At 37.3% G+C, this 144,179-nt stretch overlaps 1 protein-coding gene and 1 non-coding gene across 4 annotated transcripts; one reads left to right on the forward strand and one right to left on the reverse strand.

The window, feature by feature from the left end:
- The first annotated feature begins 3,586 nt into the window (after nucleotides 1–3,586).
- SS18 (SS18 subunit of BAF chromatin remodeling complex) lies at nucleotides 3,587–94,117 on the forward strand. 3 transcript variants are annotated; one of them, XM_044243244.1, is made up of 11 exons: nucleotides 3,587–3,748; nucleotides 6,664–6,740; nucleotides 20,419–20,503; nucleotides 46,739–46,892; nucleotides 50,475–50,696; nucleotides 68,586–68,753; nucleotides 69,441–69,545; nucleotides 72,409–72,501; nucleotides 73,211–73,333; nucleotides 75,618–75,751; nucleotides 92,332–94,117. In XM_044243244.1, the coding sequence occupies exons 2-11, from the start codon at nucleotides 6,664–6,666 to the stop codon at nucleotides 92,356–92,358; spliced, it is 1,188 nt and encodes a 395-aa protein (XP_044099179.1). In that variant the 5' UTR covers nucleotides 3,587–3,748; the 3' UTR covers nucleotides 92,359–94,117. The 3 variants fall into 3 exon arrangements, with proteins under 3 accessions (XP_044099179.1, XP_044099180.1, XP_044099181.1); XM_044243245.1 differs by lacking the exon at nucleotides 3,587–3,748 and adding an exon at nucleotides 4,113–4,256; XM_044243246.1 differs by lacking the exons at nucleotides 3,587–3,748; nucleotides 72,409–72,501 and adding an exon at nucleotides 4,116–4,256.
- Nucleotides 50,030–50,136, reverse strand: LOC122903781. The gene has a single exon (XR_006384007.1). It is a non-coding gene; the product is annotated as a U6 spliceosomal RNA (small nuclear RNA).
- Nucleotides 94,118–144,179: the final 50,062 nt, after the last annotated feature.

A 144,179-nucleotide genomic window follows, 5' to 3' on the forward strand; every position in this document is an offset into this window, starting at 1 on the left:
CTGTATTGCTTCCTGTACTGCAACATGAAAAACATTTAGAAAAGTATTATATTCAACATCCATTTTAAGGAAAGTATCACCAAGATGGACAGGGAAAATAACCTTAGTGCACTGTATATAATTATTATTGAATTTAAAATATAAAATGTCACTGAGTATTACCAGTAGCAGGTAAGTTCAATTTATTTATTATAAATAAACCCATTTAATTATTCCCTTTTAAATATACAAGTTTAAATAAGATAGTACCTACCATTTTGTTCTAACTTTTCATGATTCTCTTTCACCAATACAAATTGACCTGTTATGGTGCCATAATATTTCTCAATTTCATTCAGTTGCTTCTGATGATCTTCTTTAGCCAGAAGATGTAACTGGACTTTTTGTTCCTATTTTGAAGTTATTTAAAATGTTATAAATATATGACACATATAAAACATATACACACATATATATTTAGACATACATAAAAATTGTTTTTAATAACTTTTGTTACAAAATAGGGCTGAGTACACCATAGGGAGGAAATTGTTAAGGAGATATTTCTAAACCTATGTAAAACTAAAGCCTTTTTTGTATTACAACAAAGTAGTAATTTAAATTTATAATGCTCTTGTTTATAATTTCTTTTTCAAAAACCAACTACTTTCAGGGATGCTGGGTGGCATCAGTTAAATCAGTTAAGCATCTGCCTTTGGCTCAGGTCAGGATGAGTCTGCGTGGTGGGGGGAGCCCACTTCTCCCTCCGCCCGCCTCTCCCCCTGCCTGTACACTCTCTCTCTCTCTGGCAAGTAAACAAATAAAATCTTTTTTAAAAATCAACTAGTTTCATTTATAGAAGAGTTAATTAGTCCATGCCAGCACTAAGCAAAATTATGGGAATATTAAAGCAATACTCTTAATAATTCAGGAAAGAAATTCTTTTCTCTAAATTTGGGGGCACAATTATGAGTGCATTATTGAAACTCTAGTAATTTTTTTTCTTTTGTTTTTTAAGATTTTATTTATTTATTTGACAGAGACCACAAGTAGGCAGAAAGGCAGGCAGAGAGAGGAGGAAGCAGCCTCCCCGCTGAGAAGAGAGCCCAATGCGGGGCAGGACCCTGAGATCATGACCTCAGCAGAAGGCAGAGGCTTTAACCCACTGAGCCACCCAGGTGCCCGCAAACAATTGCATCTTTTTTGGAACACTTCACTTTATTAGTTTGGTGAAATACATTTAAGAAACACAAATTCATGTAATACAAATAAAAAAACTAAAACATTTGAAAAATAAAAAATGGCTGATTTTACGTTTGTTAAATGTGTCTGCATTCATTCATTAGTTTGAATAATCAAGAATGAATTGTTCATGCAGATTATTTTACTTATTGTAAACCACTGTATAGAGGGGCCTAGGTGGCTTAGCCCATTAACCAGCTGCCTTCAGCTTAGGTCAAAATCCTGGGGTCCTGGGATTGAGCCCTGCATCTGACTCCTTGCTTAGCGGGAAGCCTGCTTCTCCTTCTCCCTCTCCCGCTGCTTATGTTTCCTCTCTTGCTGTCTCTATCAAATAAATAAGTAAAATCTTAAAAAAAATAAAAATAAACCACTGTATATGTTCTATTAGGATTATTCTCAAAAACCTTTTGCCTTATTATATGACCTCAATTCCTTCTTTACATGTCTCCATCTTCATTCCGTTTTCTCCATAACTAAATACTGGGTACTCTTCATTCTTTTTCTCCCAAATCTGCTACCACTCAGTCTATACTGAGTGGGATTCCTCTCTCCCCAAAACTAATGGTCAAACAAGACAGAAAGGAAACTTGAGAGTAACATAGGGTTCCTTTAAAGTTTCTTTTCTTACAGAGATCATTTGATTTCTGGCTGGATCTTTAGTGCCCTCCTATTGATGTCATGTGATGGACACAGAAAATAACGGTATTTTTATGGCACATATGCCATCACAGAAAAGGTTGAGGTTATTCATGCCTAGTGCCCTAGGCCCCAATCTTCTACTCTGAAGGAAAAAACACCTTGGGCTGACCTGTTACTTCAGTTAATTTCTTTTCCTATTGTTGGGAAGCTATAATTTAAACAAAGAAGGTACTTATCTTTGGGTACCTCCTTGGAATAGAAGTCTGCTTTGCACTTTTTTTTTTTTTAAACTGGAATATAGAAACTCAGACAACTATTCCCACTGGTTCATGTTGTTAAGATTTCAGTGCTATCTTCCAAGCAGACACAATTTGGTAGGATCATGCTTCATTTTTCCAACTGAAATATTCCTCTTAACAATTAAGGTACCATTTTAAAAAAAAGATTTTTGTTTTAAGTTACCTCTGCTCCCAATGTGGGCTGGAACTCACAACCCTGAGATTGAGTCACATGATCTACCCATTGAGACAGCCAGGTGCCCCAAGGTGCTTTTGTGTAAACATCAAAACATGATGGTGACAGTCAGGTGTTGGACATAGTGTGTTAATGGTGGACAAGACTTGGTGGGGGTAGCCTCCCCCCACCCCCCCAAGGCTTAGGGTAGTGAAACACAAGAATTCTAAGAAAAACTCTTATTAGTAGGAGTATGAATTCTCTTCCTTTATTCTTAGGATGGCTTAAGTCTTTCCATCCTTTAGATGTCAGTTAACAGAGAAGGCTTCCCACTCTTACTCATGTGATTGCCCATCATTTTCTCATTCCTTATTGGCATCTAATCATTTTAGATGTTTACATATTTACATATTTGTTTGTTCCTAATCTGTCAGCCCTATCAGAATATAAACTCCATGAGAGCTGGTTCCATGCTCACCTTATTCACAGTTGTATCCTAGGTGTCTTGCATAAAGACTAGCAGACTAGCACACAAAATGCAGCCACATTTGCTTAATAAATGAAACTTATGACCTCTTGCAAAGAGCATATATTTGAAACAAAAATTTTTCAATGTGCATTTTTATCTTATTTTTTCCAGTTTTATATATAAGCGAAGTGATTGATTTTTGAGTCTCATTACTGTTGGGTCATATTTTACATAAACGTTTCCTCTGTGTTACATGGATGTCCAAATATAGAGAATAATAATTATTACAACCCCGACAACCTCTCCCACCCCCACCCCCCCACATTACCCAAATTTGCCGGTGTTCCTGGCATAATTCGAGAGCTTTGGATTTTTGTTTTTGTTTTCCTTCCTCACACTGATTTGAAGCCTGGCAGCTCTGACCTAATTTACAAGGCATTAAATGTATAATTGTTTAAGTGTGAAAGTGCACGACCTCAGAACTTAACCCCAAAGATCCACGTCAGACGAAATCGACGCGCATTTCTGCCAAGGGTTTGTCCCAAGAGTAGAACGACTCTCCAAAGTCTCTTAGCCAAGTTGGCGGACTGCCCTGAGTACTGGACACAGCCTTCCTTTCTCGATTTGGGGGTCAGGCTTACTTTCCAACTGTTAAAGCACGCCTGTGTGTGCGTGCGAGACTTGTGAACCATGAGGTGCGCCTTTGGGGCGTAGCCGAGCAGTTTAAACCAGCGAATCCGCGTTCATCTACACTTCCACCTCTGCTCATCTCGGCAGATGCTCCACGGGTTTGCAAGAACTCGCGGGTCCTGACCCTCCTTCCCTCTCCGCGGTGCCGGGACAACCCAGGGCGGCCACTTCTTCCCGGGGGCGGGGGGTGAGGATGAAGTTGGAAAAACTGAACCAGAGCTACAGCCGAGCGCCACAACGAACTTGGAGGGAGTCTTCAGCGCGCAGGAGAAGGAGGCAAGTTGCACCCGCGCGCAAGGGGCGGGCCGGCTCGGGCCGCTCGCATTTCCTGTGACAGGGTCTGCCCCAGCCTCTCCTTCTCCCTCGGCGGCGGGACCATTTCCTGAATCGCTGAAGCGGAGGGAGGACTGGGGCGCGGCTCTACCACTAGCTCAAACGGGAGGGGGGCCGAGGCAGGAAAGGAGGAAGGACGAGAGGTGTGCCAAGAACAGGGCAATGCTGCCAGGGCTGTGGTTCCCGGTCACGCGCCGAAAGAAGATTTCTGTGGGCCAGAGGAACTCCTGGAGGCCAGGCCGGCCGGCTCGTCGTCGGGCGCCGGAGCATCCCCCCTCCCCGCATTCCCGAGGTGGTTCGGCCCGAGAGGCCGGCGTCTCTCCCCCAGTTTGCCGTTCACCCGGAGCGCTCGGGACTTGCCCGTAGTGGTGACGGCGGCAACATGTCTGTGGCGTTCGCAGCCCCGAGGCAGCGAGGCAAGGGGGAGATCACTCCCGCTGCGATTCAGAAGGTGAAGCCTCGCGGGGTCGGGGATGCCAGGCGCATCCTGCCCTTGGGAGCGCACGGGGGGCCAGCCCGGGAGTCGGCTGGGCCGGGGGCGGAGGCGGGCCTGCAGGGAGGCGGTCGTGTGTGGGAACCCGAGCCGCTGGCTGAGCCTGAGTGGGTGGTGGAAGGCGGCGAACCGGTTCTCCCACGGAGTCCTGCGCGCGTTTGGGCTCTTTCCTACAGGCACAAAAGCCCAAGTAACCGCCGCCGGATTTCTCTAGGGATGGGGCGGCGCTCGGGCGGCGGGGCGCGTGCGCCCGGCCGTAGCGGCCGCGCGGGGAAGGGCTGTTTGTCGGAGCCGGCGCCCCCCGCGGCCCCGCGCGTCTCTCCGGAGTTACTTTGGCGTCGCCCCGCCCAGCGCGCCGCGGCTGCTTCGTGCACACCCGACCTCGGGTCGCGGGAGGCCGAGGGGAAGTCGAAGCGCGGGTCGCCACCCTCCGCCGCGCTGCGCACTTCGGCCGACTTGGGGAGCTCCCGGGAGAACTTGGGGGGACGTTGCAAGAGCCCGAGGGGCGGGCGGAGGAGGGCCGTGTGGACTTAGGGGCTACCATCGGAGTTCCCTTCTCCCTTCCGGATTCACCCCCTCTCCGTGTACATCTGCAGCGAATACTCATCGAGCGCCTGCTCTGGGTGCTGAGGCTCAGTGGTGAGCCATGGTCCCTGCCTTATGGAACTTGGAGTCTCGGGGCGGAGACAATCTGATAATCGTGACCTATTACAGAAGTCGTGATAAATACACGGGGAGGTGCGTCCCTTTTAGAGGGTAGTGCTGCCTCTGTCGCTGCTGTGTTACTGCCAGTTGGGGACACAGAGCTTCTTTATTGTCCGCTATCCCTTGTTGCCTGTGAGCAAGGCAGTCGTCTGAATTTTAGTCAGCCAGACTTTGAAAAGTTACTTGCTAAATTGAGCAGTTTACCTTAAATATTTCGGTCATGTTGTATACACTGGGATGAGGATGAAAACTGAAGAAAAGCCAACTTTTCCGTACTACTCAGGACGCTATTGTATGTCCAGCGGATTATGTTAATGGGTTTCTGTTTACTGTCAGGTTCTTTCTAGTGTGGCATTTGACATTTGCCCAACTGTTGCTTTATTTTTTGCATAAACCCGCTTGTCAGTGCCTTGAAATGCACTGCGTTCACGTAGTACATTGGGCTGAGTCTGCAGCCTGGCAAACAGCTCCCAAGTACATACACGGAAGACGCGTTTCTGGAGGGATTCACTTTTTATTTTTATTTTTGGACTGTAGAAGAGATCTGTGGTTGGTTGGTTGGTTTCCAAAAAGTTTTTCCTACGGAGATACGTTGTGAAATCATTAGATTGGACTAATGGATTTTTAAAGACTTTTTTTTTTTTTTTTTTTGCATCCTATGATTCTATTTAGGAAATAACTGTACTTTTTGGAAAAGGATGTCAGTATATATATTTTTTCCTAGCAAGTGAAGACTGTGATTCATAGGTAGGAAGAAAGTCACAATTTAGGTTAAATGGATTTTTGTTTTTAAAAGAGCAACATTAACTAAATTACTGAGATAGGCTGATTATTGTATTATACTTTATTAACTCTTGGAAGGGTGAGGCACATTCAGGAGGAACATCTACTTCTGTCCTTTAACCTTAAGATAAATCTGAGCCCCTGAAATCCCAAGTAATTTGCACAGGATTGGGAAGCTGGCACTCAAACTAACTAACCTTTTCATTGCTACATCAGTACTCTTTACTCAATACCGTCTTGCTTAAATGAGTTATTTCACCCTTAAAGCCAGTATTGCTCTGAACTGCTTTAAGATGATAGAGTGATAAACTGATAAGCTTTTTGTTTTTAAACTTTTGGAACAAGTTAATTATAAGGTAAGTTCATAAAGTCTGCAACAAATAATACATGATTAGAAATTATTATGTTTGATTATACTGTATTTGAAGAATCACAGAACCATACTGTGTAACACTTGGAAACTAGCCATCCATCTTCTCAAGCTTCATGGGCCTACATTTTCATGTGTTCATTGTGGGTAGAGACAAAATTTTTCTTTACTACCGCAAAGCATAAGAATGATGCAGTCAGCTCGGACCCTTACCTCTTAATTTTAACAGACTAAAGCTTCTATTACAGGTAGTAGAGGTAATAAAATGTTTGAATACAAAAGAAACCCCTCCTGGGCTGCAGGAATAATAATATTCAGAGGGAGAATAACTGGAATAGAGTTACTTGAAAATTGTTGATACCATTCCAGAGGTGTAGATCTAAGACTTAAAAGACCAAAATAGATTCAATTTCTATATGAATAAACATTTCTAAAAATCTGAAGGATTTTTAAAAATTTTATGTGATGCACTAGATTTATAATAAACTTTTTCTAATTTTATTTCAGATGTTGGATGAAAATAACCATCTTATTCAGTGTATAATGGACTATCAGAATAAAGGAAAGACCTCAGAGTGTTCTCAGTAAGAATGATATGAAAAAATTTTTTGTATTCATTTTTCCGTGTTAATTTTTCTTTTCTTTTCAATAACAGCTTTAATGAGATATAATTCACATGCTGTGCAATTCACCCTTTTTAAAGTGTACAATTCAAAGCTTTTGGTATATTCATAGAGTTGTGTTATCATCACTTCAGTCCATTTTAGAACATTTTCATCATCTCTAAAAGAATCCTGTACCCATTAGCAATAACTTTCCATTCCCACCTCCTAATTCCTCACTCCCTAACAACCTCTAATTTGCTTTCTGTCTGTGTAGATTGGCCTGTTGCGGACAATTCATGTAAATGACTTGATACAATCTGTGGTCTTTTTTGACTGAGTTCTTTTCCTTAGCATAATATTTTCTGAGGTTCATCAATATGAAGCATATATCAGTACTTCCTCTCTATTGCCAAATAATTTTTCAGTGTTTTATTTATACCATGTTTTATTTATCCATCAGTAATGGACATTTGGGTTTTCATTTCTTGACTATTATGAATACTTCTGTGAAGAGTAGTGTATAATTTTTTGTGTGACTTTTCCTGATTTTTGTAAAAAAAAATGTGTTCTATGGGCTGCAGTGGATGTCTTTTTTTTTTTCTTTTTTTGATACTTACCCTGCATTGTAAAATAATGACTTCAAATTTCTGTGTAGTCTGATTTGTGGAAGAGTTAGATCGTCACATATGTAGGATATTTAATTACATCCATATATGTGATTGAGAAAGCAAAGCTTGTGTCTAACAGAGTGTTGGTTATCATTCATAAGAACCAAATTTGTGATTTTAAAGTGATATGTCAGAAGTAAATGCTATCCTTAGTAGAATTAAGTGTAGTAGAACAAGTTCAATATTTTATAAGAAGTCTCTAGGATAGGACACCTGATGGCTCAGTTGGTTAAGGGACTGCCTTTGGCTTGGGTCATGATCCCAGGGTCCTGGGATCGGGCCTCGCATTGGGCTCCCTGCTCAGCAGGGAGTCTGCTTCTCCCTTTCCCCCTCCCCTTGCTTGTGCTCTCTGTCTTTCTCCCTCTCTTTCTCTCTGGGTGTCAAATTAAAAAAAAAAAAAAAAAAAGTCTGTAGCACTGTCCAGTAGAAATATATTGCAAGCCACATACATAATTTTACATTTGTTGATAAACACATTAAACAGGGACAGGAGAAATTAATATTAATAATATATTTTATTTAAGCCATTATTTCCAAAATAATATCACTGTAATACATAACTAGTATATATATATCGAGATGGTTTATATTCTTTTGTTTCATACTTAGTCTTTGAAATCCCTTGTGAGTCTTACACAATAACACATCATTTGAGTTAGCCATATTTCATTCTACTTAGTGGCTACTTTTTTGGATAGTGCAACTCTAAAATATTTTATTGTGACCATTGTTTTGAGACACATCTGTCTCTTCTAAAGATCTCACTAGTCAGTCCTCAAGTAGATTTTTTAAGCAACCCTGGGTCTTGCCTCTGCATGCGCTTTCCTGTTATACTGGACTTTTGCTATCACTTGATTCACCCTTTATCTAATTTTGAGACTCTCTTGGTTGCTTTGTCTTTTCCCTCTTCGTTTAATAGCATTTTTGAAATGAAAAAGTCGTGTAGGGTCATTGTAAAAAGAAAAAGTATAAAATTTGGTAGATATAAAAGTAAGTCACATTTCACTTTCCACTCTTAACGCTTTTCTCCTTTCCTCAGGGGTAACTACTTTTAATAGTTTAGTACCTGTCCTTCTAAACATTTCTCTGTGTGTTTACACACATGGCATTTGTATCTACATAAGCACATTTAGATAAATATTTTGTTTTTTAATAGGTTAGAATTTTATAAATGGAATGGCTGGGTCAAATTGCCAAATTTGGCTAAATTGCCAAATTACCCTGCAAGAAGATTGTATCTCTCAGCCAGATTTTAGAGCCTTGGCTTCCAACAGCCTCTGCCAACATTGAATATTAGTCTTTTAAATTTTTTCCACATCTGGTTGGTGAAAAGTGGTATCTTTTTCTAGAACTTTTTATTTTGAAATAATTTCATTCTTTAAAAAATGCTTTAAAGACAGTATAAGAAATTCCTGAAATTCCTATATGTACTTTAGTTTCATTTTTCTCCATATCATTCATTTCTTTTCCATATTGTTTCTCTGAAGCATTTGAGAATAAGTTGCAGACATGATTCTCTCTTACCTTTAATTACCTCAGGGTGTACTTTATAAAAATAGGCACAAATTCTTAAGTAATCAGAGTATAATTGTTAAAATTAAGAATGCAATACTATAATCTTCAGACCTGTTTAAAATTTTGCTAGTTGTCCCATTAATGTATTTCTTCTGGTTTAGGATCCAGTGCAGGATCACATGTTACATTTAATTGTCACATGCCTTGAGTACACCTTTGATCTGAAATCATTCTTCAGTGCGTTATCTTTCATTGATGTTGAAGAATACATAGCAGTTATTTTGTGGGACGTCCCTCATTTTGGGTTTGACTGGTGTTTCCCCTTGATTAGATTCATGTTACGTCCTTTCCGTAGGAGCATCACAAATGTCATGGTGTGTCCTTCTCAATGCATTCTCAAGTAGCTGTATGATAGTGATTTGTCCCAGTATTTGTGAGAATCTTAATCACTTAGTTAAGATGAGGGCTGCCAGTTTCTCCGCTGTGAAGTTACTATTTTTCTCCTTTTAATTCATATGTATCTTATCCTTGAGACACACATAAGTTGTTCCTTCTTGTATTTTTTTTTTTTTTAGCATTTATTTTAGTATCCATCATCCAGTGTTTCTTGATTGAAACAATTATTACTGTGGTGGTTGACAGATGGTAACTAAATCAATCATTCCTCTTATATTTATTTGAAATCCTACTATAAGGAAACCATTTCTCATTCCCTGCCCCTATTCACTCATTCATTTATTTATATGTGAATGGATTTATGTTACTTACTATGTTCTTACTATGTCCATTAGGTTATAATGTTACTTTCTTACTATGTTTATTAGGTTATAATGCTACTTTACTTCCCTCCCTCCTTTTTTCCCTCCTCCTTCCTTCCTTCCTTTTTTTCTTTCTTTCTTTAAGGTTTTATTTATTTTTTTGACAGAGAGACAACGAGAGAGGAAACATAAGCAGGGGGAGTGGGAGAGGGAGAAGCAGGCTTTCTACTGAGCAGGGAGCCCCTTGCAGGGCTTTTTCCATGGATCCATCCCAGGACTTATGACCTGAGTCAAAGGCAGACCGTTAACAGCTGAGATACCTAGGCATTCATCTGTTTTCTTTCTGAAGTTGTCCTCAGTGTTGACCACTGGAGCCCCTCAAGCTGGCTTTTTGATATGTATCCATGATTTTTTGAGCATTTTCTTATTTTCTTGCACCACAGAATGTATTAGGCTCATCTTGTTCTTTTTCCTGCCCCAGTTTGGAATTACCCATTTCTTCAAGCCCGGGTTCTTTTTTTAGAGAATGGTATTTAGAAACTTAGGTCTGAGTACCAGGATATTTTCTTTTCTAGTCATTTGTACATTTTGTATTTTATATGATCATTTCCATTACTTTTATGTATATTGTTTCTTCAAGGAGTCATGTCTGTTTATATTTCAAAATATTCTTTAAAAAATTAATTAGCTGATCTATTCCCTTAGTTTAACTATAGATAATGATCAGTGGTAGGGAGATCACTGCCTCCGATCAGCCATGGGATAATAAAAGTTGACAGTCTCTGATTAGAATACTTATTTTCACCTATGGCTTTTTAAACTGCCAAATAGAGCCAAGGATTTTGACATAGTACGGGTTCAGTTTCTTATAGGACCCAGCAGTACATAGCATGGATAGGACATACTTAGATACAGAATCAGCCTTTCCAACTTGAGTCAACAAAAGAATATACTATTTTATTCTTTATATTCTTAGTTTGTGTGTGTGTATATATAATCATTTCCCCCTTCTCTGCATATTGGAATAGACCTCATTTTCTCACATATTTGGTGCAGATGGGGTTTAAATTGATTTGGATGGAGTTTTACATTTTGCTCTTTCTGATGGATTCTTAAATTTCTTTCATTCTTAAAGCTCTTTATTCTTTCTTTTTTAAGTTTTTAGTGTTGGTTTATGAGTAAAGAAAAAATTCTTCCTCTCAACTTTAAATGTTCTTGTTTCCTGCATTAGGAGAAGGAACAGGAAAATGAAGAAGAGCATCAATAAATGATAGCCATCTGGGCTATTCGATTTTAATTAAACAATTCATTAAGATGTGATAACTTTGCCTAAAACAGTGTATTTTTAATATAAAATAACTTTTTATGAAAGTAGTATATGAATTGTAGAAAATTTAAAAACACAGATAACGTAAAAATGAGATAACAACCACTATATTCTCATCACATAAAGATTTTTCACTGGTATCATCTCTGTGTATATTGCTGTACCTATCTTTATCTACATCTATGTATACACATTCCTGTTATGCTCAATAAAAATTAACAAATCACTTGTAGAGCTCATGTGCACAGATTCTCTTCCCTGTAGATTGTGATAACATGTGAGAATGTATTGTTCTGTTGTAGTGTTTGATTTGAGTATTTTGTTAATCAACTTAAATATTTACTTAAATCAGCCCTTATTTTCTGTATTTCATCATGAATGTAACTACTTCAGAGTGTACTGTAAGTGGTTTTCATGCAAAAAAATTTTTACTAATCATTACATAAAAGAATGTAGTTTTAAATCTCTGATTATGAATATAACTTTTATTCTGTAAATCGTATTTCTGTTGTCTTATACATATAATCTTCATGGTTTCTTGGTAAAGGTTTATTGTTAAAAATGAGACTGACTTTTTTGGTTCATTTTTAAAAAATTTTATTTATTATTTTTATTAACATACAATGTATTATTTGCCCCAGGGGTACAGATCTCTGAATTGTCAGGCTTACACACTTCATAGCACTCACAATATTACATACCCTTTCCAATGTCCATAACCCAACCACCCTCTCCACACCCCCCTCCCCCCAGCTACCCTCAGTTTGTTCTCTGAGATTAAGAGTCTCTTATAGTTTGTCTTCCTCCCGATCCCATGTTGTTTCATTTTTTTCTTCCCTACCCTGCAGTGCCCCCCACTTTGCCTCACAAATTCCTCATATCAGGGAGATCATATGGTAATTGTCTTTCTCTGATTGACTTATTTCTCTCAGCATAATATCCACTAGTTCCATCCACATTGTTGCAAATGGCAAGATTTCATTTCTTTTGATGGCTGCATAGTATTCCATTGTATATATATATATATACACCACATCTTCTTTATCCATTTATCTGTTGATGGACATCTAGGTTCTTTCCAGAGTTTTGCTATTGTGGACATTGCTGCTATAAACATTCAGGTGCACATGCCCTTTTGGATCACTGCAATTGTATCTTCAGGTTAAATACCCAGTAGTATGATAGCATGCTGTGTTGTAGGGTAGTTCTATTTTCAACTTTTGAGGAACCTCCATTCTGTTTTCCAGAGTGGCTGCACCAGCTTGCATTCCCACCAACAGTGTAGGAGGGTTCCCCTTTTTCCACATCCTCACCAGCATCTGTCATTTCCCAACTTGTTAATTTTAGCCATTCTGACTGGTAACAGGTGGTATCTCATTGTGGTTTTGATTAGTATTTCCCTGATGCCGAGTGATGTGGAGCATTTTTTCATGTGTCTGTTGACCATCTAGATGTCGTCTTTGCAGAAATGTCTTTTCATGTCTTCTGCCCATTTCTTGATTGGATTATTTGTTCTTTGGATGATGAGTTTGATAAGCTCTATAGATTTTGGATACTAGCCCTTTTTCTGATATGTCATTTGCAAATATCTTCTCCTGTTCTGTCAGTTGTCTTTTGGTTTTGTTGACTGTTTCCTTTGCTGTGCAGAAGCTTTTGATCTTGATGAAGTCCCAATAGTTCATTTTTGCCTTGCTTCCCTTTCCTTTGGTGATGTTTCTAGGAAGAAGTTGCTGTGGCTGAGGTCGAAGAGATTGCTGCCTGTATTCTCCTCAAGGATTTTGATGGATTCCTCTCTCACATTGAGGTCTTTCATCCATTGTGAGTCTATTTTTGTGTGTGGTGTAAGGAAATGGTCCAGTTTCATTCTTCTGCATGTGGCTGTCCAATTTTCCCTACAACATTTATTGAAGAGGCTGTCTTTTTTCCATTGGATATTCTCTCCTGCTTTGTCGAAGATTAGTTGACCATAGAGTTGAGCGTCTATTTCTGGGCTCTATTCTGTTCCATTGATCTGTGTGTCTGTTTTTGTGTCAGTACCATACTGTCTTGATGATGGCAGCTTTGTAATAGAGCTTGAAGTCTGGAATTGTGATTTCACCAACTTTGGCTTTCTTTTTCAACATTCCTCTGGCTGTTCGGTGTCTTTTCTCATTCCATATACATTTTAGGATTATTTGTTCCATTTCCTTGAAAAAAAATGATGATAGTTTGATAGGGATTGCATCAAATGTGTAGATTGCTTTAGGTAGTATAGACATTTTTACAATATTTGTTCTTCCAATCCATGAGCATGGAACATTTTTCCATTTCTTTGTGTCTTCCTCAATTTCTTTCATGAGTACTTTATAGTTTCCTGAGTACAGATTCTTTGCCTCTTTGGTTAGGTTAATTCCTGGTTATCTTATGGTTTTGAGTGCAGTTGTAAATGGGATTGACTCTTTAATTTCTCTTTGTTCTGTCTTGTTGGTGTATAGAAATGCAGCTGATTTCTGTGCGTTGATTTAATATTCTGACATTTCACTGAATTCCTGTATGAGTTCTAGCAGTTTTGGATTGGAGTCTTTTGGGTTTTCCACATAAAGTGAGAGTTTGACTACTTCTTTGCCGATTCAGAATGCCTTTAATTTCTTTTTGTTAGTCTGATTGCTGAGGCTAGGACTTCTAGTACTATGTTGAATAGTAGTGTTGATAGTGGGCATCCCTGCTGTGTTCCTGATCATAGCGGAAAAGCTCTCAGTTTTTCCCCATTGAGAATGATACTCGCTGTGGGTTTTTCATAGATGGCTTTGATGATATTGAGGAATATACTCTCTATCCCTACACTTTGATGAGTTTTGATCAAGAAAGATGCTATACTTTGTCAAATGCTTTTTCAGCATCTATTGAGAGTATCATATGGTTCTTGTTCTTTCTTTATCAATGTATTGTATCACATTGATTTGCGATGTTGAACCAACATTGCAGCCCAGGAGTAAATCCCACTTGGTCATGGTGAATAATCCTTTTAATGTACTTTTGGATCCTATTGACTAGTATTTTGGTGAGAATTTTTGCATCGGTGTTCATCAAGGATATTGGTCTGTAATTCTCTTTTTTGATAGGGTCTTTGTCTGGTTTTGGGATCAAGGTAATGCTGGCCTCGTAAAATGAGTTTTGAAATTTTCCTTCTGTTTCTATTTTTTGGAACAGTTTCAGAAAAATAGGTATTAATTATTCTTTAAATGTTTGTTAGAATTCCCCTGGGAAGCTGTCTGGCCCTGGTCTCTTGTTTGTTGGGAGATTTTTGATGACTGCTTCAGTCTCCTTGCTGGTTATGGGTCTGTTCAGGTTTTCTATTTATTCCTGGTTCTGTTTTGGTAGTTTATATGGCCCTAGGAATGCATCCGTTTCTTCCAGATTGTCAAATTTGCTGGCATATAGTTGCTCATAATATGTTCTTATAATTGTTTGTATTTCTTTGGGGTTGGTTGTGATCTCTTCTCTGTCATTCATGATGTTATTTATTTGGGTCCTTTTCAGCCTTTGCTGTGGCCCAAAGATTGTGAATAGTTGTGTTTTCATTTTCATTTGTTTCCAAGAATTTTTTCAATTCTTTAATTTCCTGGTTGACCCATTCATTGTTTAGTAGGATGCTCTTTAGCCTCCATGTATTTGGGTTCTTTCCAACTTTCCTCTTGTGATTGAGTTCTAGTTTCAGAGCATTGTGTTCTGAAAATATTCAGGGAATGATCCCAATCTTTTGGTGCCAGTTGAGACCCGATTTGTGACCTAGGGTGTGATCTATTCTGGAGAATGTTCCATATGCACTAGAGAAGAATGTGTATTCTATTGCTTTGGGATGGAATGTTCTGAATATATCTGTGATGTCCATCTGGTCCAGTGTGTCATTTAAGCCCTTTATTTCTTTGTTGATCTTTTGCTTGGATGGATCTGTCTATTTCAGTATGTGGGGTGTTAAAGTCCCTAACTATTATTGTATTATTGTCAGTGTGTTTCTTTGATTTTGTTGTTATTTGGTTTATATAGTTGGCTGCTCCCATGTTAGTGGCATCGATATTTAAAATTGTTAGATCTTCTTGTTGGACAGACCCTTTGAATATGATATAGTGTCCTTCTCTTATTATAGTCTTTGGCTTAAAATCTAATTTATCTGGTATAAGGATTGCCACCAGCTTTCTTTTGATGTTCATTAGCATGGTAAATTGTTTTCCACCCCCTCACTTTAAATCTGGAGGTGTCTTTGGGTCTAAAATGAATTTCTTGCAGACAACATATTGATCAGTTTTGTTTTTTTAATCCATTGTGATATCCTGTGTCTTTTGATTGGGAAATTTAGCCCATTTACATTCAGGATAACTATTGAAAGATACGAATTTAGTGCCATTGTATTGCCTGTAAGGTGGCTCTTACTGTATATTGTCTCTCTTCCTTTCTGATCTACTACTTTGAGGTTCTCTCTTTGCTTAGAGGACACCTTTCATAATTTCTATTAGGGCTGTTTTGGTGCTTGCAGTTTCTTTTAATTTTTGGTTGTCCTTGGAAGCTTTTTCTCTTTTCTTCTATTTCCAATGATAGCTTATCTGGATATAGTATTCTTGGCTGCATATTTTTCTCATTTAGTGCTCTGAATATGTCATGCCAGTTCTTTCTGGCCTGCCAAGTCTCTGTTGATAAGTCTGCTGCCAATCTAATATTTCTGCCATTGTATGTGACAGACTTCTTGTTCCAAGCTACTTTCAGGAATTTCTCTTTGTCACTAAGTCTAGTAGATTTACCATTAGATGTTGGGGTGTGGACCTATTTTAATTGATTTTGAGGGGATTCTCTGTGCCTCTTGGATTTTGATTCTTGTTCCCTTTGCCATATTAGGGAAATTCTCTATTATAATTTGCTCCAGTATACCTTCTGCCCCCCCCTTTCTTCTTTTGGAATCCCAGTTATTCTAATACTGTTTCATCTTATGGTATCGCTCACTTATCTCTTGAATTCTCCCCTTATCGTCCGGTAGTTGTTTGTCTCTTTTTCTCAGTTCAGTTTTTTTATTCCCTGTCATTTGGTCTTTTGTATCACTAATTCTTTCTTTTGCCTGATTTATTCTAGCAGTGAGAGCCTCCATTCTTGATTGCACCTCATTAATTCCTTTTTTGATTTCAGCTTGGTTAGATTTTAGTTCTTTTATTTTCTCCAGAAAGGGATTTCATTTCTCCAGAGAGGGTTTCTCTAATATCTTCCATGCCTTTTTTGAGCCCAGCTAGCACCTTGAGAATTGTCATTCTGAACTCTAGATCTGACATATTTCCAATGTCTGCATTGATAAGGTCCCTAGCCGTTGGTACTGCCTCTTGTTCTTTTTTTTTGTGGTGAGTTTTTATGTCTTGTCATTTTTGGATCACTTCTTTTTTTATTCTATCTCTTAAACTAATAATTTCTAGATGTATCTACTGAAAAACAACAACTTATATGCCTGTTTGTCCTCCAGAATCTGGCCTCTTCCTCATTTATACTCCAGCATGAATCTTGAAGGTCCTTACAGAGTCATTTCATGGGTCACTCTATGGAGCACACTCAGCTCTCAGTCCCTCTGCTCATCATTTTCCCATGGAAAGGAATCCACTCTGGAGCTCATGACACTGGACCTTCCTTCCCTGGGAGAAATGGCACAGTATCACGATACAGGAATTGGCTGGGTTTGGAGACTCCAAACAGGGCTGTGTGCCAGAGATAGAAACCGGTCCATTTTTTAATTATATCAATAAATTTAAGAGTGGTTATTTGACCCTACTCCAGATAATTGATGTAGTGGTTCTTAGTGGAATCTTTGGGAAGTAGAAGTGGAACTGCCTCTCATTTAATAGGTTAATAATTATGGGTATTTTGGAATATCTGCAGTATTTATTAGGAAGTTACATCATCAAAAGTATAATGTTTGTATCTGTCCTTATCATATATACTCAGTTTTTTTTTTGTTAATATAGACCATTTTAGAAATAATAAACATGTACATTAAAAAGTAAAAGTATATACAGAATAAAGTTTTTCAGGAAAATATTTCTGTAAGATTTGTAGAAGAATCTACTTTTTTTTTTAATCATTTCAGAAGAGTCAGCTGAAACCAGATTCTTCTGGAATGTTTGCTTATTGCTTTTTAGGTGATGAATACACAGATTTGAATATGAATATATACTACCTTTTCATTAATATTTATCTTTAAGTCTTGAATGGATCTTAGGAAAACTTATTTGATGAATGCTGTAAAAATAATGCAGATTACAAAAAAGAAACCCTAGTGAAGTTAGAGAAGATAATTTAAGTAGAAGATTTGGGGCTGTTGGGAAAATTGGAGTAATTGAATGGGTTTGTGGATGATTACATGGTATTACTGTAGTAATATCCTGCTGTGTTTGTATATGGGAATTTCCTTGTTTTTAGGAAATGAAGTGTTGGGAGTAGTGGGATATTATGTCTGTAACTGAGTCAAAAGATTTTGAAGAAAGTGTGTGTGTGCCTGTATGTATGTACATACTGGTGTGTGTGTTTAGAGATGGAGTAAGACAAATGTGAAATGCCAAAGATTGGGGAGTGTGGGAGAATGATATTTGGGAATTCTTCATACTATTCTGAAAACTCTAAGTTTAAAATTATTTCAAAAATTAAAAGTTAAATGATTTAGGTTAGGAAATGTCTTAAAAGTACTCCATAAAAGGAGGCTGTATTTATAGATACTTAGAACTCTAAGGGACTTTGGAGATACTTTAACTCCATTTATTTTTACAAATGAGGCCTTAAGAGTGTGGCAGATTAGATTTAACAGTATTCTAGTGTGGACTTGGTAAGTACTAATCAGTAGGACTAAAATCTTTTCTTGAAGGGTCATGAGGAAGCCTAGTCTCTTAGTAAGTTTTGTTATTTTATTTTTGCAGGGTGGTCAGCAAACCTCATACTGAATATTAAAGCCATATTAATACTCAGAGAAGAAAGGAAAAACTTAGAGGTGTAAACTTTGAAATGGGTTATATATTTTTTTTAAGTTTTCATTTATTTATTTATTTGTCAGGGAGAAAGAGAGCATAAGCTGGAGGAGCTACAGGCTGAAGGAGAAAAACAGGCACCCCGCTGAGCAGGGATCAGACATGATGGGTTTGGGGGGCCTGAGGCCTCTATCCCAGGGATCCTCACCTGAGCCAAAAGCAGACGCTTATTCCACTGAACCATCCAGGTGTCCCCTGGCTTATATGTTCTAATTAAAAATGCCTGGTTGGTTTTAAAAAATGGCAAGATTTTGGAATCCTGTATTTTAAATTCCATTCAAGGTCTTTACAGAGTAGTGAAATAGTTCCAGCTAGTGTTTCCTTTAGTGCTGTTTTAAACGTTTTGACAATGTAATTAAGCATTATGAAAAATGCAGTACAATGTAATAATTCTTGGTCCTCTTGTCTAAGGATCACTGTAAAACAAACATTGTATCATGTCTGATTGAGCCACATAGTGTAATATGTGAGGAGGAGCATTAAGAGCCTAAACTTCTTAAACAACAACAAAAAAAACACAAAAGGAAACCAAGAAACTTAGGGAAGTGTTGGTTATGTCTGTTACCTTGATTGTGGTGATTGTGTCACAGGTGTTTGCATATGTCCAAACTTATCAAATTATACAAATTAAATGTGTGTGGATCTCTGTATATTGGTTGTGCCTCTAAGAAATCTGTAAAAAACAAGGGAACATGAACTTGTTAGGAAAATTGAAGGCCAGTGAGAAGTAAGTTTTTTTTCTCTAATAAGAAAAAAGTAGTAAGGCCAATTCTAATAGAAATAAAATAATGCAGCAAAAGATTTTCTAGGATTCCTCCTATGGTGTATAGAGAACAGCTTCATTTGGGATCTGTGTTAGAAGACTGTTTAGCTGAATAAAGTTCTTTTATCTTACTTTCATTATTTTGATTTGTATTTAATGTTTCTAGGTAAACAAAAATCTGAAACAGCCTAACAATTTGGTGTAGGATTTATAAGTTTATATTTGGAAGGTTTACAAACACTAGTTAACTGGATCACTACCAATTTGCAGAGACTTAGTAAAACTAATTCATAAGATCACCATGAACATATTTAACCACTTCATTGCACTAGTGAGACTTTGCTTTGTTTTTTAAAGTTAATTCTTTTTTTTTTTTTTTTAAAGATTTTATTTATTTATTTGACAGAGAGAGAGAGAGATCACAAGTAGGCAGAGAGGCAGGCAGAGAGAGAGAGGAGGAAGCAGGCTCCCTGTTGAACAGAGAGCCCGATGTGAGGCTCGATCCCAGGACCCTGGGGTCATGACCTGAGCTGAAGGCAGAGGCTTTAACCCACTGAGCCACCCAGGCGCCCCTCTTTTTTAAAGCTAATTCTTAATGATATAGTCCCCTATCATATTCTGTCTCATGTAGATGTATGTATGTGTATATAGTATATTATAGTATAATATAAACTCGTGTGTGTGTGTGTGTGTGTGTGTATGTATAGAAGTGAAGACACCTATTCATTGTTTTCTTTACATGCTGAGCCCTAGCACATGTTCGGTACATCTGCAGCAGGTATCAGTTGTTGCTTACTGCTGCTGGAGAAAGAAAAGTTGTGTGATTCCTTCCTCCTTCCTGACATTTTCAGCAGAGCCTGTTGCCTTAACTTGGGTTTGGGGTTTATGGCAATATGAAAATGGCAGGGTGGAGGGATTAAGCATATCAGTTTTGTTGATTTCCTTCCTTCTAGCTCTGTTTTTAGAAAACACATGTGTGGGGCACCTGGGTGGCTCAGTGGCTTAAGCCTCTGCCTCCGGCTCAGGTCATGATCCCAGGGTTCTGGGTTCGAGCCCTGCATCGGGCTCTCTGCTCAGCAGGGAGCCTGCGTCCCCCTCTTTCTCTGCCTGCTGCTCTGCCTACTTGTGATCTCTCTCTCTGTCAAATAAATAAATAAAATCTTTAAAAAAAAAAAAGAAAGAAAACATATGTGCTATGTATAGAGCTAGTACATATCTCAGTAATTCCATTATCTGAGCTGTGCAAATATTGTGCATGTTACTAACCTTTCTGAATCTGTTGCCTTATCTGGTAAAGTGGAGAAAATAACTACTTTTACCTCATAGCTTGGGTTTGAGGATTGACTGAAATATAGGAGTATATAAAACAACTATAGCAATATCTAGCACATGGTAAGATCTGTGTGTTTGTTATTATCTTGGAGTGTATTTATTATTTGGAATTATTTTGCAGAGGAACTAGGAAAAAATTGATTGGCTATTGATGTTCAGGTAACAAAAATCTTTTATTAAACTTGAGAAATAATTAGAATGCTATTTGTATTTAAGCAGTAGGCTGAAAATTATTTTTAATATTGGTATTTGTTTTGTTTTAATAGGTATCAGCAGATGTTGCATACGAACTTGGTCTACCTTGCTACAATAGCAGATTCTAATCAAAATATGCAATCTCTTTTACCAGCAGTAAGTACCTTTAAAATAGTGTGAAGTAGACAAAATCTTACATAGAGTTATGTCCAGGATAACACATTTTTGTTTAGTGATTTTGAAGTTTTGTTTAGTAAATTCTGCCTTCTGAGAACATCAGGGTATTCTTCTATATGATCTAAAAGCTTCATTGTTTTGTTTTCATATTTAATTTGAGTCGATTCACCTAGAATTGTTTCCCTTCCGGAAGAAGTTACATCCATTCATCCATTCACCCACATATTCACCCACCTGCCTACTTACTTACTTATTTTAATTTGTAATTGCACATATAATTTATGAATAAGCATGTAGTATTTCAAAGCAAATCCCAGGCATCATATACTTTCCCTGGTAAATACTTCAGTATGCTTCTCTAGCAGAGAAGCAGCAGTATTCCACCCAACAAGAGTAACCAGAGTTTCTTAATTTTTTATTATACCCAGGCTATCTTCAGTTTTCACTGATTGTCTTAAATCAAATGTCTTAAACCCAAATGTTTAAATGATTTTTTGGTGCAGAATCCAGACAAGGTCCACATGTTGCATTGGTTGATATGTGTTTTAAGTTTTTTTGAATCTGTATCAGTTAATCTTTTTTATTGTCCATTTATTTGTTGAAGAACTTGGGTATCTTATATCTGGATTTGGCTAAATGTATCCTCATGGTCATTTAATATATTCTTCCATTTTATTTCTTATTTCCTATAAACTGATAATTAGGTAGAGAAGCTTGATTAGAGTTAGATTCAGTTTTGTGTTAAGAATATTTAATTCAGGGGCACCTGGGTGGGTTAAAGCTCTGCCTTCAGCTCGGGTCGTGGTCCCAGGGTCCTGGGATTGAGCCCCACATCGGGCTCTCCGCTCAGCGGGGAGCCTGCTTCCTCCTCTCTGCCTGCCTCTCTGCCTACTTGTGATCTCTGTCAGTCAAATAAATAAATAAATATTAAAAAAAAAAGAATATTTAATTGAGGGGCGCCTGGGTGGCACAGTTGGTTGAGCGTCTGACTCTTGATCTCAGCTCAGATCATGATCTCAGGGTTGTGAGTTTAACGGCTGTGTTGAGCTCCACTTAAAAAAGAAAAGAATATTTCATTGGTGGTGCTGTGTTGCCTATTGTATGTATCACATCGGGGGGGGGAACATTTTGGTTGTTCCATTTTTAGTAATGTTAAGATTGATGAATGGTGGGGTGTTGGGTGGCTCAGTGGGTTAAGCCTCTGCTTTTACATGATCTCAGGGTCTTGGGATCGAGCCCCATCGGGCTTTCTGCTCAGCAGGGAGCCTGCTTCTCCCTTTCTCTCTGCCTGCCTACTTGTGATCTTCCTCTCTGTCAAATAAATAAATAAAATCTTTTATTTTTTTTTAAAGATTTTATTTATTTGACAGACAGAAATCACAAGTAGGCAGAGAGGCAGGCAGAGAGGAGGCGGGGAAGCAGGCTCCCTGCCAAGGAGAGAGCCTGATGCGTGGCTCCATCCCAGGACACCGGGATCATGACCTGAGCCGAAGGCAGACGCTTAACTCACTGAGCCACCCAGGCGCCCCATAAATAAATAAAATCTTAAAAAAAAAAAGGCAGTTCTCTCTGGAAATTTAGATTTCTAAAAAAGATTGATTAATGGGACAGGGTGTCTGGTTGGCTCATTCAGTAGAGCATGCAGCTCTTGATTATGAGTTCAAGCCCTAAGTTGGGCGTGAAATCTACCTAAAGAAAAAAGAAGATTGATTGATGGGCCCAGTTGATACCATCCTGATGACTCTTATAAATTTCCCCATCAACCTTTCATTTAATGATCTTAGCAGTCACTGATGCTTGTTGGCCAGATATGTTATTTCATATTTGGATCACAGAATGATGAATCTCTAATTTTACAGTTCCTCCTGTATTTATTAGCTGTACTTCTTTTAAAAAAGAAAAAATCCTTTCATCAAGTATTTGGTTATCCTGAGATAGAGAGTCCCTATATGAGAATGATGATTAAAGGCTAGTTTCTAGCCTCTTAACAGTTTTCAGAATAACAAGTTGCCCCTAGCAATCTGTGAAAGTAACCAGTGATTTTTTTTTAATTATTATGTCATCTAAACATACATGTTTTATATTTTTAATGTGTCCATTGGAATCTTTTTTTTTTTTTTTTTTGATACTTCAGGTTATCTCTACTTTGGTCAGTGAGAGCCTGTTCATTTGGCTGCTGTGTCCATCTGACATGATTCAAGTATTCTTGTATAGCTTCTTTTCTTTGAGAGACCTGTCAGGCTGACTATATTTTCTGCCTCAGAACTGTTCTGCCTCAGCTCTTCTTTTCAGACAGCACTTTTTCAATGGGAATTGATATTTAGAGACCACATTTTGGATGTTTGGGACATTCATTATTACTGGCTTTTCATTGTTTCTAGGTATTTTTGGTGAACAGAACTAGTAAACACATTTTTTAGAAAAAGAAATCAAGTGTTGAATTAGTGCTATTTCTCTCCAGGAAAGGTTTTTTTCCTTAGCTTTCATTTCATGTATAATCTCTTCTGTCTTATTCTAAAACTCTTGGTACCTTAATGACATTATTATGGTTGTTTATTTGCTTCATACTACTACCTATATAAAGTAATTTCAGTATAACAATCAAGCTTGCCAAACAATAAGATGTTTGTCCTTAAGATGTATCCCATAGGAATATATAATCAGTACATTTCTTTTTGACTGTGAAATACTTCATGTGGTTATTGCTTTGAACTTGATTACCAGCTAGGTGGAATTTATTTTTGTGAATGGTGTGAGGAATGGGTTCAGTTTCACTGTTTCCATATGGATAGTTTTCTGTTCCAGCATTATCTATTGGAAAAACAGACGAGATCGGGCACGTTCAGGGTGGTGTGGAAAAACAATAACTTCTCTTGTCACCTCTATCTATATATATCAAATGTGCATATATATGTGGTTGTTTCATCTCTGTTCTGTCTCATTGGTATGTTGTTATAAATTCCACTGTCTTTTCACACTTGTCGTTGTCTTCTAAATCTTGATGTAAGAGAAGTTCTTCTTATGTTTTTCAAAAATATCTTGGCTATTGGTCCTTTGCATTGCCATATGTCTTAAAAATCAGCATGTCCAACATAATTTGTTTTGATTTTTGTTGAGATTGTCTTGACTCTAAATTAATTTGGGGAGAATTTATATCTTCACAATATTGAGTCTGTCAAATCATGATCTTTGCATGTATTTTCACTTATTTAATCCTGTAAATACCTTTCAGTGGAGTTTTATGATTTTTCCTGCAGAGGATGTGTACATCTCTCATTGGACTTATTGCTAGGCACTTCATATTTTTTGAGGCTATTTCAAGAGTCTGTTTTTTAAATAAAGTTTTATTTTCTAACTGCATTTGCTATTTACATGGAAATTCAGTTGATACTGAATTTCACAATCTTCTTCAACTTTTACTTCTAACAGTTTTCCTGTAGATACCTTCTGTTTTCTATATTCACGAACATATTTGTGAATAATGAGTTTTGTTTCTTTCTTGCCTATCCTTACACCCTTTATTTCTTTCTCTTGCCTTACTTCTCCACTACATTCCTTAAAAGAAGTGGTGATAGAGGACATCTTTATCTTGATAAGTTCCTGATCACAAAGGGAAGGCTTTCACTGTTTGACCGTTAATAAGTATGATGTTTGCTGTAGTTTTTTGTAGATGCCTTTTATCAGATTGAGGAAGTTCCCTTCTGTTTCTGTTCTGCTAAATAAGAGTTTATATCTTGAATGGATGTTAAATTTTATTAAATGCTTTTATTGCATCTAATGAGATGATCACAAATTTTTTCTTTTTTAATCGTTAATGTGAATTACATTGGTTTACTTTTTAATGTGCAATCTATCTTGCATTCTTGTAATTAACCTACTTTTTCATGACCCACTTGATCAGGATCTTTGGTTTGGTTTGGTCGTGGTCTCTTAAAAAATTGCTGTATTCAGTTAAAATTTTGATCAAGATTTTTATGTCCTTGTTCTTGGGTATAATTGACCTTTAATTTTTCCCTTCTTAGAATGCTTTAGTCTGAGTTTTATTTTGAGGTTATGTTGGTTTTATAAAATGAGCTGGAGAATTCTAGTTTTTCTTATCTGGAGTAGTTTGTACCACAGAGTTACTATTTCTTAAATGATTGGTGTACTTCTTTAGAAAAGCTCTCTGGGTCTGGAGTTTTCTTTGTGAGAAGGCTTGTTACTAATTCAGTTTCTTAATTGGTTGTAGCACAATTTATAACATTTTGTGAGTTTCCTATTTTGGTAAATTGTGCTTTTTAGCATTTACTAAATTTTCAGATTTATTGGCATAAAGTTCATAAAATATCTTTCTTATGTCTCAGAATCTGTGGTGATATTTTCTTTTTTATTTTTCACATAGTTTATTTTTATGCCTTCTCTCTCTTTTTTTTCCTTTTGTGTATGTGTGTGTGTGTATGTGTGTCTTTTCAAAGAATCAGTTTTTGGCTTTGATTTTCACAGTGACAACATTTCCAAAGCTTTTTGTTCTCAGAACCACATTAAACTTAAAAATTATTGAGGAAAAATAAAAATTATTGAGGACTCAGGGGTACCTGGGTGGTTCAGTTGGTTAGGTGTCTGCCTTTAGCTCAGGTCATGATCTCAGGGTCCTGGGATTGAGTCCTGCATCAGGCTCCCCACTGCTTCTCCCTCTGCCTGCTGCTCCCCATGCTTGTGCTGGCTCTCTCTCTGTCAAGTAAATAAAATCTTAAAAAAAAAAATTATTGAGGACTCTGAAGAACTTTATATGGGTTATATATATTGATAAATTTGTAAGTTTTCCCAAGTTTTTAAATTAAGACTGAGAAAATTTTTAAAGTATTTATCAGTTCATTTAGAATGAACAATAATAAACCCATTGCATGTTAATGTAAATAACATTCTTTAAAGAAAAAAATAACTATTTCTTTTAGAAAAGATTTAGTGAGGAAGGAATAGTACTGTTTAGTAGTTTTGCAAATTTCTTTTAAATGTCTGATTTAATAGAAAACAGCTGTATTCTCATATCTACTTCTGAATTCAATCTAGTGTAGTATGTTTTGGGAGAAATAGAACAAAATCCAGTTTTGCTCAGATATGGAATTGGGATAGTGAAGACTATATTTTAATAGCCTTTTCAGATTGTTGTACAGTAATCTTTGATAGTATTGGGGATCTCAACAAGTGTTTTTTCTAAAGGTTATTTGCAGTATGGAATCTGATACAATATTAATAGATTTTTCTTATTCTGGTACATTAGGAGTTCATTGGTCTGTCCTGCATTTTGGATGGGTCTTCTAATCATGCATAATTTTGTAACATGCTTTGGTCATTTGGAAAGTATTAAGTGCATTGAGTTATGTACATCCCTAAATATTGACATATTTCATTGTATGATAACCAAAAACCACATTTGTTGAAATTGCCACTAGTCTCATTAGAAGTTAAGTATTAGGATGCTGTCAAACTCAAGACAGTAGATATAAGTTTGCCAAATTCCCAGTTCTTGCTTGAAAAGTCAAGTTTAATCATAGGCAGCAAATGCTGTTAGTTGTTTTCGAGGCTTACTGTGTTCATTTTTGAGCCAGTGTCTGCCAGATACCCAAGTCTGGATGAGTATAGTTTGTCTACCAATTGTTCTTTCAGTTAAAAATGGTGTTCCATGAAAACTCAGTCACAGAGTACTTTTATCATACTTTGATATGCAACAGATATATTTATTATTTTCTCATTTTGTCCCAGAATATTTAACTGAGTAGTTTTTACTGTTTGATCAAGGACATTCTTAAGTGAAAAAAAATTTTTTTTAAACTACTAGTCTGGCAATCAATAATACAATGATTTACTGTAGAGTTTGGTGCCTCGATTCATGCCAAGGCTTTTGCAGTTACACCCACTTTCTTTCTTTTGCACCATTGTTTTAAATTCCAACATGGCATAAAAGTATTGTTATGGAAGTAGTTTGACCTTTTGGACTCTAAAAGAGTCTGGAGGACCACATTTTGTGAACTAATGCTCTTTTGCATGTTTTTGAGTGTGATTAGCTTCTGATCTTGTTTTTATTATTTCCTTTTACTTTCTTTTGTTATGTTTTGCTGTTCTTTTTCTGAGTTTTTTTTTTTTTGAAGATTTTATTTATTTATTTATTTGACAGACGAGATCACAAGCAGGTAGAGAGGCAGGCAGAGAGAGAGAGAGAGAGAGGAGGAAGCAGGCTCCCTGCTGAGCGGAGAGCCCGATGCAGGGCTCCATCCCAGAACCCTGGGACCATGACCTGAGCCGAAGGTAGAGGCTTTAACCCACTGAGCCACCCAGGCGTCCCTCTTTTTCTGAGTTTTGAGATGAATGCCTACTTTATCAAAGTTTTCATTTTTTAATGCTAATATATGCATTTAAGGGAATAAATTTCTCCCTAGTCACAATTCTGATATGTAGTATATTCATATTTATTCAGTTCCAAATATTTTCTAATTTCCAGTGTTAAATTTTCTTTATACATGGGTTGATAAGCACACTTTTTAGTTTCCAAACATATGGAAATTTTGTTATTTTTTAATTAATATTTTCTGCCTTTATTGCATGTGGTTACATAATATTTTATATGATTTAGTTCTCTGGAATTCTTGGAGATTTGTTTTATGTTACAACATATGGTCACTGTTTACTGATGTTCTATGTATACTTATAAAGAATATGTATTTTTTAGCACCTGAATGCCTGTATATGTTTACTGGATCAAGTGTGATGATCTTGCTTGAATCCTCTATAGCTTTACTGGTGTTTATTAACCATTCTGATGCTTTGTTTGTTCTATCAGTTACTGAGAGATGTATATTTAAAATACAGGGATTGTCTCTTTTTCCTTGTAACTTTTCCAAGTTTTTGCTTAATATCACATTTTGAGGCATTGTTAGTAAGTACATACATATTTTAGAATATTACAGCTCTGGTTTTTTGTAACATTGTCATTTATGAAGTATTCTCTTCTCTGTGTGTAATAATGCATTTATTTGGTCGTAATGTTTAATTACCTGATACTAGAGTAACTCAGTTGGTCTTTAGTGTTTGCATGCTATAGTCACCTTTCCATTCCCTTATGTTAGAGATATGAATGGCATGTAGATTTTTAAAAATATCTAGTGTAGCAGTCTTTTAATTGGAATATTGAATGTAATCACTTGTGTCTGAGTTTAAAGTTACCATCATACAGTGTACTTTCTGTTTGTCTCATCTGTTGTACATTCCTTTCTTCTGTTCTTTTTTGCCTTCTCAATTTTTTAATTCCTTTTTTACTCTTCTAGTTTGGAAATTATGTACTTATAAAATTAATATTCTTTCAGTGGTACTATACCGTTTGTAATATGCATCTCAGACAATTCATGGACCTGTGGATACTTTCATTTCTATTCATTTCTCAATGATTTATTTATTGTCATGCATTTTAAATCTTTACATGTTTACTCACTAATGATTTTTAAGATTTTATTTATTTGACACAGAGAGAGATGCAGCAAGAGAGGGAACACAAGCAGGGCAAGTGGGAGAGGGAGATGTGGGGCTCCATCCCAGGATCTTGAGCTGAGCTGAAGGCAGGTGCTTAACTGACTGAGCTACCCAGGCACCCACAAATGATTTTTTCTTAATATTTGTTAGACTTATCATTGTTGTTATCATTTCTGATGCTTTTAATTTCTCTCTTCATTTACAGTCTTTTTTCTCAGATCATTTTCTTTTCATTCCCTTAAGAACATATTTTAGTATTTTCTTTAGGACAAGTTTGTTCATTGTTTGGTGATCTGAAAATGCCTTAATTTCACTATTGTCGTTACAGAATATTTTTGCCAGGACAGATTTCTAGCTTGTATCTATTAGAATATATAGTTGTTGGTATTACTATTTTGATGGTAATCTGTTTTTTGCTTTCTGAAGTCTTTTTCTTGAAATCTTGCTGTATTCGCCATATGTGTGGAGTTCTTTGATTTATCCTCCTTGGTGTGTGTTGAGATTGCTGAAATCTGTGAATTGATGTCTTTTATCAGTTTTGAGAAATTATCCGCTGGCTTTATAGACTGGCTAACATGTCCATAGCAAATATTACCTGCCTCCCCACCCCCCAAGTTTGGGCCCACCTCTCTGGATTTTCTTTTTTCTTTCTTTCTTTTTTTTTTTTTTTTTAAGATTTTATTTATTTATTTGACAGAGAGAGAGAGGGAGATCACAAGTAGGCAGAGAGGCAGGCAGAAAGAGAGAGGAGGAAGCAGGCTCCCCGCTGAACAGAGAACCCGATGTGGGGCTTGATCCCAGGACCCTGGGATCATGACCTGAGCCAAAAGCAGAGGCTTTAACCCACTGAGCCACCCAGGTGCCCCTCTTTAAACATATTTTTAAAATATTCGTTGCACTTTTTTGGTTGTCCTCAGTGAAAAGTTGTTTGAATGTCCTAGTTTGCCATTACCTTAGATTATTCTTTCAAATGTTAGAATTGTATTCTGTTTTGCTGTTCGTGGAATAACTAAGAGAATATTAGTTACTTTGGATTCTCACATAAAACTCTTTCTTTGGTGAGAGAACAGACACTTGCAGAATGACTACTATGCATTGACTCCCTTCAGTATTTCTTTCATCCTCAGAAGCCTTTAAGATACTAGCTCATTCTATAGTTGAGGAAATAGAGTCTCAGATAGGTTAACATGCTCAGGGACTCATAGTTGGTAAATGGTAAGCATGGGATTTGAACACTTGCCTTACTGAAAGTAGTTTGTGCATTATGCTATCATGTCTTGTTACTACTAGGATGGAAAGAAAATAAAATCCTGATCAATTTGCTCTTAAATTGGTGTGTCCAGGTAGAAGTTAGCTAGGTCTTCATAGAGTTTGAATCTGAATTTTAAAACCTGCAGTGTCTTGATTGTTCTCTCATGTTGTTATGGAAATGAATGCCTTAATCATTTTTGGTTGTTTTCTTGGTCTAGCATTATTCTTGTACTTAGGTGTTAATTTTTAAAAAACGTTATATGACTGGGTCTGCTTATAGTTTGGGGACTAAAGTATAGGTTAGAGTGGTAGGTTAAGAATTTAGCTTATCAGGGCACCTGGGTGGCTCAGTGGGTAAAAGCCTCTGCCTTCTGCTCAGGTCATGATCTCAGGGTCCTGAGATCGAGCCCTGCATCATGCTCTCTGCTTAGCGGGGGGCCTGCCTCCCCCTTTCTCTCTGCCGGTCTCTACACCTGCTTGTGATCTCTCTCTCTCTGTCAAATAGATAAATAAAATCTTAAAAAAAAAAAAAAGAAGTTAGCTTATCGTTACCACGGTGACCTATAATTGAGTCTTATCCTAGTTTCCCTGTTCTAGCACATCTGAAGATATGACAGATTCCCACCATGTTCTCATCAGTAACAACTAATTATGGCAGGGATTCAAGTCTCAGGGCATTGAGGGTGGAAAGGGGAACATTTCCCTTTAGGTCATCTTATTTAGAATCATGTGGGTAGTTGGGAAGTGGTACTTTGCAAAATGTCCTCTGCTGATGATGTATCCCTTCTAGCTAACCAATTGAAATTCTTTGTGTAACTTATGATACAGTGCAAACTGGATTTTTTTCAGTTTGTCTTGATTTGAAATATTGTCTCCATAAAATGTAGACATGTCTTAAAGCCTCAAACATTATAGCCTCTCAAATATGTCTCATATTCTCTCTAGCTTTTATGTAGAGTACAAAAAATGTTTGGTCAGATCATGTATCTTGAGATTTAGTTGCTCATTTCTCTTGCCCATCTTCAGGAAGGTAGTAATTCTTGAGATGCCAATGTGAAAAAATTGAGCTTATCATAGAAATTCATTTTGGTACAACAAAACCTCCTAGAATTTACTATTCTGTTCTCACCCTGTTCTCATTCTGAAGTTTATGTTACAAACTTCTGAGTTTTTTTTGCATTTGTTTTCTATAGAATTTAGATTTTTCCCTGTAGATTAAGTAGGATAGTAAAAATTGTTACCACTTATTCAGGGAAGGTATTACTTCCATCGTGGTTAAGAACCATCATAAAGGAAAGAGATAAATTTCATTACTACCCATTTACCATTATTTCACTGTTTTAATATGAAGCCACCATTTTATATCACATTTTACTAATGAATATAAAAGCTGCCACTTGTATATTTTGAAATAAAATTTTTGCCTCCTAATGTTGGTCAAGGTTTAATTTGGAATACACGGCCAGATTTTCATTTAAAAATATGAGCCTTTTGGAAGTCAAGTTGCTTGAGACATTGAATTAAAAGAGAAGGAGTTTTTGAAAAAATAGGAATAAATATATCCTCACAGTAGGAGGAATAAGAGAGAATTGAACCAGTAAAGAAAAGTGGGGATTTAGAGGGGGAAAAGAATCAGCTAGAAGGAAAGCAGTTGGATTGGAGGTAAAACAGGGAGGAAGGTAGATTTGGGAAAACTAGAATATTAGTACATAATAAATACAGCCCGTCTGCCAGAAGGGACAGCATGCTAGTTAGTAAGTATAGTTTGAGGAATTTTGATCCTGAGAATCAGGATTAAAAAAAGTTTTCCAGAATGGAGTTTTTCACTTCATTTAACTAGTTGTGAGAATGGGAAATAGGATTATATGTGGGTTTAACTTTCAGTTTGTTTCATGTCCCCCCCCAAAGTGGAATTAGGTATTTAAAGTACTATTTCATGTATCTGGAACTAGGCTACATCTAGCAAGCTTCTCCTGTTTGAAACAAAGTCAAGAATTCAAAAACCAGGAATAGATGGAAAACGATCTATAAGGAAAAAAAAATAACATACAAAGCCAGTGCACTAACACTTAGGCATTTTATTATTTTTTTTGTTTGGGCCCTATGTATTCTTAGTTCAAAAGCATTATAAGTTCATTATATTTTTAACCTTATACATATTTTAGCAAGTTTGTTTCTTTAATTTTAAGCCTGTAGCTAGGACACAGTAAATCAGAAATGGGGAAGTATGGTCTATAGGCAGGCATATATACAAGAAGTATAACCAGCAAAGGTGGTGTGGAAAGAGACCAAATAGTTATAAAAAGCTGATGTAATTGGAAATGTGCACTAGGGGCTCGTGGGTGTCTCAAACATTAAGCATCTGCCTTCGGCTCAGGTCCTGGGGTCCTTGGGTCCCACATTGGGCTCCCTGGGGTCAGTGGGTCCCACCTTGGACTCCCTGCTCAGTGGGAAGCCTGCTTCTCCCTCTCCCACTGCCTCTGCTTGTGTTCCCTCTCTCAATGTCTCTCTCTGTCACATAAATTAAAAAAAGAAAAGAAAAGAAAATGTACACTACTTTAGCTCCCTTGGTATATGCACATGGGGCCCTGTTTATCTTGGTAAACCTTTGAAGATCATTTGAATAGTAGTTTTCAGCATTGCTTTTACTTTCTGAAACAGCATAACCATTGACACAATTATTTTCATATATAAACTAGGAACATTTTGCCATTAGAAAATATGACTATGTTATATGTAAGTCTTTCCTTCTCAAACATACATCGAAGAAATTGCATTTTTAAGTTTTAGCCAAATAATATTTATTTGTTTATTTATTTATTTTTGTCATCTGGTAGTATTAGTGTGTATACAAAGTGTTAGATCCCATTGGTTTAGGAAAGAATTATGAGAGAACAGTTCAAATTTTAAAAGTTATTTATTTATTTATTTTAAAAAGATTTATTTATTAATTTTAGAGGGAAAGAGCAAGTGAGCACACGTGCATGAGTGGGAGGGGCAGAGGGAGAGGGAGAGAGAGAGTCTCTAGCAGACTCCATGCTGAACACAGGACTTGATCTCACGACATTGAGACCTTGACCTGAGCCAAAACCAAGAGTTGGATACTCAACCAATTGCACCAACCAGGTGCCCCAAGAAAAGGTTTTTTTTTTAAGATTATTTATTTATTTGATAGAGAGACAGAGTGCGCTAGCAGGGGGAAGGGGCAGAGGGAAAGCATACTCCCCAATGAAGAGGGAGCCAGACTGGGGATTTGATACTAAGATACTGGGGACTTGATACCAGGACACTGAGATCATGACACTTAACCAACTGAGCCACTGAGGTGCCCCCCCAAGAAAAGTTTTTACTAATTTAATTTTTATTTGGGAAAAACTTGGGGGAGTAAAGAGTCTTTCTATTGTAGTTCATTTGAAGACATACAATCTGGAAATAGTAAACAGAATTCAAAATTTTAGAGCTGGAAAAAACCTAAAAAAATCAGTCTAGTGTTTCTCTACCTTGGCTGGATATTTTAAAAACTTCTCAGGTGATTCTAATGTGCGTCTAGGAATTGAGGACCTTATATTTCCATGCTTTTTAAATGAAGTATTCAGTGACATTCTGAGGATATGTAAATTAAAGAAATATTGCTGTTTTGATACTAGCAATGTCATTTGATGTTGTGTACCATGAATCATTTTTATAATATGGGAAAGATAATACTTATTCTATAATGTCATTATGAGGATTAAACAAAACAATTCATGGTGTCCAGCATGGAGGATGTACATAGGAAACACTGATGGTAATGAAGATGAAGGCAGTACATAATTAGTAAGTATAAAGAAAACGAGAAGTCCTATTCAGGAATATTTGAAGTAAGACTAGCAGGACTCAATTACTAAATACACATGAAGGGTAAGGGAGAGAGTTTGGAGACTTGACTGACAGTGACATTTCCTGAGATTGTCTCTTAATTTCAAAGGAAGGTTGAAGGCTAATAGGAATTGCTTATCCTGCTTTTCACTTAATTCATTGAGTATTAATTTTTTTTTGAATTCCTAAGAAAAAAAGTTGAAAAATTCCCCAGTTTAATTAGATAATACTTCTTGAATTTTGAGCTTATTGAAGATAATTTTTGCTTATTAGGTGTTCTTTATAAAGAATAAAAGTCTGGGATATTAATAAAAATTGATTTAGAGAAAGTACGGTAGTCTTATGTTTTATATTTCGTAAGTTGCATTTTTTTGGTGATACACACTCTGTGTTCTCAGCAGTCCTTTGCAGCACTTGATTAGCCTTCCATTACATAAAATTTCGTAACAGTAATAACATGTGGTCTTTATTTTTTTTACATATATATATTTTAATGTATATGCGTAGTCTTTAGATGCAGTGCTGATAAAGCATCTGTTAAGGTAAATCATTGACTAAAATTTGATATTACAGAATTCACTTCTTACAGATTTGATCCCCCTGAAGTGAAAGAAAACATGCTTAGAGCTGTGGAACATCTTACAGATTAGCAGAGTAGATTTCATTTATAAACTTTACCTTCACATTCCGCATAGGTAGTACTTTGATATGGTTAGAACATCAAAAACTACAAAAGGTCATCGGGAACCCCACTTCCATCTCTGTTTTAGATTATGCAAATAAGACCCACTATAAATACATACTTTCCCCTTTTCTGTGCAGGTGGAACCTTGCCATCCATTGTTGTGTTTTTTAAATTACATTTTTTATAAAAATGAAAGTGTTTACATTCTTAGAAGTATGGAAAGAACTTTCCTAAATATTGCCATCATTTTAAGAATTCCTAAGTTCTGAGTGTTTGATAAACATGATAATATGTATTTTTTTTAAGATTTTATTTGACAGAGATCACAAGTATGCAGAGAGGCAGGCAGAGAGAGAGAAGAGGAAGTAGGCTCCCTGCTGAGCAGAGAGCCCGATGCAGGCCTCGATCCCAGGACCCCGAGATCATGACCTGAGCTGAAGGCAGAGGCTTAACCCACCGCGCCACCCAGGCACCTGATAATATATATTTTTAATCAGTATGGTGTTAATTTTTTTCCTCCTTTAAAACTTTGTTGTTTGACTTCTCTGGTAGTTTTCTTTTTACCTTTCTAGCTGTTCCGCTTCTTATCTTTAACGTGCCCATCAGTTGCTCATGTTCTGTTCTTGAACATCCTTTTACCATATACATTCTTTCTGGGAAATTTCATCCATACTCCTGGTTTCTTATATTCCTGACTTCAGATTCCACCTCTACTCAGTGACTCCCAAATGTGCATCTTCTTGGCTGAGTGTGAAACATGAATCCAGCTTCCAGTAGACATAATCCGTTTGGATGTTCCACAGGTCTCTCAGCACAATGTGGGCAGGACACCATTCCCTCAGCTCTCCCTCTGTTGTTTCTTTGCTGTTAGAAGGAAAAAAGCCCACAAGGCTGAATTTTATATTTCCTATCTCCATTGAGTTGTATAAACTCTGAGTTTTCTAAGTCAGAAATGTAGTAGTCATCTGTGATTTATTCAGTTACTTTTCAAGTCTTCCTCTTGTACATAGTATGGTGCTGCACAATGAGAGGTGTCTAATTAAAACATTTCTGGTATTAAAAACAAAAGCAAGACCACAAGTGATGAAATGTCTTAATGTCTGTGTTTGTATGAGATTTAAGATAGATTAAAGCATCAATTATTTATCCGATTTTGAGGTATGGAAGACTTCCTTGAGAATGAAAACAGAGGAGAAAACTATAAGGAATATACTGATTTTATTCTGTTAGAAATATAAAATAAAACTTTCTATATGCCTAAAGTTCTTTAAATTAAAGACAACATATGGTAAGAGTACACTGTAATACATTTTTTTTTAATAAAACAGTCTTTATTAACTGAATACATGCTCTTTTTAAAAACATGCACACACAAACCTGTATTAGAACTAATAAATGAGTTTGGCAAGTAATACATGTTATTTTAAAAGTACTGGACGCTTAAAGTACATTTTACATAGTAGAAAAAGTGATTAGTTCTGCTGTTGAGTATTAGGAAAAGTTTCACAGTGGAGGTAACTCTGTATTTTGTAGAGATTCGATTTTTGGGGGTACATTTCTCTGGATTAGTTATTACAGGGAACATTTACCAATATTACTGCCTATCATGTCTTTTCAGAATCCTAGAAAAAAATCACGTTAACTCTTTGCTGGACAGTGTATATGAAATTCAAGCACTAATTCAGTCCAGATATGTAAAGAGATTAGTTATATCTTACTGCAAGGAATATAAATATTTCTGTACATGTATGTATATACTTTTTTAGGCGGAACTGTATTATTAAATCTGTGACAGCAGCTTCTACATGTACTAAGTAAGGAACCTAAAGATTGTCTCTTTGTCATCATTGAAAATAATATATCTAGCTCACTTCTCTAAAAAGAGGCATTTCTTTGGCTTAAGAAAGAAAAGAACCTAAATATTGAAGGGGGAGTGCCATGACCCCTCAGGTGCGGGGCCCACACATGCCAGGAGAGGCCTGGAGGGGAGGGGTGGTGGCCAGAGCCAGGAGGCTTCCAGCCTGCTCTGCCCGGGGCCTGGGGCCTGGGGACCACTGCTGGAAGGCTTCCCAGGCGCTCTTCTCAACCGATCCTGCCCATTCCGCCCTGGGGCTACCCTGGCTTATGCAGCCGCTGCGAGAGCCGCTAGAGGCCCATGTGCTAGGCTGTCCCCACCTGCAGCTCTGAGGTGGGTTCTGGGGTGGGGGGCAACTAGTGGTCTTCTTGGCTGTTTGATGGAAAGAAACCAGGAGACCCAGCTTTGTGCCTGCTTGGACAGCTCTCTGGCCTCCAGAGCAAGATTTTATTTCTTTGAGAGAGGGAGAGCAAGCAAGAGGAGTGGGGGCAGAGAGAGAAGTGGACTCCCCATTGAGCAAGGAGTGGGTCCCCATCCTCTGGGATTGTGGCCTGAGCTGAAGGCAGACGCTTAGCTGACTGAGCCACCAGAGGTTTTATGACATCTGCAGCAAGTATTTTGAAGAATTCCTCAGTGCATTGTCATCAGACAGTGACCCTGATAAATAGGGGATAAGTCCCAATTTCTCTGAGTGACAATATGCTTGCATAGTCTTAGATCTTTTTGGCCCCTGGCAACCACCATTCTACTCATTGCTTCTATGTGTTTGACTATTTTGGATTCCACATGAAGCTACTGAACTTCTTCCTAGGATGACTGTACCATTTTGTATTCTTACCAGCAAGTTATGAGAGTTCTAGTTGCTGTGCACCCTACCTGGGTGGGGGTGGGAGCAGAGGGAGAGGGACAAGCAGACTCTATGCTGAGCACAGAGTCCCAGGTGGCTCTTTATCCTACAACCCTGAGATCCTGACCTGAGCCAAAACTGAGTTAGAGGCTTAACAGACTGAGCCACCCAGGTGCCCCACTTATGATGCTGCAGTAAACATGGGGGTGCAGGCATCTTTTCAAGTGAGTATCTTTATTTCCTTCAGATAAATACCCATAAGTGGAATTACTGGGTTGTACAGTAGTTCTCTTTTAAAATTGTTCAGGAAATTCCGTGCTGTTTTCCAAATTCCGTGCTGTTTTCCATAGTGGTTGCACATTCCCGCTAACCATGTGTAAGGGTTCCCTTTTCTTTGTATTTTCACCAACACTTACTTCTTTTTGGTAATAGCCATTCTCACAAGTGTGAGATACTTCATTGTAGGTACCTCATTATAGATATTTCATTGTAGTTTTGATTTGCATTTCCCTGACATTTGATGTCAGGTGTCAGATGTTGAGTACCTTTTCAGTTAAAAAAAGGGGGGGGCAAGAAAAGAACCTAAATGTTGGAAATTTATGTAATTCACTCTTAATTTGCACAGAATGAGTACAGAAAAGGATTTGTATGGGACTGTTAATTTAAGCATTGTTTATATTAGCAAAACAAAAACAAACTAGGAAACTAGTCTCAGTATTGAGGGTGGGTTAAAAGTTTTTATAGTTTAGGGGCCTTTGGGTGGCTCAGTTCTTTTTTTTTTTTTTAAATTAGATTTATTTATTTTTAGCATAACAGTATTCATTATTTTTTCACCACACCCAGTGCTCCATGCAATCCGTGCCCTCTATAATACCCACCACCTTGTACCCCAACCTCCCACCCCCCAGCCCATTCAGACCCCTCAGATTGTTTTTCAGAGTCCATAGTCTCTCATGGTTCACCTCCCCTTCCAATTTCCCCCAACTCCCTTCTCTTCTCTAACTCCCCATTTCCTCCATGCTATTTGTTATGCTCCACAAATAAGTGAAACCATATGATAATTGACTCTCTCTGCTTGACTTATGCTGGGTGGCTTAAGCGTCTGCCTTCACTTCAGGTCATGATCCTTTGGTCCTGGGATGGAGCCTCGCATTGGGCTCCCTGCTTGGCAGGAAGCCTGCTTCTCCCTCTCTCACTCGCCCTGCTCGTGTTCCTGCTTTCACTATTTGTCTTCTGTCAACTAATTAAAATCTTTTTTTTTTTTAAATGATTTTATTTATTTTGACAGAGACACAACGAGAGAGGGAACACAAGCAGGGGAGTGGGAGAAGCAGGCTTCCCACTGAGCAGGGAGCCTGATGTGGGGCTCGAACCCAGGACCCCTGTGATCATGACCTGAGGCGAAGGCAGACACTTTAAAACTGAGCTACCCAGGAGCCCCAAATAAATAAAATCTTCAAAAAAAATTTTTTATAGCTTATATAGTTGAATTTTACACTCTTAAATGAGATTGAATTATATGCCCATAAAGAATAATTCATACAGTAGAATAAAAGAAATCACACAGTAGTAGTGACCCTCCTTTTGAAAACTCTGTGTGTGTGTGTGTGTGTGTGTGTGTGTGTACATTTTTAAAAAGTTTCTGGAGGTATGTATATAAAGTTTTTAGCAATGATTCCTAGTTGCATTGTTTCTGTTTTTGTAATAATAACACATTACTCTGTAATTTAGCCAGATTGGTATAGATGTAAAAATAATAAATTCAAGATTAAACAGTTAAATACATTCCTGTTTCTTAATTAATGGTATTATTACAAATATAAGAAAGGCTTGGAGTCCTGTCTCTCCATGTTTTAGGAGTGGATTAGTTGTGTTTTTGGAAGTATATTCCAGAGAATTCTCCTGGTCTGGGAAGAAGGCAGTTATTTCATTATCTAAGATTATATGGATCTGGAGCAACTACTTAGTAATTCACATCATTAGGGTTACGTAGACTTAGTTTTTCATAGTGGAGATAATCTGATGTTGGATTTGTTATGGTGGGAGTGTTTGCTATTTCAAAAATAAAGGTTGAATTTCCGGTGAACCAATTACTAACTGGGGGGACTATTGTTGGTAAGTGAATTACTTGGGAGCCTAACTCCTTAGGAAATTTAGAGAATGATCATGCTGTGAAAATAGGTATAAATGCTACTAGTTATGGAAGTTCAACTGGTCAGGTTTTATATAGTAGGACTAAATTATATATTAGCTTAGGGACAAGATGACACAGCTGATGAGATTATTATTTTTTAAGATTATTAAATTGACAAAATCATTTGGTAAGTTCATCAGTTCAAGGCTACCCATGATGGCATCCTAACATTTCTGGTGGAATTAGTGAGGAATCAAGGAGATCTTTCTGAACTGTTTCAGATATGTATGGAACTCATTTTTGGCAAGACTGACAGTAGGTCTAAGAAGTAAGGCAAATGTAATGATGATGCTTTTGGATCCATTCTTGGTTGACTATTCTTGGTTGACTCTTTCATTTGTGTATGTATTGGTCATCTGTCAGCTTTTGGGAGTGCCATATATGTATATATATATATATGTATATTTTCTGTTTTACATAAAAATTTTTACATCTCCTATGTGTCATTTTAGTGCCTCCTTGTGGGGAACTATATTAATGACAGTTACACAAATGATATTACACAGAGGAAGGGTTATTATTAAACTAAAAATTATATTTTACAGTGATATTTTTATATTTTAAAGAAACATTGAAGATAATTTTATAGTCAGAATTATTTTTAATTTTATGCTAAATCATTTAAGTTTGAGAGTTCATTTATTTATTAAATATTAAGTGCCAGCTCTGTGTCAGGCAATAGGTACTTTTTGGAACATCAGTTACCAAAGCAGATGAATATTCCTGCTCTCTTGGGTTTTACATTCTAGCAAACAAGGCAGGTATAATAAATGATTAAATCGTATAGCTTATTAGAATATGATAAGAACTGTGGAAAAGGAAAACAGCAGGGAGAGATGTATTAGGAGTGCTGCATGTTGGGGACGGAGTTTGCAGTATGAAGTAGAGTGGTCCGGAGGACTTCATTAAGGTGACAATTGAGCAAAGACTTGAGGAAGAATGTTTTAGGTAGAGGTAACAAGCAGTGGAAAGGTCCTAAAGTGAACCTGTTCCTAACTTGTTCAAGGAACAACATGAAGTTTGTGGCTAGAACTGAATAAGGCAAGGAAGTTGTGTGGACAAATCCTATCTTGCAAGCTATTTTAGGGACTTGAGATTGGAAGCTCTTGGAGGATTCTGAGCAGAAGAGTGAACTGACAGTGCTTGTTCTGATAACCATGTGGAAAATATATTATAGAGGAGCATGGATAGACGCAGGGAATCCAGTTAGGAGGCTATTGCAGGTAATCAACATGAGAGGCATGATGGTGGTTTGTATCAGCATGGAAGGAGGAGGAGGTGGAAAAAATGGTCAAATTGTAGGTATATTTTAAAGGTAGAGTCTAAAGGATATGCTGAAAATTGAATGTGGGAGGCAGAGGATAAGAATAAGAAACATGGAAGGGATGACGCTGTGATTTTCAGAGAGCAACTAGAATGATGGAATTGCCATCAACTGAGACTGCCGGGTAAAGGGATTTGTGTAGGGGGTGGTGGTGGAGATGTCAGGGATTCAGTGTTTTAGATTTCAAGTTTGAGATGTCCTATAGACTTCTAAATGGGGATGTGGAGTATAGGGTATAAGCAGTTTTGACAATAAAGAACACAAAAGCTGTCACAAAAATATCGGTCCCTAATTGAATTTGAAGTGCTGCTTATATTTCAGAATAATTTTTTCATTTAGTGACTGTTGGTTGAGTACCTCTATTTTTTTTAAAGATTTTATTTATTTATTTGAGGGAGCGAGAGAGAGAGAGAGAGAGAAAGAGATGGAGAGAACTAGTCAGGGGAGGGGCAGAGGAAGAAGCAGACTCCCTGCTGAGCAGGGAGCGTGATGGGGGGCTCCATCCCAGGACCCTGGAATCATGACCTGAGCCAAGGGCAGATGGAAGGCAGATGCTTAACAGACCAAAACACCCTGGCACCCCCTTGACACAAACATTTTAAATGACAGTTGTGGCAGATGCTATGAAGAAAGGGCACCTAGGACATAGGAGATAATGGTGCGGATGGTTCTGATAGTCTGGGAAGGCTTTCTTGAAGGAGTGTCATTTGAGGTATAATTCACATAAAATAAGATTCACTTATTTTAATTGTATAGACAGATGAATTTTGACAAATCTATTAAGTACCACTATAGTCAAGATATAGATACAGATCAAAAGATTTCTGGCGCCCTGTTCTTGTCCATTTTTACATTGGGTTGTCTTTTTTATTATTGATTTGTAGGAGTTCTTTATACATTCTAGATATAAGTCTGTTGTTGCTTATGTAATATTTTCTACCATTTTTAAGCTTTTATTTTAATCCCAGTTAACATCCAGTATTACATTAGTTTCAGGTGTACAGTGTGATTCCACAGTTCCGTATAATACCCAGTCCTCATTACAAGTTCTCTCCTTAATCCCCATCACCTATTTAACCCATCCCCCTACCTACCTCGCCTCTGGTAGCCATCAGTGTGTTCCCTATATTTAAGAGTCTGTTTCTTGGTTCGTCTTTCTCTCTCACTCTCTTTTTCTCCCTTGCTTATTTGTTTTGTTTCTTAAATTCCACATATGAGTGAAATCATATGGTATTTTTCTCTCTAACTTAATCTTCCTTAGCATTAATGCTCTCTAGTATATTCTATTACATGTCTGTAATATTCCATTATTATACATCCATCTCTGCAATATTCCATCACACACACACACACACACACACACACATGCACGAATCTTTAGCCATTCATCAGTGGACACTTGGGCTGCTTCCAGATCTTGACTGTTGCAAATAGTGCTGCTATAAACATCAGGGTGTATGTGTATAGCAGCATTTGATTTCATGTTTTTGTATTCTTTGGGTAAATACCCAGTATTGTGATTGCTGGATCGTAGGGTAGTTGTATTACAACTTTCTGAGCAACTTCCGTACTGTTTTCCACAATGGTGGTATTAGTTTGCATTCCCACCAGTAGTACAAGAGGGTATCTTTTTTCCTTTCCAACTCCTATTATTTCTTGTGTTGTTGATTTTAGCCATTCTGACAGGTGTGAGATTATGGTTTTGATTTGTATTTCCCTGATGATGAGTGATATTGAACATCTTTTCATGTGTCTGTTTGCCATCCGTTTACCTCCTTTGGAGAAATGTTTGTTCATGTCTTCTGCCCATTTTTTAATTAGATTATTTGTTTTTGGGTGTTCAGTTTTATTTATAAGTTCTTTACGTATTTTGGACACTAATTCTTTACCAGATATGTTATTTCCAAATATCTTCTCCCATTCCGTAAGTTGCTTTCTAGTTTTGTTAATTGTTTTCTTCACTGTGCTGTTTTCTCTCATTTTGAAAATTGTTTTTATTCTCTTTATATCTTTATCTGAACATCTTTATATGAAGTTTCTAATTGAAATGAAGTCCAATTTATTGAGCATGTTTTTCTTTCTGTATGTTGTTTGAAAAATAGTTTGTTATATCAAGTTCATGAAAATATGCTTGTATTTTCTTCTAAAAGTTTTTATCCATTATCCATTGCAAATTAAATTTGTGAATGATCTGAGTCTAGCAGTCAAGGTTCATTTTTGTTCATGTAATATTCAATTGGTACAGTACCATTTGTTGGAAATACTATTTTTACCTATTGAATACAGGTTGTTTTAAGTAAGGTGACTTTATGTGTGGATCTGTTTCTTACTTCTGTTCTGTTGGTCTCTTTATCTTTGCACCAGCAACATGTCAATTATGGAGCAATGGGGGTTTTTTTTTGTTGTTTTTTGTTTTTTTCTTCAAGAATGTCCTGGCTATTCTAATTCTTCTGCATTTCTGTATGAATTTTAGAATCACCTTGTGAATTTTCTTCAAAAAGCCTGCTGGGATTTTGACTGTGATTTCATGGAATTTCTAGGTCAGTTAGGGAAACTGATATCTTCAGTATATTGAGTCTTCCAGTCAATAAAAATGGTATATCCCTCCATTTAGTAAATTCTAATTTCTTTCAACGGCGTTGCAATGTAGAAGTATTGCACATCTTACTAGATTTATTTCTAGTTATTCATTTTTTATGCGATTATATATACTCTTACTTTTAAAAGTTCATTTTTTAGTTTTTTTTGAAAATATATAGAAATACAGTTGATTTTGATATATTAATCTTCTATCCAGTTACCTTATTCAAATAATTTTTTATAGATTCTCTTGGTTTTCTGTGCATTCAATCATGTCATATGTGAATAATGACAATTATGTATCTTTTCCAATCTTCATTTTTTTTTTTTACTTTTATGTTTTGTTTTTTTTTTTAAAGATTTTATTTATTTATTTGAGAGAGAGAGAGTGTGAGAGAGAGCATGAGCGAGGAGAAGGTCAGAGAGCGAAGCAGACTCCCCATGGAGCTGGGAGCCTGATGTGGGACTCGATCCCGGGACTCCAGGATCACGCCCTGAGCCGAAGGCAGTCGTCCAACCAACTGTGCCACCCAGGCGTCCCTACTTTTATGTTTTATTTCCATTCTTAATACTATTGATTTGTCTATGGGTTTATTTATTATGATAAATAGATATGGTGTTAATGGATATTCTTGTCTTATTTCTGAAATCAAGGAAAAAGAGTCCAGTGTTTTATCAGTAAGATGTTATTAGCTGTAAGTTTTTTATAAATTAGATTTATTAGATTAAGGATTTATCTCTAAATTTTTAAATGCTTGTATTATGAGTAGGTGTTAAATTTTGTCAAATACTTTCCCTTTGTATATTGAGATATTATGTGGATTTTATTTTGGTAGTTTGGTGAATTACAGTGATTGCTTTCCAAAAGTCATACCAGTTCTCATTCTTAGAATTAACATCTTTGGTTGTATGGTTATAGAATGCATCATCTTTTTAATATAGTCTGGATTCAGTTTGCTAAAATTTTGTTTAGTGTTTTTGTGTCTATGTTCTTGAGAAAGTTTGGCTTGTAGATTTTTTTCTAATAATGTGCTTGTTAGGTTTTGGTAGCAGAATTTGGTGACCTCATAATAGAATTGGGAACTGTTGGGGCACCTGGGTGGCTCAGTTGGTTAAGTATCTACCTTTTCTTGGGTCATGATCTCAGGGTCCTGGGATTGAGCCCCATGTTGGGCTCCCTGCTCAGTGGGGAGCCTGCTTCTCCCTCTCCCTCTGCCCCATCCCCTTGCTTGTGCGTGTTTACTCTCTCTCTCTTTCTCACAAATAAATAAAATTTTTAAAAAGAAAAGATTAATCTGTGTTGGATTATGTATCAGTACTTCATTTCATTTGATGACTGAATAATATTCCGTTATAGGATATTTTTGTTTATTCATCAGTTGATGGACATTCTGAATTTTTTCTGTTTTTTGGCTATGATGGTTAATACTGCTGTGAACATTTTTGTGTAAGTTTTGTGTGAATGCTTATCTTCAGTTCTCTTGGGTCTATACTAGAAGTGGAATTGCTCTGTCATATGGTAATTCTATGTTTAACTTTTTGAGGAACTGCCAAATTGTTTTCCAGAGTGGCTGCACGCCTTACAGTCCTGCCAGCATGTATAAGAGTTCCATTTTCCCCATATTCTTGTCAGCCCTTGTTACTTTTTTGTAGTTTTTTTTCTTTCTTAAATTATTATAGCCATCCTAATGAGTGTTGGCTGTTCATTCTTATTTTTTAGACTGCTTTGTAATTTTTCATCAAGTGCCGGACTTATGAATGAACAATTGTAGAGGCTCTACTTGGTGTTATTTTCCTCCAAAGAGAGTTAAGTTTTCCTTTGGAAGGTGAAGCACTAGATTATCTTGAGTGTTGAATGTTGACTCTAAGATTTGTTAGGGCTGATATTTCCATTTTGACCTTAATCTAAGGAGAGTCCTTCTGAAGTCTCAACAGAGGGCTAGAGTTATTTTTGAAGGCCTTTCTGGCTTGGTAGAGACTACACTCCAGTCTTTGTTTCTCCAGCATTGGGCAGAAGCTGAAATACTCCACTCAGCTCTTTAGTCTCTTAACTGCTGTTTTATGCTAGTTTTCTTGAATTTTTGTCTTTTTTGTGGTTCTTCCACTCTGGGACTTTGTTCTTTTGTTTCTATCTTTCTGATAGCCCAGAACTCTGTCTTCTTCTCAGTCCAGTAGTGCTGCCACTTCTGCTTGGGCTCTCTTTTCCTCTAATACAGCAAAGTCAAGGACGGAGCAAAGGAGATTGTAGAGCTGATCTTTGGTGCTTCCCTTCTCTTAAAGAGTTGTAGCCTCTCCTGCTTTTCTTGCCTATATTGCTCTTTAGTGTCTTCAAATAGTTTTTACATTTGTCCAGATGTTATAATTTTTATCAGGGTTAGTTTGATATAAGCTACTCTATTATCATGGGAGTCGTGAATACTGATGTTTCATTAAGTACATCACAAGAAAATGAAGAAACTGATATCTTTTGAGAGTGAGAACATAAATTTTCAGCAGAAAATTTGGACAAGAATATAGAAGGATTTTTATTTTCAAATGAGAGGGTCACAGTCCACTGTGTTTCAAGGATAGTAAAGTATCATTTCATAGTAAGATATGTGACAGGAAGTTGATGTTTGGTAATTTATTTTTAAAAACTGAATAGTCATTAATTGTTTAGAGAATCCAAAGTGGATAAAAAATTTAAAATGAGAATTAAAGAGGAAATATTTAATAAAAGAGCAGTTATTTGCTGGATTTAGTAGTGAAGAAACCAAGACTATGAATTTTATTTATTTATTTATTTATTTTTAAGATTTTATTGTTTATGTATTAAAGAGAGTAACATGAGTTGTGGGGAGAAGCAGAGAGAGAGGGAGAAGCAGACTCACTGCTGAGCAGGGAACGCAGCATGGGGCTCAATCTTGGGACCCTGGGTTCATGACCTGAGCCAAAGGCAGACATTTAACCAACTAAGCCACTCAGGTGCTCTAAGAGTATGAATTTTAAGTGGTTGCTATTAGAATAGAACTTGGTTATTTGTGTAAATGTTAGTGATTATTAAATGGTTGGGATTTGAGTATTCACATGTGATGGTTAAAAGATAGTGTTTATCTGTTAAGGGTGCCAGAGAGGATTGTGTTCACAAAATCTGGATGGTATAGAAATGCTTAGCTAACTAGGCATGTAAAAATGTGGGAGGAAGAGAATGACTAAAGTTATAGGAGTACATGTTATGTTTTCAGAACATGGAGAAATAAAGAAAGAAGGCAGAAATAGATGTGTAAAGAATATAGCTCCTTCTCCTCTAAGACTTAAAAATGGGGATTTGGAAAGCAACTAACCATTTGCTTTCTTCACCAAAATACCCCTAAGAAGGGAGCCAGGTGTTGCAGACCACCCTGTATCTGTGTTTTTCCTTTCGCCCTTTTGTGAACTCTCAAGGTTAGTCAGTGATTTTCTTCACACTTTCATTAGGAAATTTGCCAAAGGCATCCTTTTGAGGCAGCTGTCTCTGTACCCTTGGAGGCCATCAGTAATGTTTCTGATCTATAGGAGTCGTCGGCACAAAAATGTTGGACTGAACTGAGTCTTCGTGGTTTAAAACATTCCCTTGCCAAAATTACTTTATTTCCCCCTCGAACAGTATTACAGAGTATATTACGTTTTGGGGCTTCTGGTCCTTTTATAGTTTTTTGTTATTGCATCTTTCCAGGTAAAATCCAATATTAATAGTAAATATATCTAAATATATTAATTATGAAAGGAGACTTAAGTTTCAAAACGTAATTTAATTACAGTGGACACATTAAAAATCCTTATATATAGATAAATGTGAATTTTTCTATAGGATGTTCAAGAATTTATTTTTACTATTGAGAATTTTAAAAGTAAAATATAGTTTAATTGGTGGTGTTCTTTTGGTTTGAGGCAGTCAGATGATATCTTCATACTAAGATAAGTTTTAGGGTATATTAAATTTGACGTAAATAATTAGTCCATGATTAAGATGCATTAGAATAAGTTGAAATGCATTTGTGTTTTTGTTTCTATTCAGTTTAATAATATATGCAACTGTTATATGCATCTTTAATATATTAGTCTGTTTCTCTTGTTTTACTAAACTGTCTTCTTTCAGCCACCCACACAGAATATGCCTATGGGTCCTGGAGGGATGAATCAGAGTGGCCCTCCCCCACCTCCACGCTCTCACAACATGCCTTCAGATGGAATGGTAGGTGGGGGTCCTCCTGCACCACACATGCAGAACCAGATGAACGGCCAGATGCCTGGTAAGTTTTTCTCCTCTAAGACATTAACACCAGAGTTGCTTAGCAACTGAAACGACATGGGGGCTCAAGGGATACTAGATTGTTGATGACAAAACTGCTTTGAATGCCCCGGAGTACAAGCTCTCTTAGAGTTTGTTAGCTACAGAGCTACGTGACCTGTATTCAGTGTTTATCAGGCTGCCCTTGGGCTTTGATGTAGCTGACACACAGCATTCCTCTGATGAACAGAACTGGCTAAATTTAGTCTGTCTGAAACTATGCAATACAGCTGGCTTTAGAAGCTTTTTGGAAAAAAAGACATTGTGCCATGACTTAAGAATTAAAATTTCTTTATGGATTATAAAGATACTATAACATTTCCTTGGGTTTTGTATTTACTTAAAAATTTACTGGTCCCAGAAACAGTATTGCTGAAAAAAACACATGGGGAAAAGAAAAAAAATCTGTAAAATGCTAATATATTTAGTATTTCCTCATTGATACTATTGAAGCTGCATATAGATTTTTATGAATACATATGCTTATAGCATAATATATATATGCAAATTGATATTAAAGCAGATTTAAAAGAAGAAAAATAATGTCAGATGTTTTATATAATGAGATATTCTCTTTACTACTTATTCATTTTAAGTTTGGAGTCACTTAGAATCTCTTCTAGGTCATTGGATGCTTAATTAGTTACCTTTTGCTGGTTTGAATTTTTAATCTGAAAGGTATCTTTAAACTATTTTGTTTTTGTAACAATAGCTACAGCCCATACCCATAAATTTTGGTGGGTTGTTTTCTGCCTTTACTATGAGAATATTTGTACTTTCTAAAAACAAAGGCTATTTTCATTAACTAAAAGGAAGTATTATACAAATAGGAATAATGAAAATAAATTAGAATAACAACACAGTTCATTTTTAAAAATTAGTAATTAGCATCTGTAGCATAGTGTTGTCTTAGCTGATTGTGTTGATTGGTAACATTGGTGTCCAGAGACAATGGGTATAGGAAATGAGGTAAAGGAGAGCACGGGGCAAAAGAAGCCAGGTAGTCTCGTTCATAGAAGATTGATGTGTGATTCATGTAGGAGGTTGGCGCTGTTTTGGTGGCTATCTTGTTTCCTTCTGAGGCTTGCCATAATCCATGGCCACCCTCCCCGCAACCCACACCCTGTGTGGGGCTGGAAATAAAGCTGTAACTACTTGTTAGGTTGTAGTCAGGAGGATGCTTCTTGCTGAATTCACATTGAACTCATCAGGACCTGTTGTTTTTTTGAACCAGAAGGGTAGTGCTAGGGCATGTTAGCAAGTTAAGAGTTTTGTGACTTTTTATGGTGGTACTGTTAATTAGAATTTTGACTTAACTTCTCTGTGTAAAATTGAAGCTTAAGGCCAAAGAAGCACTTGAATGGCAATGTAGTTATTGTTAACATGACATTTGGGTTTTTGTATACAGCCATCTGGAGTAGTTACATTCTTTATAAACCAGAGATTTTCAACTAGTGATGACCTGCATTGTCTAGAACGCTGTAGAGCTTCCAAAACAATTCTCTAATAAAGAGTTCTAGTTAGGTGTAGGAGAAATTGAAGTCCAGTTACTTTGTTTCCTTTATTTAATATACTCCTTCAAAGAGTTTTGCCAGCTTTTGTATGCACATGAATTTGTATCTAGGCTTTTAATAACCTATTTAAGTTTGGTTTTAATATTTTCTAATCTAAGTTATAGAGGTACTTATGTGCTCCTTGATCTTGGTCAAATAACCACAATCTCATGTTCCTTTTTTAAAACATTTAACAGATTAAAAAAAAATTAGACAATAATAAACCTGTGGTACCAGAGTCAAAAGGTACCAAAGGGTATAAAGCCCCTGCCTCCAGATACTTCATTCCAGAGAGTCATCAGTTCTAGTTATCCTTCAAGAGATATTCTCTGTATCCAGAACATATGCATAACACTCTTTTTTCTTTTGTCTTATTCTTTAAAAAAAAAAAAAAACAAAAAATCACAAGTGGTAACATACATCATGTAGTATTATATATGATATGTTTTCCTTCTTAAAGATAGATCTTAGAGACCATTTTGGAGAGACCACTCAATACATGAAGAGCTGCCTCATGCTTTTGGTGACTGTATTTCATTCTTTCTCATGGATGCTCCTAATCTATTTGAACAGTTCCTTATGATGGAAATACAGGTTATTTCTAGTCTTCTGATATTAAAAATTATGCTTTGTGAATATGCTTGTAAAATAAAAGTATATTAGTAAGTAAATAAACACACATACACAGTTTTGCATTCATGCATGTGTACACATAAAGGCCTTATATTTATAGAACTGCAGTTGTTGGGTTAAAGGTACATGCATTTTAAAATGTGGTAGTTATTGCCAAATTGCTCTACATAAAAATAGTACTTATTTGTATACTTATATACCTCAACAGTGTCTGAAATTACTTTTCTTCATAGATCAAAACTTTGGGTTTTTGGAATCTGAAAGATAAAAGAAGGGTCTCATGGTTTTAATTGGCCTTTTTATTATAAGTGAAGCAAGCAGTCCTCTCATGTTTATGTCCCTTTGGTAGTTTTGTATGAACTGATTATTCATGTCCCTTGCCATTTCTTTTATTGCTGGTGGTCTTTTACTTATTTTATATGTTAAATAATTAGTTCAGTCTGTAATAGGTCTTGTTAATAATTTTTTCCCACTTTTTATTATTACTATATTGTTTTCATTTGGTCTGGTTTGGTCATATTTAATTTTTTATTTTTATGTAGTCTGGTTTAGCAGTCTTTCAGGGCTCTGGGTTTTCTGGCATGTAAGAAGACCCTTCTGCTTCAAGATCATTTTAAAAAGTTCTCCTTTTTGAAATTCCCCTTTAAGATTTTTTTTCCTTTTTCTTTTTTCTTTTGTAGTGTTTAATTTTTTATTCATCTGGAACTATTTTAGGTAGAAGGAATGTGGTAGACTGTTTTCCAGATGGCTACTCAGTGGTCACACTACATATTGAATTGTCTTTCTTTTGCCTACTGATACTTAATTTCACCACTCTTACAAAATTAGAAATTTGGGTGTGTTTTTAGACTCTACTCTGGGCCCATTAATCTGTTAATTCATTTATGTGCTAATACTGTATACTTTTTTTTTTTTTAATATGGAATGCTTCACGAATTTGCGTGTCATCCTTGCGCAGGGGCCATGCTAATCATCTCTGTATCGTTCCAATTTTAGTATATGTGCTGCCAAAGCGAGCACAATACTGTATACTTTTAATTACTTCTCTTTTATACATTTTGCTCTCTTATAAAGCTATTCCTTTATCATTCCTTTTTTTTCCCTCCAGAATGTTGCTGGCTTCTAAAAGCATCAGTTCCTTAAATCTATAAAATGGGAATAGCGTCTACTTCACAATATTTGCTATCATTCATAGAAAGCATTTACTTCGTTTGCTATTGATTAAATACTCAAGTTATTGTTTAGTATTATTATTATGGTATGAAAAAGATTAAAAGCTTTTAAAGTACTTTCTTAATAGAACAAAGTTTAATAGACCATTAACTTTCGTATTTGATTTTGACCACTTTTCTTCAAAGGGCCTAACCATATGCCTATTCAGGGACCTGGACCCAATCAACTCAATATGACAAACAGTTCCATGAACATGCCTTCAAGTAGCCATGGATCCATGGGAGGTTACAACCATTCTGTGCCATCATCACAGAGCATGCCAGTACAGAATCAGATGACGATGAGTCAAGGGCAACCAATAGGAAGCTATGGCCCCAGACCAAATATGAATATGCAGCCAAACCAAGGTAAATAAGCTTGATGTCATTCTTTTTTTTAAAGGTTTTTTTTCTTTTTTTCATTAAAGATTTTATTTATTTGAGAGATTGAGAGTGAGCATGAGCAGAGGGAGGGGCAGAGGGACAAGCAGACTCCCCGTTGGGCAGAGAGCCCCACACACGGGGTTCCAAGTGGGGCTTCAGGCAGGGTTTGATCCCAGGACCCTGAGATCATGACCACAGCTGAAGTCAGACACTTAAATGACTGAGCCACTTAGGTGCCCCTGATGTCATTCATTTTTTTTTAAAGAATATTTTATTTATTTGGGAGAGCACGATAAGGAGGGAGGAGCAGGCAGACTTCCAGCTCAGCAGGAGCCAGACTCTGCCTCATCTCAGGACCCTGAGATCCTGACCTGAGCCAAAGGCAGACATTGAACCAACTGAGCCACCCAGGTGCTCCAACCCCTGATGTCATTTTTGACTGGAATGCTGTGTTAGCCTTTGAAAAGAAAAATTTTTTTTTTCAAGTTGGTAGCTGATTCATGAAAATAGAAGTTTGAAGCGAGCCATAATCATATCCATAAAAAAGGAACATTGAGTTTGAAACTAGCTTAAAATAATTTTTTATTTTTACATTTAGAAGTTTGCTTAATTAAGCTCTTAAAGCTTATTTATCTTTATGTCTTTTGGACAGTTTAAGATTCTTGGGTTTTTTTTTTTTTCCCTTGGGTGTTTTTTAAGAAAAATTGTTCTTAAGCTAATAAATGAATAACCAAATATTTGGTTTAGAGCAAGGAAGTTGAGAAAATAATAATTTCATCTTTGCAAGTTCAACTCCTTAAAAAACCTTTACTCTATGGTTTATTTTACTTATAAAGTATATATTAATTTTTATGAATTTCCCTTGATTTTTATGAATTTTCTGATGTTGTATTTCAGCATTAAGAGCTTATTTTAACATAATTTGTTTTTTAGAGTGTTCAGTGGAGATGCTGCTGTATTCTTCTATTCTTAGAATGGGGTGAAGTCTATTAAAGTTTATTACCAATCTCAGAGAATGAAATTATTGTCATGTTTCTTCTTTAAGTATTCTTGTGAATAATAACTAAAAACCAGTAAGTGGCGCTCTGTTCTGCTAATTGTCCTTTAAAACAGTTGGCATATTGCCAGCCTAAAGCTATTTCATTACAAAATGTGAGGTTAATGGAACAAAATTTTCTAGATTTTGATTTTGAAAAACAACTAAAGCGTACCCAGATAAAGGTAGTTAAGGTTAATCTGTTGATAATTATTTATGATAAAATCATATTTTCTAATGCTTAAAGAGTAATACAGAGTTTTTTGTAATTTTGATGAAATGCACTGAAAACAAAGAGACAGTAGAAAATTGTCAATGTAGATTCACAAAACTGGTGCTTGCTCCATTTTTTTCCCTCAGAGTTGTTTAGTACCCATGATAGATTTTTTTTCTTTTTTTAAAATTAGGGCAATTAAAGTTTCAAAATAACAGCAAGATCCAGTCAGTGCCAGGTCAGAAGGGAGTCCAGATATTTCTTTATAGAGTTTGGTTAAAAGGAGAGATAGCAAGAAAATTGGTAATAATTCTCACAGCAACTACAGTAATGAGGGTACACTAGTGTGAAACTATCATGGATAGTAGGGTGTGCACAGGAATGCATGTTGCTGTAGAATGGGTCCATATGACATCATAAGATTTGAAGAACCAAAAATTATGCCTGTGGCAATGTGTATGTAGAAAATAGTAATTTTTTGGAGAAAGGAACTGAGGTTGTTTATAGGAATATTTTATTCTAAACTTACTGTCTTTAAAAATACCACATTTTTTATTTGTATTACTAATGTACAATTTTTCCTTTTACTATAATATAGTACTTTCTGCTTTGTTTACATAATCTGAATTTTTTAATAGTCATTTTCCATATAAACTATTTTCTGTGTAGGGATCTGATTTAAAGAAACAAGTTATTTTTAAGGAAGAATAGAATGGAAATCAGTGGGGAACTTTTCAGTATTTAAAAAATCTCTTTAGGACAAATAAACTTTGCAGTTAAATTTCGGTATTTCATATATAAAGAACACCAAAGAAAATTAGTTGCCAAAAAAGAAAGTTTTATGAGGTTGTAGCAGTACTTACTGTTTAATCCTATGAGTTCCTTGTAAAGATAGGTTAATTATGTGATATCTATTTTTTTTTTTTAAAGATTTTATTTATTTATTTGACAGACAGAGATCACAAGTAGGCAGAGAGGCAGGCAGAGAGGAGGAAGCAGGCTCCCCGCAGAGCAGAGAGCCCGATGCGGGGCTTGATCCCAGGGCCCTAAGATCATGACCTGAGCCGAAGGCAGCAGCTTAACCCACTGAGCCACCCAGGCGCCCCATATGTGATATCTATTGAATGAAAAAAAATTTTTTTAATATGAGTTTTATTTAAAGTTTTAATAGTCACTTCATGTAAAACATTCTCTTGCGGGCACCTGACTAGCCCAGTTTGTTGAGCTTTTTAAAAAGCCTCTGACTCTTGGTTTCAGCTCAGGTCTGATATCAGGGTTGTAAGATCGAGGCATTCCCCCCTCTTCCCCTACTGGACTCTGCCCTCAGCACAGAGTCTGCTCGCATTTCTCTCTGCTTCAAACCTTTATGTGTGCTTTCTCGCTCTCAGATAAATAAAATAAATCTTAGAAAAATATTTTCTTAGATAGCTTTAAAAATAAGGTCATGTTTTACATTAAAAGTTTTCTGTTCTTAGGCTCTGTGCTCAGCAGGAATCTCCTTAAGATCCACCCCCCCACCTCTCTCTCTCTCTCTGCCCCTCTCCCCCAAAATAAAATAAACAGAATCTTCTGTTTTGATAGATAGGTGGAAGTAAACCAGAGGAGACCACGCTTTAAATAGTCCTCCTTGAGAAATGCTTAGGAAACACTCAAATTCTATGAACAGAAACATTTTGACTTTCGAAAGTTTTTCTTAATGTTTGTTGAGATATTACTAGCTATTCTTTGAGTTAAAATCAAAGTATTGAAATATTTGGCTATTGAAATATTTTGGCTATATTTCTAAGTACATATCTCTATATCAAGAGATACTAGAAAAATTGTTAAAGCTACTTATGATTTTTTAATAAAGGGGTTAATTAGTCAAGGAAAAGAAACATTTGTGGGATTTCTTACACTAAACTTCTGTCAAGTGACAGGAAAAATAGAAAAAGAGTAATCCAGAGAATTTTAATTTTGTTTTAAAAAGGAATGATTAAAAGGCAATTATTTAATTATTATATTAATAGTTACTAACTATTTAACATATTTGGGAACTTTAACTGATGATGTGGTAGTAGTTTTTTAAACAAAACACTGCATTTATTCTACAATATGAAAGAAAGTTTTAAAGTGGCTTTCTTTTTACCCTCTCCCTGTTCCCTTTTTTCTCTCTCAGCTTTGCAAATGAAATTAAGGGGGAAAGAGTAATTTGTCATTGTAATTTGAAATGGAAAATTGTAATTTTGTAAATTTAATTTTATAAAATTGTAATTGAAAAATCTTGTCATTGTGATTTAGGAGTCTGATTGAAATTAATCCAAAGGATAGATATACATTTATAATTTATCATTTTGGTTGTTTCAGAGAGCAAAAAGAAATAGTCTGTTAATTTATACTTGTAGCTCTAATATAATAAGGCACATTGTATACTAGTATTAAAATACAAGTATGAGGGCGCCTGGGTGGCTCAGTGGGTTAAAGCCAATGCCTTCGGCTCAGGTCATGATCCCTGGGTCCTGGGACTGACACCCCTCCACCCCCCCCCCCCCCCCCCCCCCCGCATCAGGCTCTCTGCTCAGCAGGGAGCCTGCTTCCCTTCCTCTCTCTCTGCCTGCTTGTGATCTCTGTCTGTCAAATAAATAAATTTTTTAAAAATCTTCCAAAAAAAATACAAGTATCATTTCTAGGAATGAAATTGTAGACTCTCTTGAGCTTTGTTAGTTCTTTAAAAGTTGTTTTTAGCTTTTGAGTTTTACTGAAAAATTAAACCAAATCGGTGCAAAGACTTTTATTATAACAAAAACTTGCAGACCTACCACACAAAATACATCTTTTCAAAAAGCTGCACAAAAAGTTGACCCCTTAAATTTGTTAATTATATATTACTGTGTTCATGATCATTTAAAAAAATTTCAGCAGTTACTTTTTTTTGAGCTTAAAAAAATGCATATATGACAATGGTATTATAATTGGTGCCTACTTCTAGTTGATTTGTTGGTTTATATGTATCTATGACTTGAGAAGATAGAAATATTTTTTAATTTAGCAACTAGATTTATTATTGTAGAATAGTATTTTTCTCTGTATTCTTTTAGAGGGTGTACTGCTTCCAGATAAAATGAAAGGTTTAGGAAGTTTTTTTGTTTTGTTTTGTTTTGTTTTTAAAGATTTTATTTGTTTATTTGACAGAGATCATAAGTAGGCAGAGAGGCAGGCGGGAGGCGGGGTGGGGGTGGGGGAAGCAGGCTCCTCACTGAGCAGAGAGTCAGACATGGTTCTTGATCCCAGGACCCTGGGATCATGACCTGAGCCGAAGGCAGAGACTTGAACCCACTGAGCCACCCAGGCACCCCAGTTTAGGAAGTTTTTAACTTATTTCTTATACTGCTGGCAAAATCTTGTAAATGGTCAATCCAACATACGCTTTCCTGTTATTTAGGTAAAAGTTCAGGGCTATTAAAAATGAATCACCAGGGCACCTGGGTGGCTCAGTGGGTTAAGCTGCTGCCTTCAGCTTGCGTCATGATCTCAGGGTCCTGGGATCGAGTCCCGCATCGGGCTCTCTGCTCAGTGGGAAGCCTGCTTCCTCCTCTCTCTCTCTGCCTGCCTCTCTGCCTACTTGTGATCTCTCTCTGTCACATAAATAAATAAAATCTTTTTTAAAAAAAAAAGAATCACCATTGTCTTACATAATTGGATCTGCTTATCCTATGTACAGTATAAACTTCGCTAGAATTCAAATACTTGAATTCATTAGAATTACGCCCCCAAAAAGGAGGAAGTTTGCTGTTCACACTTTTGTTCTAGTGCCTAAAACAATGTCTGATGGTAAGCATACAAAAATATGTTTCTTCAGTGAATAGGAATTAAACTCAAATATCATGTAGTAATCTGGAAAGACAGAGTTCGTAACTTAAATATATTTCTTTAATAAGCAACAGAATATTCATTAGAGTATTAAAAGTCAAATTAAAATAGCAAGGCTTTCTGAAAATGACCAATAGTCACATTTGATAGAATAGGCATATTTTTTATTCCTAGGCATTAAAGATTATAGCTTTTCTCATTTAACATCATTTTACTAATTACATATTCAAACATAAGGAGTTTTCACAAATTACTGTATTTGTGTTAAAACATGTATTTCACAAGTTCAATGTGTATAATTCTTCAGACTTGGTTCCAGATCTTGGCCCTGTAGATTATTGTATGTGAGACCTTTGAGTAAATTACTTAATAATAAGTAAGGTTAAGTGAAACAATTCAGCGTAAAACCCTAATTCAGTAATTGTTTGCATAATTCATATGAAATTATTTGGTCAGAATAAAAAGCGCTTTTTTAAATAACAAAGTTTGAGGTAGTTTGTCATTTGTTCTCTTTTAAGCACATCAACTTTGTTTCTGGTTTTCGTTTTGTTTGAGTAGTATTAAGAAAGTCCTGATTCATTTAGGTAATAAGTTGCAAACGATAATGGTCTGATCTGGAGGCTTGATACGGGAACTTTTTCTTTCAGTACATTTATTATGTAAATATGGAGGGCAAAAAAATACGAAGGGCAACAAGTATATATCATCATAGCCAGGAGTGTAACATTTATCATCTTATTATACAGTGAATTTTTTTTTAAAGATTTCATTTATTTATTTGACAGAGAGAGTGAGAGAGATCACAAGTAGGCAGAGAGGCAGGCGGGCATGGGGGGGGGGCGGCGGGGAAGCAGGCTCCCTGCCGAGCAGAGAGCCCAATGCGGGGCTGGATCCCAGGACCCTGAGATCATGACCTGAGCCAAGGGCAGAGTGGATTATTGTCTGGTAATAGCTGTACCAAGTAGATGTGCTTGAGAAAAGCCTACCACTTACTTGTGTATGTATGTTGTAGTAGTGTATTTCCTTGTGCCTCTTTGTTTTCAATATTAATGGATCTACCTCATTTTAAAAATAGCCTTCATTATATGGATCTAGCATAATTTATATAACAAAACAATATATATATCCCCTTTTGATAATGCTTCTAGTCTTTTATTAATACAACTACTTCTGGGACAGACTTTTTTTTTAATGTTGTGTTTTTCCCCATACAGTGATCTTTAGTTTTTGATGTAGTGCTTCATGATTCATTGTTTGTGTATAACACCCAGTGTTCCATAACCACCCCCTTCATTTTTCCCTTCCTTCTCCTAATGTCTTCGAAGCTATTCCTTATGTTCCACAAATAAGTGAACCCATATGATAATTAACTTTTTCTGCTTGACTTATTTCACTCAGCATATCTCCTCCAGTCCCATCCTTGTTGATGGGAAAATTGGGTATTCATCCTTTCAGATGGCTGACTAGTATTCCATTGTGTATATGGACCACATCTTCTTTACTCATTCGTCTGTTGAAGGGCACCTTGGCTTTTTGTATAGTTTGGCTATTGTGGACATTGCTGCTATGAACATTGGAGTGCATGTGGCCCTTTCTTTTCACTACATCTGTAGTGAAAATACATATTTTTTCCACTACATCTGTGGAAAATACCCAGTAGGAGCTGGGTCATATGGTAGCTCTGTTTTTAATTTTTTGGAGGAACCTCCACACTGTTTTCCAAAGTGGCTGCACCAACTTCCATTCCCAAAGGTGTAGGAGGGTTCCCCTTTCTCCACAACCTCTTCAACCCTTCTTATTTCTTCCCTTGTCAATTTTTGACGTTCTAACTGGTGTAAGGTGGTATCTCAGTTAGTTTTGATTTGCATTTCCCTGATGGCTAATGATAGTGAACATTTTTCTATGTGTCTGTTAGCCATTTGTGTGTCTCTTTTGAAAAGTGTTCACAAGTTCTGCCCATTTTTTGACTTGATTATTTGTTTTTGGGGTATTCAGTTTGAGAAGTTCTTTTTCGATCTTGAATACCAGCCCTTTATCTGTGGTGTCATTTGCAAATATCTTCTCCCATTCTGAGGGTTGCCTCTTGGTTTTGTTGACTGTTTCCTTTGCTGTGCAGAAGACTTTTATCTTTGTGAAGTCCCAAAAGTTCGTTTTTGCTTTTGTTTCCCTTGCCTTGGAGACATGTCTTGAAAGAAGTTGCTATGGCTGATGTCGAAGAGGTTATTGCCTGTGTTCTCCTCTAGGATTCTGATGGATTCCTGTCTCACATTGAGGTCTTTAATCCATTTTGAGTTGTCTTTGTGTGTGTTATAAGGGAGTGGTCAAGTTTAATTCTTTTGTATATAGCTGTGGGACAAACATTTTTGTATATATATTGGAGTACTTACACAAGAATCTTGTAGAATAAATTTTGGAAATTAAACTGCTAGGTAAAATATATAAATACTTAAAATGTCTGAGAGACACAGATATTCAGACCATAGCATTAGTCATTTGCATTTTTTCTGTGAATTGCTTGTTTGTGTTCTGTTTTCTGTGGTTTGTTTATTATAAATTTGAAGGAGTTCTTTTTGGATTAAAGCTGTCCTTTATTTCATATATGCGAAAACATTTTTAAGTTTTAGGAGAATAGGAATTTAACTTTTTAGAATAGCTCATTCTACTAGTAGGATTCTGAAATGGTAACGTTACTTCCGTGGAAGAGTATAGTTAGTTATGATGTCAGGCCTTTCATTCAACATTTGTTAAATTATGGTCCAGATAGACTTAACATAACAATTATTGATAAAATACTTCGGAGGACTCAGCATGCTTACTGGTGTATTAAAATATCTAAAAAGTCTTACAGTAAAGGAACTGATTTGATTTTGGTTAACACAATCGTATTACAAGTATAACACAAGTAGCAATACTTGTTGTTGAGGGTGCATATCAGAAATATGAACTAATATTTAGTGAGTGCCAGGTACTGTGATAAAGTATGTGTTGTCTTTAATCCTCACAACATCTTTGAGTAGGAGTACTCTTACTATCTTCATTCCATGGGTGAGAAGACACATCTCATGGAAATATAGGTAGGCCTCATTTGTATAGTCTTGGTATGCGTGAATTTCAGTTACCACAGTTTATCTAAATGACACCGTTTCCCTAAGGACATGGTACAAATTTTAGTTATGGTATATGAACTGTGAGTCCTTACGTGAAGTACAAACTTAGCTTCTCTCTCTTCAGTTTACGAGTCACTGCATGAATAACAGATGACTGTCGTCATCAGTGACTATTCATGTCACTTTTAGATATTGTCAGTGATTGGCCACTGTGTATCTATCATTTATGCACACAGGGCAGAGTACGTAATTGTGTTGCTTCCTTGGCTCCCAGTTATAAACCTATGTGATACTTTACAAAAGATAAAAGTGTAGGAGGGAAATGAGAAGTAATACTGCTGGAAATAAAATCCAAATCCTTTGTAAATAGAGTTAGAGAAGAAATTGCTGACTGGGGTATGTTGACACTGCTGCCGTTTGAGAGACCCTAGATGTGCTCTGCAGGTGCTTAGTGAAGGTGAACTCACTGACATAACATGAGAAAACTGGTTGTGATGAAAAGAATGAAGATGTCCCAGAGAAAGACCAGCAAAATACTTCATATGGAAATTCTTGGAGACGTTTCATAACATTGAAAGTACAAAGGATAAAATGCTGGAATCTGATCCATATTTAGAAAGGAAAATGACAGTTGGCCAAGCTGTCGAAAAAAATACTAGCTCCGAGAATTCAGCCAACTGCAAAGTTACAGGGAATGGTTCCTAAGATTGGCCTCACTTCTGACACCAATTGCAAGTTCTAAGGTTCCCAAAAGCGCCCTCAGGGTCAGTAATTTATTGGAAAGGCTCACAGAACTCAGGGAAAACTGTTATACTCACAGTTACGATTTATTACAGTGAAAGGATACATCAGCCAGGGGAAGAAGTGCACAGAGAAAAGTCCAGAAGAGGTACCAGAAGTGGTTTGTCTCTTCATGGGAGTCAGGATGCTTTCCTGGTCCCAGCGTGTGATGATCAGCCAGGGAAGTTCACTTGAGCCTCAGTATTCAGCCTTCACATTGGCACTCCATTATGGAGATCTGATTGATTGTCCAAGTTACTAATCTTAGTCTCTAATGTGTAGTCCTTCTGGGCATGATCCAAAGCCCCCACTCAGGTTCAGGAGTTCTAATTTAATCAATACAGTAAAACTTCAATATGAAAAAAGCACTACAATACTATTTTTCGCCTTTCAAATATAGCCTAGAAAATTTACAAATGAAGAAATTATTTCAAATATTATATTCCATGGAAATATCATGCTTGGTTTCTAGTGGATTTGAATGTCTGAGAATTGTGTGTATACTCCTTTCTCTTCACTGTTAAAGTTGCCAAGTCTATGTAATATTGCTAATATTGCAGGTTTCTGTTAGTTACAGTTTTAGGTTTACACAGTCATTATGTTATAGTTCAGGTTAGATATTTTGATTATAATTTGATCATTGCCATATTAGATGAATTTTTCAAGGTTTACCTTCCCCAATGATGACAGTTTTCTGGTTATAAAAATAACTAATATTTAATATGAAGTACCTGGAAAATACTGAAAAGAATAAAGCCTAAAATAAAAATCACTTCCAGTCTTACTCTGTAAGTTTTAAGTTAACTCTGCAAACAAACTGCAGTCCTTAAGTATAGTAAGTAAGCAGTACTTAGGGTCTTTGTAGCAGAGGTTTGAGTACTTGTAATTACATAATTATTTATAATACCCATTTAATTATTTTTCCCTAGACTCTAAGTTCTATGAAGTCAGGAACTGTGTCTTGTTCCCTATTGTATCTGTCCTATTTGTTGACTGATACATTAGCTAGATTTCCTCATGCCATAACAAATTAGAAAACTAGCATTCTTCTCTATGCTTTGTCATCTGTCAACTGTCATTCCAGGAATGAACCAAAGAAAACTGTCAGTTACTGTCAGATAAAACAGATGATCATCAGTTTTACAAAAACCTTTTGGGCTTAGGGGACAAAATTCAGATGAATTTCTTCAATAGATTATAAACTCAATTTCATGATGATGATTTTTTTTAAAGATTTATTGTTTAGAGGGGCCAAACAGATTACTAAAGTTTCTGTACCATTTTACGTTCTCACCAGCAATGTATGAGAGATCTGCTTTCTTCAGATCCTTGTCAACATTTGGTATTGTCAATATACTTTGTTTAATCTTAGCTGTTCTAAATGTATAGTGATAAATCACTGTGGTCTTAATCTGCATTTCCCTAATGGCTACTGATGCTGAACATCTTTTTGTGTGCTTATTTGCCATCTGTATATCCTCTTCAGTGAAATGTCTCTTCTTGTCTTTCCATTTTCTAGTTGGATTGTTTGGTTTTTTTACTGTTGAGTTTTGAGAATTCTTTATACTTCTAGGATTAATTTTTAAATTTTCTCCCAATACTTTATTATGTAAAATTCAAACATGCAGGAAACTTGAAGGATTGTACCTGTATGGTTGCCACCTTTGTTCTACAGTTAGTGTTTTACTGGATTTGTCTATTTTCTGTCTGGGGGACACCTGAGTGGTTCAGTTTGTTAAAAGATTGCCCTCAGCTCAGGTTATGATAACAGGGTCCTGTGATTGAGCCCCCCATTGGGCTTCTTGCTCAGGGGATCTTTCTTCCCTCCCTCTGCCTGCCACTTTCACCGCTTGTGTGTGCTTGCTCTATCAAATAAGTAAATAAAATCTTTAAAAAAAATTTTTAAAAAATCTTTCATTTACTAATCCATCAATGCATCTTATTTTTCAAAATGCATCTCAGAGTAATTTGTAGATATTAGTATACTTTACCCATTAGCACCTTAGTCTGCCTGTCATTAGGGCTTAACATTTTAAAATTTTATTTTTTAAAATATTTTTGGGGGGGCACCTGGGTGGCTCAGTAGGTTAAAGCCTCTGCCTTCAGCTTGGGTTGTGATCCTGGGGTTCTGGGATCGAGCCCTGCATCGGGCTTCTGCTCAGCAGGGAGCCTGCTTTCCCCCTCTCTCTCTGCCTGCCTCTCTGCCTACTTGTGATCTCCATCAAATAAATAAATAAAATCTTTAAAAAAATAAAATATTTTTTTCTTTAGGTAACATTTACATACAATGAAGTGAGTGGATCTTAAATATATCATTTGATGAGTTTCGATACATTTATAACACAAACCCTTAGGATTTATTTTATAGCTAACATCTTAAGTACCCTGCGGGATGTAGACCTATTCCAACGTAAACATTTTATATGAACCATAATGTAGCTTCTTTTTTTCTTTTTTTCTTTTTTAAAGATTTTTTATTTATTTATTTGACAGAGAGAGATCACAAGTAGGCAGAGAGGCAGGCAGAGAGAGAGAGGAGGAAGCAGGCTCCCTGCTGAGCAGAGAGCCCGATGCGGGACTCGATCCCAGGACCCTGAGATCATGACCTGAGCCAAAGGCAGCGGCTTAACCCACTGAGCCACCCAGGCGCCCATAATGTAGCTTCTTTTGTGATAAAAGTGGATGATTGGTTTTTCTTTCTCTTAGAACTCTATTTCAGTGTGTAGTCCTGATACTGTATGGATCAGAATCATCTGGGGGTAGTTGTTAAAAAAGGTTTGTGTACCCCATCCCATACCTGCTAAACCAGAATCTCTACGGGCAAATTTTAGAAATTAAATTTTAACAGATATTCTAAGTCATGCTTATATAATATCCATTCCCTCAGGATTATTATGGGCAGGACAATCTCTTCCAGCTTTCTTGCTTAGTGACACTAAGCCATGTGTTCTAATGTAGCCCATCTCCATGGCTTTCTTCTTGGGCTTTTGGAGTTCCTTTTGGTCAGCTACAATAGATATTTAGCAGTGACTTTGTTTTTAAGTTAATTTTACTACACAGTATAGTTGAAACTATGTAAGAAGACTCACTCTAAGGAAGTGCTCAATCTTTTATTTTTCAGAATTTATTAAGCAACAGTACATCCCTTTTCTAATTTTCAGTCACCAGAAAACTAAGTATATAATCTCATTCTCAGACTAGTTTGTAGAAATGCCTATGATTTAAAATTATGCTCTTGAGACTCCAGGATTTCTTGACTCAACACTGTTGACATTTTGAACTGCATAATTTGTTGTGGGGGCTTGTCCTGAGCCTTGTGCGGTATTTAACAGTGTATCTGCCTGGAACCCACTAGGTGGCAGTAGCATCACCGCTCATACCAGTTGTGACCACCAAAAATGTCTCTAGACTTGGCTAAAATGTCTCCTGGGGACAGAATCACGCAAGGCTGAAAATCACAGCTTTCAGAAATGGTTAGTGTAAGACACTATATATAAAGATAGTTTGTGTTACTAAAGAAACAACAACAAAAGCTATTGGTATTAGTATGTTCTATTATTTCTTAATACTTAAATGAATTTTTTAATAAAGATTTTATTTATTTATTTGACAGAGAGGGAGACAGCAAGAGAGGGAATACAAGCAGGGGAAGTGGGGAAAGGAGAAGCAGACTTCCCACCAACCAGGGAGCCTGATCCAGGGCTCGATCCCAGGACCCTGGGATCATGAGCTGAGCCAAAGGCGGGTGCTTAACTGGCTGAGCCACTCAGGCATCCCTTTAAATGAAATTTTGTCTAGGAATTTCATGTTATGAGGAAGTTTGTATCTCTTAATGAACTGTACTTTTTACTACCATGCTTCTGGTTTTTTTCATTGGCTACTAGGAAACTCAGCTAAGTTTACATTATTTACAGTGACTTTACTAAGTTTCTGGATTTTCTTAGTTACTTGGCTGTTCTTTTATCCTTGATATTTTATCTAAATGCCTTTATTATGAACTACTGAAAACTCTTGATGAGGACAGATGTACATTTTAGGTAAGTAAAAAATCCTATTCATTTTATTTTATTTAACTTTTTTAATTAAAATTTTTAAATTTTTATTTATTTTTAAGTATTTTATTTATTTGTCAGAGAGAGTGTGTGTGTTTGCTCCCTGCTGAGCAAGGAGCCTGATGTGGGCTCCATCCCAGGACCCTGAGATCATCTGAAAGCAGATACTTAACTGACTGAGCCACCCAGGCCTCCCTTATTTTATTTTTTTTAAAGATGCTATTTATTTATTTGAGAGAGAGAGAGCATGAGTGGGGAGGAGTAGAGGGAGAAGGAGAAGCAGGCTCCCTGTTGAGCGCAAAGCCTAACTAGGGACTCAATCCGGTAACTCTGGGATCAAGACCTGAGCTGAAGGCAGATGTTTAACCGACTGAGCCTGTCAGGTGCCCCAGTCCTATTCATTTTAAAAGGCTATTCAGTAGATAGTGGGTTAACAAATTGTGTTTTCTAGAATAGAGGTTTTTTTTTTCTTGCAAATAAACTGTTGGTAATACCTTCAAATAAGAGCTGAAAATGCTTTAGTTTGAGATTAAAATTTAAAGGAACAGTAGTAAAATGAGACTAGGTGGTGAAATATGAATTGGAAATTAGGCTTGGAGGGTATTAGGCAGTTTCATAGTCTAATTCTTATACATAAAGATGGGATGATGAAATTTCTTGCATTTTAGGATTTTTATATTAAGTTAGTATATATTATATACTATATTTTTGTATAGTAGCATTGTTACTGCTATATATTATAGTGTGTGTATATATACACACACATATATATGTATATATTATTGATAGTATATTGTAGGTAATGTTACATAGAACTGTTATCCTGGGAGATATTACATGGGAGAGGTAGGATTTGACTTCAGAGAGGAGATACACATAGTGGTTAAGATTATGACTATAAAGCTTATTATGACTATAAAGATTCTTGATGTTATAAACCTTAAATTAAATTTTCTTACCTGTAAAGTTTTAGTATTACCTGTTTCATAGGATTTGGGAGAATAAATTGTAGATAGAAAGCTCTTAGCTAGTACCTGGCCTATACTAAGTTCTCATTAACTGTTAGCTGTCATTTTTAACCTTTATTTAAAATAATTTGTAGATTAATGGTACGATTTATAGAGCTTTAGTGTATTGGTTTGCATTTGAAGATGTGAATATGTATGTGTGTATGTATGTATACAGAATTTTTAAAAAAGACTATAACCCTAAATTTTTCACAGATTAATTTAAACTTAATGTTATCTTTTTAGTTGAGTCTCAAAATATTCTTTTTGTGACCAGTAACTTAAGATACAATTAAGTATTAACCATCTCACTGGAGCAAATAATTCCAATAATAAAAAAACATGGTGATTTGGGGAATGTTTTACATATGTTTAAGATACAAGATATTATTTCCATAGAATATCTGTTAGGTATAAAACTCAAAATGGAAAGAAATAATGTGATGAACATTTGTTACATGTCCTCTTAAAACACTTCCATAAAATGTAGACAATTAAGGCATTAGGATCTTAGTGTATATATCATCACACTTTGTGGTGCATCTTAGCATCAAAATGATTTATGTAAAAGATGAAGAATAACTTTTAAGCTGTACAGTAATGTCTTATGTTCTTGCTTATGAAAATGGTTATAATGGACACATTTTGTAGTCTTCCGTCCGTAGTACAGACTTTTAGAACTTAGTTTGGGATTTAGCTTATTTGGGATTTAGAACTTATTTTGAGATTCGGCTCTCATTCCTGTTAGTGTCTCAAGGGATAGTAGACATTTGCCAGTATAGCGTATTTCATTGTCAGAAGGAAAATAATAATATTCTTAAACAATCAGATTTGAGTCGTATTTTTTTTTTTTTTAAGAGGTAAGACTTCAAGGAAAAAGATGAAAAGCATCATGTGTTAGCAATGCTATCCTTCTCCATTCTCTGTGGTTTTAGGTTTGATCCTGACTGATGTTGAGGATCCTCAGAGGGAGGGAAGTGACAGAGAATAAAAGTAGGGTGGTAATTGAGCTCTTTGGGATTGAAACTGCTGACAGTCCCAGAAGATAAAGCACAAGTGGCATGGTCTTTTCTATCTAGGGCTTAAGCTAGAATTGCTTTTCTTCTTTAGAGCAAAGCTTAGAATTTTTTTGTTATTGTATCCTTTCGGATTTTCCCCCACTATTACGTTTTTGCTTTCTTCCTCCTTTATTTTAAATTTTGGTTCCAATGCATATTATATGCATTAGTTTTATAGTTAACCTTGTGTAAGACAGGAGGTCTTTAATCAGTGTTGGAGAAGAGAATCAAGGCAAAACCTAAATTATGCATGCTAGTATTCAGTACTTTATTATATACAAAATATACCTTAAAACTTGTAAGTTCAATTAAACTGGTTTTTAAAATTAATTTATTTGGAGAGAGTGCACTTGTGCATGTATGTGTATGATTTGGGATGGGAGGGCCGGGGAGAGAGAGAGTGATTTTTAACATTTTTTTTTTAAAGATTTTTTATTTATCTAATTGATAGACAAGAGATCACAAGTAGGCAGAGAGGCAGGCAGAGAGAGAGAGGGGGGAAGCAGGCTCCCGCTGAGCGGAGAGCCTGAAACGGGGCTCGATCCCAGGATCCTGAGATCATGACCTGAGCCGAAGGCAGAGGCTTAAACCACTGAGTCACCCAGGCGCCCCGCGAGAGAGAGTCTTAACCAGCCTCCACACTCAGTGCTAGTGCAACCAGGGGCTCCATCTTCCACCCCGAGATCAAGATCTGAGCTAAGATCAGGAGTCCAACACTTAGGGTTGCCTGGGTGGCTCAGTCAGTTAAGTGTCTGCCTTTGGCTCGGTTCATGATCCCAGCTTCCTGGGATCAAGTCCCAATGGAGCTCCATGCCCAGGGGAGAGCCTACTTCTCTCCCTGCCTCCTGCTCCTCCTGCTTATGCTCCCTTGCTCTCTTTCTCTGAAAAAGAAGAAGAAGAAAAAAAAAAAGTCCAGTGCATGACTGGGCCACTCAGACACCCCTTCTACTGGTTTTAAAACTTCAATTAAACTAGTTTCAAATCTATGTTTTGTCTGGTTCCCAGTTGATTATCTTGATCTTTGCATTCATTAGCTAAAAACTTGAAAATTAGGATCCATATCTCTGGTAGTTGAGGTTTACATGAAATAAATGTGAAAGTGTATCTGGCAGTGTTAGGTTCTCTTCCCTTCCATTCTCCACTGAGCCATCTTACTCCTACTATTAAGAGTTTTTTTCCTTGTTGAAAGAAAAGTCCTAGAGTAGCCTTTAAAAGGTTTGTATTTAGGGTAAAATTAGAAGGAAAAATGAATTTGAAATGAAGTAGAAGAGTAAAAGAAGACAAATAGACAAAAAGCTCTGATAAAATACTTTAGATAACCCAGTTCTTCAAATGAGAAGAATTAAATTCTTCCTGCTATGTTGCTGCTTTTGTAGGCTGCTAATATGTTTAAAGAGATGAGCAAAGGGACGGTCGCCTGGGCGGCTCAGTCAGTTAAGCCTCTGCTTTCAGCTCAGGTCATGATCTCAGGGTCCTGGGATCCAGCCCCTTGTCTGGCTTCCTGCTCAGCAGGTAGTTTGCTTCTCCCTCTCCTTCTCCCTCCACCCCTTTCCCTCACCCCCCTTCAACTCCTGCTCATGCGCATACATTGTCTCATCTAAATAGATAAATCTTTTTAAAAAAAGCATGTTTTGTTTTAACTTTTATTTAAATAAACAATGAGCTTTTGGCTCATCCCTGTAATTCTGCCTGTAAAAGTTTCCTTGGTCCTCTAATCATTCCTTTTGTGCTTAAATTGTCCATAAGTCTATAAAGGAATATGTAGCTGTTTAAGCAGTAAACTAGGGGATGACTTATACATACTTCTGAGACAGTAATGGTTTTAATGGTAGAATGATGAGTTTGCCATACCATAACTTGACCCAGTGAACCTCCGAGGAGCTCTTTACATTGTTAGATGGCAACACAGAAATTTATGGCCATTGTCGATTATTTCATGCGGTATATTTTACCATTGCCATCATGATACTATAGCTGTGGTAGTTTGGCAACTTCAGCATTGCTTGCTTTGGAAACTGTGGTTCTGATATCCGAGTCTGCCTTATTACATTTTTTCTGCCTGGTTATTTTTGATGGTGTGTGTGTTAGAACTTACTAAGAAGCACTACAGCCCTTTGATTTCAGGAAGGTTTTTTTTTTTCACCTATAAATCTTACAGTTGGAAAAGGGAAAGAAGACCCTTTAAAGTTTTGTCCTAAAATTAATGTTTGTGAAATTCTACCTGTGTAATTAATTGTATTTATAAGTGTGTAATTTCCCTGTCAACCATCATATAATGAAATGAGTGGGCATTGAAAAAGGTAGGAAAAATGGGTATCCAGAAATTAGATTTCTTTCCCTTGGTTTGACCACTGATTTGCTGTGTGATTTTTGTGAAGTTTACTTTGTTTTAGTTTATTTTCCTATAGAGCTTAAGAATTCTATGCCTCCCAGAAGGATTGTGTAGCTAGATATTATGTAGTATATAATAAAAATATACATACATTCAAGATGTTCATATATTGTATTCACTTCACTTTTTGGAAAATTACTGGAATACTCCTCCAGGAGATTTTTAAATCCACTACAGTGGGTTAGTTGTTTTCCCTTGTTTGCAGATTGTTTTTGGCATGTGAACTTCAATTGAAAGATTTGTTTTTATTACTTGAAGTCAGTTTTCATTATACGTTATATATTTGGGGGATTATATTACAAAAAGTTTTTGCATTTCTCTTAAGGTGTTAAAATTATTTGCAGAAAAATTGTGTGCATGATGTTTTGTCTGTTTTCAGGTCCAATGATGCATCAGCAGCCTCCTTCTCAACAATACAATATGCCACAGGGAGGTGGGCAGCATTATCAAGGCCAGCAGCCCCCTATGGGAATGATGGGTCAAGTTAACCAAGGCAATCATATGATGGGTCAGAGACAGATTCCTCCTTATAGACCACCTCAGCAGGGTAAGATGACATTTGGGAGATTTCCTGCTTAATATAAATAACAGTAGTTGAAAGTCTTTATTTTAATAAACTTTGCAGGTAGGCAAAATCAGGGCTTTTTGTTTCTTGATTTTTATGATTATATATTCTTTTCTAAAAGGTAGTATATATAGTAGGTACAAAGGGTCATGAAGTGGTGAGGAATTTCCTGTTACACAGCTTTCTTTTATCTGTTCTTTTCTGGGAAAAGGTTATATCATTAAATTTTATATCAAAAGCTCACTAATATATAGCAGAATATACTATATACTATAATATATAGCAGAAGATATTATTTTAATTTTGAGAAGTTACTTATATGTTCAGAAACAAACCCTAGTTTATTCCAAACTGCTCTAATATCAAAAAGAAAATTAATTTTATACTAGTTTGAACTTCTTTTTAAGAAGTTAGTATTTTTTTTTTTTTAAGTTGGTATTGTTAGATAGTGCTTGTATGGTCGTAACAATTTTTGTGAAATATGATGTGTGGTGTTGCTCTGTGTTTGTGTATCTGTGTGTAAGAATAGTTAAATGTATCTCAAATGCCAGAGCATGGGAGGGGAATCTACAGGTGAGAAGTGATCTCTTACGATATCAGATTAGAAAGAAAGCCTTTGATGACCTAGAGAACAAATTATTTACCTCTTGACTGGTTGTGGTTTTTCAGGCCCACCACAGCAGTACTCAGGCCAGGAAGACTATTATGGGGACCAATACAGTCATGGTGGACAAGGTCCTCCAGAAGGCATGAACCAGCAATATTACCCTGATGGTAATCTCTCCTAATGTTAATCTTGCCATTTTCTGTCCCTGCCCAAGATGAATGTAGATAGCTGTTCAAAATATTTTAATGAGGGTGAAGAAACTAACAATATGTTTCTTCTAAAAGGAAACACTTTAATAATCAAAAGCACCAGTCATTGCTTTAGTTTTATAATCCATTTCAAAGTATGTTTTGTTTAGATAGTTCATATTAGTACCATCATGAATCACATTCTGTCACTGGAATCCCTTCTATAAAAGGATCCTTTTATGTTTGGAATTGTTCATTTGAACCAAAGCAAGTGTTACTTACTTTTTTAATAACCACTTTATTGAGAATAATTCACATACTATAAAATTCACCCATTGGTTTACTTTTATTCATGGTATAAATACATAGAAGATCTGGTTCTTGAGTATTTTTCCAGGTTTTATCATTTTAGTCAATGTTAAGTACTTCTCAAAGAACTGTGTTTTATATACATTAGCATTTGCATCCGAAAAATTTTGGGAGCTAAATTATATCCATGATGTAGCTGTGTATAGAGTTGATAGGGTAGGAAAAGCATTTGGAAACAGATTTTAATTATTTAGTTTAGTGATTTTTTTTTTTTTTAGTGGGAAGGTGGTTTGTGAAAAAGTGTTCCCTAAAGGTGTACTGCACTTGGTAATGACGCAACCAAAGTGGGCTTCCACTGTACAGAACTTTCAGGTTTTCTGTATGTTTGAAAATTTTTTGATACACTGTTGAGGAAAAAATAATCTAAACATATAAAACTGTGATAAATTAGAGGTAGCTATTCACATTACAATATGATTTGTCTTGTTATGAAAGGATTTGTCAAAATCTTCATTTATCCTAGTAAGCTCCCTTGGTATATTTAAGGTAAACTCCTTGGCAGAGAAACTTGGAGAAACTAAAAAAAGCTGAAGTGTTGGGATTGTTGACTCAAAGCTAATGTGAACTAGTAAGAAGATATAATTTGTTGTATTCAAAAAATCATTTAGCTTGCCATTTTTTGGTTAATGGATAAAGCGCAAAAGTTGTATCGGTATGAGGACTTTGGTTTTTTACTGAAGAGGCCCAGCCAATATGGGCAGAGCACTCACTCATCTGTAGAATTTCACATAGAATGATTGTTCGTTAGTAATAGTGATACGTATGGGTATTTCTTGTTGGAAAGTGACGTCTTTTTTTAAATCTCAGGTTTTCTTGCCCTGAATTATTCAGCATGTTGGAGTTTTTTGTTGTTGTTTTTCTTTCATATGTAGACATTATATTAAGATTTTTTTTAATGAGAAACTTAAGTATGTTTGTAGACTGTGGATATTTTAAAGAAGTGAAATCTAGTTTGTCAGATTTTATGTATTAGGAAGTTTGAAAGTAAATGCTGAAAGTGAACAATTGTTTTGTTTTATTTTTAAAATGGATTTTATATTATTGGAATGAATTTGACATTGTTATTTTGGTCCTGAGTATTTCCTGAAATGTGAAATATATATTGTTGCAAATATGACCTTTCTACTCAAAGCAGATAGATATGTTATTTTTGTGTATATCAGATCTTTAAGGTTATGTAAATTATTTATTACATCAGGGGATTTAAAAATCTAACTGGTGTCATTTTTGCATTGGTGTATATTAATAATTTTTCTGACATTTACCTAGAGTATTCCATTTATAACAACAATTTTCCTAAATGGCATTGGATATTTTCTTATCATTCAGATATTTATGCCAATAAATATGTAGGTTAGGAGTAGGCAAACTTTCCAGTAAAGAGCCAGAGAGTAAATATTTTAGTCTTTGCAGGCCATATGGTCTTGGTCTCAACTACTGAACCCTTGTCATAGCATGAAAACAGGTAGAGAAAATGTGAGTGGGCATGCCTGTGTTTCAGTAAAACTTTATTTACAAAAACAGGCTGCTGGCCATATTTATATTGCAGGCCATAGTTTGCCAGCCCTTAATGTAGATATTTATGAGGTGGTTTGGGAACGTTAGAATCCTAGAACACTGAATATAAACATTTATTCATAACTGTATTCCTCTTAATTCGGTATTCTTTTTAAATTTAGTTTAGATTTTAGCTAACCTGAAGCGTTATTTCCGGTGTTCTCAGTGCAACTTAATTCAAAGAATTTGAATTTAATTTTCATTAAAGTCCAGTCATAAAATTTATTGAACCTTAAAACTAAAACTAAAGGTGTACCCTAGCACTTGACTCAGTATAGGTTTTTGAAGGTGTATGTTTTTGATACTCTAGAAATATTTCCTAAAGGCTTCTAGAATGGCAGCATTAAACAATAATATTATTGCATCTGAAAATACTTTATAAGATATGTATACTTTATGCAAGTAAATAGAATGTGAAAAATTTGTTTCAGTTTCTTTCAGGGGAAAAATCTTATGGAGCTTTTTTACATTTTTTTATATTTTGCATGTTTTAGCATATGCTGTGGAATTGGCGACCAGCAGAACAGGTGTTTGACAAAATATGATAATTGTTTCCTTTGTTCATTCTAATTTAATTCAAGTTATTTACATGTAAAAGGCCTAAATGCTTTCATTCTCTCTTCTTTTAAAAAAATTGAAGATAAAGTTTTTTTTTCCCCTCTTGGTGAGGATTATCAGTTAAGACTAAGTGTAATGTTTCTAAAACTACTGTTTTTTGCTTTTAAGAAATTTGCACGTTATCTCAATATGAAAACAATCACATTGGTAAATATTTGGCTAATGCAATTAAAATTATTTTTTATGTATTTCCATTTCTTTTTCTTTTTTTCAATTTTATCTGAAAGTTTAAATATATTTAGGGTTTTCACTCAGTGGCCATTAACGTTTCTTCCTGTCTCTTGTCGAATTGATGTAGGTCATAATGATTACGGTTATCAGCAACCGTCGTATCCTGAACAAGGCTACGATAGGCCTTATGAGGATTCCTCACAACATTACTACGAAGGAGGTATCTATATACCTTCACACACATACACATATATATCCCCTTCTACAGGAATGCAAATTCTTGCATAAGACATCTTCTACCCATGCAAAGCTCTTGTAGAATACTAGTTGCTGGCTGTCTTGAAAGTTACAGGGAGCCCAGAACAATCAAAATAATTTCCTTACAAATATTTAAAAATGTATAACCATGACTTGCCATTTCTAACAACAATAAAAAGACTAAAACATTTACAAATAATTTTTTCCTCAGTGGAAATTTTCTATTTGAACATAAATCCATCGATTCAATTTTTTTTTCTTGTGTGTGTTTACATATGTATAATTTTACATATAAGTATAGTGCCTTTAGGAAACAGCTTGCTGATCTTGTGTAGCTAGTGTGTGCTCTTGTAGCTGTCTTTAATTTTGTCTTTTTTATTTTATTTAGCATAGTCATGATCTTATGACTGTGATGTTCCAGTAAATGTAATGCTCGTATGGCAGAGACGCTGAAAATGCTGCAGTTCAACCTTGCAAAATTGGCTTTAACTGCAGTTTGTTTGGCCGAAATCCTTCTGTTTGGTTTGAGTTTTTTCTTTGTTTTGTTAACTTTCAAAAATCAATATGGCATTTCATTTTGTTCTTGTGTTGTTGGCTATGCATCTTAGAGTAAAAAAGTTAATTAAGCGAACTTCTCAGTTTTTTCTTTCTCTTCTCCAATTATCCTGTAGGAAATTCACAGTATGGCCAACAGCAAGATGCCTACCAGGGTCCCCCTCCCCAACAGGGGTACCCGCCCCAGCAGCAGCAGTACCCGGGGCAGCAAGGCTACCCAGGGCAGCAGCAGGCCTATGGTAATAGCTTGGTGCAGTTTATTTTTGTCACAAAAAATATGATGGTTGCTTTTTTGAAATATTCAAGTGAATATTTAATGTTTATTTTTCTTAGAATTCTTTACCTCAGTCTGTTACTGGAGTATTTCTTTAAAATGTTTTCCTCAGCTAGTAATCCATTTAAAAAGAAACATAAACTAGAGATGGTTCATTGACCAAAGGTAAGGTATGTAATCGATTTAAAATGAGTTCTTAAATGAATCCTTAAACCTCTTTGGCATTCATGACCACCCAGCAGCTTTGTATGTGCTTAGAAAACTGATGAATTGGGTGATTATTAACCACATCTACATAATCTGCTTAGCAAATTTATTTCTAAAACTAATGACTGTTACTATGAAAAATAACATTGATTTTTCTAGTACAAATGGGATATATTTGGAATGCATGAAGAAAATGCTTTTGTCACTCTTTGGTTCAGTAGCAATATACACATCCATAGAGGTGTATTTATTGCTGTTATGTATATTACAGAGTTTGGGGGAACTGTGGCCATATTTTCTTATTATATACTCACTGTGAGAGCTAGTAGCTGGGTATCTCGCTTTCAGTAACTTCATTAGATAGGGAGTGGGGAATGATAAAGACCTGATCTCATTCTTAAATCTTAAGCTACTGTCACTACTTTATATACAGGAAAATATGGTTCTAATGTTAGAGAAGTAACTGCTTATTAATCTGATATCTTCTCTTGCTAACAGTGGTCTCTTTTTTATATCAGTAATATCTTACTCTTTTTATCCATTAGTTTAAGCTCTGCGATTACTATGGGCACATCTCTCTACCCATCATTGCAAATCTAAGAACAGGATCAGGCTGAAATTCTCTTGTGCCTTCAACATAAGCATTGAAATTAAGTCAGGTGTTGGGAACCAGGCATTTCCCCCAACTGATAAGTTCTGGTTCCTTGAGATATGACTTTAGAAATATTCCGTGGATTTCTTGTTTTTACAAGGGGACTTTCTTTCTGTTCTCAAATGGCAGTTTTCCTTTTGTGACCATTGAATGTCTGTATTTTGAATAAGTAGAGTATTCTGATTTTATTGTGGTTATAGGAAAAAAATTATGGTGTGGTTACATCAAGTGAATTCATTGTTACAAATATTTTAAATGGGAAGAAAGAGTAAATGAAACTGAATATTTTCGGTTTAAGTAGTTAAATGCCGTTTTGATAGAAATTGAGAATCCCAATGAAGTTCCCATTTTGCTTATTCATAGGCTTATATTGTACTTTCTTCTGATAGAAAATTTAGAGTCGTAATAGTTGGGTGTATAATAATTAAATAAATAATAGAGTGATGGGGTTTATTTAAGCTTGGAAATATATTCTCTTTTGACACTTTCTTCCACCATCAGTGTGTGTGTGTGTGTGTGTGTTTTAATGGCAGGTTTTGAATGGCAATGATAGAAAACATTGAAGTGTCAAAGCTTTTCAGCTTATGCTTTAAAAAGCATCCTTTACAATAGGCAGTAGTGGAATTTATGAAACAGACATATTTGTTTGGCAAGCCAGATTAGTCCCTTGCCATCTCTGGAATTGGAAATCATTCATTTTTATGGGTTAGGTATTAAAGGTGATTGGTACACAGAACATAACTTTTGAATCAGGTTTTTTCACATGCAACCTGTGGCTTTTCAACTCTTCTTTAGTTTTGGTTTGAAAATATTGTGATAGTAAGTTTACCAATGCAGAGCATAAAGCATTCTTTTGGTGATTGCAAATATTAATCTAGAATTTACATGGAAAATTATTTTTTGTGATTCTTTGGTGATTGCAAGTGTGACTCTAGAGTCATACCGCTATAAATATCATTGATATTCAGAAATTATTTCAGTATTTTAATTTGAAACTGCTTCTTGCTTCTTCTTTTATTTGTTGCTTATACTGGTTACTTTCTAGTGGAGGTACAGATGAATTTTCTTAATGTCATAGAATTAACCTGAGTCTCTTGTACTCATTAAACTCCTGAGTCTCTTTTACTCATTAAAAAAAATTTTTTTTGATGGCTAACACATAGCTTACTAGCTATACCGAATCAAAACATCTTGTACTTGGTGGCAGTATTACAATATTATAATATTTTCACTCTTACAACCTTACATTTATTTTAAAATGTATTTGAGAAGATCAGGAACCAAACTATCCTTTTTTGTTTAGATATAAAAACATAATAGCATCTAGTTCTAAACCCTTTTGAGAGTTCTGTTTTTATCTGGGATTTTGTTTGTGTTAATTATTTTGCAGGTCCTTCACAGGGTGGTCCAGGTCCTCAGTATCCTAACTACCCTCAAGGACAAGGTCAGCAATATGGGGGTTATAGACCAACACAGCCTGGACCACCACAGCCGCCACAGCAGAGGCCTTATGGATATGACCAGGTAAGTTATTTGGCCAACTGTATGATTGCCCCATTGTTTGTTCACTCTTCATTAGGGTGTTTTTGACTTGAAGGCTCATTTTTTTTCCCTCCTCTTGTTTATAGCATATGAGTTAACAAAAAAGAAATTTACTTCTAAGTCTTTTTCGGAGAATGCTGGCACAGTTGATCGTAGTTACTTACAGTAACATATAAAACATGCCTAATCTCTGGGTACCAGCATTCATTCATACTCATTCATAGTCTCTCTCTCCCTCTGGTCTTTCCCCAGGCAGACTTCCTGGAGGTATTACAAACACCATTCTCTATCCTAAGGCCCCTGTTTTCTCTGATCTCCCTCATGTTTACTGCCCTGTGGAGATGTGGAGTCCATCTGTGTTGGTGCTCTTTGTAGCTCTCATCTTGACTTCAGCTTCCCCACTGCACTTCCTCCACATCCCTGTTGTCCTTCCTCTCTCAATATCTATTTACCTCCTGTCTCTGATGCCTCCTTTCATACACATGTCCGTTATCTCAAGTACTAATAATCTTTATCTCCTATTCTCTTTTCTTCTGTTTTCATATATGTAGAGATGTATCTCATTCTAAGATGACTATTCTGTTGAACCTAGGATTTAGTTAAGTTCCTTCTTTTTGTCAGTACACTTTTCAGACTTAATCTGTGTGGCAGTGAATCTTGTTATAGGTACTCTAAATTATAATGAAAATGGTTTATGAAGTTATCAGTTTCTTTAGATTGATTTCAGTATTGTCTAATGACTTTCTAGTGAGGATAATCTTGTCTGCTCACTACTTAAGCTTCTTTAAAATAGGTTATTTATTTATTTTTTTTGTAAGTTAGGCTTCTAAGACCAGTATAGACGATCTGGTTTGAGGAACAACTCAGTACCATACTAATTAGAACTTGAGACTGAGCAGTTCTTCTGTCCATGCTCTCTGAAGCCTACTGCCCCTTGTACTGACACTTTTATTTCAGAGGTAAAGGTAAAAGAGATAGAAGAGACTTAAACTAGAAGGGTAAGGACAAAAGAGTAATATTTTTTAAAAATCACTAATATGAAGCCAAAGGATTAGATTGAAATTTTATTTACATTTTAAAAATGAAATAAGGGGGTGCTGGGTGGCTCAGTTGGTTAAGCAACTGCCTTTGGCTCAGGTCATGATTTTGGAGTCCCGGGATCGAGTCCCACATCGGCTCCCTGCTTGGCAAGGAGTCTGCTTCTCCCTCTGACCCTCCTCCTTCTCATGCTCGCTCTCTCTCAAATAAATAAATAAAATCTTAATAAATAAGTAAATAAATAAATAAAAGTGAAATAAGTCGTGGCTAATGACTCAGGGCAGAATTCCTGAGGACAAGATTTAGGCTCTTTTTAGACAAGTTAACTTTTTAAAAAGTGAGCTTCTGATCTTTTGTCCCCTCAATCAGCAATTATTTATTATTTTTTTTGTGTGCTGGACACTATATTAGGTCCTGAAGGAGTAAAACAGACATGGTTCTTATGGCTGGTGGAGCAATCTTTTTTAATAAGATTTTATTTATTTATTTATTTGGAGTGAAGGGAGGGGCAGAGGGAGAGAGAGAGAGACTGTCCAGTAGACTCTATGCTGAGCGTGGAGCCTGATGCAGGGCTCAAGCCCACAAGTCCGACATCATGACCTGAGCTGAAATCAGGTGTCAGGTGCTTGACTGACTGAGCCACCCAGGAGCCCTTCTGTACCAGTGAAGTATCTTGGTCTTTCTTGACTTTACTTTTGATAGATTTGACGTGTGTTCCTATTTTTATTCTTGAATGGTTTTGTTTAACTTCTAACTACTGTGCTTTTCAAAATTTAACACTTCTAGTAATTCCTTCTTTATTTTTTCATTTGTTTCTCATCTTTTATCCAAATATCAATCCTTGGCTTGGTGTTTTTCTTGGTCTCTCTATTCACTGCATCTTATATTTTCAGTACCCTCAGACTACCCTTCAGCTCCATTTTTTTCAGCTGTGTATGGAACATCTCTCTTTGGATATCTTGCTAGTTCCATCAACTTGAGCATGTCATGGACTGAACTAGCCATATTCTCTCTAAATGATGTATTTCTAAATCCCTGAAGCTTGTTAGTCATTAAGTAAATGTTTCTTGAGTAATATTTTTATGCCAAATACCTAAAATTGGGGTACATTGGGAAATAAGATCAACATATTCTGTCTTTGTGAACTTAAGTCTAGACAAATAAACAGATGTTATAATATAGTATGAGAGGTACTTGGGTGAAGAAAGGCAAGATTTTTGTGGAAGTGGGCTCCTAATGTAGATAATAGAAAAAATGTTCTTTGGGAAGTATTGTATTAGTGTGAGGGCCCAAGGATGAGTAGGTATTAGATAAGTAGACATAGAGGAGGGAAGGATATTCTCATCAGAATGAAGTGCATTCCTAAAGGACTAGCATTGAGATGTGTGGTAGAATAAAACAGAAGCATGGGGAGGGAGAGGCAAGATTGGAGAGAAAAGTTAAGGGTTAGATTAGAAAGACTCTTACAAGCCATGTTAGGGGACTTGGACTTTATCCTGACATCATTTGGAGCCTATGAAAGGTTTTAAATGATGTGTATAAAATATTAGCGATGCGTGGTACTTGGTACACATATATGATATTATGTGTGGTATGTAGTATATATGATAGACATATGATATACTACCATTTTTACTATAATTAGTCCACCCCATGAACTACTTGGGAATTTGGGATGGTACTGTAGATAAAGACCCATGGTGTTTAGGTAGATGCCAGCCACATTTCCTTTCCCACTAGAAAAGGCTATGAGGGGGCGCCTGGGTGGCTCAGTGGGTTAAAGCCTCTGCCTTCAGCTCAGGGCATGATCCCAGGGTCTGGAATCAAGCCCTGCATCGGGCTCTCTGCTCAGCAGGGAGCCTGCTTCCCCTCCTCTCTCTCCCTGTCTGCCTCTCTGCCTACTTGTGATCTCTCTGTCTGTCAGATAAATGAATAAAATCTTAAAAAAAAAAAAAGGCTATGAGGAGGGACCATCTTAGCTACTCTAGTGTTAGTCTGTCCACATTTATCAAGGGTTTTACCTTATCTATATCACCCAACCAAAACACTTGTTGGTCTCTTCATTTTAGGGGAAGTATTAGATAGTGTTAGTATTAGATAGATAGACGTATTAGATAGATAGAAGTAATAGATATTAGATAGTATCTTCAAGATAGTGAAGGATTAGAAAACTGATACAGATTCTTAAATCCAATAGTAATATAATTATCGTGGTGGTTTAGGCAGATGATTCTTAGAGCAGTGTGCGTGATGAACTAAAAGAGGGGAAAAATTGAGAGAGAAATCATTGCTAGAGGCTGTTGCTTCTCCATTATTTTTTTCTATCTCAGAAATAGCTGCTTGATTCTTTCAGTTCCATAGTCTAAAAAGCTCGAGTCATCTTGGCTCCCCTCTTTTTTGTAAATCAAGTATCTTGTCAACTAGCAATTCTCATCACCTTTTCCTTCAGAATTTATCCAGTATCTAGCTGTTTTTTACAACCTCTTGCTCTTACCCAAGTCAAAGTTACAACGGTCACTCACTTGGACTATTGCAATTATCTTCCTTCTTGATCTTCCTGCTTTCATCGTAGCTCTGCTATAGGATATGCTCCACATAGGACCCAGAATGATCTTTTAAAAACATTTAAAAATATTTAAAATTTTAAAAATGATCTTTTTTTAAAAAAAGATGCTTTAAAAAAAATTTATTTATTTGATGGAGAGAGAGAGCAAAGGGGCATAAGCAGGGGGAGTGGCAGCAGTAGAGGGAGAAGCAGGCTCCCCCCCGCCTCCCCGAACAGGGAGCCCAATCTAGGACTCAATCCCAGGACCCTGGGATCATGACCTGAGTTGAAGGCAGTTGCTTAACTAATTGAGCCACCCAGGCATCCCAAAAACATTAGTTGCTTTTTTTTTTTTTTTTTTTTTTTTAAGATTTTACTTATTTATTTGACAGACAGAGATCACAAGTAGGCAGAGAGGCAGGCAGAGAGAGAGAGAGGGGGGGAAGCAGGCTCCCTGTGGAGCAGAGAGCCTGATGCGGGGCTCGATCCCAGGACCCTGGGAATCATGACCTGAGCCAAAGGCAGAGGCTTTTAACCCACTGAGCCACCCAGGTGCCTCAACATTAGTTGCTTTTAAAGCCACAGCTCAAAGCCCTGTGGTGACTTGTCTTATAGTGAAAGCTAGATCTTATAATGACCTACAGAGCCCTACATGCCTTGTGCCCCCCTCACCTGTCCCATCACCTCATCTCTGTGTTTATAGCTGCTCTCATTTAGTTTGCTTCAGTCACCGTGGCTTGTTTGCTGTTCCCATACACATCAATCATATTTCTCCCTGTTCACTGCACCCTTTATTGCCAAAACTCTTCCCTGATAACTTGCAATGTGTGGGTTCCTCACTTTCTTCCAGTTTCTGCTCTGATGTCTCACCATGTCATATAAAGATGTCCTTCACAGTCTACCTATTTAAAATAGTAACATCCTTGGGCCCCTTGGTGGCTCAGTCGGTTGAACGTCCGATTCTTGATTTCAGCTCAGGTTATGATCTCAGGGTTGTGAGATCAAGCCCCATGTCGAGCATCTAGCTGGTGCCCTCTCTCTAAAATAAATAAATAAATATTTTAAAATAGTAACATTGTGGGGTGCCTGGGTGGCTCAGTGGGTTAAAACCTCTGCCTTTGGCTCGGGTCATGATCCCAGGGTCCTGGGATCGAGCCCCACATCGGGCTCTCTGCTCGGCGGGGAGCCTGCTTTCCCCTCTCTCTCTGCCTGCCTCTCTGCTACTTGTGATCTCTGTCTGTCAAATAAATGAATAAAATCTTTAAAAAAATAAAAAATAGTAACATTGCCTTGCTTTGTAGTAGGCCCCCGCTTACCCACAAAGGATACATTCCAGTTCCCTCAGTAGATGCCCAAAACCACAGGTAGTACTAAACCCTGTATATACCATGTTTTTCTTATGTATATATATTTATGATAAAATTTAATTTATGAATTAGGCATAGTAAGAAATTAGCAGCAATAAAGAATAAAAACAATTATAACAATATACTCTAATAAAAGTTATACAAATGTGGTCTTTCTCAAAATATTTTTTACTGTATTGTATTCACCTTTCTTATGATGATGTGGGGTGATAAAATGCCTACGTGCCGAGGTGAAGTGAGGGGAGTGACATAGACATTATGTTGTAGTGTTCGGCTGCTCTTGACCTTCTGAAGATGTGTCAGGAAGATCTTCTGCTATTGGACCACAGCTGACCACTGGTAAATGAAACTACAGGAAAGCAAAAGCAAAACCATGGATGAGGAGGGGTCTGTTGTATTTCACCACCCTTCTGTATTTAGACAACTTTATTGAAGTGTTATTGATGTGCCAGAAAATGAACATATTAAAAGTGTACTATTTGATATTTTTTGATGGGTCAGTCTTTTCAGTTTTACCTATTTCTAACAACAATGTATAATGATAGGTCATTATGCTTTTCATTTTTACGTCCCAAAGGACAGGTGATAGTGACTTATCATGTACTTATTTTCCATCTGTATATCTTTTCTGAAATGTCTGGTCAAATCTTTTGCTTATTTTAAAATTCAGTTCCTTATTTTCTTGCTGTTGAGTATTGAGAGGTCTTTATATATTGTACATACAATCAGGTATATATTTTTATCCAATATATAGCTTCTCTTTTCATTCTTTCAGCATTTTCTTTTGAAGAGAGGAACTTTAAAATTTTTATGAAGTCCTATTTATCAACTTTTTCTTTTGTAGATCATGCTTTTGATATTATATGTAGGAAATCTTTACCTAATCCAGAGTCACAAAGATTTTCTCCTCATTCTTTATTTTAGAAGCATTATATTTTTAACTTTACATTTAAATCTATAATCATTTTGAGTTAATTTTTGTAGAAAGCATAAATTGGAGTTTGTATTTTTGTTTTCAAATGGATAGCTGATTTTCTGAGCACCATTTGTTGAAAAGACTGTCCTTTCTCTACTGAATTGCCTTTGAACCTTTGCTGAAAATCATAAATATGTCTGTTTCTGGATTGATCTATTTATTAGTCTTTATTCAATACCTCTTTATTACTATAGTTTTATAATAAGTTGTGAAATTAGGTGTTGTTAGTTTTCCAACTTTGTTCTTTTTCAGAGTTGTTTAGGCATTTTTTTTTTTTAAGATTTTTTTTTTTTGTTGTTATTTGACAGAGAACACAAGTAGGCAGAGGGGTAGGCAGAGAGAGAGAGGGAGGAAGCAGGTTCCCTGCTGAGCAGAGAGCCCAATGCGGGGCTCGATCCCAGGACCCAGGGATCATGACCTGAGCCCAAGGCAGAGGCTTTAACCCACTGGGCCACCCAGGCGCCCCACTACTGTAAATTTTTTTAAATTTCAATTTATAGTTGTTAATTGCTATATATAAAAGTATTTATATTTTTTTATTTTATTTATAAAATAATTTTATTTATTTAAGAGAGAGAATGAGCGAGAGTGAGCATGAGAGGGGGAAGGGCAGAGGGAGAAGCAGACTCCCTGCTGAGCAGGGAGCCCAACGTGGTACTTGATTCAGGGACTCTGGGATCATGACCTGAGCTGAAGGCAGTTGCTTAACCAACTGAGCCACCCAGGTGCCAGAGATATTTGTATTTATTAAGGGATTTCTCAATTTCATTTGTTGTGTTGAATGATTCCCTTTTTATCCTTTTTAGTGTCTCTAGTATCAATAGGGATCTCTCTTCCATTTCTGATACTGGTAATGTGTATCCACTCTCTCTTTTTTTTTCCCCCCCCAAGTAATTTGGCTGCCTGTTTTATGTACTTCCATTGGTCTTCTCAGAGAGCCAGCTTTTTTTTTTTTTTTAATAGATTTGCCCCACCTCTGTTTGTTTTTCTTTTTTTCCTTGATTTCTGCCCTCTTCATTATTATTTCTTTTCTCCTGCTTGGCTTTGGGTTTCATTTGCTCTTCTTTTCCGATTTCCTAAGGGGTAATAGCTGATCCCATTGATAAAAGAACTGCCCTCCTTCCTCATTTAGGTGTTGATTGCTGTAAGTTCCCCTCTATGTACTTCTTTTAACTGTTTAGTGCACAGATTTTTTTTTTTAATTTATTTATTTGACAGAGAGAGATCACAAGTAGGCAGAGAGGCAGGCAGAGAGAGAGAGAGAGGAGGAAGCAGGCTCCCTGCTGAGCAGAGAGCCCGATGCGGGACTCGATCCCAGGACCCCGAGATCATGACCTGAGCCGAAGGCAGCAGCTTAACCCACTGAACCACCCAGGCGCCCCTAGTGCACAGATTTTTTTATGTTGTATTTTTATTAACAGTCAGTTGAAAATATTTTCTTGATTTTGCTTTTGATTTCTTCTTTGATCCAAGTGTTATTTAGAAGTATATGATTTAGTTTTTAAATATTAGGAGATTTTCCAGATATTTTGCTCTCACTGATTTCTCACTTAATTCCATCATCATAATTCTATCAACATAACTTTTTCTACATTTATTGAGACTTATTACTTTATGGCCCACAATATGGTCTGTGAGGATGTTCTGTAAATGTTAGATCAAGTTGGTTGATAGTGTTCAAGTCTCCTATATCTTAGCTGATTTTCTTTCTGCTCTATTAGTTATTTTAAAAAGCACATTAGATCTCTGGGTATAATTGTGTGTTTGTCTATTTTTCCTTGCAGTTCTGTCCATTTTTGCTCCATGAATCTTAGTGCTACCTTTTTAAGGTTTTTACATTTTTAGGAATTTTATGTCTTAATTTATTCCTTTACTATAATGAAATAGCTTCCTTTATCCATGATAATATTCTTTGCTCTGCGATCCTTTTGGTGTTAATATAGCCACACCAACTTTCTTTGGATTATTGATAGAATTACATATCTTTTTTTACCCTTTTATTACTAGTTTTTTTAAGATTTTAGTTTTAAGTAATCTGCATCCAACGTGGGGCTCATATGTACAACTCCCAAATCAAGAGTTGCATGTTCTACCAACTGAGCCAGGCAGGTACCCCTTATCCCTTTATTTTTAACATATTGGTATTTTTATGTTTAAATTGTATTTCATGAAGGCAGCATTTGTGAAGTCTTGCTTTTTTATCTAGTATGACAATCTGCCTTTTAACGGAGGGGCTTTGAACATTGTGTTTTTTTAAGTGATTGTGGATTTGACTGAATCTATCATCTTGATTTTTTTCCCTTTTTTGTACTTTATTTTCTTTTTCTGTCTTATTTTGAACTTTTCTCCTCCTTAAAAAAAACTACATTTACTGATATAATTCACATGCCATTCAGTTAACTCAGCCATTTTAGAGTATACCATTCATTGGGATTTTTTTTTTTTTTTAATTTGTTCATTTTTCTCTAAACATTCAGCCCTAGGAAACAAGTAGTTTACTTTCAGTCTGTATAGATTTTCTTACTCTGGATATTTGAGATACATGGAGTCATGCCATAGGTGGTATTTTGTGATTGGCTTCTTTCACTCAGTGTGATGTTTTCAAGGTTCACCCATTTTGTAGCATATTTTAGGTAATAATATACCACCTATGTATAGTATAAAGCCTTTCAAAATAGTTTACTTTCATTTTGTCTCAACTTTTGTGCTATTATTGTAAATTTTATTTGTACATGTTATAAACTATTGCATATGGAATTTATTTTGTGTTAAAAAAGCAGTTATCCTTTAAAGATACTTAAGTAATAAGAAAAAATCTTATATATTTACTATTTCTGGTACTCTTGATTCCTATGGTAGATTCATAGTTCCATCTGGTATCATTTTCCTTTGTGTGAAGGAAAGGAAATTGTTTCTAATATTTATTGTAACACAAGCCTTCAGTTCATGTATGTTTGAGGAAGTGTTTATTTCTCTTCCATTATTAAAAAATATTTATTCTTGGTATAGAATTCTTTCTGTTTATTTGTTTTGTTTTTGTTTTGTTTTGTATTTTTACTTTCAAACTTTAAAAAATGTGGCTCCACTGTCTTCTTGCTTATATTATTTCCAAGGAGACATCTGCTGTTACTTTTCTCTTTCTTTTCTGGTAGTTGGTATTTCTTTTTTTGGCTGTTTTTTGAGATTTTTCCCTTGGTGAAATCGTTTGGCTGTTTTTTCTGCATAGGGTTCACATATCTTTTTGGATTTCTGGCTTTATGGTTTTCATCAAATTTGGAAAAATTCTGACCCAAGTATTTTTCCTTCTCTTACCCCTATATCCCTTTCTTTCCTCTCCAATTACATGATTAGTTAACTCTAATTACATGTATATTTGACTCCTTAAACTTGCATCATAGTTCACTGATACTTTGTTTTTTATTTTCCTTTTTTTGTTGTTGTTGTTTTTTTTAAAGATTTTTTATTTATTTATTTGACAGACAGAGATCACAAGTAGGCAGAGAGGCAAGCAGAGAGAGAGAGAGAGGAGGAAGCAGGCTCCTTGCTGAGCAGAGAGCCTGATGCGGGACTCGATCCCAGGACCCTGAGATCATGACCTGAGCCGAAGGCAGTGGCTTAACCCACTGAGCCACCCAGGCGCCCCCTTTTTTTGTTGTTTTATTTTGAGTAGTTTCTTCTGCTGTGTCTTAAAGTTCACTAATGTTTTCTTGTTCATTGTTTTATCTGCTTTTGATCCGTTCCCAGGTATTTTTCATTTCTAGAATTTCATTTTGGGTTTTTTTCCTAAAATTTCAATTTGGGTCCTTTTTATGTCTTCCATGTCTCTGCCTAAATTTTTGAATATGTGAAATGCAGGTATGATAACTATTTTAATATCCTTTTCTGATAATTCTTAACATCTGGATCAGTTTTGATTGATTTTTTTTTTCTTTTCATTATGGGCCATTTTTCTCATTCTTTGTATGCATGATGTTTGATTATATGCCAGAAATTATGAATGCACTTTTACTTTGTTGGGTGGTGGATACATATGTATTCTTAGAAATATTCTTGAGCTTTGTTTTGGGATGCAGTTAAGTAATGTAGACAAATCTTGATCTTATGGGGATTGCTTTTAAGGTTTTTAGGCAGAACCAAAGCAGTGGTTAGTCCTCTGCTAAGTAACTTCGAGTACTCAACCCAATGCCCTTGAATTGTGAGATTTTTCACTCTGACTGGTAGGAATATGCACTATTTCTGTTTCTTTAAGAGTGCCAAGTATTGCTTCTTCTAATTCTTTTGGTTGTTTCTACTTGCATTTGCATATCAGTACTACACTGAGTACTCAAGAGAATTCCTTTGCAGAGCTGTACAGTTCTCTTTCTATGCATTTCTCTCCTTTCTAGTACTCTGTCCTGTGAACTCTAGCCCCTGCTTTCTCTCCAGACTCTAAGCTTTTTGTCTTTAACTCAGATGTAGGCTTAGTTCCACTCCACACACTGCAGTGTAGAGACTTCTTAGTACAGTAAAATGTATAACCAGATGGCTCACTTCATTTGTTTCCAATTTCTCAAATTTCTGTTCTTCATTACCTTGTGTCCTGAATGCGAACATTTCATATGTTTTGAGTGGTTTTGGGGCAATCCATCTTGACTGGAAGCGTGTTTTAATTTTTTTAAAATAGGCTTTATTGTTTTGAGCAGTTTTAGGTTCACAACAAAATAGAGCACTAAGTACAGAGAGTTTTCATATAAATCCTACCCATAAATATTTATAGCCTCTCCTGCTATCAACATCCCAGGGTGGTCCGTTTGTCATAATCAGTGAACTCAGACTGAAGAGATCTTTATCACCCCAAGTCTATAGCGTCCATTAGGGTTCACTCTTGGTGTCATACCTTTTGACAAATGTATAATGACATGTATTGATCATTATAGTATCATATAGAATTGTTTCATTGTCCTAAAAATCCTCTGTGCTCCCCTGTTTATCTCTCTCTCCTCCCTAACCCCTGGCAAACAATGATCTTTTTACTGTCTTCATATTTTTGCCTTTTCTGAAATGTCATATACTTGGAATCATGTAGTACATAGTCTTTTCATTTCACTGGCATTTCACTTAGTAACATGCATTTAAGTCCTTCTCATGGCTTGATAGCATATTTCTTTTTAGTGCTGAGTAATACTCCCATTGTCTGGATGTACTGAAGTCTGTTTTTCCATTCGTTTTTTGAAAGATATCTTGGTTGCTTCCAAATTTTGGCAATTATGAATAAAACTGCTATAAACTTCCATGTGCAGGTTTTTGTGTGGGCATAAATTTTCAACTCATTTGGATAAAAACCAAGGAGCACGCTTGCTGGATTATATGGTAAGAGTCTATTTAGTTTTGTGAGAATCTGCCCCAACTGTCTTCCATAGTGGCTGTCGCATTTTGCATTCTTAGCAGCAATCTCATTCTACAACCTTGCCAGCATTTGGTGTGGTTAATGTTCAGAATCTTGGCGATTCTAATCTTGGTAGTGGTATCTCATTGTTTTAATTTGCATTTCCCTAATAACATGATGTGGACATCTTTTCATACACTTATTTGCCATCTTTATATCTTTAGTGAGATGTCAGTTCAGATCTTGGCCCATATTTTAATTGGGTTGTTTGTTTTCTTATTGTTGGATTTTTAGAGTTTTTTGTATATTTTCTATAATAGTCCTTATCAGATGTGTCTTTTGTAAATACTGTATTGTCTTCATGGCTTGTTTTCTCATTCCTTTGACATTGTCTTCTGCAGAGTACAAAATTTTACTTTTAATGAAGTCCATCTTATCAATTATTTCTTTCATGGATTATGCCTTTGGTGTTGTATCTAAAAAGTCATAACCAAATTCAAATCACCTAGGTTTTCTTCTGTGTTATCTTCTAGGAGTTTTATTTTTGTGTATTTTCCATTTAGGTCTGTAGTCCAGTTTGAGTTAATTCTTGTGAAGGGTTGAGGATCTCTGTCTTGTTTCACTTTTTTGCCTGTGGATATCCAGTTGTTCTAGCACCATTTGTTGAAAGACTCTTTGCTCTATTGCATTACCTTTGCTTCTTTGTCAAAGATCAGTTTATTACAGTTATGTGGCTTTATTTCTGGGCTCTCTTTAATGTTCTATTGATCTATTTTTCTGTTCTTTCACCAGTACCAACCACACTGTCTTGATTGCTATAGCTTTATAGTAAGTCTTAAAGTCAGAACTATCAGTCCTCTGGCTTTGTTCTTCTTCAGTATTGTGTGGCTATCCTGGGTCTTCTACCTCTTGCTGTAAATGTTAGAATCAATCTGTCAGTGACCACAAATAACTTGTTGAGATTTTGATTGGGATTGTGTTGAATCTTTAAATTACATAAGGAAGAATTGACATTTTAACAATATTGATTTTCTTATCCATGAACATGTAACATTTCTCCATTTATTTAGTTTTTTAAAAATTTTTTATCAGTTTTTTAGTTTGTCTCACGTACATTTTATACATATTTTGTTAGATTTATACCTAATTTTCATTTTTGTGTTCGTATAAATAGTGTTTTTAATTTAAAATTCCAGTTGTTCATTGCTGGCATACAGGTAGGTGATTGACTTTTGTATGTTAACTTGTATCCTGTAACTTTGCTTATCAGTTTCAAAGATTTTTTTGTTGTTGTTGAATCTTTGGGGTTTTCTACCTAGATAATCCTATCATCTGCATGTTTCTTTTTCTTATTGCATAAGCTAGGAATTCTAGTACAGTGTTTGTAAAGGGGTGGTGAGAAGGGGACATCCTTGCCTGTTACTCATGTTAGTGGGAAAGTTTCATTAGTTATGTTAAATGCTTAAATATTTCAGTGTAGCATTTATCTCCATGTAATAGATTATGTATTATTTATTGTCATACTCTCTTCCCCTAGAATGTCAGTCCTTTAAAGACATCACCACTTCTGTTTTCTTACCACTGTTGAGTTTCCATCACCTAGTAGAACATAGCAACTAGCAGTAAATACTGATAAAAAAATAAAGTATAAATTAAGTGAATAAATAAAGGCCTTTACTTCCTAAAATTTGAATGGTGCTCATAAGAATACTGAAAGAAATCCCTAAAAGGTATTGTGACAGAATAATTTTAAGACTTTTGTATGATTGGATAAATGAAAGAAAGAAATTGAAAGATGATTGGTATTGCTCAGGTTTCTAGGCTAGGGATGACTCTTTATTCAGTACACTCTCCTTCGACAATCTCATTTACTCACATGGTCTCAGTTTATGGTGATGCTGACTCCCAGATCTCTATATGAAGTCTGACTCTCGCTTCTCAAAGTTAGATACCTACTGGACATCTCCACTTAGATGTATTGGTTCAGCATAACCAAAACAAATTAAGTTTTTCTACCCAAACTTCCTCCTCCTTTCTGTTTTCTCTATCAAAGAGAAGTATTATCATCAAGTAGAATGCCAAATGCCACTTTTGATTTCTAGGTTTTCTCCCTCCATTTAACACACGACAGAATCTGTTAACCCTTCTTCCTAACATGTTCTTAAATCCATCCAGTTCTCTGAAATCACTTATTGAGACCATCAACATCTTCTAGGTTCATCACAGCAGGATCCTTCCACACTGTCTTCTTGCTTCCTTTCTCATTCATTCTTTACACTCTAGTCAGAGGAATTTTGTAATTTAAAAAAAAAAAAAATTGAAGCAACAGACATAGAGAAGCTGAGGTTTTAGAGAGTTGGAGTGATTTGCCCAAGATGATAGAGCCAAGAAGTGGAGTTGGCTGGCAAATTCTGAGCAACTAGAGCCTGTAGTGACTGACTAGAACATACTTTCTCAAACTGCCTCCAGTACTATCAGTGAGTACTTGAGTATTATAGAGCATTTTCAGGTGTTCTTCTTTTTGAGGTGGAGATTATAATTACTCTTATTTGTTAGATGAGAAAATCGAGAAAGAAAGGATAGGTAACTTTCTCAAGGATAAGAAGCTGTTAAGTGGTAGAGTTAATGCTAGAAGTTGGTTTCTGGCTCCCAAACCCGTACTTTTAATTCTGGAATTTGCTAATGGTTGCAGATATACAGTACACTTTTTTGGGCTTGTGATTTGATTGGGTTGCAGTACTGTGATCAAGTCTGGGTCAACTTTTTTTAATTCTCATCTCAGTCTTATCTTGTATAAAATGGAGGTGGTATTTACTATATAGGTTGTAGATGGGCACAAAACATTTATTAGTGTCTGACACACGGTAAGGTCTTAGTTATTGAGATACAGAGATTGCTATATTGCTGTGTATTGAGATTGCTATTATTATTAGCCACACTTCTTTCTGTTACGTCAGGCGCTGTGTTACCAAGTAATAGCGTCTGCTTCTCATTGTTGTATATTCCTTTTGTTTGTCCACTTCCTCAAGTGTCCTATACCTGTTTTTCCAACATGCCTTTACTTTAGCTATTCCTTTATTTGAAGTGCCTCATTTTCTTTTCTCTGCTATTCAGAGTTTTACTGTTTTCTTAAGGTTTCCACCTTCTCTCAAATACTTTTCTAATTATTTTAGCTGTGTTTATCTCTTCATTTCTGAACTCTTATAGAACTGCTGTAATTGTACTTTATTTATTTCTAAGTTTTACCTTCCCTGTTTTTCAAATTTATTATAGTGATAAACATGTATTTGCTCCGTAAATGGTTATAATTGCTTGAATATAGTATTTGGCAGACATTATCTAAGAAGTCTTATGTGTGAGTGCTGGGCACTCTTCAGTACTTGGGGCCTCAGGATGGATAAGCCCTAGTCCCTACCTTCCCTACCCTCAAGTAATTCATAATATAGTAGATAAATTATAGCTTATATTTATATAGCACAGCAGTTCTTAACTTCTCTTCTGTTTTCACATCATTCATAATATGTGCAAGTTACTTCCATCATTAATATCACATTATACACATTTACTGGGGGAGCATTTCCCTCCAGCATTGAGGCTTACTTATTTATAATATTTTAAAATTTTTAAAAGTCCTTCCTCATGTCCTCTCTTATTAAAGTGTCCTAACAAACAGATGAGATAGGAATTAATGTAGCCGTGAATGGAAAGAAAATTGAGATCTAGAGATGGAGACATCAGAGTCACACCTTTTAAGTGTGAAAAAATTGAGTCTCAAGGATCTTTTTTAGACTCAGATGGAAAGATAACAGTTGAGTTGGGACTTAGATTACCTAAGTACTGAAGCTGAGTTTAGCAATTGAGTAAGAAGTTCCTGATGCTAAGCATTGACTTATATTTCTTATTTTAAACTTTGTTTTAGAGCAGTCTGTACACAAATACAAAAAAAGAGGAGTATCTTGGATCCTCGTGTATCTATCAACCAACTTCAACAATTATCAACAGTTTGCTAATGCTGTTTTATATACCCCCAAGCTACTTTTTTTCTTTTAAGAGTATTTTAAAGCAAATTCTAGATTTGATACTCTACCCATAAATATTTCAAGATGAGCACTGACTTTAAATTTTGTTGAATTTACCTATGGAAAGTACATTAATATTTTTTAAATGCCTTAATTCTCTTTATAATTTATTATTCCATTAGATACATAGTGGTGTTTAATAGATTTTCAAAAATATATATTTATTTGGATGGAAATGTAAAGTTTTAGGGTGTTATTTCTTAAGGCTTAGAAGTAGTTCAGTTCTAGAATACTTTCTTGATATAAAATGATTAATATGACTCGGAGGGGGAAATTTTAGCCAAAAGAAACAGTTAGCTGATTATGTGCTTCCTGTGAATACTGTTTTTGGAAAATAGGTACTTTTAAGAACATCTTTTTTTAAACACATTTAAGAAATCTTTCTCAAATATGTATTTTCTAGTAGGCATCTCTTCTGCCATTCTTTTTCTTTTTCAGAGGAAGAGCGATTTCTTCTCTTCTCCAAAATCTAACCCTAACCGCTGTATACTGGACTTTATTTACCTCCCTTGTAGAATTCTGCTACTTCATTTATCACCTCTTTTTATCTGTACTCTCTTTGTCTTTTCCATCCTGCCGGCCCACAGGCCTTCATGTCTGTCTTATTAAAATCAACAAAAACAAAACAAACTTCTCTTGATTTTATGTACCAGCTGCCTGTCTTGAATGCCTTTGCTGACACTTTGTTGGCCTCAGGGAAAAGCCCAGCTCCTTTAGTATGGATGGAAGGTTCTTTTCCCTTTATCGTCCAGGCATCTTTCCATCCTTGTTACTGATTTCAAATACTATTGATGTTAATTTGTAATAGCAATTAATAATAAGCTAAACAGTCACAAAGTTGTTACATAGCTCTTAATTAATACACAGTACATACCACAGCAGGATTTAGAACCAGAACTCACTCATTCTTGCTCAATTCATTCAATAAAATTTACCAAACACTTAAATTCCTACTTTGTGAAAGGTACTATTCTAGTTTCAAAGATTCTGAAATCCATTTGCAATTGAATGTAATATCAGAAGCAGTTACAGAGTTACTGTGTACTTAAATATGTAACAGTTTTGTTTGTTGTCAGTGAAGTCACTTTTGTGGTATCAGTGCTAAGATTTAAGAAAATTTTCTGTGCCTAGCTATTATGGTCAAACTATGCTCAAATCATTATCTAATTATATTTTTAAATTTATCTTTTAGGGACAGTATGGAAATTACCAGCAGTGAAAAAGTACTCACATTCCAATAGCCAGTATCTATTAGCAGCCATATTGTCACCTCAGCACTGTGGACACCTCTGTGTGAAGAGATTCTTCCATTCCATCTAGTTTTTGGAAAAACCTTGTGGATAAGTGGCTGTTTCCTCAGTAAGCAGCCTTTGTGGCTTAGTTGTAAAGGCTTTAGTAGCTAAAAAATACTCTTGATTTCACATTTCTACTCTAGATGGCAACATTGGACAGAAAATACAATGACATAACCAATTTGCAATGATTTGGGAACTGTGTTTCAAATGGACTGTTACAGACTGAAAGGTGTGAACAGCTTTGTATGTTTATGAAGGTTAAGGGAATTTAATACTTTTCCACAGATTCTTTTGTAAGGGGAAGAGGGAAATGTACACTTTTTACAGCAGCAATATTTTGTATATTATGTTTATTTCATGTGGTGAATATGCAAGGCGGTACACTACGCATTGGACAGAATCCGAAATCCTCTGTTAAAATGTGGATTGGAGCATGGTGGATGCTTGATTGTGTTGGTCTCAAAATGGTGTACTATAAAAGATAAAGGTGAGGGAGAAGACAAAGCACACCATATGTCCACTATTATGTTCTTTAGAGGAAATTCAGATCCCTTTTATCTGTTAGATAATCAAGGGCACTGTGATAGTTTTGAGTAAAAAGACATTTTTTTAAAAGCTTTCCAGTTTTGTGGATTAAAACCTTTTTATAAAGATCATTTATAATACAGTTTTAAAATGTGAGGCAATAAGAATTATTTCATGTGGGATCTGAAGAATCTTGGTAGCAGTTTCATGTAAATGAAGTGGTAATTCTCTCCAAAAATAGCAATAACTGAAAATGGAAGTGTTAATTTTACTTTGAGTAATCAGGGAACTTAGTAAGTAATATCCAGGCATTTTAAAAATAATATCAGAGAGGAGTCAACATTGATCTAGTAATTTTATTTTTTAACATTAGGAGGACAGTTGGTTTATATAATAGAATAGTTCAGGAGACTTTACAAACCTTTATTTCAACTTCCTTCCCTGGAAATAATACCGTTTATAGAAGGACACTCTTAAATTTTGCCCTTTTTATTTTGGTTAATGTAACACAAAGAGATGTTTAGGAAAATGCTTATTGATGAGGTTTATTCTGGTCTATATTAAAAGCATAGAGGTTGCATTCTAGATCACTTTGTTTATTAGCGTGGCATGTTTAATCATATTTGAGACTGTCCTGTGCCTGATTATTTTAGCTAAATTCAGGGATATTGCATTGGGCAGGAAATCATGCATTGAAAAGTTTATAACCACAATTATTTAAGCATAATCTGAAAACATCTAGCCCAAAGGTAAGTTGCTATTTTCATCACAGTTGCCTATGCCCAGGGAATAAGATGTATTCTTTATAATTGAATTGGTTTTTCCCACTTCTAACTGGAAACAAAACAGAAGGGGTGCCATAAATTTGAATACGCAAAATGTACTGTTTTCAACATACTGTAATCAAAAGGAGGAATTTTAATGTGTTTCTGTGTGTGTATGAGAAGAGTGTGTGTGTGTCTTTTAAGGTCTGAATAGAGTTTTTTTGAACTTGGTCAGTAGAAAATGGACATCAAGTTTGAACAGATAAAGCATGGACAGCCTTATTGTGATTGAAAATGCTTATAGGTTCTGTGCCAATTTTCCACCACTGTGTACTTTGTTGCTATTTAAAACTGTATCAACTCTAACGGAAGAATAAATTATTTGTGATTTTAATTTTCTCATTTGTTTCTTTAAATTAGATCTCTTTGACTCTCTTGTTTTGTCTGGAGACTTAGCTGTGGGTTTTTTATATAAGTTAGTCTGGTATAAGCAGACTATATTTGTATTCTAGGACTTTATCAAAATTCTCTTGCCATGCCCAAGTTAATTAGAATTAACTGTTCAGTAATCAGCATGTTGTGTGGGCTGTTTGTTATAGAATTCTTTCTCTGAAAATGAAGTCCATGAGGCTATAATCAAGATGACTGAATTAGATAAATGAGTTGAGGAGACAAAATTGTACTGAACCCAACCTGGTGTAGATATGTTATCTCATTTGAAATAAGCTCAACTGACATTAAGAAATAATTTGTCTTGCCAACCCATCTTCTGTTGTCTTATTCTTTTAATGGAAACTAAAATTGCAATTTTAATAAGCAGAATTTCCTCCAGGACTTTCTTCCTAGAGACTAGTGCATTTGCAAGGTTTAATTGTTTTATAACAGTCCTATTTCGTAAAAGTTTTTAATTGGTGGTGACAAAAATTACCTTACTCCTTTGATACCTAGTAAGAAGACTAACTATACCGGGAGCTTTCTACCAAATTTGACATCCCTGTATAGACTGTATTTCCCAAAACTGAAGTTATTATTTTATCAAAATGTATTATAATGAAGAAATATCATGCCATCCTATAAAATTCTGGAAACAAAAGGTTACTAAAAAGAGAGTCTGGTAATTATTGATCAACATTTTAAAATACTTAACTGTACTAGTTTAGTTGTTTAGGAATATATTAGCATTATTCTGTAGAACTGTGGTGGCACATTGTTTTTGGCACATGTTTTTTGTTTTTAATTTTTTTAGTGGAATATTCTAACAGAAGCCAAAGTAGCGAGGATATTACAATGGGCCCCATGGACAATTAACCTAACTTGGGTAACTAGTTCACTTAGAAGCCATGACTAATCTTGTGTTGTCTATACACCAACCCACAAATGGAAGCAAACACTACATCCTTGAATTATTTCACTGAGTACCTCTAAGTGCATTTGACCCTTGAATAATATGGGTTTGAACTGCATGGGTCCCCTTACATGTGGATGTTTTTTGGTAAATGTAGTACTGTGTTATAAATTGATTTTTTTCTTCTTTATGATTTTCTTAACAGTTTCTCTAGCTTACTTTATTGTAAACTACAGTATATAATACATATACAAAATACGATCAACTGTTTATGTTATTGGTAAGGCTTCTGGTCAGCAGGAGGCCATTAGTAGCTATGTTTTTGGTGAATAAAAATTTATACGTGGATTTTTGACTGTGGTAGCCAGTTGGTGGCCCTAACTCCTTTTTGTTCAAGGGAGTTAACTATACTATTTTAAAAACGCTTTGGTACCAGGACTCTTCCTGCTCTTGAAATTTTGTAATTTCAGTATTCCTGATTAGAAACCATCTCAAAATTTGTATGAATAAACCACTGCTCTTTCTTTTACTTAAAAAAGTAATTTGTGTTAAATAATTAAGACAGTAGCAAAAATAGATTACATGAAAAGTGAACATGCTCCATAATTTCATCTCTTAAAGTTAATGGTCGTTAAAAGGTTTGATACATTCCTTCCAACTTGATTTTAAACACATAAGCCATTTCAACAAAAATGGAATTATATACTAGCCATACTATTTTGTAACTTCTTTTTTTTTTTTTAATGTTAGAAATATCTTGAATGCTCCCTATTCTGTGTTGTTCTTAATTTTTTTTATATTGGGAAAACAAAGCTTTCATAACCGATCTGTCAAGGGTTTGTTTTTTTTGTTTTTAATTTTTGTTTTTGGTATGCTTGTTGAGATATTTCTATATAGTAAAATTTGAATATATTAGGTGTAATGTCGAGGGCGGATGCCCCAGGGACCCGGAGATCCGTCAACTGCAGAGCTTCGCAAAATGGCGTCTGGCGATTTGCCAGAAGGTGTGTCTAGAGTGACTGATGGTAAACAGGAAGTACTACCTATTGGCTGTTGAACTATTGCTATGCTGTGGGTACTTGGTAACAAGCTTAAGATTTGTGGATGCATATCGCTGTCTATGCTGATTGGCTTAGCTCCCCTATATAGGCAATGGCCATAGGAAATAAAGGGCTTTTTTGAAACCCAGCCGGATGGAGGGTTATTATTATCGCTGTTGGACGGCGATAGTGTAAGGCTATGTACATTTTAAAAAGTATCCTCCTAAGAAAATAAATCCTGGCCAGCACCAGAATATTAGCCTTGTTAATTTTTACAGTTGTAGTAGGCTTTAAAAAGTGCTATTTTAGGATTAAATTTTAGTTACATTTGATTTATTTGTGATTTTGAACATCTTTTCAAATGCTTAACGACACTTCACTAGTTTTAGATGCAAAATGCCTCTTAATGTCCTTTGTTCATTTTTCTTTTGGGATGTTTACTGTGTAAGAGAGGAAATATTATAAATACATATGTACTAATATATGTAATTATGTATAGTTCTCTATGCAAATACTAATCTTGTATTTTCTATATGTTGCGCATCTCCTCAGTCTGTTCATTATTTATTAACTTAGGCTATGATGTCTTTTACTGTATTAAAGTTTTAAGATTTCACATATTCAATTTCATAGCTTCTTGCAACCTCCCTGACTTGGGAATTTATTTTAAAAAAATTTCTTTTTTGCTTCCATTTTTCTAAAATTTTATTGTACGTGGTAAGGTTTAGAGCATTAACTTTTTTCCTATGTGGATAACTGGTTGTTTCAATATTACTTATTGAATAAACCAACTAATTTGAGATGTCACCATATTCTGTTTATTTAAAACACGAATTATAATTAAGGCATGTTTTATTTAATGGCATTTCAAAGACTAGTTAGACTCACCTAAGTGCAGTTTTGTTGGCATAAAGTTGTGGGTCCTCTCTGTTTTATTTTTGGGGGGGGGGGGTTTTGGATTTTGTTTGTTTGTTTTGTTTTAAAGATTTTACTTATTTATTTCACAGAGATCACAAGTAGGCAGAGAGGCAGGCAGAGAGAGAGGGGGAAGCAGGCTCCCTGCTGAGCAGAGAGCCCGATGCAGGGCTCGATCCCAGAACCCTGAGATCATGACCTGAGCCGAAGGCAGAGGCTTAACCACTGAGCCACCCAGGTGCCCCTGTTTGTTTTGTTTTAGATAAGGTGTGGTGTTTTTTTATGGAATAAGAATTAACCACAAAGGTATAAACAGTGACTGGATTCATAACAGTAGGAGAATTACTGAAATGTGATTTGATTTTGTATAGAATGACCAGAACCTCTTGGAGTTTTTGCTTGTTTGAAGTTTTCAAGTTGTTTAATTTTTTTGTACCTTACTAATTAATTACCTCTATAGATGTCCCAAAGTATTTCAGTTTGGTTACTAAAAAGGTAAGAAATCAAGATAATTTTTTTTTAATTTTTAAAACTCCCAAGTCTCAGAAATAGACAATGCAATATAATTTTCATTAATTCAATAAACATTACACATGAGATGATCATATAATTTATTGCTTAATCTGGGAAACTTTTGGTAATGAAAAGAGGATATTATATACACACATATATGTATTTACATGTATGTAGGCATAAATATATATGTGCATGTGGTTTATATACTTGTACATACATGGAGATAAATATAAAATTTTTATCTATTTCCTGATGGAGATCCGTAGTTTAAGAACTTAGGTATGGAAGTGATGCATTTGTTTAAGCTATAATATTTAACTGTGGTAATGTATTGAGAGAATTTTTTTATGGGACAGTGCATTAAAAATAATTATTTAATGTTAAAACAGGTGAATAAAAATCCTGAATATTCTGAGAGCTTCCATCATTTTTGGTTTATGTTAAGAAATACTAATATTATTGCCTAATATTCTTTGTCTCTTTAAAAAAAAAAAAATCCCCAAGTTTTGGGTGGACACATAACAGCCTACCTAGTGACTACATTTAATAGTGTCGTTTGCAATTAAGTATGGTCAGTGACTAAGTTCGAGCAGTGGGATGTGAGTTGGAATGACGAGTGCAGCTTCTAGATCATCACATCCTTAAAAATGTGCTCCATTTTTCTCTTTTCCATTTCCCAAGGGCTGGAACATGATACATTAGTGGGGAGCTTTGACCTTCTAGATTAGAAAAATATTCTAGAGAATGGCAGTGCCAACTAGATAGAATCAAAAATTCCCTGAATGTCCTCATGAAGCCCATTCTATTGCCTGTTGGTGTGGACTCTGACATGAGAAAATCCTGTCTTATTAAGCTCTTTGTTTTGGCAGCAAAGCCTATAGTCTAATGTAGGATCCTATAGCAGAAGGCCAGTTGACATTACTCTATACCATGTTCTGTTTGGAGTCACAGTTTTTAGGAATGACAAGCTAATGTTTTGTGTGTAGTGTACTTGATAATCGTTCAGTGACTAATCGTTCTTCACTCATGAAGTAAGACAAACTCTTTACATTTATTTCATCTAAGATCATCCTTTGCTTTCCATCATTTGAATGAACTTAATGCTGTATTTAGTAACAATAGATTTAATTTTAAAGTATTGGTAAAAATATATTTTGTATTTATCATTTTGGCATGTATCTAGTAGACTTTTATAAATAGCATGTTTTCTAAGTCCTCATTTTAAGAATTGTGTCAGGTAGGACTTAATAAAATCTCTTCAGTATTTAACTTTTATTTTGGCTTCTACTTTAGTTTGGTCTTTGCACTTTTTCTCTAATCCTTTGTTTTGCGATCTCCCCATTCTTCTGACTTGGGCTATATGAAGTGTGTACTTTGATTCAGGTTTCCCTGCCAACTTTTCTTTTGGGAAAAAAAAAGATGTACTAAAAACATTTGGTTTTTATACCTATTGTGGCTCTCATTATTCAACTTGGATCAAATATGAAGAATTTTTTTTATCTATAAGAGGTATAACTATTAACTCTGGAAGGATATTTTGGAATAATTATTGATTTCATATACTATTTCATCCAGATCATCAAATTTTTTAACTTTGAGGACTCCTGATATTAGTAAATCAAAATACTGCTTATAGCTTCCAAGGATTTTATCTTCTACCAATATGACTCTACCAGGGAATTATTTCTGTTAATGCTTAGTAAATTAAGAGCAAGGAAGTGTAGCTGTGGCTTTCTTTTCAGTACTAATATTTTTGTATCCATATAAATCCCATTTTCTGTTCATTAATTTCAGTATTCCATTCTTTCCCAAGATCTCACTTCACAGCAAGCTTTCATACTTCAAGCTCAACATGTTAGTGCTCAGTCCTCATTCCCACATAAACACAACCATTTTGAAAACGTGAACTGATATTAATTACCCCCTTGGCACCAAAAAGTCAGGATTTCCTGATGCGGCACGCTAATGTAAAATGCATTAGCGCAAACGCTGGCTCCAAGGGGTAATACTCTCTAAATAAACACAGCAATGTTTTTCTTTATTCACGACTCTCAGGCTATTCTGAAAGTCATTCATCCTCCATACCCCCCCAAAAGCATTTTGAGTTTTAATAAGTTATAACTGGATTTTTGTAAGAAGGAATTGAATTCCAAGCTGCAAATCTGTGGCACTTAAACTCTTCGGTTCTTTGAAATAAAATCTACCTCAATGTTCCAATGATTAAATGGCATTGAACCCTAATTTGCAGTAGTCTGTTGGGAGATAATTTGTTTATTGTTTGTTGATTAGTATCACTAAAAATGCATTTTTTGGCCTAAAAAATTTCTTTGGAAATTTCAGTCACTTAAGGCCAGAAAATAGTACATTTGGGGGTTTTTTGGTTTGTTTGTTTTGGCGCAAGTGTGAGTGTATATGTCAATTTAAACATTCAAGTGTAAATTTATGTTCAAGTAGACATTTTGTCATGCTTTGATGTACCTTCTCCAAACATAATACTACTAATATTACTACTGTCACTATTACTACTAGGTAAAATAAGTGAACCAAACCAGAGATGGCCAGGCCTTAAACAAGCTAAGATTTAATGTGGGACAAAATGGAACAAAAATGTAAATTGCTAAGACTAAAGCCATGGGCTTTCTGGGTTCTGAGTCTAGAAGCTGGTAGTGTTATTTGAGAAATTAGCTCCTATGAAGAAATAGAGATAAAAAGTATTGTAAGATCAGATTCTGGAGCAAGGTTTACTGCTTCGCCTCAGAGGCTAGAATGTGACTCCCCCAGTTGCTCTGGCTTCTAAAAGGAGGTTTAAAGAAAAGCCTGCTGCTGCTGACCACCACGTAGGGCCTTGTTTTGAGGAAGCTGAGCATAATGATGCTGAAAAATACATACTTAGTTTCTTGATCTGGAGCTGAACTAAGATATTCTGAAGTTTGGTAGTTCTAAAATATTCCTAAAATAATCTTTGTAGGGAAAAATCTCTCAAAAGTTTGATTCTGGACTTAAAGGAGGGACCAAGGAGTACAAATGCAAGTACAGAAGGATGGAGGAATGGTGGGGCAGACAGGAAAAAATTAAAAGACAAGTAAAACCTCTTATTTTAAACAAGCCCATGAAACTAAAATCCCAAAATTTGTCAACAAACCTCTTGGCAGAACACGTATTCCCACCACATGAAGTTAATTTTATTAGGAGAGTCTGACATTTTAAAATATAAATGTTGAAGATGCTTGAAGATATAATCCATTCACACTAGATCCTCAAACATATGAAATTATAAAAACTTGGACAAAATTAAGCAGATATGTTTAAAAACTACTGAGAAATCTAAGCAAAAAATACAGTCATTGGAATAAGCTCAATTGGCATAAACTATAGGCTGGACACAGTTGAAATTTGTGAATTAGATGATAGTGTGAGAAATTGTTTCATATTGAAGAGATAGGGAAGTGATTGCAGAGTTTTAACAAGGTAGCTCCAAAAGAAGGAAATGGAAGGGTTGGTAGAAAAGCAATACATAGAAAAAAAAAAAGAAGCTGATAGTTTTCCACAATTGAATCTATTAATACTCAGATTGTAAATCCACCCTAAGTCCAATCAGGACAAAGAAAAATGAATCTACATCCAGATACATCATGGACAGTATTCAGAAAGAAAACAATCTATTAGGAGAGAGAAAAGGCACCATTTAGACAGGAGAACCCCCTGCAGTAAAAAGATACAGGAGTCAAGTACTGACAGAAAAAGTCCAACTAAATGTTACACCCAGCTAAACTATAATTCTGTAGTGATGGCAAAATAAATTAGACTTGCAAAGAATGAAAGAGTTCATCATCCAAGTTGTACTTGAGCAAAAAAGAAAACCCAGAAGAAGGTTTAGGATGCAAAAAAGAATGGAGATAAAATTTGTCAAATATAGTTATTTATGGGGAACAGATCACTTCTCTTTTGGGTGCAAAGAAAAGGTAAAGTTAAATGTGATAGGTTGATTGCATTGTGACCTCAATTCTTTACCCCCTCTGAATTCATGCCCCATTGCCATGTGATTTTGCAGTTCCTCTCACTGAAGAGGCAGAGTTATACTTCTTGCCCCCTTGATTCTGAGTTTGGCTGTGTGACTTGATTTGGCCAGTGGGATATTAGTTGATGTGGCTCAAAGAGTCTTGTAAAAGCACTGGTACAGTTCTGCTTCTGCTCTGTATCTGCCTTTGCCATGGAAATCTGCCCAGGCTAACCCACTAAGAAATGTGAGAGACAGATGAGACAAAACCAAGTCAACAGAGCCAACACTAGCCAACTCCCTACCAAGATCAGCAGAGCCAACCAGCCCGCTGACCACAGGTGCATAGGCAAATATAGCCCAGATCAGCTGGACTCTGCAGGCTCTGAAGCTAAGTAAATGTCTATAGTGTGTGACTGATTTTGTGTGTGTGTGTGTATGTGTGTGTGTCTTTGTTATGCAGCATTGTAATAATAGATAGCTGATACAATAGCAAGATACAAGATAAACATGATGAATGAATAGATAAAGCCTTTCAAGGGTCTTTCATGTTCTGGAGAATAATAGACTGAAAAACTAGGGTTTGTTGGAAAATTTCCAGGTAAAATTATAAGAGTAATATTAGGAGTATTAGTATAAAAAATGTAAGCAGCATCATTTTAAAGAGAAAACGCAATTCAGAAATTTAGAAGCTAGAAAAGAGGGAGAAAAAGCAGGAGGAGGAGAAATAGAGAAAATGTACTAATCCATTGTCGGGAAGGAATAAAAGAATAAAAAGAGAAAATGTGGCCAGAAACTCACAAAATAATATGGTAAGATTATATTTAAATATATCAGCAGTAACTGTAAATATAAATTAAACTTACTATTAAAGGACATTAAGTTAGGGGGAAACCCAACTATTACTCTTATTAAGGGATATTAATAAGATATAATATTATAGAGTCTTGTAAAAGCACTGGTACAGTTCTACTTCTGCTCTGTATCAAAACATAACAAAAAGGTGGAACACTGATAAAGGTAATTAATTAATATAATTAATATACAAAAGTAGAATTTAAAGCAAAAGCATTAATAGGAATAAAGTAGGAGCCTAAGTAATAGTATGTAGAAAATCATGTAATATATAATAATTTCGGAATATGCAAACCAAAAACAGAATTAGGAGCAAAATGGTGGAACTCTAAAACCGTAGTGGAAGGATTTTAATCTACTTAGAACAGAAACTTGGCTCAGACAACAAGTACAGAACAGTCTGTTAAATAGAAATACAGTGTCAGCCTCGTATGTAAGTTAAAATTTTCTAGTAGCTACAGTAAAAAATACAGAAATGGGGAAACTTTTAATGTGTTTTATTTAACCCAGTATATCCAGAATACTACTTCAACATAAGTAGGATTCACGAGACATTTTATATTTATTTTTTTCAAGGAAAGAATCTAGCTTGTATTTCAACTTACAGTACATCACTAGTCACATTTCAAGTGCTCAGTCGGGCTACTCGTCTGAGGCTACTATACTGGATAGTCTTGATGCAGTAAATCTGATAGATCTCAGCTCCTATATGTGATGGTATACATTTTTCAAGTATATGTAATATATATTTTAAAAATTTACCTTATGTGGATTTGCAAAACTCTGATCAAATTTTAAGGAATATCATAAATCACTTTTCCTGAAAACAGTACATTTGCTAGGAACTTTCAAAATTTATTAATAAACAACTTGTGGTTGGAAAGTTGCAGTGGAGATATAAAAATTTTTAGAACTAGGGAGAGGGTGGTTAATTATGGACATCAGGGAAGGTATATGCTATGGTGAGTGCTGTGAAGTGTGTGACGATTCACACACCTGTACCCCTGGGGCTAATAATACATTATATGTTAAGAAAACAAAAAATTTTTAGAACTAAGCTATAATAAAATTTGTCAGTGGCAAAACTTGTGAGGGGCTGATAGGACAGCTCTCAAAAATAAATTGATAGCCTTAAATGCCTTTATATAAAAACAAAAAACATGGAAAATGAATCCAACTAAGAAATATTGATGAGAAAGCTAAAATTAAATGCAGATAAGGCACCAATAAGGAAGGATTTTAAAGGGAATAATAAGGTGAAGAGCATAAAGAATTGACATAAGAGAACAATAAGAGGATCACTAAAAACAACCAAATCTCTGAAAAATAATAGCTATAAATTGACAAAAAAGTTAAGGCACAAGTAAGCTGTTTTAGAGGAACAGGAGTGTGACTAAAAATGTGCTATATATTCCAAATATTTGCTAAAAGTGTACCATAAAAGGGCCATACAGCAAGCCTAGTTGGGAACTTCTTATATTTGATATTAATATCACAAAATATAAATAGATGTGACCACATAGGACATGGTCTCTGGCCCCTTTCGGAATCCTTGACTTTAGGAATCAAATTTAATATTTTTTTTAACATTTTATTTATTTGAGAGAAAGAGCATGGGGGGGGGCGGGATTGGCGGCAGAAGGAGAGGGAGAAGCGGACTCCCTGCTGAGCAGGAAGGTGATGCAGGGCTCGATCCCAGGACCCTGAGATCATGACCTGAGCCCAAGGCAGAGGCTTAACTCACTGAGCCACCCAGATGCCCCTCAAACTGAATTCTTTAATCACCTATAGCTCATTGATGAATTTCCAGCTCCCTGAATGTGGAGACTTTGTCTACTGCTGGCCACCTGCTACATAGAATAACTTCTAATATGTATTGGGGGTTTCATTAAGTATTGGTTGAAGGATGGTATTAAGAATGTTGGTTCTGAATGGTATGTATGCAGGGATTTGGAATTGTAGATGAAGTAATAAGACAGATGGGTTAGAGATAAAAGCCAGCGCCTTAACACAGTGCCTTTAACGTAAGGTCCACAATGCCTTCAACACAATTCACAATCCTGATTTATCCTGAGGTATCTGGCCACAATACCTAGCCTGACCTATGGTGAGGTTATGTATAGTCTGTCTTTATCTGACTCATTGCCCTGGAGGTACTGCATAATGTACGCTGTATGCACACATCTGGTCCTAGTTCGGGAGAAAGGGTTGTGAACCTGTGTAAATGCCTATCTTTAAGCCATATAATAAAAGGATACATTTCATTTTTAAATAGGCCAGGGGCGGTTTCCTGGTCATACTGGTGATTTATTAATGAATCGTAGCATTGCAGTCATTTTACGAATGGTTATAAAATGGTAAGCATAGCTAACTTTATTTTCCCTTGTTTAAAAAAAAAAAAAAGGTCTCCTTGGGGGAAAATATTCTTGTGGCAGCGCAGATGCAAGCATGATGACATTGATACCAGCATTCCTCTGTTTTGGTCTCTGATCCTTTAGTCTGTGCCCAGAGTGAAATCATTAAGATTCTACAACTTGCTAGGGGTTGTAGGGCTCTCTTGCTCCTGCGCTGGTATAGCCAGCTATATGATACATATAACGATCTTAGCATTGTGAGCTTCCTTGGGCCTCCCCTCCACATCTCCTTCCTGGCCTTGGCTGTCTGCCCATTCTGCCGTCACAGTGCTCCTTCTATTTCTCTGTGTTTCTCCGTTCTCTTTTTATTACCCTCCCCAAACATTCAGTCACATTCCAAGTGGCTTTCCTTACTGTGTAATATTCACTCAACCATGTTCAAGTTGCCTGTTAAACCTCTTTCTTTTATTAATATTTTATGGCTTCTAAGCATTTCCAAGTTTCTCTAGTAGACAGCTCCCTTACATGAGGGGTGATGATGGGCTGCTGGCCTGGCATGTGTAATTATTAGCAATAATTTATCTTCTTCTATGAAAAATAAATAGCAAGAGCCCTTTGGTAAGCATGCGTGGGATCTGTATACTCATCTGGCTGACACATCAGTATGTTTGCCACAGGAAGATGAATGAAAATTCATCTGAGGGCTGAGGGTGTCTGGGTGGCTCAGTGGGTTAAGTCTCTGTCTTCGGCTCAGGTCATGATTACAGGCTCCTGGGATTGAGTCCCACATTGGACTTGCTGCTCAGCAAGGAGCCTGCTTCTTCCTCTCTCTCTCTCTCTCTCTGCCTACCTCTCTGCCTACTTGTGATCTCTCTCTGTCAAATAAATAAATAAAATCTTAAAAAAGAGAAAATTCAGGCTGAAAAGGAGAAGCCAAATCCTATCACTTTGTATTTGGAAACTCAGATCTATAATTATCTTCAAAAAGAAATACTACCTCCTCATCTGAACCAAATATACTGTTTCATCTAATCTAAGACCCATTTAATTCACATTTTAATATCTCTGAAATAGGGATTATTTTTCTCTCTTGATAATACATAAAATATGGTGTGTCTTACTCTTACAATTAATAGTGTTTTAGACTACATGAATTACAGTATAAATGTTTTTAAAAGTATGCCATGTTATTTACATCTTTTTCATTTTCTTAGTAGACTAAAGTTTCTTAGAACCTATAATAACCTAAATTAATGAAAAGCCTATAATAGAAAAACCATATCTTTAAAAAACAAGCATACTATGTTATCTTTGCTAACTTTTGGTTACTCATTTCTCCTATTGTATAAAATTTGGCTTGCAGAAAATCCTGTTATCATTTTTGCTGAGGTAAGTATCTTTGCATGTATGCTTCTTCTATAGAGAGGCAAGACAGCAGAGTGGTTAAGCACATAGGATTTGAAATCAGACTGCCTGGTTTTGAATCTTGGTTCCTTCACTTACTAGTTATAAAACCTTAGGCAATGACTGAACCTCCCTGTGCAGCAGGTGCTGCACCCCTAAACTAGAGATACTTACCCCAGAATTGTAAGAATTAAATGAGATATATACTACTCAAACTTCTAATGTCATTACATGTTAATATATGAGATAGAGTAGTGCCTGACACAGAATTTTTATTATTTCTTTAGGATAGTTTCCTAGAAGTAGAATTATTTTGTCAAAGTGTAGAAACATTTTCTAAGGTTCTGGTAAATACTGTGATTTTTCTTCACAATTAGATTATATTAATTTGTACTCCTAGAATGGATTGAATATATATTATCCCACTTTTGCCAATTTTTAGCATTTTTAAAGATAACTCTTTGCTAATCTCATAGGTAAAGACAGTTTATTCTAATATTTATTTATTTGGTTATTAGTGTGGTTGAATTGAATATTTTCCTGTATATTAACCATTTGTATTTCCTCATTTTTAAAAAAATCTATTTATGCTTAATGATTTTAACAGGCTTCTTATACATTTGGATAATTTCAGTAGGTAAAAGTTATACTTTTATAATCTATTTGGGTAAGTTATGCAGAGGGTTATAGTTTCCTTACTAGTTTGTTTTTTTCATTATGGCTTTTATACATATATGATTTTGATTTTTTGTGTAGGAAAATATATTTTCTTGCTTGAAAGCTTGGAAAGTCCTTTTTCTTTGTTTTATGATGTTTAGATTTATTTTTTACATTAACTTTAGTTAATTTGTCATATTTTAAAAATATTTTTTCTCAAATAGCTTATCACCTTCCCTACCACATTTATTGATTAATCCATTCCTCTTAAAATATTTTAAAAAGTAATACGTGCTAATTTTAGAACAACTAGAAAATACAGAAAAGTTAATAAGGAAGAAAACTAAAATTGTCTATAATTCTACTATTTAGTTAACATTTTGGAGTTCTTCCCTCCCTCCCCGCCTTTGCATGATATAATTTTGTTATTCTTGCTGTTTCCTTTTTTGCATATTAGCGTCTTTTCTGGCTTCTTTGTCTTATTTCATTATTATATCCTTGTCCTAAACCCCACCACTTTAACTGTTTTAGGTTTATAATCTCTTTTAATTTAAGGATGTTACGCTCACTTCACTGCTGTTCTTGAACATGCCAATGACATTTCTGTCTCAAGACCTTTGATTTTGCTTTTCTGTCAGATAACCACATGGCTCACTCCATACTCATCTCTCCAGATCTCTGGACAATGTCATCTTATTAGTATGGTTTTCGCCTTTTAAAATAGGAACCTCTTCTCTCTGGGTACTTCCTATTCCCTTTATCTAATTTTTTTTCCAAGTTCATATAATTAAATCATATGCTATGTTCACTATTGCTCAGAAAAAATATTTTCTTTCAAAATATTACTGTTGGGGTGCCTGGGTGGCTCAGTGGGTTAAGCCACTGCCTTCGGCTCAGGTCATGATCTCAGAGTCCTGGGATCGAGCCCTGCATCGGGCTCCCTGCTCAGCAGGGAGCCTGCTTCCTCCTCTCCCTCTGCCTGCCTCTCTGCCTGCTTGTGATCTCCGTCTGTCAAATAAATAAATAAAATCTTAAAAAAAAAAAAAACAAAAAAAAACAAAAAAAACAAATTTCAAAATATTACTGTTCATTGACAGTGCCTCTAGTCACCCAAGAGCTCTGATAGAGATGTACAATGAGAGTATTTTTTTTAAGATTATTTATTTTAGAGAGGGAGAGAGACCACACATGCCTGAACAGGGGGAGGGGCAGAGGGAGAAGGAGAGAAGCACACTCAGCATAGAGTCTACATGGGGCTTGATCTCACGACCCTGAGATCATGACCTGATCTGAAATCAATAGTCCCATGTGTAACCAACTGGGTCAAACAGGTGCCACATTAAAATTAGTCCTGTTTTTATTCCTGCTAATGCAGCATCTGTTCTGAAGCCAATGGATCAAGGAGTAGTTTTGACTTTCAAGTCTTCTTATTGAGGAAATACATTTTGTAAGGCCATAGTTGCCATTGATAGTGATTCCTCAGATGGATCTGGGCAAGTCAATTGGAAACGTTTGGGAAAGGGTTCCGTATTCTAGATGCCATTAAAAAATTCGTGATTCATGAGAAGAGGTCAAAATATCAACGTTTATAGGAGTTTGGAAGAAGTTAATTCCAATCTTTATGGATGACTTGGAGGGCTTCCGGACTTATGTGGAGGAAATCACTACATACGTAGTGGGAATAGCAAGCATTAGAAGGGAAGCCTGAAGGTGTGACTGAATTGCTGCAAACTCATGATCAAACCTGAACCAATGAAGAGTTGCTTCTTATGGAGAGCAAAGAAAGTGGTTTCTTGAGATGAAATCTACTCCTGGGGAAGACCGTGTGAAGACTGTTGAAATGGCAATAAAAGATTTAGAACATTTCCTTAGCTTAGTTGAGAAAGCAGCAGCACGGTTTGAGAGGATTGACTGCAGTTTGGAAAGAAGTTCTAAGGGTAAAATCCTATCAAATAGCATCACATGCTATAGAAAAATCATTTGTGAAAGGAGTCAATCAATGTGGCAAACTCCATTGTCCTATTTTAAGAAATTGCTATGGCCACCCCAACCTTCAACAACCACCATCTTGAGCAGTCAACAGCCATCAACATCAAGGCAAGACCCTTCACCAGCAAAGATTATAATTTGCTGAAAGCTCAGATGATGGTTAGCATTTTTGACCAGTACTTTTTAGTTAAGTTATGTGCATTGTGTTTTTTTTCACTGCTACTGCACACTTAATGGTCTACAGTATAGTGTGAACCTAACTTGTATATGCACTGGGAAACCAAACAAATGTTATTTCACTTGCTTTATTGCAGTGGTCTGGAATTGAACCTGCAATATCTCTGAGGTATGCCAGTATAAATATTACATTTTTGTTTATTTTTTGAATGACTATATCATGCACATTGCAGATTATTCTGAAACTTCTTTTTAAAATGGTTTTATTGATGTATACGTCATATGCCATGAAATTCACCCAGTTTAAGTACAGCTCTCTCTCCTCTCCCTCCCCCCTCTCCCTCTCTCTCTTTTTACAGTGAAATATTTACCAGTGAGTAGTCTGGGGTATACTGCTCAACAAGTTTTGGTAAATTCCTGCAGTTGGGGAGCCATCACCACAATCCAGTTTTAGAACACTTCCAAAGCATTTCTCATACCCATTTGTAGATAGTATCTGTTCTAATCCCTGATCCAGCAAACACTGTTCTGCTTTATGGTGCTATAATTTTGCCTTTTGTAGAAATGTCACATAACTAGTTGTAGAGTATGCTATTTTTATTTCTAAGGTTTTTCACTGGTGATTTTGAGGTTCATCCTTGTGCATATCAGTAGTTTTCCCTCTTTTTATAGTTGAGTAGTATTCCATTGTACAAATATACCGTATTTTGCTTTTTCATTCATCAGTTGATGGGCATTTGCGTTGTTCCCAGTTCTAGGTACTTACGAATAATGTTGCTATCAGCATTTGTTGACACATCTTTGTCCATTTATTTTCATTTCTGTTTGGTAAATATCTGGCGTGAAATTCCTGGGTTTTATGGTAGATATATTCTTAAGTTTTTAAGAAACTCCCAAACATGCACAAAGATTTGAGATGGACAATGAAGGGTTCAAGTTTGAACTAACATGGAGTTGCTTATAGGCGATTGCAAATCTAAATACAGAACCAGGGAGACAGGTGAGGCTGGTGCTAGGAAATCGTGAGTCATAAAGCACAGGGGTGATGTTGAAGCCATGGAGAGGATGAGATGACCTGAGGAGTTCATGTATTATAAGGAGGACTGAACTGCGGGAGAGAGAAGCATCTGAGGGGAGTGGGTAGGTACAGAGCATTAGTGAGACAATGTGAGGGATCAAGAAGTAAGAGAAGCAGGAGAAATTATGTCACAGAAACTAAGGGGAGAAAAGCTGGTATAGTAAGTGGGAGGTACGATCTCTGCTTCCAAACACACACGTCTAGCCTTTCTACAGAGAGCAACTAGCTGTAGACCGTGGCTGTAGACTAGCTCACTACTTCTTTCAGGTGTACCCTTTCTTCTGGAGTGAGTTAGACACCGGTCTGCCATGCCCCTCGAGCTCCAGGAACCTTGGGGGATGCATTCCAAAGCAGTTGTGAAGGGCATCCTGAGCTTTACAGTGAGGGGAATATGCTTGGGGGTATCACTCACAGGCCTTTGAAAACTTTCTTCAGGAATTTCCATTTCCACATGACTTTATATCTTTCATGCTCTTGTAGTTGGTGTTGAGGAAAAAAACCCTTAGCGAAGTCTTATCTAGGTGGGCTAGCACCTTATTTGGAGTGTGTTTTGGACCTCAGCCTAAGGTAAAGCTAAAAAAGTAGTAGTAGTAGATAATACACCGGATTTCCAAGCACTCGAGAGTGCTCAAAATAAACAAACAAATAAATAAATAGATAAATGTTGAGTGAATGAACAAATGATCCCATATATGTATGGATAATTTTCATTCCTTGTGATCACCTCTTCGTGTCATTTATACTGTTGACCACTCCTTGTTTCTTGAGCAACCGATGCCCTCTGCTGCCTCCATTTCTACCTTATCAGCTATTTCTCATCTTCTCCCAGGCTCACATTTTATTGTCTGCCCTTTAAATGGTGGTTTCCTCCAGGGTTTCATCCTCACTACCATCTCTTACCTTTTTATTAAATATATTTTCCCTGAGGGAATTCCATCCATATACCTGGTTTGACTGCCACACATGCACTTTCCTTCCTGGGCCAGATTGCTCTGTGTCATTTTAAACCCGTGGTGCATTGTAGCCAGCCTGTACCGGCTCATGAGAGCCAGTTGTTAAATTTTCCAGAATCATGTAAGCCAGTGGATTGCAAATCCAGCCATTATTAAAATTATATAAATTGACAATGAAAAGTATATTAAAAACAAAGGTAATAGATACTTAAAACTCACTTTCTAACAATCTTGCTACTCTTTTATTATCAATGCTCTTGAGATTTTACATATCTACTGTAGTTTTGGAAATCCTATAAAATGGTGGGCAACTGCATGTCTCTTCCAACTCCGTGTTCAGTGATGTCACGTTGGCCACTTGAAAACTGCTGCAGTAGGGTGTCTACACCATAGAGTTCGGGAAATGCTACAAATCAAGGCTTAGTCTATTGTTCTATTGATTGTCTAGACTTAAGAAAGTGACTAAGAAAATCTATATAGTGTAGATTACACTTAATAGTGTGATCTATAGCTGTTACATGGTGAGTAACAAAAAATTGAAGAAATATTCTAATATTAAAAAACTATTATTCGATTCAGCAAAAAATTGTGCTATCACTAGTGAATGAGAGAAGTTCTTTTTTTAAAATATTTTATTTATTTATTTATTAGAGAGAGAGAGCATGAGCCAGAGGGAGGGGCAGCTGGAGAGGTAGAAGCAGACTCCCCACTGAGCAAGGAGCCTGATGTGGGGCTTGATCCCAGGACACCTGAGATCATGACCTGAGCTGAAGGAAGACGCTTAAGGGACTGAGCCACCGAGGTGCCACAGGAGAAGTTCTGTCCCATGTTTTCTACATTTCACTTTCTCTCACTTCCTCATGTAAACATAAATAACCATACTTGTGCCATAAGTATCCTTATTCATCAACTGCAATCACAGGTTGGCTATGGATACAAGAGTTCGCAAAAGTCAACAGAAACATTTTGTGAAAATTGGTGATAGGAAATTTACACTAAAGAGTAGTATGTGCTTTATTTTATTTGTAAATTAGGAACTACATGTCCTCTATGTCATTAAAATGTATACAATTTATGTACAGATATATGTGTGCATTCCCCTGTCCACCAGAGAGCCAGTTAAATATTTACCATCACATCACTTCTTGGAACCCTCAATATCAGTTGTCTATTAGACATTTTAAATTTATTATGATAGACATCTCAGACTTCACATATCAGAAACAGAATTCATTTTCCTTCTAATGCCTTTTCCTCTTTTGAAACTCTGTATCTCAGAGAATTATATGCCCTAGGAGGGAAAAAAAGTGAAAACAGTAGTTATAGGTTGCTTTTTCCATATGTGTCATCTATCAAGACTGGAAAGAAAATAAGAGGGAGACAGTTGATGGAGTTTTTTGTTTAGTTAGGCTGTAAGAAAGAATGATCTTGAATATATTCATATGGGAAAGAGGCAATGAAGAGGAGAGAATTGGAAGCTCCAGGAAAGAGAGGGAACAGATGACAGGATAATTCGCGAGAAGGAAGTAAAAGGCAGGGACCGGAGCGCATTGGGCTTGGACAGAAGGGAGTCACCTTTTCCACACTGCCAGGAGGAAAAGAGGTGGGAATCAGGATGTGTCCTAAGTTAGGTTCTCTAGGAACAAAGCCTGGGACGGAGATTCTCGTTCAAGTGATTATGGGTCAGGGGTGCTCTCGGGAGAAGGAATGAGAGACATATGATAGGATAAGGGAAGAAAGCTAAGCGAGTGTGATCTTGACTGGAAACTAACATCAGCTGTGAACATAGAGGGAAGGGCAGCATCACAAACTGCCCCCAGGGTTGCTGACCGAGAGGCCCAGAGGCCCAGACTGGCCTTTTCCTCCTGTGCCAGTCATTCATTGGTTCATGTCTGCTCATCAGAGGAATGGGGCATAATCTTGCAGGCTATGTGGGTTTTGTCCGGCTGAAGGCAATTCTCTAGGGAAGGCGGTAGCTATAAATTTTGAACAACGAGTCCTCGGAACAGCTATGGGACAAGAGAACCTGCCACTAAAGGGGATCTCAGTGGGGCACCAATAGCATTCACTGTGGTGTGGCTACATATACAGGGATAAGTGGGGGAAGGATGGAAGTGGAGAAGGGATTGAGGCATTTCCTGGTGAGTGGTCTCTCTAAAATAGTAATCCAAATTACCTGCTGAAGGTGGGGAGGAAGCTGATGGGCGCAGACAGTTTGAGTAGGGTGCTACGGCTCTGTGTAAGCAGTGGGGGAGGAGCTGCCCCGGGCAGTACTCAGGGTCCAGCTACTGTTGGAGACATGGAGTAGTGACAGCATTTGCATTGTTACTTATACTCTGCAGCAGTCTCGGTGTAGGGGTGCAAAAGGCAGGTGTTTGGCTTAACCCAGTGTTGACATTTTGCTGGGTAAGTATGGTACAGGCAGAAAAGAGTATGTAAAGCACGAGGATGGTGGTGAGAGAGTTTGTGAAGGCTCCTACCACCTTTTGGGAAGGCAGAAATGTACACAACAAATTACAGGGCAAGACTGTTCACAGTGCTTCGATAGAAGTTCAAAGTAGTGGGTAAGATCAGAGAAGAGAGAGAAGCAATTTCTGAGATGAGGACAGGAATTTCTACGGCTTCACATAAACGGCCCTGCATTTCCCCAGTGGGGGAAAAAAATCTCTCTGGGGGAATGTGGAAGGGAATGATGTAGAGAAGGCATGGAAAAAAATGCACGAAAGCTATCTGGTAGAGACTGATGACTTAAAAGTATATATAGTAAAGCCTGCAACAAGGCACCCACAATAAGTAAAATCAGATAGAGTGGTTGGCATTGGCTCTTGTTCTTACTCAGCCCCGTTCTCAAATAGGGACAGGCTAAGTTTCTTATACTGGGGGTAAGAGGATGGCAGTGGCTTGGATAGAGGCCTGGCTAGGAGAGTAGCATCTAAGCCCATCTTTGGAAGCTGGGAGGCAAAGAGTGTGTTGCCACATCGCAGTAGTCTCTTATACTTACTTCCACAGCTGGAAATGGGTGCCAATTAACAAGGTGATAACTGGGTTGTTGGCACCGCCTTTGAAATCTCAGCCAGTTATGAGCCCAGAGTTGTCCTTATTGATATTTAAATCAGAGTAGACAATGCAACTGATAGGCAAAGTCAAACCATGTTTGGATCCAGCACCTGCCCCAGGACCACCGGTAGCTAGCTCTACAGGCTCATCCAAACTTCCATTAACTTTATAATAACACATATTAATCAATCAATGTTCTGGCTTCTGCATACATGGGATTTTGGTGGAGTTTTATTGTGTATAGGTGGTATGGAGGACAAAGTGAAAACAGTTGAAAAGAATTTTTGAGAACAGAGAAAGTGAAAATACTTGAAAGGTATTTTTTGTTAAAGAAAGTGAAAGTAATACATATTCTTTATAAATCAAAAATTGTAGGAATGTAAGAAGGAAAAACAAAAGTAACCATGTCTTCATTCTACCAGAAAACCCTTTCTTCCCAGAGATAATCACTGTTAACAGTTTAGTTAGTATATAGCTCTTTTTACATATAGAAGCACATATGGAGTTTCCATATATATATATATATATTTATGTATATGTATATATTTATATACAGATATATATGTATATATATATACACACACAAATATATTACATATTATACACAATATTTTGGTCTTTAATGTAATGCCTTTCTGTCAATAATATATCTTGGGTGTTTTTACATGATCATAGTTCTTTTTCATAGTTAACTATATTCCATGGTGTTGAACAAATTTTCCATTAATGAGAATCTAAATAGATTCTACTTTTTTATTATTATAAATACCAGAACAATGAACATTTTATGTATACTCCTTTTTGTACTTACTTTAGATAAATTCCTAGAAGAGGGCTTATGGGATCAAAGGGTATGACAGTCTCACAGATCAGTTAACTCTCTGATACACATGGACGGCTTTCCAAAAATTTGTCTAAATTTACTTCCCAGTAAACAGTGTAAATACTCTTTAATTCTAATTAATTAGACAGAGAGAGAGAGGATAAGCAGGGGGAACACCACGCAGAGGGAGAGGGAGAAGGGGACTCCCAGCACAGCAGGGACCCTGATGTAGGGCTCTATTCCAGGAACCTAGGATTATGACCTGAGCTGACGGCAGACACTTAACCCACTCAGCTACCCAGGTGCCCCAATACTGCTTAATTCTTTACCAACACAGAACATTATCAGTATTTCTATCTGATTGGTTCAAGTTTTGCCTTGTGTAAAATTTAAATGTATATGTATAGGTATATATGTGTGTGTGTGTTTACACATATATTTTTACTGATTTTTGCTGCAAAAAGCATTGTTTCCAGGGTGGTTAAAAAGCTGCGTAGTGGCTTCAGGGAGAGGCTCAGGCACAAGCCCGAGCACCAAGGGGATGGCAGAGGGGCCCCTCAAAGGCTTCAGGGCTCGAGGGTCGTAGACGTGCTTGAGGGTAAGCCTCTCCAAGAGCTCTTTGCGCAGCCCAGCCTGGGGATGGCCAGCCTGCAGAAGTGAGTCAGGTGGTCACCCAGGTCCTAGATAAGTTTCACCTCCTCATCCAGGAAGTGGCTCTCCTGGCAGTCCCGGGGGTAAGGGGGTGTGTGGGGGCGGGGAGAGGTGCGTGTGCACGCAGGCAGAACCCAGGGCATGCAGACGCACACGCGCCTGGTTCAGGTTCTTGTCCAGAGCCAGCGTGGCTTGCACGGCGTCCGGTGTTCTACACGCGCGTCTTGGGACAGCTTCTACACCTCTTGGAAGAGGGCGCTGCCGACCGGCTGGCTTGGCATTTTCAAGAGACGCTCGGCGCCCTCGTGTTTCTCTCGCGGAAGTGGCCGTGGCCTCCGGAGCCGCGTGGCTGGGGTCGCAGTAGAAGCCCAGAGAGAGGTAGGTGTAGGAGGTCCGCAGAGGCACGCCGACCCCGCAGAGGCCCGCGGCCTCCACTTGGGTGCGATAGTTCTGACGGATCTGGGGGCTCACGGTTGATCTGTAATCAGGATCTGAGCCCAAAATAGGGCGTTGGCTGTTTTCCAAGAAGATGGTTCTGAGGGTTGCGACTGGAAGAAAGGTTGGAGCGTGGTTGGAGGCTGGTTGGTGGAAGAGGCGTCCCTGGGTCTGTTCTGTCCAAACACTGTTGAAATAAGAGAACCGCGGCACCACCCGGCGCACTGTTGGTTAAAGTTAGGTTTTAAGAAGCTTTTTAAAATAATAATCATGGTGGTGAAAGAGAAACTCACACCAGGACGGTTGATCCTGCAGATAGAGAATATTCTCTGGGTAGTTGAATTCAAAAGTATATTTAGTAGTTACCTTTCCTGAGGTTCTGTTACAAATTTTATCGAGATGATGAAGATGGTATAGAAATCCTGGGGCCGCTGCCTTCACTCTTCCTGAGTTTGAAGCTCTACCCAAATTCATGGAAATGGAATTCACGTCTGTGGTTGGAGATGGTCCCTTGGGAGAACGCCTTTTGAGAGTTTACTTGTCATGCAGAAATGAATCAAAAATTTTCACTGTGGGGAATGCTTTCCAAAGGAGCTAAGCCCTCCATGTTATAGGGCCATTTAAAAATTCTTTAAAAAGAAAGATTTCTTAGATGATTTTACCAGTAAGAATAGATCGTCAGCCATTAAGATTATCATATGCATAATATAATATGTATATGCATAGTATGAAAATATACACATAGATGGAAAGGCAATTAAACACATCATTATTACAACAAAGGTTTTGTTAAAAGCTTTTGTTTCTGTATCTCAGGTTCATCTTGATTTCTGTCTCTCAGCCATTTTTCCAGAGGTGGTTTTTTGTTTTTTGTTTTTTTTTTTAAATATATGTAATTTTGGAACAAATTGTGGTTGGGATTCTTGGGCTCATTCTTCACCCTTCCTTCCTGGCATTCACATCCTTGCTGGATCCTCATGACATGGGTGGGGGGCACCTCCCCACTCCTTGACTTTGAGCTGGTCCGCATCTCTTGCATTGGCTAATGGAATGGAAGTTTTTAGTTGTGAGTCTAGAAGCAGGAGGTGAGCATTAGCTGGCTGGCTCAAGGAGGATGAGAGACATGAGGAGCAGACCCAGAGTCATTTGTGAAGTGGAACAACACCACATGATTCAAAAGAACGTTAGAATGAATGCTTATTGTTGTATGTCGCTAGTTTTTATGGTTAGTTATGCACCATTGCTTTGGCAATAGCTAACTGGCATTAAAAAATTTAAAAAAAATAAAATAAATTGTTCTTAGTGCTCCTATAATGTTTCCACTGATTTTTAAGTTTGGTACACTTACTTCTACTATGTCTTGTATTTGATGCTTATGATCTTTATTTTGTACAAGGATTTCTTAGTCGAGTCACAGTCCAAGAGAAAATTCACCCAACTTTGTTTCCTCATATACTGGTAAATATAAAACAAGCTCAGTTTTATTTTCCTCAAATCCCTACTTAATTGTAAATAAACTTTGCCTGTTCTTTTAAATTATTTGCTAGGATCATAACAATGAGAAATGATACCAAAGTTCTTAAAATGTTTACTTTTTGTATTCAGTGTTCAGAATTCTCTTCATGTCAAGCAGGTCTGAAAAGTTAAAAATAACTACCTCTAGAGATTTCTTCTTGGGCTGTATTCTTCCTTGGGAACCTCTAAGCTTTTCCCACCCAAACTGGGTCATCATCCTTGCCTAATTTAAAAATCTCCCAGATCCAATGCTGTACAAAAATCAATGAGATCTTTCCCACCAGATAATCCCAGCAGCCACACGTTGTATTCTCTGGTCTGATTCTGCACGAGTTTGATTTTATATACTCTATTGTAATAATTTATTAACTTGATAAAATCTGCTGACTCCTCATGGAAAATATTCTGTTTATATTTTATATTTCCTGTGGCTTTCTTTCCATAGCTTTTATTATTGAGTATTTACATGAGAATAGGGCCTTTGTTTTTAAAAGTTCATCTGTGCCTGCTGTTTATTGTCTCCCCTGAAGTCGCAGCCCTCTGTTCGTGACATACATCGTGCTTTTCATATTGAAAGCACGCAGTAAAACCCGAATAATTAATCTTCCCATCATGTCTGTGGGTTATCTAGGTGAGTTGAATTAGCCCCATTTTACAGGCAGGGCAATATGAAGAGTTAGAGAAGGTTATCACTTGAGCATGTCTGAGTTCAAGTGTAAAGTCCTTCTATCTCTTATACTACATGAAATCCCTTTCCTTGGTTATAGTTAGTTCTGCTGGATTATTATCATGTGTATTATATTATGCTTGCTTTTTCTCTGCACATTTCCAAAAGAAAGATATATTAGTAGGAGAGGAAAGAGGAACATTGAGGGATGTAACTTCATAAATAGTCACTCCAGATAATTCTCAAGGGGGTGGTTGCTGGATCATCTGTTGAGGAAGTTGAGGCAGTGATCTTATATAATACCATGGTTGCATGGACTGAGGGGCAAGTTCTGATTTTGAGGTCTCCTTACACATTGTCTATTTATTGTCAAAGACTGCAACTTTGGGGTCAACTGGCAAATTAAAAATGAATCATGAATAGAAGATCTGGCATATTCACATTAGCCATTAAATTAGCTTGATTTATTCAGATTCTTTTGATTGTTATGCCCAGATAAACATCAAGAATTTGCTTACTGATTGGTGATCAACAGCCCTGATGATTAAAACAGAACAAAATTTTAAAAATCGGTGGTGCAGTATTAATAATCAATTTGGTTTTTTCAGAAAAAGAGAAGTCATGCAGTTCCTTACAGATCAGTGTTCAGAACCAAGGGCAATGGGGTGGGAATATCACGCTTTCCTATCCTCTGAGATGTCTGCCACTCCACGAATTTCTATTCCTCTTCATTGCCTTGATATATTCCTGCCAACATGTTTCAGGAACCTCAAATGCAACAGTCCCTATCTCTCACTCAACCCATCCTTTCCCTTTGAATCCACACTGCATTTTCTTTGAAGCTCTCTAATGTAAGCCTACGGTTTTCTCCTCTTGCTAGATTGTAAACTTCCAGGGGGCAAGGGCCATTATTAATTCATTTTTATATTCTCTGAAGGCCTAGGATTCCAGTGATATTTTTCTGTGCTTTCTATTTGAATAGTGTTCAATTCTATAGTATAGTAACTAATGAAATATAATACTTAACATATATGTATACATGCATATACACATACACATGTATACATATATGCACACATATGTATGTAAATGCGTATATGTATATATGTACATGTATGTATACATGTATATGTACATGCATATATGTGTGTACATGTATACATATATATATGTTAAGTATTACATTTCATTAGTTACTGTACTGTAGAATTGAACACTATCTCCCCTTCCCCCTGTTGGGTTAGACTTGGATGGAAAACCTACTCTCAGAAGTAAACCCCACAAGGAAAACCAAATGTTAACAAATACTTTGTTATAGTTATTATTAGGAGCTTATCTAAATCAAATCCAGGATCACAGTTTTGATGAATTTCGGTTTTTGTAGCATTCATATACTAGAAACTCTAAAACCTTTTAGTTCCAATTTTTGAAGGGATCCAGTTGCCTTAGTAAGTAATCAGGGATGGTGAATGGAAACTCTTGCTTATGTGTCATCTCTAAGGAGAAAAAAAACATGGTGGGATATAAATAGGAGGAGAGCATGTTCTCATATGTACTCAAGAATTAATTCCACTGCTATTCACCAACCTTTAGGAATGTGGAAATAATATGCCTGTTGGCTATTTATGTTAGAACAGATGTAAAATTAATCGGTCCAGCTAACAGTACCAGATCTGCCTTGGCCAGTGAAGGATTTTAAAATAGTTCTCCCAAAACAAGAATCATAAAAAACGTCCTCTAAGTCACATTATTAGTAGACCCAAATATTGTTATTGTGTCCCATTTACTCATGTTTACCTCTCCTGAATCATTTTTACCTTCTCTCAGGAGACATGGGGTCATTTCTCTCCAGAGTTTCCCCTTCCTAGAAGGCAGTTTTCTTGCCCATTGCATCAGTGCCTTCTTGGAAAGCACACTGCACCTGACCTGAGCAGCTAGATCTTCAGCTGCCCTTTCAGAACGAGGAGGCTCTGTCCCTGGCAAGACTAGGCAACAGTGGATGGCCTTGACTCGAGGTGCCCTTGTTAGCCATGGTATTTGAAGCCATAGACCTCCCAATTCTTTTCTTCTTCCCTTGTCCTTTTCCTACTAACATAAAAATGGAGGTAAATTATTTCAGTACACATTCCTGATTCCTAATCACCTTCCAAATTTGAGCTACACAAGGGAAATTATTAAATGTTGGATGGAATGACATCTGCAACCCAATGGATTAAGGAGACCAAGAGCTTTATATCATAAAAAACAAGGTTAACAGCATTTGACTTAGTGGGAGAGGGTCTCAGCTTGGAGTCCTGGCTGCAACATTTTCAGACCAATTCCACCCACCAGCCTGTAAATGTAAATCTTGGATATGCGGACAGCTCTTCTGTTTTGTGGGACTTGTTTAGACTCCTCCTTGCTTTGCTTGTGTCCCCATGCTTCCAAGCATCCTGTTTTTCTGTCTTGCTCCTCTCTTAACTCCCAGCATTCTTTAAAACCTGGATTCAAACTCACTTCACTCTTAGTCTCTTTTACCAGAGTAATCCAGTGTTAGCATCAGCCCATGGTGACCTAGTTCCCACTCTGGCTCACTCAAGATACTATGAACAGAGGAGATACACATCCGTCCTCTACGCCACAGGTTTTCCCATGTATAGAATGGAGCAGATAATCTGTCTCATATGGTTTTGTGACATTAAAGCACCATGTTAGCTCAGTTTACTCAACAAAATTATTGAGGCACTAGGGTCTACAGATGAATAAGTTACATTTTTTAGGTAGGCTCCATACCCAGCATGGAGCCCAAGGCAGGACTTGAACTCATGACCCTGGGATCAAGACCCTGGGCTAAAGACCTGAGCTGAGATAAAGAGTTAACTGACTGAGCCACCCATGTGCTCCCAAATTTTTCTGTTGAAGACAAATGAGCAGTCAAGACTTATGGAGGAAGAGAGAAAAAGTTATGGCAGTAGGGAGATTGACTAGTGGAGTATCAGCTTATCAGCATGGGCAGGAGAGGTTTCCAAAAGAGAGTCACACTTGAACTGAATTTCAAAGCACATTTTGGAGCTAGACAGCTTAGGAAATAGGTTAAGAACCTTCTAGACAAAGGGAGCAGAGAGGTGTTAGGAAGCACTGGTCATACCAGAGAGAGCTGGCTTCTGTGATCTTTGCCAGATGCCTTAACTTCTGTGAGTCTTAGTTGCCAGAACTGTAAAGGGGGGGGCATTATTTAGGATCAGATTACATATTGGACATTAGTTATTTTTGTTAGTTATTCCTTCATCTCTCTTTTTTATTATTAATGTATGCAAATTTTGCTTTGGAGAAACCACCCTTCTCTCATCTTCGGTTGAGCCTTGTAGGGCAGAGCTCACTCTGGCTTCCAGGGGAGACATATGTATGTCTTGGGCCTGGGCCACTCAATGCCTCACATCTTCCTGATGGAGTGGTTCCTCTATGAGGCACATGACAGCCGGTAAGTTCAATTTTGAGACTTTTGTTTGCATTCTCTCTTTTTCTGGGAAGCCTTGAACCTAGAATTATGTAGGGTTAGAACTTCTATACCCACCCAAATCCCACAGAAATGCAAATATAAGGAAAACAGGGGTAGGAAGTAGGAAAAGGAAAAGTGGGTCTCAAAGTTCTTGCTGTTACCTTCGTGAGGCCAGCTTTACTTCTCTTTTCTATTATGAATCAGATCTCCTTTAGGTATAAGCTGCTTTCTGCCAGGGTCTCTGTCCCATGGCATGAAAACAAAAATATTGGGCAACTGGGTGCCTCATTCGGTTGGGTGTCTGTCTTTAGGTCAGGTCATGATCCCAGGGTCCAGAGATTGTGTCCCATATCAGGTTCCCTTTTCAGCAGTGAGTCTGTTTCTCTCTCTCCTTCTGCTCCTCTACCAGCTTGTGCTCTTTCTCTCTCTCAAATAAATAAAATCTTTTTTTTTTTAAATTTCTGACTAGATAGGTTGTTTTGAAGACTAAATGAGATAGTATGTTAAAAGTGCCTGCTATCGTGTTTGACCTATATCAGGCAGTGCTGGCTCCTATTCTGAGCAAAGGCCTAGAGAACGGAGAGCCTACCATGCACTGAGGGAAAGCTGCTGTGGGGATGAACGGGGCACAGGGGAAGTGTGGACACGCCGGCTGGATCCACCAGCAGTAAAAGCCATCTATCATATCTCGGTGAAGAGTTTGAATTTCATCTTTAAGCAGTTTCAAGAGTAATGAGGACCGTAATGAAGAGAGGCAGGACACTGTGAAGACATCTGACCTGGGCACCCAACCCAGTCTGTAAGGTGAGGAAAAGCTCTCCTAAGCATGTGGCATTTCAGCTCCAGCCTGAAGAATGAGTGTAGAGCAGGGAACAGCCTTGCGACATCATTAGGGAGAATGAACCAAAGTAAGGTAAGACCCACTACCATGCAACTTCCATGAAGAAGGGATTTTTTTGGAGCAGGTGGGACTATTTTTTTTTTTTTTTTTTTTTTACTGTTACGTTATCAGATTCTGGAATACTATTTACCTGGTTAGCACAAAGTAGGAGCTTATGTATTTGTTGAAAGAATGCCGAATGAATGGTAGTAAAGAAACCTTTCAGAAGATGTCTCAGTTCAAGTTCCTATAATGGAATATCGTTTAGATGTCTTATAAACAACAAGTTTATTTCTCATCATTCTGGGATTGGAAAGCCAAAATCAAGGTGCCAGAATATTTTTTTTATCTGGAGAGAGCTTGCTTCCTGGTTCATAGACAACTGTCTTCTTGCTGTGTCCTTACATGGTGGAAGGCCTGAGGGAGCCCCCTGGGGTCTCTTTTATAAGTCCACTAATGCCATTCATGAGGACTCCACCCTCATCGTTTCAACAGAGGAATTCTGGGCGGGGGTAGTGGTAGAGAGGGAACAGACATTTGGTCTATGGCAGAAGGAGAGGAATTCCAACAAATAAGTCAGGCATAGAATAATAAGGGCCTGATCTGAGGAAGGGGAGGAAGAGGTTGGTATGGATTTGATAGATATCAATAGCGTAAATTTAACAGATCTTAGTGACTGGGATAATAATGAAGATAGCTTCTAATTATTGAGCACCTACTGTGTTCTGGGCACTGTTAGATTTAGGATAAGATGTTTTACATACTTAACTCATGGTCTCCTATAGCATGTGGTTCAGAGAGTAGGCAACCGAATTTGTTCATTGTTGAACTGTGGTGTCTGGCATAGTACCTGACACGTTGCTTTCTGTAGAGTGATTGAAGGAGCCCTATGACAATTCTTAAAGATAAGCATTGTTGGGCACCCGGGTGGCTCAGCGGGTAAAGTGTCTGCCTTCGGCTCAGGTCATGATCCCATGGTCCTGGGACTGAGTCCCGCATAGGACTCCCTCCTCAGCGAGGAGCCTGCTTCTCCCTTTCCCCACTGCCTCATGCTCTCTCTCACTACCTCTCTGTTCCTCAAATAAATAAATCAAATCATTTTTTAAAAAAGATAGGCATTGTTATTATGTGACAGACGTCTCCATTTTATATTTAAGAAAGTTAAGGCTCAGAGAGTTTAAATCATTTGCCCAAGGTCACACAGAGTCCAGATTTGAGCCCAGGTTTGCTTTGCTCCAAAGCCTCTGCTTCCTACTCTAGTTTGGCAACCTCTGTCACATGGAAGTATTTTGAGGGTGAGGTGTCCAAGGTTTTTAATTTAGTTGACTGGGCAGCCGGTGATACCTTTCAGTGAGAGGGAACATGGAAATGAGCAGTTGGGTTCCGGGCGTGTGGAGTCCGAGAGGCTGTGAAACACCCAGTGGAGATAAGCGAATGAGTAGAAATCACAGTGTGAAATTTGGAGGCAAGACCTGAGCTGGAGACAAGTGCTGGGGAATTACCGGTTGTAAATGGTAGGTTGAGCCCTGAACCCCGGCATCTAATGGATAAGCCCCGGCAACTGGCTGGACAGCCGCTAAGAAGGCCACTCGCAAGTGAAAGGAGCCATCAGTCCCAGCCAATGTGGCCCGCTGGCCCAGAGAGAAGAGAGGGAAAGGAAGGAAAGAAGGGCAGGAGGGAGGGAAGGACGAGGGAAGGGAAGTGAGAAGGGAGGAAGGGAAAGGAGAGAGGGAGAGACGTGGAAACTTGTTCACCTGAATCTGGGGATCGGGCTAGAAGAATCCCAGCGCTCTCGTGCGGCTGAGCGGGCTCAGAATGGAGAGTGAAGCGGGGGAGGACGGAGCCTGTTGGGGACATAATGGCACAGACCCGTCATTTAGAGGCTTGACTGGTTCCTTGTAGTAAAGTGGAGCGTTTAGGAAATGCCTTTTCTCCTCCCTCCAACCTTTGTAGAGATGAAAGCAGGTTAAAGGGGATATCAAGCATTCTGTCCCAGTAAGGCAGAGTCGCGGCAGGCGTGACTGTGGGAGCGCGACCATACACTGTCGAGGCAGGCGGCTGTGTGTGTACGCGCCGTGTTTATGGACTGCAGGCATTCGCTGATTCAGCAAACATTTACTGCTTGTTTCTCTTGTGCTACGTGCTATTCTGGGAACGAGGGACACAGGAGTAAACAAAAAAAAAGACAAAAATGAGATGTCTTTCCCCACGGCACCTGTATCCTGGCGGGGCGTGTGTCTGTGTGCACGCGCACACGGGCTCTGGAGAGCAAGCAGGTGGAGGGGGGGAAGAGGGTCTGGGGGTGCAGGGGTTGCAGTTTTAAACAGGCAGTCGGGGAAATCCTCCTTAAGGTGGCAGCTGAGTGATCCGAGAGGTGAGTGAGTGAGGCCGTGGTGACACGTGTTCGCAAGTCCTCGTGTTCACAAGTCCTCGTGTGAACAGTTCAGGACTTTTCCCTTAACATTAGCCATTTCTTTTCTCCTTGAGTCACTCTGCAGAACCAGTGCAGAGCGGTGAGTTTGAAGCCCTTGAAGAAGAAATAGTTCCATTGAGCAGAACTGGTCACTGGGGCCACTTGGTCATTGCTTCCCCTAGTCAAGTATACAGGCCCTTTGGGATCGTGGACATAAAACTGACGGAGAGAGAAAGGCCTGGTCACCCTGAGAGGATAGTGACTGGAGAGACTGGCGAAATTTAAAATATCAATTTCCCCTTCAACTTTTATGTGTAAATTGACAATTATGTTTCACTAAGTATAAATGAGTTCATTTTGGCTTTGCTTGGATCCAGTTTATGAGAGAAATGTTACAAATCATCCTTTTGTATTTGCTAAATCTGGACCTAATTCCGTTTTTCAAGAAATCGTGTTTGCAGAAATAAGGCCACATGGAAATGAACAAATAATGAAAAATGGAATATAACAAACCCCTGAAGTCCTAGAGAATTAAAACGCTGCCAGAATTATTTATAAGATGTGTACCAGCATCCAAAAGTATTTACATTTGCTCCATGGCTTATAAAATCTGGTGCAGTCCAGACAGACTTGGTAGTTCCAAGAGACCCAAAACATCTTTTTAAAATCCCGTGGCCAACTCCAATGCAAAGCAAAGAGCCCCATATGGTGGGATCATAATCTTGACATGTGAAATTCTTTGTAACTAGGGATCTTTAGGGTCGTTCAGAATAGAAGCTGAATTCTGTATGTAGCTCTGGGTTACGCCCTGGTAAGTCTATACCTACAGATGACCCCAATTTCCCGTGACTCCATGAAGTTGGCTCAATGTGGGGAGTCCAGAGTCCCGAGCTCGTCTGTGGTTGCTGGGGGTCAGAGGGGCTGGACTGCACAAAGATCAGTGTGGGGAAAAATGAATGAAGATCATAAGGCCCTTTGAAATACAAAGGGGTATCTCAACATGGAACAGTAAAGTGATTTATTTATGTTGGGGCAATGTAGAATCAAGATCAAGCTCAATGAGTTCCCTTGTATAGAGCAATAGAGCAGCGTGGAGAGGGATCGCAGTGTCGGAGAGGGACTTTGGTGGCCGTCCTCCACTGCACATCTCTTGCTTCCATGACCAGTTCAGATAGTAGAGACACAATGCCATCCATCTGTACCTCTTTGAAACAAGACTCTCACATTCTAGCGTCCCTTTTAAATGGTGGCTACAAGAGCCAACTCTTGCTGCTAGCACAAGGTCTCACAAGGCTGTTAATCATCAAGTACTGATAGCTACTGTTCCGCGTTGGATGAATACCAATTAGAGAGATGGGGACGACCTGAGGAATGGAGAAGCGCGAGCAGTAGGGTACTGGCTTTGTTGTTTTGGGGAGGGGTTGCCAAAAAAATATTACCTGGGGCTCCAGTGCTCTTCTTGCCAACCCTGAGGGGTGACTGATGAAAACAGCAGACTCATTTACAAAGTAGAAAGTAGGGAATGTATCAGCAGCATCATATGATTATTAATAAGGTTTGTTTTTCTAGGTAGCAATAGCTGAATCTTGTTGATTCAGTCTGAGAATTGGACAGCATTTGTCGAAACTGAATAATTCTGTTGGTGGTTTTTTCTTATGGTATCTCCTAAAAGTGGTTGTGTGAAGCTCCGGGGAAACAGAAAGGAAGGATCTGGAAACAACAACAACAACAATAATAATAAAACAAAAAAGTTACCATCTACAAGAGAGAGGAATTTACTAGGGAATATTTTAGGCAAATGGAATAAAGAATTCTTCCAAGGTGAAGGACGTCGCAACTGGGAAACAATCCAGATCCAGCGGAAACCTGGAGCACCTTCATCACCGTGAGGTTCTGTTTGCTCACGTACCTCTCTCACCTCGGCCGCTGACTTACTCAGCCAGCATTCAGCATGGAGACTTGCTCTCACGAGCCGCCCCTCCTTTGTCTGGCGCATGTCCCCGGCTGTCCCAGGAGTCTCTCAGGGCCTTGGGATGCATCGTGGTGGGGCAGGGATTCTCAATGGGAACCAGAGGATTTATGACCACCTGCTCCATCCGAAGCAAACTTGTTGAGAACCAACTACCTGCTTGGGAATCGGGAAGGAAAAACCTGTTTCCCCCTGATTTATTTCAGAGTTGTCTTCCCCTGTCCCAGAGTGCTGAGAGCGCAGCGTGGAGCTGTTCAGAAAACCTGATTAGGTCCCACGGTGCTAAGCACATAGAGTTTCAAGAGGCTGCGAAATTGTTACCATTGGAAGTCGTGTAGAAAAATGGCCCATGTGGGGGGAGGACAAAAATTAAGCTGAGATGACTAAGAAACATATTAACTAAAATTATGTTTGATTTGCCATCAATTGCTCCCTCTTCTAGATGCTTGGGAGAGTGCCTCCATGGGGAGCTGAAAAGCGTTCAAGGCCTCTTCTGAGTTGATGATGCTCCCAGGGCCGACGTGAGGGTTTAGGAATAGGGAGAACCATGGAGACCTTTCAGTTAGCCGGGAGGCCCTCGTGTTAGATTGGAGAAGAAAGAAGAAAAAGATCATTTAGCTGTAAGAGTTGTTCCTTTGTTCTTTTGTTCTTGCATATAGTAGGCGCTGAAAAGATATGGGTTGAATAAAGGAATGTTTATTCCAACATACGAAAATAATACGCTCTTTGAAACCAAGTAGTGGATCTAGCAAGAATTTGTTTTCTCAGATTATTATTCTCTGACAAGAAACACTTCACTCTGTGTGAAAATAGAGTTAAAAGACAGCTTTGCAGAAATTTCCCTCGGATTTGAGCTTATTGGCTCATTATTTGTTCAAGTGATTCATGATCTAGAGATCGTGGAAGGCAGAGCAATACTGAAGTCGCCAAGTAGAAATAAAAGCAAACCCTATGTCGCACGTCTTAGATGGAACATAATCATGGAGGCAGCTGACAAGCGAGTATATTTTGGGGAGGAGGAGAATCTACAGAGGTTGTCTTGAACACAAAGCAGGCCTCGGCCTTTTGGTCAATGTACGAGTTACCATAATGATCGACTGAACTTTGCTATAATTAAATCGTTTTGTATCTGAGTAAATATGACGCCATGGGCCTTGTGTAGTTAGGTTTGTGTTTGTGTTTTTTCTTTTACTTAAAGACCACTAGAGGGTCTGTGCCCTCATGTATAGATGTCCTTCGCAATCTTCCGCCAGAATCGTAGAAAATGGGAAACGGTGTTCTGTCCCGTTTTTGGGATAGGGTGAAAGAGTGGGAGCCTGAGAAGGCCATGGAAAAGGCCTGCAGAATTATTCTGGAGGACACACTCCCGGTGGGCCAGATACATAAAGGACAAATGTCCCTCTAAAAGAGTTGCTTTTTTTGGATAAAGACTGTTGGATGAAAACCAGTTCATTCCAGACTGACGAAGAAGAAAAGCAGAGTAATATCGAGAAGACAGACTGGAAGAACAGAAAACTTCATGAACGTAGGCTGCTAAGTTGCAGCAGGTTGTGAGATTGGGGGAGACATATGTCGGGGATGAGGAGAAAAGGGATCCATCCCAGCAGCAGTTCAGGTCCAGGAAGATCTGTCTAAAGACTAAGTCGAGCACATACAGCATCAATATCTTGTCATTGTTTCTGTGAGGAGCCCAGTGAAAGCAGCTCCTCTGGAAACAAGAGAGGGGATTCAGTCCTCTAGATCAGTGATATCTGTGAAGAACTCTTGGAAGCTGTCAAAACAGAATGTCTTTTTTGGGAGATCAGCCAAACTGCAAAAGCCAAGGCAGTGATTGACAAGTGGGGAGAGAAAAGATGCCAGTTGTCCTGGGACTGAGAGCCTTTGTGAACAGGGCTGCCCAGGTTCCTCTGGAACCAGGAAGCCAAGGGTCTTGGATTTGTGGTTCTCAAACTTAAATATGTGAATGAGTCAGCTGGGCATCTTGGTAAAACGTAGGTTCTGATACAGTAGGTCTTGGGTGGCCCCAAGATTCTGCATTTCCAGCCAATTCCCAGACTGTGCTCACAATGCTGTTTCAATGACCACAGCTTGAGAAGCCAGGGGCTACTTCTAAATACCACATTCGGAGGAGCTAATAACAAGGGCCCCGACCACTATGTCATAGTTTGGGCAACTTAAATTGTTGTCAAAGAGGACTTTTTAGTACAGTGGTATGTTTGAGATTATGTGTTTAATTTTATTAGGTAGTTAGTTAACATGTTTGTAATTGTTAATCTAAATATATTGGATTTTAGGTTGCGGACGCTGCCTTTGGTGACAACTCTTGTATCAGTGTCCTATTCACATCACTGACTATTTGTTATTTTCGGTTGTTGGGATTTGATCATTCTCTCCAGATGGTATTATGCGGGGAAAACCCGAGAAGTGACATTACCTTTATCATTTCTAACTGCAACAGGATGTAGGACTCCTTCCCCTTTCTCTTGATTTCTCTTTCTTTCTTTCTTTCCTTTTTTTTTTTTTTTTTTTAAACTGCTACCAAGTCCATGGATCTCAGCCAGATCCCTGGAAATAATCCAGACCTACACATTTCTCTTGCCCATTACAACTGAAACAGTAGTAACAAAATAGAAATAGCTCTATTTACTAAAACATTTTCCCCCTACAATTTAAGATTATAACTGGCATGCCAAATCGATATTAAGGACATGTTTAATACACTTATGTATTTGGGGGGTGGGGAATAGAAATAACACCTTTTATTTCAGAATCCGTTTGAAAGGAGCTGACTTCATCCTCTGAATAGAGATCTCAGCCCATAATCTTGGGTTCCTGAGCACACAGCACCAGTTCAGCTTCTAATTTACTCTCGGGTGACTTAATGGTATTGCTTAATTATAACAGTTGCAAATTCCATCCTCCAAAATATATCACAGGCAGCCAAACATCTGCAGGGTTTTGTAGCAGAGAGGATGCCAAAATGAAATGCTCCTTTTTTGTATTATTTTGCTTTTATTAGTTTTTAATACATATATGTAATAAACAAGATGAGCAAGACAGCACTTAAATATGCACCAGTGGTAATCAAATGTAAGATATTAAGTTGCGAAAATGCCCATTCTATGGAAAGGAATATGCTCCTCGGGAGAATCTGGGCTGTGACAGGGGACATTTTAAAATAACATTAACTTTCCAGTGGTAGAAAAAGAGGAGGAAAACTTCTCAACATGGGACGTGCAGATCAGAGCTAGAAAAACCCTGGTAGAATACCCTCCTCACCAGCAGGAAATTTTGCTTTTCTGGGAAGAGGAGGGCTGAGTGCTGACTAACTGAAACACCTCCATGACCGGGTACTGCGTCTCCAAAGCAGATTCTGGAAATGCGACCTGGCGTCAATAAACTCAGAGAGTTCAAGATGGGGCCAGCTCGGGTTTGTCTCAAGCTTGTGACTGGCGAGTCTGAAGAAAAACAATCCATTTTTTTTTTTCAATAAGAGAAAAGATGTTTTCAAGATAAGCACAGTGTGCATAACTGTCATGTCTAGAAATTAAATTTACACTTAATTGGGCAAATTAATGAATGATACATTTTACATATGCAGTAGTTGGGGAAATATTTTAAAGCTAGTTTTTCTTTATTTTGTCATACAAAGATAATGCCCATCATTAATGAATCTCTCTCCAAATATATTTCTAAGTCAGAGAGGTTTAAAGAGAAGAATGTTCTTTTAAACGGTGTTCATTGATTTTTATTTATTTCTTTTTAAGAGAAGAACATTATTACCGTAATGCCTTCGAAATGTCCTAACCAACACCACTTCTCCAGACTTTGCCAATGACTCATTTCCCTGCTGCAGTAGTATTTGTGTAAGTTAAAAAAAAAAAAAAAAAAAAGGGAAGAAGGAAAAGTACAAAATATTAAAAAAAATAGCCAATTAAACACATTGCTTCTGTATATGCTCAGCGGGGATCTGGTAAAAATTAAGCTGGGGCTAATGAAGCTCTGAGCCCCTGCATAACACCACAGAGGGAGGAAGGCTGAATATTGCCTGCTTGGAGGCGAACTGCCTACGGAGCTTTGTGAGGGTCTCACTGAAACTCTGCTCAGCCAACGCGTTGGTCGCTCAGCCAACACGCTGGTCCCCCAGCCTTGATGGAGATCATCTCTGGTCAGATGCTACCGCTGCCATCACGGGCCTGGGTGCAACCCCCGAGCGTGCTCATGGCTCAGTCACCCCCCGGAGGTGTTAACCTGAAAGTCAAGGGAGCCTGCTAAGTGGGTCTTATTAAACAAAGCAGGGTACTCCGCTCTCCTCGAGGCCCAGGTGAGTGCTAGGCATATAGATTGCTCATTGTACGACTCACCCATTCCCTTTGATGAACCCAGCTTTGTACTATTATTTTTATTTTCAAATGAGGCAGCTTCCTGGAAAGCAGAGTTTTTGGTGCTCTTTTTTTGCCCTTCATGAGCACATTCAGGCCCTTCCTAGAATTTTTTTAAACCCTCCTACAGTACACCCCCCACCCCCTCACCCCCCCGCCAAGGGGTGGCCTTTCTGAGTCTGGAGCTCATGCAGAAGCCTCATTGCCACCAGATTTATGCCTCTATTCTCTTCCCTCTTGATCTTCTCTGGAGATGTGTTTGCTTATTTCAGATGGACCACTCAGCTCAGGAAAACCAACGCTGCCCTCCCACACCCTGCATCCCATGCCCCCCCCCCCCCCCGCCCCAAGCGGGAGGTTGGGAGGTTGTTTAAAATGCAGAAAGCCAGGCCCTGCTCCAAAATAGCTGAATCAGAAGGAGCTTTATAACAAGAGTTCCAGAGAAGGCTAGGCAGTCACGGGAAGCATTGTTTTGATTCATTTCGAAGGTTTTTAAGGACCGAAGGAACTGGCCTATCCAAGAGCATTTGCATTAGAAAAAGGAACTTCTGGTGATGCAAAATTTTATACTAAAAGAACAAGAGTATGATGAACAGGATTCTCTATAAAAGGACTTCTGGGAGTTGGAAATTCTCAGGTATTGCCTTAGCCACTTCTCTCCAAATTCTGCCACCTAGGGGACCCTCAATTCAAGGCTAAATCTTAAGAAAAGCCAAGGTGACCAACCATGACCAACCATGAAGATAGGACTGAAAATATATTTTTTTGAAGCATGCATCTATTTTTCTATGGAGTAGGAGATTAGCACAATTATTCAGCAAATATTTATAAAAGGGTCATACGAACTGTAAGCAATGTGACAGTGGCATTAATAACGCTGGGCTGGGTCTCTGGAGTCCTAGGTTCCAGTCCCCACTTAGCATTCACCAGTTGTGTTTTGGGCAAGTGACTTAATTCAGCCAACATTTATGGAGTTCTACCAGAGACCAAGACAATGAGGGTGATAGGAAATGGAAAGCCCACGAGTGGCTTTTGTAAAGAAGTAGACTGCTTTTGATTAAAGTTTTGTTTCTAAGAGGCACTCTTTAGGAAAAAAATGGGACATTTTGTGGAAGCCCAATAAAGAAACAGGGAAAATCTGAGCTGTTTGTTTGGAGCTGAAGTGGAAACTCCCGAACCTTGTGCTCAGGCTCAGAAAATCAATATCAAAAAGATAGAAATCCCACTAGAAAAGTAGGCCCAAAAAAAGAAAAAGAGAGAGAGTAGACAATATATCAAGTAATAAACATGAATGGATGAAGAGTAGTTGGTTTTAAATTAAAACAGCAGTAGGATACCATTTTTAATTTTCCAGATAAAATTTAAGAAGAATGCCAATTTTTGTTGGTGTCAAGAGCATTGGGGGAAGGGCACTCATAAACACGCTGACATTTGTTCTTTATGGAGGGCAGTTTGTTTTATGACTTCAAAAATATACATATTCTGTCATGTATAATTGTATTTCATTTTTGAAAAGATTTTATTTACTTACTAGAGAGAGTAAGTGAGACCGTGCTGGAGTTGGAGGAGGGGCGCAGGGAGAGTGACAGGCAGACTCCCCGCTGAGTGTAGAGACTGTTGGATGTGGGGCTCAATCCCAGGACCCTGAGGTCATGACCTTCGCCAAAGTAAGACACTTAACTGAACACGCCACCCAGGCACCTCTACAATTGGGTTTCTCAGATTTTGTCATTAGAAATCAATCAGAGATACATACAAGATGCAAATATATGCAAAGATTTTCAAGTATATTCATTGCAGTACAGAGAAAAAGTTCATTGACAAAAAAACTTGAAACAATCTAAATATCCCAGAATTTAAGAATAGTGATATATGTATTTTGCTGACTTAACTGCCACAAAATGGTACCTAGTGATTAAAAATGAAATGAAAGAATAATAATCGACATGGAAAGAAGTTTATGCCAAATAATTTATACATTATGATGCCAGTTTTGAGAAGCAAACCCATGTGTACCCATGTAGTTTGTAATTTTACAAATATAGAAAAAAATCACAGAGCCATTGTAATGAAGTGGACTGCGCTCACCTGGGGATCATGAAATTTACGTTTCTGTGTTGACTTTACTTCTAACTAGTTGTGTGATTTGGGGGGCAACATCTCTTCTCTTGGTCTTGGGTTTCCTTGTTTCTAAAATAGGCAGGTTAGTAGGCTGACTAATAGCCCCCAGAGAGATCACATCCCAAACCCTGGAACCTATAAATCTTACCTTAAGAAGACAAAGGGCTTGACGTGATTAGATTAAGGATTTTGAGAAGGGATGTTTTCCTGGATGATGTTAAATGTAATCACAGGTGTCCTTCTGAGGAGGAGGCAGATTGGGATTTCACCCAGAAAAGGAAGACATACTGTGACCCTGGAGACAGATACTTCAGTGAGGCAGCCATGAGCTAAAGAGGGTTGGCAGCCCCCAGAAGCTGCAAGAAGCAAGTATGGACTTGTCCCGGAGCCTCTGGAGGGAGCTGAGACCTGCCAGCATGGAGATTTGGGCCCAGGGATATTCATTTCAGTTGGACAGCTTCCAGAACTGTGAAAGAAAGAATTTTCTTTGTTTTAAGCCTCTAGGGTTTGTGATCATTTGTTACAGCAGCCGTAAGAAACTTACACAGTTAGTTTGGAACAAATTATTCCTAAAGTCTGTTTTGTTCCAGAAGTATCAGAATCCTATAATTTGCTTTGTTAGATGGAGAGAAATGAACGATAAGTATTGTCATACAATAATTTGGATAGAATAGTTTCTCCCTTTATTGTATGTTTTCTCTTTCCATTAAAACAGAAGTGAAAGAAACTAAATATTACAAATATAAAGTTACTTATGGAAGGGAACAAATAGCTTTATATTAACTTATGTTATAGAGAACCAAATTGTGCAATGTTATTATAATTAATTGTTGGGTCAACTTTATTTGTAGTTATGTAGACCTCATTTAGTTACTTCCAGACGCATTGGAGAAAAGAAAACTCATAAAGGGTAGAGGGTTTGTTGCTTGTTCCCCAAGTTTCTCATGGGGAGGAAATTCTTTACTCAGTACCATGTTGGGGTCTGCAAATCCTTCTGAAGTGGTCCTGTAGAACTCTGGAAGAATGTCAGTGCATCTGGTCATGAGGTAATTATAGACAGAAGTCATGCATGTGGATACACCACTCTTAATAGTTCCACTAGAGTTTTGTGTTGTGAAAGGAACTCTCAAGCACCTTAATATTGTTATAAGAATGTAATATATATTTTTTCCCTCCTTCTAGATTTACTTGTACATACAATATTGCATCTAAAAATGATGTATTAAAACAGTATAAGCTGAATGCTTACTACCTCATTTTCCAATCCTGGCTTTGTTACGTTCCAATGTAATTGTAATTATCTCAACAGATACTGCAAAAGTATTAAGAACAGGATGTTAAAAATGTGATCAGTTCTGGCTCAGATCACAGGACAGTAGGTGCCAACTATTCCTGAGTTCCAGACTACCAACTTGGGAATTGTGAAAGGGTTGCTGGGAAATGGTTTTATAACTCTTAGCTGTTCTAGTCTGTAAGAGCTGTTGGAGAGACTAATAGGAGAGTTGAGGGGGAGGGAGAGGAACTTTGGGCAAGTTTAGGAAATATTCTACAATTCCAAAGGAAGAGGAGGAAGTGGTGTTTATGTCATCTCAGGCCCAGGGAAAGATACTTCAATGGGTTGACATTGGTTGTTTGTTTTGACAGAATGGGACATATTGGTTACTGGGAAGGGGATAGACCTCACTCAGGGTTTATGGAACATCAAATGCCTGACGGTTTCTCTAGAACCAGTGCGGGCCACTAGAGAGTGAGAACTGGCATGGGATTGGCCAAGATTCTGACCCAAGGGTCCAGCTGGAACAGTAAGGAGAGCCTGGCCAAAAGATACTGGAACAGTATAGCCAGATGGCAGGGACTGAGTAGGTGTAATCTCCCAGCCCAAGAAGACCCCTTTTCCAAGATGTGAGAATTGAAAAGTAAGAGACACTCTATGGCCCAAGAGCCCCCGGAAGAGCCCATGAGAGGGAGAGTCAGTTGAGAAAGTCTTCTGGAAGACAGTTTCACACAATGTGGCTACTCCTACCCATCTCCCCCCATCCTCCACGCTTAAGGGGTGGCTGGAACAGAGTTGGTTACAGTTGGCAGGGGGGATGATGCTGTTGGATGAGTAAATGATGAGGTGACCCTTGCTCACCTTCACCGTTGTTGATGTCCAGACTGAATCAGGCCTAGCTGCAGAAGGGAAGACAACTAAACATTAAGCATGGTTGGAGAGTTCAACAGGTATCAGGGATTGAACAGTTTATTAATGAACTGGTACTCTTTGAGGGACTGGAGTCACCAGAGGAACCATTGTGGCCTGAGTATCAGAAAAGCTATGGGAGCTGCCCTAATTTTCATTCATGGAGGTAGGGAAAACTAGCTCCAGAGAGTAGGAAACAAGTATAGTTACTTTATGACTACTGGCCCTATTTGTTTAACTGAACAGCTTTACTTTAAAAATGAATTTATTAATACACTTGTAGCCTCTTTCTTTAAAGTCTAGAAAGGGCATTGCCAAATCAAACAATAATTTTGTTTAAATTCTTAAACCTTATGAGTTTAAGACTTGATAACTTTGATAAATGGTTGCATATGTTGCTATAGAACATGTAATCAAGGTAATTTAAGAACCTACTACTAAATAAATAAAATCTTAAAAAGGGGGGCACCTGGGTGGCTCAGTAGGTTTAGCATCCCATTGTTGCTTTCAGCTCAGGTCATGGTCTCAGGGACATGAGACTGAGCTCTGTGTCAGGCTCTGTGCTTAGCAGGGAGTCTGCCTGAGATTCTCTCCCTCTGCCCCCCATTCCACTTCTTGCTCTCTCTCTCTCTCTTCTCTCAAATTAATAAATAAATTCTTAAAAAAAAAAAGAACATGCTGCCAAAAAGTCTCATTTTAAGTTATGGATTCTATTGTCTAAAGTTAAAACTTCCCAGACTACTGGTAGGTGAGTCATTTTAAAGCTTCAGCTGGGTCACTTTAGCCATATTTGAGTCAGAGGAGGGTAAAATAACTACCTTCCTTCTTTAAAATAAGTGATCTGACCTTTTTGGGTTTATATAACTCAGAGAGCTGAAGCCATAAACTTCAAATTGTATGTGAGTAGAGTTTTTCATTGAGCAAGGAAAATGAAGTCAAATTAGAAAAAAAAAATGGTTTCATATTTTTTAGATGGGACTATGAAAAACTGAAGCCGTGTACTGCCATTTAGACAACTGATGACAATTCACAGGGTTTTTTTAGAGATGCTTGGGTAGGACTAAGACAAGTTACCACTTGATTAATTTTTAAATTTGCTTTGTTCGGTACTGAGGAGTTTTTGTACTCATAAAATTAAACGCAAACATACATGTTAATAAAATGTTTAAATTGGGAAATGAAGCACTGTGGTTTGAAATTTTACTGAAATTGAAAAAATTAGGATTGGTAATGTGGCCTTATTATTTCATGTTTTATGATGGGGTTCTCTGATTGTAGTCTGGAGAACTTGTGTTGTAGAGAGTGGGAAGACCGACCCATTCTCTTAGACATTAACTTGAAAAGTAGGGACATTTTTAAAAGTGATGTTATTAAGTTTATGACTAAATTATTAATGTTAAATACATAAAACATAACCCAGGAGGCATATGCTCTTCTTGGTTTTGTCACTGGATTTTGCAGACTGTCTAGGGCCATCACTTGATTTCTCTGTTCCAGATAAATTAATCTGCAGGATATTTTTCTCCATTTTGTGGTTTAGAGTTCAAATAAAATGGAGAGCGATTTTCATCGTTAGAAGGAGGGATCCACTGCCTGTTGTAAAAGAGGTTGAAGAACTCTTATGTGCTCCTTGAAAACCATTTGTTAAAGCAGTCCCAGTGAAGCCAAGAGAAAGACCCAGTCGAAGGCATTTTTTGCTCTGGGACTTCTGTCAGTGATGGGTATTGTTACTTCTATTCCCATCTACTTCCTATCCTCAGACTTCTGTGTTTAGCACAGTAGGACATAGGGAATAATCTTGCTCTTTTATTTATTTATTTTATTTTATTTTTTAAAAGATTTTATTTATTTATTTGACAGATAGAGATCACAAGTAGGCAGAGAGGCAGGGAGAGAGAGAGAGAGAGAGAAAAGCAGGCTCCCTGCTGAGCAGATCCCAGGACCCTGAGATCATGACCTGTGCGGAAGGCAGCGGCTTAACCCACTGAGCCACCCAGGTGCCCCAAATCTTGCTCTTTTAAAAGGTATTGATATTTTGGGAGCATAATTCTTTCCTTTGGTAATAATGTTTTCCCCTTTTGAAAATAAGTAAACTTTAAATGTTGAAACATTTATTGCTAACCTGTCAGGAACTTGTCTCCATTGTAAAGCCTTTTTCCAGATATCAGGTTGTGAATGTAATGATCTCTTTTTTTTTTTTTTTTTTAAACTTCTTATTGCTAGATAGTTCCTTTTTGAGATAGTCCTCCTTCATATGTAATTTTAGGATAAAATACCCTAGTAGAGTCTTGACCTTTTAATACAGTCTTCTTATTAAGTACAGCTAAAGGTCACGTAGGAATATATGTAGTAAAAAAATTAATCTTATACATTTTTATTTTAAAATATTTTTTATTTGCTCTTTATTCTGATGTAGTTTCAGATTTACAGAGACCTTGTAAGTATAGTACAAAGTGTGCCCTATAATAGTTAGATTCTCTAGGGCGCCTGGGTGGCTCAGTGGGTTAAGCCGCTGCCTTCGGCTCAGGTCATGATCTCAGGGTCCTGGGATCGAGTCCCGCATCGGGCTCTCTGCTCAGCAGGAAGCCTGCTTCTCTCTCTCTGCCTGCCTCTCCATCTACTTGTGATTTCTCTCTGTCAAATAAATAAATAAAATCTTAAAAAAAAATAGTTAGATTCTCTAGATTTTTATGTTATACTACATTGGCTTTATGCCTCCCCATTCCGTGTGCTCATGTGTATAATGCATGTTTACACACGTATATGCACTTTATTAGTTTTCTCTGAACTGTTTCGAAGAGTAAGTTGCAGATATGATGCTCCTGTTCCCTTAAATACTTCATTGTATGTCTCCTAAAGCAAGGACGTTCCCTAACATAACCACAGTCAATCATTGAAATCGTACAATTAGCATTGATGTAATGCTATTATCTAATCTGCCTTGTTCATATTGCTGATTTTCCCAATAATTTCCTTTGTACCAAAAGAAAATCCCAGATCATGCATTAGCTCCAACCATCAAGTCTCTTTAATCTCCTTCAATCTGGAACGATCTCCAGTGTGTCTTTGTTGTGACCTTGACATTTTGAAGAGGGCAGATCAGTGATTTTGTTGAACGTCTCTCACTTTGGTTTTGCATATATATTTTTAAAAGTATAAAGTATTCACTGTGGAGGAATTGGAAAATTCTGGTTGCTCTAGAAATCCGTAACTTCAAAGTTTGTTGACTTACATGAGCTCAAATATGTGAAACACCAAAGGGATTTAATCCCTGAATTTATTCATATGCCTCCTGAGCCATTTGCACATATGAACATTCTGCAGATTCTGTACATTTTATTCTTACATAAAAATGACAAATAGCCAAAGTTATTCGAAACTTTTATAACTCATTTTTAAGGGCCAAGTTCTAAGTTCTGGGTTATAGTAAGCGTTGCTATACAGTTTTGTTTCCCCGTTTGGGTTATTTGTCTCACTTTGTTGTAAGTAACAGATACGCGTGAAAAGGTGCCCGTGAAAGGGTCAGGAGAGGTTTAACAGATAATTGAACTCGTCTACTGAAGAAGTCCGAAAAGATGTGCCATCAGCTAAAGGGCTCTTTTGAGGGACAGCTGGCCCATTGCTCTCCTGGGATTCTTTGACTCTTTATTTCAAGACTTCTTTTCTTCCGACACGTCTCTGTTTTTTTTACTAAGTCCATAACATTCAGGCCTGTTCCATACACATGGCTATCCTCATATAACACTGCAGGATTTTTTGAATCATCAAAGTCTTGAGTCTTGAGATCCCTTAGCAGTGCAGTGAGGGCTTGAGAAATCAACCTTCTTTCTCCTTTGCTGCAATAAAAAAAAAAAATGGAAGCATGACAACTATCTCAGGAATCATGTCTCTTTTTGAACAATCGATTTTTATTATAGTCTCGAGGAGGGGGCTGCTTGGGTAACGCAAATGTTGTTATTCTTGCCAAAATACATGAGTATAAAGCTTTTTCCCACTGAGATTAGAAATTACCTCTAAGGATACAAGAAGGTGAGCCTTCTTCCTTCTTCCCTTCCCTTCCCTTCCTTTCCCTTCCCTTCCCCCTTTTCCCTTTCACCCTGCCTCCCTCCCTTTCTCCCTTCTTCCTCTCTCCTCTCCCTCTCTCCTTTCTTCCTTCTTTCCCTCTCTCTCTCCCTCCCTCCCTTCCTTCCATTTTTTTTTAGAACGGCAAAAAGAAATTATGATAAATAAAATTTTAAAAAGCGCAAATACAGTTGCCGGTCAAGTAGCAGATGGCCCTTGACTTTGGCAGGCCCAGCCGCCAGACCTAAGCAGTGTTTTTGTGTTGAAACTTCTGCAGGTCTTGTGCCTCTTTGACCGTCAGTTCCCTCATTCCAAAGATTTCCCTCTAACAACAAACAGGGTAAGAATTATTGAATAACTGTCTTGGAAAAACAATTGTCGCTCTCTTCGCCATTAAAAAATGTGACTGAACTTAAAATGGTGTTTCTGATTAAAAAAAACCAAACAAACAATAGCATTGTACGTACCTTTCTTTTGGATTTATTCTTCTTTGCAAGTGAAGCGATTAACATCACACTTCTTTTTTTAAATTGGGCTCAAACCCTGCCTTGCTTTTCTCCCAGAAAAATCAATGCAAAACAAAACAAAGCAAAACCACCCCCCAACCCCCAACTGAACCTTTACCACTTCTTTGTTCTGTTAATTGCTACCACCTGCTTTCAGGAGGTGCCTAAATTCTTTTGGTTTTTGGTGGTCTGAATAGTTACCTGATTTTGAGCAACAGTAGATTAGCTTGCCATGTATTTTCTTCCTCGCCATCCAGAATTTTCTTGCTGAATCAACCGTTTGTGCTCTCAACTTTTCTTTCCATCCTCTCACCTCTGTTGCTGATCTGTTAGGCCCAGGGATTCGGCTTTGTTGCACCAATGCACACTTCAAAGATGTTTTAGAATTCACACTTCAAAATTAAAATATACATTTTCTTTTCAGTGACTGAGCCATGAAACAGAATCACATGGGATAAGGAAGTGGTAGAGTAGAACAGAAAAAACTACAACATAGAAGCAAGTACTTCCCAGGGAATTAACTTTCTCAAACATGTGTTTCCCAGAGCTCAGAAAACACTAATTTCTGTGTTGTTGGTATTGTTTCTTTGTTCTACTCTGCCACTTCCTGATCCCACATGATTCCACTTCATGCCTCAGTCACCAAGTTAAAAAAAAAAAAAAAAGTATATTTTAGGTTAGATTTTTAACTTCAAGCACAGTTTTGAAGTGAGCCCCTCAGTCCTGGAAGCTGGGGTAAGAGCTGGAAGCCGGGTGAGAGTATCTGAAGGGCTCCTCATAGTCAAAAACACTGGAGTAACTACATCACCTGGGGACAGAGACTGTGGCTCCTTCCCCCAACCATAGATCACTTAACTCGAGTCCTGTAGGGACCAGCAGAACCTTGGCGCTGAGTTGTCTGATGTCTAACGCGAAAGTTCTGTGTTTCTGAACACTGCAGAATTGGAAGGCTGTTGTACTGGGGATGATGTGGGCCCCGCTGTGCTGATGGGTGGCCGATTTCAAAATGATTCCATATGGCCCCTGCCTGTTAGGAGCCTTTCCCTTTTCGCCCTCACCCCGAAAGTGATGATTCACATTCCCTCCCCTCTCTGAGAGGAGTCTTGGGCATTCGTGGCATGGGTTGTTTAAAAGGATGGGTGGGGAAGGAAGACAGGCAAAATTCTGGTGACTTAAGAGGTCCCCTAGCCCAGAGAATGTCTGGGCATGCCGTTGGCTGCGGTCAGCTGGGGGTCCTTGGCCACAGGAACGGGGTGGGGGTGCTCAGTGCCCTTGGATCCAGTAGTTTTCTTCTCTAACTCTCCCCCCAGGGTATGGTCACTCTTCTCCCATTCCTGGCTGAGAAAGGAACATTTTCTTCTTTCTAAGAACAGAAAAAACCCACTTTGCAAATATGCATTTGAGTTTTTCTCCTTGGATTTAGATTAGTAGATGTTTGTTTCTCCCTGAAATAGTTACTTGCTTGACTTTTTCCTAGTCGTTCTGTTAAAGAAGAAAGATAGTCAACGACACTTGTAAGCGACGGCCGGCCGGACTCTACTCAGGACCATCATCATCGCTGTACGTCCGCTGTGCTGGCATTTGGCTGTGGGGGGGAAAGATTGGGCTCAACTTTGAATACAGCATGGGTAAGTGGGAATTTGTAGTCAAGGAACAGGCTAGGGTTGTGGTGGGGGCCAATGAATGGGCAGTTACTGGAAGAAACATCAGGATGAAGGGCGTTTTGGCTAACCTGACCTAACAGGATGCTTGAAGTCAGGGGGATCAGCCATCACCTGTGGGGTAGTGGAGGGTGGCGAACTCAGATGTCGAGATGATCAGATCCTGGGGCGTTGAGGGGGATTTCTTATTAGACTGACTCAACAGGGTTCTTGCTTAGACTAGATTTCCCAATAAGGAGCACAGATGGACCCAGGAGAAGGTTCAGGGACCAAACTGAAGTTAGGTCAAGCAAAGAATCTTTGTCGGTATCCAGTGAGAGACTTTTTCACCATGAGCTGAAGAGGCTTTCAGTAAGAACCAAGGTGGAAGAGTCCAGGGGGCCTGGGGTGGGAATGGGGAGAAGCTGGGAACCATAGAGAAGATTTCAGAACACTTTCCTTCTACGAGTTCTATAACATCAGTGAGTGCACAGTCCCTCCTTATCCCAACTTGTCACTGGCATAGGTCTTAAATTACAAAAGTTCCACTCTAGTAACTCTTTTTTTTTTTTTTAAAGATTTTATTTATTTATTTGACACAGAGAGATTGAGATCCCTAGTAGGCAGAGAGGCAAGCCGAGAGAGAGGGGGGAAGCAGGCTCCACGCTGAACAGAGGGCCCGATGCGGGACTTGATCCCAGGACCCTGAGATCATGACCGGAGCTGAAGGCAGAGGCCCAACCCACTGAGCCACCCAGGCACCCCCTCAACTCTAGTAACTCTTAATCGGGTTTGAAGTATGGTGGACTCCACTGAAGGTATGAAGACCTGACCCAGGCCATCCGGGAGCCCAGCAGAGCCTGGATGTCACCCTTGGAATTTTTAATCATGCTTAAAACTCTTAATCAGATAGTTTGACAAATGCTGTGTAGGCCCCTGGAAAGTGGTAAGGCCTCTGCTGGCTCTGAGGATTCCAAAGAAGTGGAAGGAACCTCTGCCTCGTGAGTATAGTGTTGAACATGAGAACTACATACATGAACTGACAGAGGCAGTCATGGAGTCTGTACACGGTGAAGGAAAAAGTACAGGGCTGGGAGTGATTTGTTTTCACAGAGAGAGGGGGGACTGTCAGGGAAATGTCTCCAGAAGTGATAATGCCTGACCTGGGTTCTGAAGGACGAACAGGATTTTGATAGATGAACAAGAGAGAAGCAAGTCCATCTGGGGGAAGGAGCACATACAAATACACAACTTCCTATCCTGCACTCCTCTGTGGGCTGTACTTTGGATCTTTGAGACCCAGAGTGATTTAGGGAACGGAGCTTAAAGTCCTCTGGAGCTCTCTGCATCTGCTTTATGGATTTAGGGGGGTCTGGGGATTCAGGGTAAGAAGTAGGTTCTAAATCCTCCAGGAAACTCTTGAGAAACCAAGTTTGGAAAGTGGTCGCTAGACTCCTGTCTTACTCCAGAAGATTTGCTTTTGGCGTCCAGAGTCCTTGTTCCTTGAATAACACTGGGTGCCGAGCACTGTTGCTCCTTTCTTGGGGATTCGAAGCTAGGTGGCCCCTGGGCAGCTGTATGGTGATCAGAGTTGGACCAAACCTGAGATGTCAAAGGGACAAAGCAGCATCCATCTGGGGTACTAGTGGAATCCATGCTCTTGGAACCTTTGGAGAGAGAATGAGCAAGCTTCAGTCTCTCACATCTGGCACCATGGAAATGCACCTGGTCCATCTGGGAAGGCTGTCCAGGTGCTGCCCGTGGCCTTCTGTGGAGTTCAGGGCCATTCAGAGTTCAGGATGAGCCAGCTGAGAATGAGAGAATTCTCTGAGAGCTTGCAGAGCAGCACTTGGTGGACCGGTTTGTCTTACCTTGGTCGAGTGGTCAGCAAGTGTTGACTGAGAATTCAGAGAACCTCGCAGTCCTGTTGCAAAGTTCCAGGTCACAGAGAAGTGTATCTGTGCAAGTGACAGCTCAGCTAAGTAGGCAGTTGAACGTAGGACATTGAATTTTATAAGACTCGCTAGCAGTGGACCTTCATTCCTTCTAAAAAAATAATGTGGCTGTAGGTAGCAGCCACATTAAATTAGGTAGTCCTACCCAGACCATAACATGATTCAATGCTCTGGTGTTTTACTGAGCATTGATTCAAAATATTTGTAAATCTGCCCTTGAACATATTCTCAATTTGTTCAGTGTCCCTTTGATAAAGCTCCATATGATAAATACCTCTCAAAATTTATAAAGAGATCTTTATTTTAAATGGGCAGAAGATCTAAGTAGACATTTTTCTAAAGATAGCCAACAGGTACGTGAAAAACTGCTCAACATCATTAATTTTCAGGGAAATGCAAGTCAAAACCAAAAATGAGATCTCACCTCATGCCAGTTAGAA

This window comes from Neovison vison, chromosome 3 (assembly GCF_020171115.1).
Source record: "Neovison vison isolate M4711 chromosome 3, ASM_NN_V1, whole genome shotgun sequence".
NCBI lineage: Eukaryota > Metazoa > Chordata > Mammalia > Carnivora > Mustelidae > Neogale > Neogale vison.

Bases quoted from the DNA above. Each gene is read 5' to 3' on its own strand.
- SS18 (XM_044243245.1), top strand. From the start codon at position 4,188: ATGTCTGTGGCGTTCGCAGCCCCGAGGCAGCGAGGCAAGGGGGAGATC. The intron at 6,741-20,418 runs GTAAGAATGATA...TTGTTTTAATAG, and splicing joins AAGACCTCAGAGTGTTCTCA to GTATCAGCAGATGTTGCATA. The intron at 20,504-46,738 runs GTAAGTACCTTT...GTCTTCTTTCAG, and splicing joins TGCAATCTCTTTTACCAGCA to CCACCCACACAGAATATGCC.